Raw genomic sequence first — 121,896 nt, 5'->3', positions numbered from 1 at the left:
CAGAAAGTGGAATCTGCAACAACCTCAACAACCCAGGATAGGGAGCGCCTCTACAGGACATGAGGAGACTCATCAATGCAGCCTATGATGACTGTATGTGTCTGTAAAAATGGGTAAAGAAACATGAAAGTACATTATGCTTAAGTAAAATTAAATAAAATACTACTTGTATTACATATTTTCTTTTACAATTACCATTGAAAATATTTCAAATTTTGTCATTTACTTTAAACGTAAACTTGTTTTAAAACTTCAATATCGTTCATAAAGATGGTATTTTTATATATCTTTATATATGTATCCATGAAGGTCTCCACATAAAACTGAACGAGTTAATTTCACTAACAGCTACAGGGAAACCTCGGTTGAATGGTCTACCTAGTGCCAGGGCGGTTAGTGTTGGGTGTTTCTCCGCCGACAGTGAAAGTAGTCTGGAGCCTAAACTGAACGCGCTAGTCATGCAGTGGGGGCAGTTCATGGCTCATGATTATGCTGGCACACCAGAGACGGAAGGTCAGAAAAGTCCAAATGTTAATTAAATCATAACTCCATTGGTCTTTTACTGTCGTTGTCTTTCCCTCCTGAAAACAGTATTTTCTTAACATATACCTGCAACAACACTTCATAACATTTTCTTCCTGCAACAATTTTCGCTTTACCTCTTTCTATCTACAACAATGTTACCTTTACCTCTTTCTGCCTGCAACAATGTTCCCTTTACCCTCTTTCTATCTACAGCAATATATCCTTTATCTCTTTCTGCCTGCAACAATATCCCCTTTATTTATTTCTGCTTGCAGCAATGTTCCCTTTACCTCTTTCTACCTGCAACAATGTCCCTTTACCTCTTTCTATCTACAACAACGTCCCTTTACCTCTTTCTATCTACAACAATGTCCCCTTTACCTCTTTCTATCTACAACAATGTTCCCTTTATCTCTTTCTACCTACAACAATGTCCCCTTTACCTCTTTCTATCTACAACAATATCACCTGAACGACACAACCTGCCTGCGTCGGCGAGGTTTCTTTTTTCAAACCCTCTACTGAAGGGTTTGCCCTATGGTTGAAACAAGGGGCTATGTCGTTGGTTAAGTTGCGTATCCTGATTGTAGGTTGGAATCCAAGAATCGACTCGATTGTGATGCTTGCCCTTTCAGCGTCAAACAGGAGTTCGCGTAGTTTCATCCATCTTGGCGAGGCAAGGGAGTTAACTGACTATAAAAGTCCAGTTTCCACCCTTGCCGAACTAAGCCGGAATTCCGGAGTAATGAGTCTATGGTCTATGCATAGTCCAATCAAAATCGCGTGACGAACTAGATATCCGGTTCGCAAACAAGATGGATTTCGACGTGCAGGATTTGCAAAGGATGTGTACCGGCAACTTGGCGCCGACAGATATTTTGCAAATCCTATCATGTTTTTAATGAAGGTGCTCAAGTGACTTGATGCACTTTGCGAGGTAAGACCCGTTTTGTTACCATATAGATCTTGATTATCGATCAGATCGTCTTGACAGGGCGCGGTCATTTTTGTTCGAGGCAAATGCAAGTTGTACGAGGTGGGACCTCATTAGTCATTTGGCGGGACATAGTCAGCTTACGCCTTTACCTCGGGAAGATGGGTTTCACCAACGTGGTTCACAGTGGTTAATCTGTGTTATTGTGGACTATTCCGGCGCTGACATAGGATTTTATTCACGTCTCACTCTCGTTTCAGGGAAGGTGGGGTAGCCTGATGGGTGTAAGGGTACGCTCGTCACGTCGAAGGTCCTTGTTCGATTCCCTTCATGCTTATAATGTGTGAAGTCCATATTTGGTGTCACCTCCCGTGATATTGCTGGACTAATGTAAAAGGCGGCTTAGTACATACTCACCAACTATTCTCACTTTCAGGGACTCCAGCAAAATTGACCTTTACGCAGGTGCCATGCACGAGGCCCCTGTTTCTGGTGGTGTGGTTGGTCCAACGATTGCCTACATACTTGGACAGCAATATAGTGACATACGGTCTGGTGATCGATTCTGGCATGAGACGACCAATACAACTCTTGGCTTCACAACAAGTATGTTCATTGGGTTTCTATGACAAAAGCTGACATTGTTCAATACTAAACATTTGAGTTTTTTTATAATGAGTCACAATCGTCCTCATATATGCTTTGTGGCACATTAAGAATTACTTTTTACCGTAAAGTTTACAAAAAGTCATCTATGTTTTCTGTGAAGATTGCACAGGATTGTTTGCAACCTGTATTTACATATTGATTAACTTTCAAACACATCAATTCTTTGAATGGCATTTAGAGGTGATACACATAAGGAAGAGAATTTATGGATGGCAACTTCTTTATTATGAGGAACACAACGTTTCGGAGTATATGCTTACCCTTTCCTCAAGGGAATGGATGCATTCAGTGATAATTTAAGTCCTGGCTTCAAGTTGTACATAACTATTGGCGATAATTACTGTAAAGTGTTGGCTTCCATTGTCAATTGCTTGTCACCTCTCAGCGCCAAATATCTGTTGGATTCCCTTGTTAAGTTTCCACCTTTTGTTACCTTATTATTTTGATGTTCTTATAGGCACATATATATGCTCTCTACCTCATAGCATTAACCCACCCTTTGAAGGTGTAAGCATATACTCCGAAACGTTGTATTCCTCATAATAAAGATGTGACATCCATAAATTCTCTGCCTTTCAAATACATGATCTATACTTTGTGGTGTCCTTCCATGTTACCGTTGGGGAATGGTGTGCTCTTGTTACACTCTTCATGAATGACAGATTTGTAAAACGGATGGTCTGTTTTACCCGACTATTCGACACTCACACAGATCCATCGACAGATTTGTAAAACGGATGGTCTGTTTTACCCAACTATTCGACACTCACACAGATCCATCGACAGATTTGTAAAACGGATGGTCTGTTTTACCCGACTATTCGACACTCACACAGATCCATCGACAGATTTGTAAAACGGATGGTCTGTTTTACCCGACTATTCGACACTCACACAGATCCATCGACAGATTTGTAAAACGGATGGTCTGTTTTACCCAACTATTCGACACTCACACAGATCCATCGACAGATTTGTAAAACGGATGGTCTGTTTTACCCAACTATTCGACACTCACACAGATCCATCGACAGATTTGTAAAACGGATGGTCTGTTTTACCCAACTATTCGACACTCCCACAGATCCATCGACAGATTTGTAAAACGGATGGTCTGTTTTACCCGACTATTCGACACTCACACAGATCCATCGACAGATTTGTAAAACGGATGGTCTGTTTTACCCGACTATTCGACACTCACACAGATCCATCGACAGATTTGTAAAACGGATGGTCTGTTTTACCCAACTATTCGACACTCACACAGATCCATCGACAGATTTGTAAAACGGATGGTCTGTTTTACCCGACTATTCGACACTCACACAGATCCATCGACAGATTTGTAAAACGGATGGTCTGTTTTACCCGACTATTCGACACTCACACAGATCCATCGACAGATTTGTAAAACGGATGGTCTGTTTTACCCGACTATTCGACACTCACACAGATCCATCGACAGATTTGTAAAACGGATGGTCTGTTTTACCCAACTATTCGACACTCACACAGATCCATCGACAGATTTGTAAAACGGATGGTCTGTTTTACCCGACTATTCGACACTCACACAGATCCATCGACAGATTTGTAAAACGGATGGTCTGTTTTACCCAACTATTCGACACTCACACAGATCCATCGACAGATTTGTAAAACGGATGGTCTGTTTTACCCAACTATTCGACACTCACACAGATCCATCGACAGATTTGTAAAACGGATGGTCTGTTTTACCCGACTATTCGACACTCACACAGATCCATCGACAGATTTGTAAAACGGATGGTCTGTTTTACCCAACTATTCGACACTCACACAGATCCATCGACAGATTTGTAAAACGGATGGTCTGTTTTACCCAACTATTCGACACTCACACAGATCCATCGACAGATTTGTAAAACGGATGGTCTGTTTTACCCAACTATTCGACACTCACACAGATCCATCGACAGATTTGTAAAACGGATGGTCTGTTTTACCCAACTATTCGACATTCACACAGATCCATCGACAGATTTGTAAAACGGATGGTCTGTTTTACCCAACTATTCGACACTCACACAGATCCATCGACAGATTTGTAAAACGGATGGTCTGTTTTACCCAACTATTCGACACTCACACAGATCCATCGACAGATTTGTAAAACGGATGGTCTGTTTTACCCAACTATTCGACACTCACACAGATCCATCGACAGATTTGTAAAACGGATGGTCTGTTTTACCCAACTATTCGACACTCACACAGATCCATCGACAGATTTGTAAAACGGATGGTCTGTTTTACCCAACTATTCGACACTCACACAGATCCATCGACAGATTTGTAAAACGGATGGTCTGTTTTACCCGACTATTCGACACTCACACAGATCCATCGACAGATTTGTAAAACGGATGGTCTGTTTTACCCAACTATTCGACACTCACACAGATCCATCGACAGATTTGTAAAACGGATGGTCTGTTTTACCCAACTATTCGACACTCACACAGATCCATCGACAGATTTGTAAAACGGATGGTCTGTTTTACCCAACTATTCGACACTCACACAGATCCATCGACAGATTTGTAAAACGGATGGTCTGTTTTACCCAACTATTCGACACTCACACAGATCCATCGACAGATTTGTAAAACGGATGGTCTGTTTTACCCAACTATTCGACACTCACACAGATCCATCGACAGATTTGTAAAACGGATGGTCTGTTTTACCCAACTATTCGACACTCACACAGATCCATCGACAGATTTGTAAAACGGATGGTCTGTTTTACCCGACTATTCGACACTCACACAGAATCATCATATGTCGGAAACAATTGGTCTCGGTTATCTGTTTCTTGTTAGTTAACAGATGAAACTTCCTGGGTGTTGTCGAGTTGATCCAGTTCGAAACAATTCGTCGAAAATTAATTATCGAAAGTATTGAACTGTCGACCAAAATTAGATGTTAATACAAAATGGAACAGAAAAATAGGTACTGATTGTATCACGATCGCACGCCATTAGCCAAAGCATGAAGTCTGGCCTTTTGCAAAGTGCACAGTGGCCTCTTACCATCAACAGTGGGGAGCTTGGTGTGTTATCGAATCAGGGTTCATACGTTGTATTGTACCACTGTTGGGAGTATTTGCTTGTTTGTCAGAATTTAGGAAAGAACGGCCCCTCATTGCGACAAGCATTCAACATGTTATTTGACAGAACGATGCACATGTTCCCTATTTGTCCCGTTCGATGCACGTTCAATATTGTCATACTGTTTTACAGGTCAACTGTCCGAGATCAACCAAATAACTCTGGCTCGTGTGATCTGCACCAACACCGGCATAACATCCATCCAGCCCGACGCCTTCAGCATCCCAGACGCAACGTGAGAATATTTTACTCTTACAGCATACGTGGTTGGTGTTGGTGTTAAATTCACCGTTGCGTTGTGTTTCGTTCAAGACATACAAATAACATATCCAGCTAACTTAATTTTGTGAGGCAATTTCGTCAGCATTCCAGCATGTTACTGTCTTCCCGAGGCAATGAAGTTAACTGACTTTAAAAGTCCAGTTACCTCCCTAGCCGAACTAGGTTGGAATTCCTGGGCTCGATCGTAACGCCACCAGTGGGTATAACGAGTCATGTCTCTTCTATGTCTCTCCTATGGACCAATCAGATTCCACATCTCGTATCACTTGCATTTGCTTCGAACAAAATGGCGGCACCCAGTCAAGACGATCTGATCGATAATCAAGATCTATATTGTGATAAAATGGCTCTTACGTCGCGAAGTGCATCAAATCACGTGAGCACTTTGATTAAAAACATGAAAACATTTGGAAAATATCTGTTGACAACGTGTTGACCTGGCACATGCTTTGCAAATCCTGTAATCGACCGGAATCTGCACGACAGTTTACGAACCGGATTTCGATTACGTTACGTGATTGTGATTGGACTATGCACAGACTCGTTAGTCCAGCCAAAATGTAACTCCATAATACAAGCCTAGTTCGGCAAGGGTGGAAACTGCACTTTTATAGCCAGTTATGTCACTTGCCTCGGGGAGATGGCATTTTACAACAATCTAACTTCCCGAAAAACGATATTAGCATCAAGACTATTGAAGTATTTCCTTCCACAAAGTACTTCCTTACAAGTAATACACAAACTTGACAATTTTCTTCAGGACTTGCTTCATTATTGTAATATAGAAGCGAGAAAACATTCTGGATTACAAAATCTTTATATGCATTTGGAAGTAAGATATAATTACAAGAACTATTCTGGTAAACAACTTCTTTATTACCCAAAGTTTCAGGGCTTCTTCTCGCCCCTTCAAAGGTGAGGTGAGGTAGGGTTTAACGTCGCGTCCAAGATTATTACACTTATATAGCGACGTGCATGCACGTGTGTGTGTGGCTGCTTGTACTAGTCCGGACTGATGGCGATTTATAGTGCCGGCCCACTGAGATACCATGCCGCAGTTTAACATGAATACCCCACTCAGACACAGTATACTGACTCCGAGCCGACCAGTCCTTGTTTTAGCGCCAGACAGGGTAACAACAAATACCATCTTTTATAGTCTTTTGATTTGAACCCCGGATCTTCCGCTCTCCGGGCGGACGCTCTACCACTAGACCACGGAGGCGGTCTATACCGATTTGAAATTGATGGATGCATTTGGCTACTTTGTGCAGGACGTGGCGCCATCTTAAGATACACGAATATCAAGTTTCAGAGGATTTCACTGTCTACTACATCCTGGTTCTGATACACGCAACAGCTCCTTGAAGAATTAATAACATACCAGGACAGACCCACAAGTAATTAATCACAGACCACAACCTGTAAATGCACGAGAAGCCCTCTTCGCTGATTACATACCCTTTTCAATTTATATACACATTGTATTGAAGGAGAAGGGACACACAGGCTGTACAAAGTACTGTCATAGAAAATGATATAAAATCAAATCATCCAACTGTTAAGTGAATTTTAATATCAAATTTGATACTCATGACCGACCTTCAACAAATGAGCCCGTCACACTCGGCTGAAAGCTAAACAATGGGATACCGGGTACTTACATGTATGTATGAAGGGAAACACAGGCCTATTTAATCAGTCGCTTAAATATATGATTCTACGTAATTACTCCTCTCTTAAGAACAGAATGAAACCTTAAGTTTGTATAAAATGTTTTCAGAAAACTGTAGGTGTAGCGCACCGAGATACCGCGATCATATTTACAAACTATGCTGCTCAACACTCAAGTCTTTATAGGGAAGGCGCGGTAGGGTAGCCAAGTGGTTTAAGCGTTTGCACGTCACGCCGAACGACCCGGTTCGATTCCCCACTTGGGAACGATGTGTGAAGCCCTTTTCTGCCATGCCCCGTCGTGATGTTGCTGAAATATCGCCCCTTCATAACGTGAATGAAAGGGTCAGGGAACTTGACATATCAATACAACTGACTTTGCCTGAAAGTATCTGATTATAACTGGCGTCATTTGTATATGTATGTGTCATATTCTCAAACCCTGTTTTTCTCTCCTAAAGAAGTCGTTATCCATAATATTCCTCGTCATAATGTCTGGATTTCCTTTTGTAACAATATTCACTTAATCCGTAGAGTAAAGACGTGGCTTACACACACAAGTAGAAGGGTTTCTTACACGCCTGAGGGTGAGAAACCCATTTGAGATAACTTGTATGACCATATGTGTGAGATCGACTTCCAGGTCTGTGATTGGCTACTCCATAGTGATGACATACGATCAGATTATTAACGATTATATTCTTGGTTGTAATTAATCTAAACGTTTTCGTGCTTCAAGCGAATTCACCCAAGTCTGTCGAAACATTATGGTTTTAAAGCGTTTAATGAATGTTCTTTGACCACCTCCGCCTTCATAATCCACAGATATGCAGGGTGAGCAGTTAGGCGAATGACGTTAGTTACGAGCGTATGACTGTTTTGTTATGTATTAATGCCCACTGCGATAATGGGATAAACAAAATATGTGTCGATTGGAAGCCAACATAGTGTGATTATAGGGTGTGTAAAAGCAATACTGTAATCCTGCCTGTCAAACACCATTTATCTTACGACTCGTTGTTTCAAAACACATCTATACATTTTGATTTGTTTGTTTGTTTGTTGTTTAACGCCGGTCTCAGCCATATTCCAGCTATATGACGGTGGTTGGTAAATAATCGAGTTTGGGCCAGACAATCCTGTGATTATATCATGAGCATCGATCTACGCAATTGAGATACGATGACATGCATCAACCAAGTCAGCGAGCCTGGCCACCTGATCCCGTTAGTTGCCTCTTACGACAAGCATGGGTTGCTGAACACCATTTCTAACCCGGATCTTCACGGGTCCTATACGTTTTGAAAGAACTCGTTGTAGGATAAATGGTATTTGACGGACAGTAATCCCTAAATAAATGATGCCAATATTTTTTTTCATTTCAGGTCTAACGCTGAAGTCAGCTGCAGCAGCCTTGGTGACATTAACTTCTCCGAGTTTTAATTGTCCTAATAGATTCTCCAGTGATGATCACAATTCAGAATACGGACGAAATAAAAATATTTCAGCAGCAAATACTCGTCTTTGTGTTATAAGGGTTTTCACTTTGTGGTACACAGATTTGTGAAGTCATTTCTTTGTGTTCTCAATCGTGATATTGCTGGAGGTCAGGTAGGGAGAAATGGGTTTTTAACGGTGCTTTTATCAGGCGAACAATTGATTTGCCTTTGCATGTGTTTGTGACGGATGCCACCGGTGGGGCAGGATACGCTCACCTTTTCGCGAACACCTGGCATCATTACCATTTCATAGTGATTTATAAACACATTCTCATGATATAGTCGGAATCGTACAATCGACCCAGCTTTATGCAGAGATTTCTATTGGATATGGAAAGCCCACTGAGATACCATGCCAGGGTTTAACATGGATACTTAACTCAGACACAGTATACTGACTCCGGGCCGGCCGGTCCTTGTATTGTCTATTAATGCCGAGTGCCAGAGTAACAACAAGTATCATATTTTATCATATATGAATTAATTAAAATAATTGACATATTCTTTATTATTATCCCATTCTGACCTGACCATTTTACATGGTCACACATTGTTCAGAAACACTAGATTGAAATTATCCAAATATGTTTTCAAAATTATTAGATCCATTTATGATTAATTTCATTGTGTAATAAGAAAACAAATGTCCAATAAATGGCTTTTCATGTGAATAAAATCCAAAGGCCAAATGTCAGAACCAATGAAAGACCCTATCATTAAATATCATTATTACGGATCAAAAGTGTTGGGTTTTTTTCTAGTTATTATACTGGGCGTTCAATAACTCCGCTAAACCCGCCACTTTACAATGGGAGAAAACGGGGCATAATCGGCGACATTTGCGTCATCAGATTTGCTAAAATAAAGATGCTAACCGTATTTCATTGACATGGTCGTTTAATTCCATGTATTATGTGTACGATTTCGTGACAACAGTGAGCTGACTCTAAATATTAACGAAAATATCACTGTCGAAAATGGAGTGTGTGTCATTGTTTACATTTCACCGATGTGACGACCACGTTCGAGTCTCGAAACAGATTAAATAATGTTTTCCTTCACTAAAAGTAACAATGACGTATACATTGCAAGAGCATTCACGCAAATGCTAAGAAAAAATTATAACCACCCGCTCTAGCGTTTTTCTATAGTAAATACATGTCGTGTCCGCCATGTTTGATCGGCTAGTGGAGGCGGCCATTGTGCAGTCATTGCCTCGGCCTGTGTAGCGCCAGCGCAGCATACCCAGGGAACCAGGCTGAGGTCTAAACGACCTTTCGAGAACTTTGACCGACCAACAGGAAGTAGACATTAGCCAGTCAGACAGTAGCTTTCTCGACCTAAACAGCATTATTTTCAAATTCCAGTCCAGACTACGCTCTGAAATATATTTTGTCAAAATCTTCGATGAAAAGGAAATTTCAGAAATGTCTAACAGAAGGACAGCTCAAATGTTTATCTCACTGAAGCGAGAGACTTGTCGTTCGGAATGCTCCATATTCACCTTTTCGGGCTTTCACTTTCGCCATTTCGTAAGCGATGCTCTGATTGGTCGAATGAAAGGTTGATCTGTCGTGACGTGTAATGGGATGTCCTCAGATCTTTTTGTAGCAGTAGGGAGCACTTACGTTTCACATTAAATAATGACACCAGCTTGTCGGCCCGGTAGGACTACACATATCTGTTTTTAATCTCATACTCTCTGTTCATCAACATTTCATCATCCTTACTTGCAAAACCGCAAAGAATCCAAAACGCGGCAGCTGGGGTTGTCACTCGCCGCACAGACCACGTTTTCCTGTCCTTAAGCCGTCCAATTGAAAATTTTGCTTCTTGCTCCTAACTGTATCTCCGACGACCACCCCTTACCTTACTTCAGACACCAGGTCACTCAACATGCACCTAATCTGACACAGTCAGGCTTGTTGGGCTCATCATCAGCTCAGGGACCTTGCCCCCTCTACACGCATCCCAGACAGCGAATGGCACTTCTCTTAGGAAGCGCTGCCTAGTCAAACCTAGGAAGCGCTGCCTAGTGTGTGATTGGGTTTAACGTCGTGTCCACGATTACTCACTTATATAGCGACGTGCATGCACGTGTGTGTGTGGCTGCTTGTACTAGTTCGGACTAATGTCGATTTTATAGTGCTAGCACACTGAGATTCCATGCCGCAGTTTAACATGAATACCCAACTAAGACACAGTATACTTACTAGTGCATGGTGACTCTACTCTTCTTGTGAAAAATAACATCCATCTTTATAACATAGACTACCATCGAGGGAGACACGGACGAAGAATGAAATACATTTATTTAACAACAAATGAACTAACAAAATTAACTAAAACTGACAATATCACACTAAACATACCTGTCACATTACAATTTCTCTCAAAATGTACACCAAATTAACACCTAAAACAGTTTTTTGTCAAACAATGACTTATCCCAGATGTAGACTAAGAAATAATCGTTGGTGGTGAATCCAGAGGCGGGATTCGGGGGGTTTAACCACCCCCACCACCATCCTCCCCTCCTTTTGAAATCCACAACCAGTAACAACTTCCCTCCCCACCGAGAATAAAAACAGTTCGTTTGTGAAAAACTTGATCGATAACAAACACATATAAAAAAAAACTGACACACAAATACTTTCTTCATATTTACATTTATCGTAAAATCGTAAAGTATCGTAAAATACTTGATATTTCTTTAAATTTTGACAAATACATCTTCATTTATATCATCACTCCTGCTGTCATATAAAAAAAGGTGTATATGATTTAAATAATATTTATTTCCAAGAAAAAGGAATGGGATTGGTGAACAGGTTCAACCTACTTAAACACCTCTCCCTACAAAGGACATTTAACAATTAATGAGAGTAAACGGTACATAAAATAATACAATTAGATTAATTGTACCTACTGTTGCAAATATTATGATGATATACAAGTCACACACAAATACACACATACATATATCGGTACATAAACAAACAGCATACCAGCCTATCACACATACAAACAACTATTTGATCGATGTAATCGTAAAGAAGAAATATTTAGATTTTGCAAAGAACAAATTGACAGATTGTACAATAGCAAGGGTAGTATCAGTAGATGTTGTAACATTTCCATCTAATACTGAATCCAAGTCATATCCCTTTATATAGCGGTACATATTGTTCCGAAGACTGCAATAGTTGCGACATGAAAAGAGGTAATGTGTAGGATCCGCATAAGGATATCCACAGGAGCAGGTGGTAGAATCATGAATATGTCTATGATATTTGTGTGCATTTCAATCACTGCATCCTAATCTGAGGCGGCAATGGATAATTTGACAGCAACGGGTACTATACCCTAAGTTAAAGCGAAATATCTTTAGGATTTTCTGCTGTATAGTGTACGTGGTCGGGAGTATTAACGTATTTTTATATTTTTTTAAAATGAGGACTCATTTAAGTTCAAGGTTTACAGATAATGTGCATATCGAAGATTCTCAACTTTTTATCACACATCAAGGACCAACTAGAGATATACAAAGCTTTAGTTACTGACTTGTGCGAAGAAATATGACAAGTAAAAATGTTGAGTCGAACGTGGGTTGTTCCATTGTGACAAGGCGTAGGTGACGAAGGTTCTCACTTGTTTACATCATTGTGTAAATCCAAGTGACGTGTTGGGCGAATCTAAACACATCACTCTTTTCGCAGTGACCAAAGTGAGACATGTTTTCAGCTACCACTTTGTTCAATCATTATTTATGTCGAATATAAAACAATATTGTTCTCATAAAATAGTAGAGACAAAAAAAAACAATTTGAAGAACATAAATAAAATTCAAGTTATTCCCTTTGTTTAAAAAAAAAGAAATTCAAAAGGTTTTCAAATCGTTTATATTGTGATGCTTTCCCTTTGTCAGCCAGAATGCCTCCAACGTTGTGGGGGCGATCGGGTAGACTTGTGGTTAAAGCGTTCGCTCGTCACGCCGAAGACCCGGGTTCGAATCCCGACATGGGTACAATGTGTGAAGCCCATTTCTGATGTCCCCCGCCGTGATATTGCTGGAATATTGCTAAAAGCGGCGTAAAACCAAACTCACTCACTAACTCACTCACTCCAACGTTGCGTCAGAAACAAGAACAGGATTACTCAACACTAGTACTGGGCGATCTTTTAGGCTGCCGAACCAAAGTACACCAAAGGAGAAAGTATTAAGGCGTTTAGAGCTTTTTCATGTGAAGATTCTCGTGTTTTAAACAAATGCAGATGGACCGGATCCCGTAAAGTTCACTACATAGGGGTTTTCAGTACGTAAATTGAATTCCTTGATAAAACCAAAATATATTTATGTATGGTTGACTGCAGTATTGTTGCAAAAAATCTTAAACAATGGTTTCATACTTGAACATGCTTGTTACAAAAGCATGACACAACCAGAAGGGAGGAAAGCAGTTCAGCTCTGTGAGGTACATAAAAACATCAAAATCAAAATTGTTTAAAAGAGTGTCTTATCTTCACAAGTAAAAATCTTCTGTAAGGAAATCCTTACTTTTACAAAATATAAATCTCAGGAAAAAAGTTTAATTGCTATCCACAGAATTGTTAAATGTGCAACAAGGAAAACAAGCGTATAGTTGACAAAGTCATCTATATCCCCCGCCCATTTTAACACGTTATGGTCCCAAAACAGATAACAGACCCAACATTCTCTTAGCCCATGTCAAAATAGCTGCAATGGAAATTCTAAAATAAACATTTCTAAAACTTCTTAATATCAAATGGCACTAGTTCAGTATGCGCTTTATATATAGACATGCAATGTTTGGCAAGGAAATATTTAACAGTTTATTTGGTATACTACTAAAGTAAACCAATCATATATTAAAACTTAAATCCAACTTGTTGTCATGGAAACATGAACAATAAAAAATTCTAAAAGTGCTATATATCAACAGGCACCAGTTCAGTATTTTCCTGGTAGACATGCAAAGTTTTGTAAGGAAGTATTTAACGGTTTTTGAGTTACACTCTGGAAACGAACACCACCCCTGTAGGACCTTAGTCCAACTTATTTCCATGGAAACGTGAAACATTTCTAAAATTCCTAAATAGCAAGAGGCACCAGTCCAGTATGTGTCTGGTAAACATGCACAGTTTTTGTTGGAAAGTATTGAATGGGTTTTGAGTTATGCTCCGGAAACAAACTATACCCTATAGAACCTAAGTCCAACTTGTTGCAATGGAAACGTAAGAAATAAAAATTTATAAAATTCCCAAATAGCTAAAGGCACCAGTTCAGTATGTGCCTAGTAGACATGCAAAGTTTTGTAAGAAAGTATTTAATGGTTTATGAGATACGCTCCGGAAGCGAACAGCACCCTCATAGAACCTAAGTCCAACTTGTTGCCATGGAAACGTAAAAAATAAAAAATTATAAAATTCCTAAATAGCAAAAGGCACCAGTTCAGCATGAGTCTGACAGACATGCAAAGTTTCGTAGATAAATATTTAACGGTTTCTGAGTTATGTTCCGGAAACGATTTCGGGACGCACACACGCACACACACACACACACACACACACACACACACACACACACACACACACACACACACACACACGCACGCACGCACGCACGCACGCACGCCACACACACACACACACACACACACACACACGGACGGAACCCATTTCTATATCGCCCGCCAATTTCGTTGGGGCGGGGGATAATCAGTACAATAGATGCTCATTGAAATTGCTTTTTCCTTGTTGTGAGATGTCAAGGATTGTAACAGACTGTAAACAGTCTTTAGCATTTTTGGACAGATATAAGCTTGAACCTGTTTCAGTACAAGCTCTAGACAGTGAAGGCAGGCAAAGCCAGATATCTATGAAGGGGAACATGGTCAAAGAGGTCTTTCCTCCTGAGTTTAACAAAGTTGTTTATCTGAAAGATTCAGAAGGTATTTCGAACAAGGCTTACCATGAATTATCTATGATAGTACCTTCTCTTCCAAGATCACACAAGTTTCTTAAAACATCCAGGAATGCAACGAAATGTTTTAATTCATGTCACATCATATCCAAGCTTTGGGGTTCAGCAGTTTTGAAAGAAAGACTCATTAACTGTGTTTCACATATTCTAGAAATGAAACACGACAGCACCAACATTTTACAAACACAACAGGTGATGGCCAACAGTTTGGGAGTAGGGAGACTTTTCAGTTCGGGGTTCACAATATCAGATGCTATGTTGTGTACTTAAGTAAAGGATAACCATCTGTCAGTAGTATTATCTGCAAAGGAAACTTATGATTGTGTTTCAACTGCCCTTTCTCAAATTATCGAAGAAGCAAAGGGCTTGGAATATATTCATCTTGGCGACGTATGTTCTCAAATCAAGTTTTATCTGGGAGGCGATTTGAAATTTCTCAATATGGTCTCAGGATTTGCGTCCTGTTCGTGTAAACAAAGGTGTCTTTTGTGTAAATGATACTTCTTTGCAGTGGTCAGTGACTGACGTGAACCATGGGGACAGAACACTGAGTTGACCAGACAGAAATCACAAAATTTTAACCGTTTCCACACTCCCCTCTTTATACCTGGCGGGGAATACCTGGCATGTTATACATGTAAGTTCGTATTTCTGATCAATTGGTGAATCATTTGATATCAGAACTCCGGTTCAGGGACAACATTGCCAGATGCACCAGTATTTACATCAGAGGCAAGTGCGCAAATTTATCAAAATTTGAAAATTTTGTTGAAGGATTGGGAGGTTTTCAATTCAGAAATGATAGATGGGAGGTAGGTTTTAATTTAGAGATTTTACTGGTCCTGAGCACAGAAACATTGCAGATAACATATTCCTTGCTGATTTCATTCCCCACATATCTTTGTTGTGAAGCTTTAGCTCTTGGTGAGAGAGATATTAAAGGTGGGTGGCCACTTTTTGACTTGTTTACCAAAGGAATTTGTATATTTTGGCATATCACATCACAGATATGCTTAAATTACATGGTAATTTGGGGACATTCAGCCAACAAGGATTTGAAAAGTTAAATGACACTACAAGTAAGTGGTATTACTGTGCTACTTCTAATAAGGGCAGGTCCGCTCTTGTGTGCGGTCACAGTAAACGTTGATGTGACCTCAGCGTCTGAGACGTAATGTAGTAGGCAGTTTGTAGGAGTGATCATTATAACAGGATCTGTTTAATACAGTATGATAGTTTAGCACTAGTGCTTCCTTGAGTGTAAATGCATTTCCTCTTGTTTTAGGTAAGGATATGTTTTGATCAGAAAGAATTTTATATACATTTGTGATTCTTTGTCTAGAATATCTAGATTCAGAGAATTAGTCTCGAAGTATAATAGTATAGTGAGTTCCTGGTGTTGCTGTCAGTAATGCTCTTTCTTGAGTGAACTGGGTGAGTGAATGAGTTGGGTTTAACGCCGCTTGAACAGTATTCCAGTTATATCACATCGTGTCAGCTTGATGTGCGTGATAAGACCGTAGGGATTAAAGTCTCAGAACTTTACCACTTTTCCGAAACCCACGAGCACTGGAATGCTGCTGACAAACCCAGAAACATAACAGAAGTGATATAAACATCACATGAGAGCTGGTGAACTGGTATTCGAACCCACATTTAGATAGTGATTTCGCGTAGATCTTGGACAGTAACTTGAAACAATTTGGCAGCAAACGTTTTGGTCTAGTGAAAGAAGTGAATTTTGAAATGCCCTTGCATGTTTATTCGTGTTTCATTTTGTTGAACCTATCCATCGTGCACGTTCATTCAAACAATACCAATACCAAAGCGTCTCCCTTTTGACGACTAACATATTACCGCTGTGACACTCTCTATCCAACACCTGCGGTCATCGTGCTAATTGTTAGAATCCATGAAAGCAGCTTTTATACATTCATGGCTTTCATATCGCTCATGACTAAATACGTGTTTATTTATCTTACTGGTGTGTTAGCTCACTGTGATATGTATTTCTATGGTGAACATAACAACGCAGATAAGTATAAATACATGATCCAATTTTTTATTCATGAAAAATGTAGCTTTGTCATACGAGTTCCACATGGGAGCACACGGCTATTGACACTGTATCTTATTATTAGATATTCCATGGATCCTTTGATCTTGGTAAATTCGAGTGTTCATCATGTGATAGCCCCAGGTACATTATCCACGTGGGGCCATTGCGTGGAGCCCATCCATTGTGTCCCCGCTGTCATAGTACTAGAGTATTACTTAAAGAGGTTGGAAACTGACTCATCCACTATAGTAGGTCTGTCCATAATAAAAGTATTTGAGGACATCATATCACATATTGTTATCATACTGCTTGTTTCAGTCGGTCATTTCAGAGAGGAATGGCCAAAACACAAAGACATTGTTTGTCGTTAATTTGTTAACCTACCATCAATATTTCCACCAAATATGTGTGAAATTATTCCGCTGAAAATTAATCTGAAATTCTAATAAGGTTACATGTATTTGTGACGACAACTGGTGATCAATTGCTATGGAGTAATGCATCCATTGAAATGACCTCCAGTATCATATCCTTCAACATTTATAATTTTCTAAAGTGTTCTAATAAGGGGAACTCCCCATAGAGGGTTAGTTGTTTAACGCTGCACTCACCAATGCTCAAACTATATGGGGCGGTTAGGTAGCCTTGTGGTTAAAGTGTTCGCTCGTCACGCCGAAGACCCGGGTACAGTTCCCCACATGGGTACAAGGTGTGAAGCTTATTTCTGGTGTCCCCCGCCGTGATATTTCTTGAATATTGAAAAAAGCAGCGTAAAACAATACTCACTCACTCAAACTATATGAATCTGGGCCAGACAAACTAGTGGTTTTAGGTGAGGTGAAGTGAAATGGGGTTTAACTTCGCGTCCAAGATTATTGCACTTATATAACGACGTGCATGTACGTGTGTGTGTTTGTGTGGCTGCTTGTACTAGTCCGGAATGATTTACCGATTTATAGTGCTAGTTCACTGAGATGCCATGCCGCAGTTTAACATGAATACCCCACTCAGACACAGTATACTGACTCCGAGCCGACCAGTCCTTGTTTTAGCCCCTTAATGCCGAGCGCCAGACAGGGTAACAACAAGTACCATGTTTTAACGTCTTTTGGTATGACGCGGCCGGGGATCGAACCCCGGACCTTCCGCTCTACGGGTGGACGCTCTACCGCTAGACCACGGAGGCGGTCTAGTGGTTTTAGGAGCAATGCCCCATTCCATCGTACGTTGAAGACAAGCTATCAGCCAAGTCACCGAGCCTGCCCAACCGATCTGCTAGTCGCTTAATACGACCAGCATGCCTGCTGGGGACCAATTCTAATCCGGAAACAGAACTGGGCTGTCCCCAAGTACTCCTAATAAGAACCAACTGAGGATTGGTTGGTTACAATGTCACCTGGCTGCTTATGTGTCGCCGAGCAACGGAAGGGTGGATCGATGCTTCTGCAATTCAATTCTTTATTTGATGAGGTGTAGGCAAGGGCCAGTTATTTCATTTGGTATCACGTGTGACTTGCTATTACAGTAATGAGTTGGGTTTAAGGTCGCTTTGAACAGTGTTCCAGTTATTATCACAAGCGTGACAGCTAAATGTGGGAGGAAAGCTCGAAGCGACGCAGGTCTCAGGCGTTTACCATTTTGGTGACAGGTATGGTGCTGACAAACCTGGAAACATAATCTTGGCGGACCGGGATTCGAACCCACAAGAATAGGTGTCGTTAGCGTCCAAGGGACTCAACTCTGCATAGCGAAAATTTGGGCGCTTTAGACTACTAGGCCACCCGTTCCCTAATAGCTACAACAACAGAAAGTATCGATTTTTACACATTGACTGGACCCGTGAAGATTCCGGGGTAGAATAGGTCTTCAGCAACCCATACTTGCCGTACAAGGCGACTATGCTTGTCGTAAAAGGCGACTAACGGGATCGGGTGGTCAGGCTCGCTGACTTGGTTGATACATGTCATCGATCCCATTTGCCTGGATCGATGCTCATGCTGTCAATCACTGGATTTTCTGGTCCAGACTCGATTATTTTACAGACCGCCGTCATATAGCTGGAATATTGGTGAGTGCGGCGTTAAACAACAAACAAACAAACAAAACAAACAAACACATTCACTTAGAAGTACAGAGGCATTAGCATGATAGATTGCTACGTTTTGGACTGTGTTGAAGTCTCTGGTCGAGACCATTATATTAAAGTTGTGTTTGGACCTCCCTACCCTATCCCCAATCAAAGTTGAAGAGGAAAAGCTGTTGCATGATTTATAGTGATCACGTTCTGGTGCATTTGGCATGATGGATTCAAATGATTGCTTTGCTCCCATTGTTATTACTATAGACAAGAAGGTAATGTCACTTATGTTTAATATAAACGATATGATCTTATTGGTTTAACGTCAGTTTGTTAGCAAGATATGAAATTCATCATATACCCGCGTTATTAATTATGTTTTGATTCATTAGAAAGTTAACATTCACTGTATATCGTGATATGAATGTAACAGAGGTAATATGAATATAAACGAAGTGATATGAACACAACAGAGGAGATATGGTGTTTGTTTGTTTGTTGTTTTACACCGCACTCAGCAAAATTCCATCTTCAATACGGCGGTCTGTAAATATTAGAGACCTATTCTAACTCGGATCTTAATTTTGTATGGATGTCGGCAACACATATTTACGATTTTACTACTTGTGCGTTTCTTCTTTTGTTGAGTATATATCATCAATCGTACAAAGGGATAATCAGGACACCCACATCGCCTTGGAGATATCGTTGCTGCTCTTCTGAGGAGGCAGCGTATGATGAGAAAGGAACTACAGTAAACTACGTTTATTACGAACACGCTTATAACGAACTAACGGATATGACGAACTAACTTTTTAGTCCCGACTATATGCTGCAGTTAAGCTGTATATATGCTTATAACGAATTACGGTTATAACGAACTAAAATAAGTAGTCCCTTTGAGTTCGTTATAACCGTAGTTTATTGTATTATTCAAGATTGATACTTGTCCCAGACTGAGACTACCATCTTCCCGAGGCAGGTGAGTTAACTGACTATAAAAGTCTAGTTTCCACTTTTAAAGTCAGTTAACTCCCTTGCATCGGGAAGATGGAGACTACAGGAACAGCTATAATTTGATTTTTCTGTCCTGAAATGTTGGTTTGAAAACTGTTTCATTGATCATTTTACAAAGATTGTTGAAGGAACGTGTCAAAGTTGCCCTTAACAGCGAACTGTTTTGAAGGTTCCGCTTTTTTCTCTTTTCCAACATGTAAAGGTTTTCGAACGGTTTATCTGCTCACGTGGCGGACAATGTTCATATTGTATGTCAAAACATTTCACATTTCATGTATAAATATATATTCACCGTTAAACATATCAAGTGGAACGAGTGATATAATATCATATAGTTTGTCCTCTTTGATTTGTATTCTTCATTTTGAATTTACACTGCAAATAATGATAAGGTGAAATGATTAAAATATGAAATGCGTTTTCTTTATTATTCTAAAATCAAACGTATCCATTTTCAACATCAAATATGGAGGTTTACTGAAATAAATAAACTACAATAACACAATAGGGAGCATTATCTCTTTATTGCCACCTTGATCGTCTCTATAAATGACTATAAATACCAATACCCATGTGCCATTTTCAGTCGCTGAAGCCATCTTACAATATGTTGCCTTCAACGTTCATCTGTTTGTGCGTTGTCTCTGCCGCTGCTGGTGGTGGACGTAAGTACTTTTGTTTGTCTTTAAAAGTTAACAAATTGCAAGTGTGTATTGTAATGAACTAAAAGACTTCGCCTCCTTTATGTGTACATTAAACTACGGTTATAGCGAATACGCTTATAACGAACTGACGGATAAAACGAACTTACTTGTTTGGTGTAGTTGTGCAATATATATGCTTATAACGAACTACGGTTATAACGTACTAAAATTAGTAGTCTCCATGAGTTCGTTATAACCGTAGTTTACTGTACTTTAAGCCGGCCATGTATTAAATTGGTATACACGTACTCACTACTTCCGCGGTCTATCACATTTACGGAAAGTATCATTATCTATTGATTATTTGCAGCTATGATCTCAGAAATAATGTTCTAGCTATTACTCTAACCGGTTCGCCCACCCTTCTTTCACATCTCAGGACATTTCACAACCAATATTGGAAAACTGCACTTTTGACAAGTATTAAGATGTATCCTGATCTTTTCATGTCAGTTTCATAGTGCTAGCCGATGTCGCGTACCCGGCAGGGTAACAACAAATACCATATTTTACGCGAGACAAAACGCTGTAATTAGACTTTATGATCCCAATTTTAGCTCTATAAGACCATATCCGTGACAACCCAAACAACAGCATTCAGTGGGATAAAGTCAAAGCCCTCACCACCAACCTCAAAGACTTAAAACTCAGAAAACTACAAAGCCATCAACATCAAAAGACTCCAAACGTCGATCAACCATGACCAAGGCTATTACATATATCCGCGGCGTACCATCAACTCATCAAAGACCCAAATCAGTCATAATCCTGTTGTTTATATTACTGACTTCACTCTTTCGTTTATGTTACTGACTTCGCCGTTAATGTCTTGACTACCCTCTTGTGTACATAACAGACTTCGCCTATCAAGTATATCTACATCTGATATCTACTCTACTGTATAAACATTGCCTTCTACCTGTATATAAACTTGTCAACCATACTCTGTATATCACTCAGCCTCAGCACTACACAATAAGCAATCCAAAAAACACCAAAATATCCCCATCCTAACCTACTCCCTCAGTGGACTACAAGCCCTCAAAAATAAAAACACAAAAAACCGCCCCAAACTAATAAATCAAATACTCAAAAGCTCAAACAACTTAACTAAGTCAGGTAAACAAATAGAGTTCATTTGGATCCCCGCCCTCGTAGGAATCTTTGGAAATGAAAACGCAGATAAAGCAGCCCTTAAACTCCCAGAAAAAAGCTTAAACTTACCCAGCTCAAAATCAGAAATCAAAAGTGTCACTAAACAAAAAATCAACAAAAAATGGCAAAATATATACCAAAACTCAAATAGCCAAATCAGGAAAGTACTAAAATAAAACCTAACTAAACCAAAAATACTACACACATCCAAAAAAATCGACAGAATAATTACTAAACTACAAACAGGCCACACCAAACTAGATAATCACCGTAAAATATCTAATCTACACACAACAGGAAACTGCCCACATTGCAGACAACATGAAACACCAGAACACGTACTCATTCACTGCACACACTACCAAACACACCGAACAACACTACAGACCACCCTAAATCTTAAAACCGCACTTACACTAGAATCAATCCTAAATCCACAAAATAAATTAGAAAAATTCAAAGCCTTTGGCATATACCTAATTAAAACAGGACTAATTAGTCGCATTTAATCACTCCCCCCCCAAAAAAAATAATTTTTTTTTTTTTATTAAAATCAAAACTACCTTACCAACAACCCAACACACACAGCTCCCTTAGTTCGTCCTCCACCCACTCTTGGCATTCATTCAATTCCACGTTATTATATTGCATACATCATGTTATTAGGTGTAATATATCATACGTAATTATTCATTTGGACAAATCATTGCTTTGTGGTTTCGAATATTTTAATATTTTCGTAGATGATTCGACCCTTTCGGCTTTTTGTACTGATATCCAAATTTGGAAAGGAGTTTACAAATGGTCCATTTGAAAATATCTAAGTCATGCTCTGTAAGGAGAACTTGTTTTAGTTTTCGTGTTGAAATAAATTCATTTTTTCGTGTTAACCGCCGAATCACGTCCCTAACTTTAATTTCCTGTCCTGTTTTGAGATGCCCCCTAAGGGATGTGCCGGGGAGCATGTGTTTTTATGAGAGTTCAAAATCTTAACTACGGATGTTTTGGGAAGCTGTAACGCATGAATTGTTCTTTTCATGTACTTTGAAATGTCAAAGAAGGGCGAACGTCTTTAACTTTCAGCCTTAAAGTATTCAAATATTTTAATAACGAAACCTTTCGCATCAGCGGAAAGATGCTTGCGCTGAGACATCATGAAATCTAATACTAACACCGTATTCGTGCGTGCGTGATTCCCGTGCACGCTTTCGAGTTGACTGTGTCATATGGCCCTGTGACGCAGGGGTAGCATTATGCCGATGGCTGTTACAATGAATGCTCGTTCCACCCGTGACGAACAGGTTTGGTTGTTGATGAAATATAATGATAGCTAAATAGACAGATTTTTTATTCATGCACCGATTGTCTTTAAATGTAATATCCAGTTATGCATGACTGTTTAATAATCTCATACCAACTTCGACTGGAGTAGGTCCAATAGTTTTTCAGATATTGAAGTAAACGTCGGTACCTTAAATTAACTTCCAGACTTTTTTTTTATAGATGAGACACCTGCAATATATATACGTGTATTCGTGATATTATTCAATGTTTTGTCAATGAACTTTAAGTCCACTTCAGAATGAAGTCAAGAGGAATTAAAAATATTTGATTACTGGTGAATTAAACCAAATATATTCATTTTCTACTGCTTCAACGTATTTTCACGATCTCTTACAGCTTACAATCGTGTTTGGCACGTTGGATCCAAACGGAAAGACATCATAGCACGGGAGCGTGGGCTTCTGAGCTCCAGAGTCAGGTACATACCTTGTTTTTGTAGCAATGGTTTTAATGCAAAATATACAACTATATCATTAACTGCTATGTGGTGTTTAAAGGGAATATATTAATACTTTTGCAGAACTTTTCCATTTGGCTACAGTGATGTCGATTTTCTCTCATGACAATTATGCTCACTCGTTTCACAAACATGTCGTGTATTCACAGGAGATTCGTGAATGTAGGTCCTTAAAGCTCCCGCTTTTGGGGCCGTCACACCATGACGTTCTGCTCAGCGTTCTATGACGTTTGAGGAAACATTGGTAGTCGCCCATGGTCGCTGGGATAGCGCAAGAAGAGCGTTGTGTGAACGCTAGTGAACGTCGGTGATCGCCGGGAATCGGCGGAGAACGATGGTCCGGAAAAAAAGTTTTGAACATGCACAAAAGTTGTCACTGAGACCAGCGTTCTTCAACGTTTAATTTTAAACGCTGAAGAACGTTTAAGAACGTTCGTGGAACGTTTTACTAACGTTCGCCGAGCGTTGCACGCGTTCGGCTATCGCTAGTCAGTCGTTACTCTAGCGTTACTTGGTTGTTACTAATCGTTTGCTTTGCATTGAACGACTCACTGGCGACCTGTCAACGACCGCTGAACGGTCCCCTAGCGCACGCAGCGCACGCAGACGCTATTCTGTCGTTATTCACACGTTCGTCACACGCTCAACACGCTCGTCTAACGTTGACAAATCGTTCGTCGCGCGCCAGTGGCACGTTAGCACACGCTAATGGTTTTCAGGGGTATCTTACTTGGTCGCTGTTACACGCTTCTCGTGCGTTAGACACACGCTAGTCATGCGTTAGGCACACGTTAATCACACGCCAGATGTGTCATCCTCATTCTAGAACGCTCAAAAATTGAACGATTGAAATGTTCAGAGAACGTTGACCAGAACGTCATGGTGTGACGGCCCCTTTACATCATGTTTGCATTCTGTTCTTACATACACACAAATAGGAACAGTTCTGAGGCATCAGCTCTTTCATGTTTTCCTTTACACCTGTTGATAGGTCTGGTGGTTATTACATTTCTGAAATTATACCAGCGAATGATACAATTAATTACGATTCTAGCGCCTGCGTGGACGACTTCACCATCCGCCCATTGAGTGGAATCTGCAACAACCTGAACAACCCTGGATGGGGAGCGCCTCTACAGGACATGAGGAGACTCATCGCCCCAGACTATGATGACGGTATGCTCTTCACCGGGGAACCATACACTATGTACACGTGTATTTTCACGTACCGTTATTACATACACACACACATAGGCACAGATACACACACACAGGTATACACACACATGAACACACATATACACACACGCATAGGCACACATACATAGAGATACACACACAGGCACACACACTCACGCATAGGCACAGACACACATACATAGAGATACACACACAGGCACACACATATACAAACTCACGCTTAGGCACATTCACACATTCACAGATATACACAAACAGGCACATACACATACACACAAATAGGCAAAGACACACATACACAGATACACACACAGAAACACAGACATAAACACACATACATAGATACAGACACACCTGCACAGATACACACACACACACAGACATACACAGACACACACACACACACAGACATAGACACACACAAACATACATACGCAGACACACACACAGACATAGACACACACAGACACAGATACACACACACACAAAGAGACGGGCACACATACAAAGAGATACACACAGAGACACACACACAGACATAGATGCACACAGATACACACACAGAGACATAGACTCACACATACACAGAGATACACACACAGAGACATAGACACACACATACTGAGAGATACACACACACAGACATTGACACACACATACACACACAAAGAGACACGGACCTCATACAAAGAGATACACACACAGAGACACATACACACACAGACACACATACATACACACACAAACAGAGAGAAATACTTTCCTTTCATTCAAGAATCCCATTGCTGTAATTTTCAATACCATTTCTTGCACGGAAATGATCGTGTCCGGTGATCGTGTCCAATTTTCTTCATGTTTTTACCATATGTCCTATTTCATTATGTACATAAAATGCCATTTTTCTTATTCTATTCCTAGTTTAGTGTTAATCAACTGTGCATTAAGGATTTTCCTTAGGATAATAAAGTTTAATATTATCTTACACATGAGTGAGTGACTGGGCGCGAGCGTCCGTGCGTGGGAGTGAGTGAGTGAGTGAGTGGGTGGGTGGGTGACTGGGCGCGAGCGTCCGTGAGTGAGTGAGTGAGTGAGTGGGGACGGGACATTCCACCCCATGGATCACACAGAAACACGAAATCTGTCCCAAGAGAATCTTGTTTATGATTTCAGGTAAAGGTACCCCTCGTTTCGATGGCCTGCCAAGTCCTCGGGCGGTCAGTACGGGTTGTTTCTCCGTCGACAGTGACAGTACACTGGAGCCCAGCATCAACGCGCTGGTCATGCAGTGGGGACAGTTCATGGCTCACGACTACGTGGGGACGCCCAGGTTTAAAAGTAATAACTTACCTTTCTTCTTCATGTATTGGAGTGGTCTATTATGTCTCAAAGTGAGATTGACCAATCAGAAAGCAGAACTACTATAAGCCCATGTACCGTTTTAAATAAAAATCCAAGGTGGTTGTTACTGACCTTATATGAGACCGTCTGCCGTCAGTAACAGCCATCCTTGGACTTTTTTACTGACGATATATTATTAGTTATGGTGTCTTTAGTTGCCGTAGACGGTGTTATATTCTTCTGCTAAACTAATATGACACCGTATACGGCAACTAAAGACACCATAACGAATTTATCATACCGAAAAGTTTCCCCTTTGTGGTATCCATATCACACATTTTGCCTTTTATCAGAGATTTCCTCATCGGCGCTACTAACGAAGCGTTTGACAGCCATTACGGATGTCAAAGTGAGACCACTCTTCAAACCTTCGAGGCAAAACCTTGTTGAAAATTTTAACTATAATCTTTATGAATAAAGTAACTAATGTGATATAAAAACAGATTAATGTCTTTGCATATCACAATTAATGATAGTAAAACGCAAAACAGTGTCAAAAAACGAATTTCGGTACCAGCATTTCCATGTGAAATATGTGAGGCGGGTGTTGGAAAACCCAAGATGTCTGTTATTGACGGTATTCGGTCTCATATAAGGTCAGTGTCAGCCATCTTTGATTTTCACTGTGTACGGGCTCATGTGGGGTCAGTAGTTCTGCTCTCCGATTGGTCAATCTCACTTTGAGGCATAATAAGGGATCATAGTTGTTCTGCTTTCTGATTGGTCAATCTCACCCACCTCACATATTTCACATGAAAATCCTCACACTCCGTCGCAGTGGTGACTCAGCATAACACCACTGCCACAGGCTAATTTGCATATCACGTGACCGGACTTTTCTCTTGTTTGTAAACAAACGCGCTTTTTCAGAAATCAGTATAGAACAGACTAATGCAAGTATTTGGGGGCGCTTTACATATTGTTTTGCATAACTATATAGATATGCTACTACAACTGCGACAGTGAGTTGCATGACAATATGTATTTATGCATCAAAGTGATCGTGTCGCTAGCTCTCCGTTGGGCTTCGATGACAGCGCGTGGAGCCGTACAACCAATGTAAACATAAGATAACTACGCAAAAACAAGTAGATTTTTACGTATTTGCATACTTTCTCAATGAAAGTTAACCATTCTTTGACATTTGTTTATGAAAATGTGTAGACTTGTCAAACATGAAACGGATGAAAAGCATATGCAATATCTTGAATGGACTGTGAAAGATGTGACGAATCGTCACATGGCGCTGGCCTGTGGCAGAGGTACTATGCTAGCTGGCTGCCGACCGCATGGAACTCTGGGTAGGAGAGTGGAAAATCCTGGTACAGAAATTCGTCATTCGACACTGTTTTGTGTTTAAATATAATTACTTGTGATGTGCAAAGTCATTATTGTTTTAAAGAAACCGCGTTCGTGACTTTATTAATAAGAATTATGGAGAAAAAACTCACAGCGGAGGATACTGATTTACAAATAGCAACGTCATAGAACAATAATGGGGTGACGTCACAAACAGGAAACGTGACGTCAATGACGTCACATAGTAATAGAATGGATATTTAAACACAAAACAGTGTCGAATGACGAATTTCTGTACCAGGATTTTCCACTCTCCTACCCAGAGTTCCATGCGGTCGGCAGCCAGCCAGCATAGTACCTCTGCCACAGGCCAGCGCCATGTGACGATTCGTCACATCTTTCACAGTCCATTCAAGATATTGCATATGCTTTTCATCCGTTTCATGTTTGACAAGTCTACACATTTTCATAAACAATGTCAAAGAACGGTTACGGTTCATTGAGAAAGTATGCAAATACGTAAAAATGTACTTTGTTTACATTGGTTGTACGGCTCCACGTGCTGTCAACTAAGCCCAACGGAGAGCTAGCGATATGGTCACTTTGATGTATTAATATATATTGTCATGAAATTCACTGTCGCAGTTGTAGTATCATATCTATATAATTATGCAAAACAATATGTTAAGCGCCCCAAATACTTGCATTAGTCAGTTCTATACTGATTTCTGAAAAAGCGCGTTTGTTTACAAACAGGAGACAAGTCCGGGCACGTGATATACAAATTAGCCCGTGGCAGTAGCGTTATGCTGAGTCACCACTGCGCCGGAGTGAGAATAGATAGCTGTCCGTTGTTAGGGAAAATTGAGCTCCTATCAAGCTACAGAGGGCTGCAGATTTCTTATACCATGTGGACAATGTAATGATAAGTCTATCCATTTTAGCTGTATTACCTGTTTAGACGTTAAGTACACTTTTCCATTGTTAACGTCTGTGTTACATTTAAGCGTTGTATGGAAAACATATGTTGTGTACATGGTCCTGTCATTTGCACCGGCTGTAAGAGTCATGTTTTTATTTTGACATGACATGCGATAAAGATACCACATACAATGTAGTGTAAATTTTCGGCACATTAAATTCGTTACGGTGTCTTTAGTTGCCGTACCCGGAGTCATATTAAGTCAGCAGCAACGTAATGGGACCGGCTTCTGGTAACCTCATATGACACCGTATACGGCAACTAAAGACACCATAACTAATAGCATACCAACACAAAATATAGATGCTTAGCTACGCAGTGGCCAAAGTCACTACGTGGAGCCGTGTCCCTTGGCCGTACCAGGATCCGCTGACCAAAGCTTTGAATCCCAGATTCGTCCCCATTGCTAGAGATACGAGTATTTTCTGTACTCCTAATATTATAGCATCATAAAACAGCTTCCTTATATGAATATATGATTTAGTTAATAAGAATGAATTTCTTTTCTAAGGTTTCACATAAACCATACTATTGTCCATGTTTTCAGCAAAGAATTGCTGCTCCGGCATCGGTGCTGACGGTAAACACCCGGACATTGACACAGAGTGAGACAACTTTGGATAAATATAGAAATTATTGTGCCAGCACTATATGAGCACTATATATACATTACACAGGAGCCATCCTGTAATACTTAGCGTATTTTGTGAGAACAACTCACTGTTTAAAATGAAATCGTAATTTAAACGATAATCTATGTGACGCATTTTTTAAGGGAACATTATGCCACACATTACGTTATTCTAATTAACAACTCCTGCAAGGTTTTCTATGAATACAGTTCTCAAGGATGGGCAACGCCACGTTGTCAAGAATATTGATATCACACACAATATGTGTTTCAAATCAGATACTGAATCAACTAACACGCCTTTGTATTGGTCAGTGCGCTTTTAAAATTCCTCTCAAATATTTCATTTATAAATATTTATTTCTACTTTTAGTGGAACGTGCTTCCCAATCGCCATACCGTCCGGTGACCGCCACTTTAACGACTGCATACCATTCACCCGATCTGAACCCTCCACACTATGTAAATATAACCTGTTTATATATCGTTTGATCATACTGTTGCACAGAAGCACATGTCCATCTGCTGTGGTTATATTACCTTGTCAATGAGTCATAATGACTGCACCGTATGGCTGCCGAAACAGACCGCAATGAAACAGTCCTAAAAAAAAAAAAAAAAAAAAAAAAAAAGAAACAGTCCTATCCATATGCTACACCATATGTGAAAGTATGACATTTTGGTTTCCGTGATGTACCTGAATTATTGGCGTAAAATAACAGTAACTTACTCACTCATTCACTTTGCAGCCACGGACCACAGGGAGCAGATGAACATGCTCACGTCCTACATTGACGGCAATACCGTCTACGGGGGTTCAGTGGAGGAGAACGACCAACTGAGGACGAAATCAGGAGGTAAGTGACGTCTGTAATAATAACGGGGAATTTCTGCAACCACCTCTCTCTCTGGGCCTTACCCCTGCTCGCCCCTCCTCTTTCACTCTCCCTCTGTCTGTCTGTCTGTCTCTCTCTCTCTTTCTCTCAATCTATGTGCAGTTCGCCTAGTGTATACATATATAAGTATATGTATACCGCCACAGAATTTAGATGCTGAGGTACCCGATTGCCTGAGGCACTGCGGGGAGATGCTTGAAATCTGTGATATACCTCAATTACTGTTCAAAGCACACTTTCAAACGTCTCCGAAGAACACTCATTGCTGGAGTATTTTCTGTACAGTTAATATCATGGCATTACTGGAAAATAACTTTTGTCTAAATATTTTTCTTCGGTCCGGAATTTCAAAGATATGGACGAATACAGTATATTTTCCAAAGTTGTGACACTTTTCTGCCACTTTATTAATGGTACTCCCACATTGTGCAAAGCTTTGCCATTTTGTGGGTAGTAGGTAACATATGGTAATTAAAGTTCTACTCCATTACATAGACACGACAATTGACATCTTTGAATTAATATGTTACTGATGTCAATGGAGGAATCATTCTACACAGCACAATTCATAATTCATTCGTCAGTTTATATATTTGCATGTATATTTATATTTATATAAAGACATTGAAACCATCGTTATGTGTGATCAGGGTTGATGGCCACCGCCGCTGGGAGCGACAACCTACCCCCCTCTGACACCATGACCTGCGCCAAGAGACCCGGCTACAGCTGTCTGAATGCTGGTAAAAAACATGAAAACGTCCATAATGTATGATTAAAAAATTCTTAGGTATAAAAGGGTTAATTTTATAACATATCTGTTGGATAAGGATAGTTGTATCATGCTCAGTATACATTGGTAATATGTCTGAACACCCTATTAGCATGGGCTCAATAGGTTTCAATTACCTCCTACTTGACATCAATGGTGATCCTCGTGCCCGACGACGTGGTTCTTGCTCGTGCTATCAACCTCTGGTTCGCCTGGCAAAGGGGCGGTGGGGTAGCTTAGTGGTCAAAACGTCCGCTCGTTATGCCGAAGGCCCCGGTTAGATTCCCCACATGGGTACAAAGTTTAAAACGAGGCCACCGCTGTGATGTTGCTTGAATATTGCTAAAAGCGGCATAAAACCATACTCACTCACCTGGTGAAGATTCGCGTATAAACAGGCCCCCTAGATATAGCTGAATTATGGCTGAAGTCGGCGTAAAACAACAGTCACTCATCTACACCACAAGTTGTAGCATAAGTTGTTCGTTCATGTAGATCATGCATTGTTACACCCAGGCGTCTCTAGGTCTTCCAAATAAGCTGTCAGATGTGATACACGGGTCCAAGTCGGTTATTTTACCTTTATTCAGAACAATGGCCACGTTGTTGTATTGACGAAAGACGTTATTATCTCAATCACTCCCACACACATCTTTCAGGCGACTTTCGAGCCAACTCCTTCCCGGGTCTAGCTGCCATGCATACATTGTGGGTGCGGGAACACAACAGACTTGCAGTCGGTCTTGCAGCCGAGAACGCCAACTGGAACGACGAGAGGCTCTTCCAGGAAGCTCGCAAGATCGTCATCGCCTCCCTTCAGCGCATCACCTATAACGACTGGCTTGTGAAGGTGCTTGGGCAAACCTACTTCGACGCTTTCAACCTCGGAGCTACATATTCCTATGCTGATACAGTTAACCCAGGATTGATCAACAGCTTTGGCACTGCAGCTAACAGATTTGGCCACTCACAGATTCGCGCCAAGTATAGAATGACGGGCGATGATGTGGACACCAACGTCGAGGACATGATAATGGACCCTTCGTATGTCACTGATGGATTCAAGGAAGTCCTTGAGGGTCTACTTGACGCCCAGAACCAGAAAACTGACGACAAGTTCCCTCTGGGTAGGTGTGAAGAAACTCGTACTGTGTTATTGGTCCCTAATTATGTTTGGTACCTCCTTTCTAAGAAAACGAGTGTGTGTCTTGAAGCTGCGACTGACCCTCTGACTTACAGAAGCAATACCGGAAGTCGCGTATGAAAACACTGCTAGTGTTGGTAAATTGTCAAGGTCTCAATATTTTCAGTCCCACTATTTCGAATTTTATGTTTTTACAGAAATATTTACACATCAGAAGCCCCACTAAACGTTAGGCTCTAGTTTGATGGACAAGGATCTATATAGGGAGCTCATTTAAAGTAGTTCCTGCAATATGACCTCATTTGAATATCTATCAGTTCATGACACCAAGTCTGTCGGATCTGAGTTTTGAATTGATAACACTATCAAAGATAAGCGGTCCACATGTTCTTGTCGACCCGTGAAGATCTAGGGTAGAATAGGAGTTCAGCAACCCATGCTTGCCGTAAAAGGCGACTATGCTTGTAAGAGGCGACTAACGGGCTAGGCTAGACGTGGTCAGGCTCGCTGACTTGGTTGATACATATTATCGTATCGCAATTGCGTGGATCGATGCTCATGATGTCAATCACTGGACTGTCTGATCCAATAGTTACAGACCGCCGTCAAATGGCTGGAATATTGCTGAGTGTGGCGTTAAACAACAAACAACAATATTTAAAATAGTGGCTCCAGAAAGGCTGCTAGTAAGCGGGTTTTAGAAAGTGACTCGTCTGTAACCATCTACATGACAGTGTCGGTACTAGTCCCCGTGGAAGCATTGTTTGGTTATGCAAATCATTTAAACCCAAGCGTATCTAGCGAATACGAACCACTTTGAATGTAGCAGGAATTTTCAACCAAAAATGTCTCAACTTTTCCCCCATTATTTCAGTTTACATTGGATTGTTATGTGTGGCATATGGTAGTTTTCTCTTTCCCTTTGTGTTGAGCAATACTCCTGAAGTTCCAGGCCTTGTCTCCATTTCAAATTCCATTCCACTCGTCACCCACCTAAAAGTAAAGAGCTAAACATATATGATACCAGTGTATCAGTGACAAAAAATATCCACAAAACTGTACGACAAGAAGGATGACTTAAACTTTCCAGTAGCCAACTTACCCTTTATGTCGAGTCGTCCAACATGTCCAGCTTTTAGCACGCTCGTTATACGATTCTTGTTCTAAAGTTCTTTGACCAGGGTTAAGACATTCAAGGCTCTAGTGAGGATTTCAAAAGGTTTCTTGGCACGCATTTCTATATTTATCTTTGCATGTATTTGTGAATTGATTCCATCGGTGGGGCAGAATACGTTCGTTTTTTACGAACGCCTGGTGTCATCCCTATTTGATAGTGATTGAAAAAACACATGATCGTGATATAGTCGGAATTGCACAATAGACTCTGCTTTTAGCAACGATTGCTTATGAATAAGGAATTGGCTTGTCACTTTTATGAAAGTAAGGTGAGGTGAAATGGGGTTTAACACTATCATTGCACTTAATTAGCGACGTGCATGCACGTGTATGTGTGTGTGGCTGCTTGTATTAGTCTGGACTGATGTCGATTTATAGTGCTAGCCCACTGAGATACCATGCCGCAGTTTAACATGAATACCGACACAGTATACTGACTCCGTGCCGACCAGTCCTTGTTTTAGCCCATTAATGCCGAGCGCCAGACAGGGTAACAACAAGTACCATCTTTTTCGTATGACGCGACCGGGGATTGAACCCCGGACCTTCCGCTCTCCGGGTGGACGCTCTACCATTAGACCACGGAGTCCGTCTTTTTTTTAAAGTAAACTACCAACTCCTGTTTGCCAGGTTTGACGGATCATCTGCTGGAGAACGTCAAGAAACCAGGCGATGCACGAGACTTGATCTCATTTAACATACAGCGAGGTCGGGACCATGGCCTACCTCCTTATGCTGAGTTCCAGGCGAAGGCTGTACAATTTGCGATCGATAAAAACTTGCCTACTCCGACCGCAGCTGATCTTTCATGCGGCAATTCACTTTACACGTGAGTGTTCTGTTCAAGCGTTCAGAATGTATTACATTAAGGTTGTTGGGTCCATGTAATTAAAATGTTAAATACCAATTGACCTATAGGTATTTTATATCGTGGCGTCATCTCTGAAGAGAAAGATAATTAATGGCCTTCAAATAGCAAAGGTTCGTATGAATCAACGCAAATAGACCCAGATTTTACATTGTTTATCATTTAACGTAACAGCTGTAAGACCGCGGCCTGTCAATAATCGAGTTTGGTCCAGAAAACACAGTGGTTGATACTATGAGCAACGTTTCACGCCGTCGGGTCAGTGTACAACCGAAATGTCCAAGCCTGACCACCCGATCCATTTAGTCGGCTCTTACGACAAGTATAGGTTGCTGGGGATCTATTCTAGCCGGAAGCGCAACGGGTTTTTTTTTACGTTCAGGGGCTGAAACTGATGCTATGTTTTAGGAGCACCGATGACGCCGACCTCTATGTTGGGGCCATCAAGGAGGAGCACGTATCAGGGGGACTTGTCGGACCCACGTTTGCCTACATAATGGGTCAGCAGTACAGTGACATTCGGTTCGGGGATCGATTCTGGCACGAGACCACTAACACAACTATTGGCTTTACTACAGGTAAGGTGAGGTGAGGTGAGGTGAGGTGAGGTTTGATAAGGTGAGGTGCGGTGAGGTGAGGTGACGGGATTTAACATCGCCTTCAAGATTATTGCTCTTATATGCATGTATATGTGTGCGTGAGTGTGTGTGGCTCCTTGCACTAGTCAGGATTGATGAAGGTTTAATAGTGCCAGCCCACTGAGATACCATGCCGCAGTGTACTCACTCACACACAGTATACTGACTCCGAGCCGACCTTGTTTTGTCCTCTCATGCCGAGCAGGAAAACAACAAATACCATCTTTTAACATCCTTTGGAATGATGCTGCCGACATTCCGCTCTCTGGGGGACGCTCAATCCTCTATGCGACGGAGGTGGTCTTTAATACAATCATAAATGCGACAACATTTGTTGCCGAATTGTCAAACATTTAACGTAACTCATGTAAGGGTGTGTTGCCACCTTACAAATTCCTATATGCTTCATATTATTATCCTTTTAGGGCGATTGAATAGCCAAGTAGATCAAGTGTTAGATTGTCACGCCGAAGAACCGGGTTCGAGTTTTATCATTTGTACAATGTGCGAAAAACATTCATAGTGCGCCACACCACGATATCCGGATTGATAATTGCTAAGACACAATTCACAGAATCACCTTTTGATAGAGCTGCTGCGATTTGAAATGGTTGTGTGTTTTATACAACTCAAAGGTCTATTTAGGAGGCTATCATTGATCCAGTTAATTGATTTGTAGTTGAATTATCTCCCCTTCACTGTTCTACCATGTAACTGATACTTTCAGAGAAGTGATGTGTAGGTTATACATTTTCTTTTCACACGTAGCCCCAAGTTGCTGAGGAACGGAACTTCAAGTATTTGTATAAAACTTGCATAATTGTGCTGGATGAAATTGTCACTGTTCTACCATTTAATTGATACTTTAAGAGAAATGATGTGTCAGTTATACATTTTCTTTTCACACATAGCCCCAAGTTGCTGAGGAACAGGACTTCAAGTATTTGTATAAAGCTTGCATAATTGTGCTGAATGAAATTGTCACTGTTCTACCATGTAACTGATACATTTAGAGAAGTGATGTGTCAGTTATACATTTTCTTTTCACATGTAGCCCCAAGTTGCTGAGGAACAGAACTTCAAGTATTTGTACAAAGCTTGCATAATTGTGCTGGATGAAATTGTCTGATGAACATTGTTTCTTTGACAATGTCGTTTTCAGAACATGATAGTCCAATGCCAATATGTCTCTCTGGGATATAATGACTATTAAGTCGAACATTCATTCATAAGTTCTAGCTGATGATACTGGTGAATTTACAGCGAACCAGACATTACCTGTTATTTTAGAAGTCTAACCAATTCTCAAGTATCCATACTGTTCCTTCAACAACTGCATATTTATGCCTAATGTTTTTTTCAGAGCAACTGGCGGAGATCCGCAAGGTGAACTTTGCTCGGGTCATCTGTGTTAACGCGGGCATTGCCACTATCCAAAAGGACGCCTTCAAAATCCCGAGCTCGTAAGATTGGTTTATCGTTCTCACATAAGTATGTGCATCATTACTCCACTAGTCTACTTTAATCAACATATGAAAGACTTTAACTTAAATGTTACATACATATTAACATATTGCCAACACGATTACTGTGTAATCGTCTGTTACTCTAACGAACATGAAGGAATATAGGGCTAATCTGTATCTGAAATGACATAAGTCTGGGTTGTATGATCAGACCTAATTTGCGATCTGTAAAATATGTGTCTGCAATAGGCAATATGCAAATAAATGCGGCAAAACAAGTTCCATAATCATAAGAAATACGAGTCCATTGTATGATTCATGTGTTAATGATCAAATTCAAATAGTGAAGATACCAGGTGTTCAGGAAAAGGTGGGTGTATCCTGCCCTACTGGTGGCATCTGTCACAAACACATGCAAAGGCAAGTCAAATCTTCAACGGAACAAACATGGGAACATAGAACATAGAGTACAACACAAAATGGGTACTTGTAACTCAAACGCAACGTAAACGGTTTACCAAGTAAGTGTACTGTACAGTAAACTACGGTTATAACGAACACGCTTATAACGAACTGACGGATATAACGAACTTACTTTTTGGTCCCGACTACTTGCTGTAGTTATGCTGTATATGTGCTTATAACGAACTACGGTTATAACGAACTAAAGTTCGTAGTCACTTTGAGTTCGTTATAACCGTACTTTACTATATTGGTTATGCTTCACAGGGCATGCTGCACCCACGTATTTTTATTGAATACATCTATCTCAAAACAGCCTGTTACAAATGTAAGGCGCCCCAACACGTTCTTGAAATAGTTTATCGAAGAACAACGAGTGTTTTGTTGCAAGAAGATTGCTATCGGCTTGAATACATTGGCTTATAGTCTACCTCCAACAGGGATACCCACGCATGACGGGACATTGCTTTACCGCCTATCGACACCATCACCACACAACCCACCTGCTTTTAGCAGTGATTTCTTATGATTATTGAAGGGGTTTTGTCACTTTTATTATACCCATGCAATAGAGACCTTCGTTCCTGACTGGATACACATACTTTAACGTGCCCGGATATTATCTACTGATGATTTAAGCAATAAATATATCCAAGGTCTTGATAATCAGTGTGTTAAATCAGCATTTTCAGAGACCTTCAAAGATACACGGTGTGTGTGCATTTGTTTATTAGATTAGCTCTTTAAAAAATGTGGCACATCCGAACTAAATCGACATAAAAAAGAACAGGATATGACCTATAACATAACAGTTAAATCTTGTTATCACGAAGTCCATAAGTAAAGGTTGCGACCACCGTTCCAGAGTCCAACGGACTTGCGAAACCTAGGGAAATTGCGGAACATAAAGAATGTGACTTCGTGTCTCATACCAGAATTCAAAATGATAACGTTTACATTGCAGAGGATCTAACGACGAGGTCTCCTGCCACAGCCTTGATGATATTGATCTCTCCAAGTGGGTGGAGTAAGCCATGGAGATGTGTCTACCGTCAAGCATGTCGAACTCTCATGAAATAAAACAGTTCACTGCCCGAAATAAACTTTTCTTCACTATGCCTTAGAAAAACGGACCACGAGGCCAATATCAACCTATTTCGAACATCACCTCTTTACGAAACCCAAACTTTCTATTGTTGATTTCAGATGTATTACTTATAAAAAATGTAAGGATAAAACACGTCGTTCGCTTTAATAGGAATATATTGCTTATATTGTATCAAGTTGTGTTACAGCAATATGGTATTTTAGCAAACTAGAATTGACTACTCTCACTATTCCTATTCATGTGAGGTTTGCAAGTACCAACATCGAAGTTAAAGATTTTTGGATCCAGATTTTCCCGGGTTGCTGTCGCTTGTTTGTGGAATTCTCTCCCTCTCACACTGAAATCAAAACCAACTCTCCTGTCTTTCAAATCCGGATTTAAAATTTTTCTTTTCTAACGTTACTTCCAGTGACATTCATTCAGACTCTTGTATATATGATTACAGATTAAAATTTCAAAAAGCAACAAAGAGGGTTTGGGTGATCCTGGCAGAGGTCAGGACCCCCCTTGCCCCCTCTACACGCAGCCCAGACAGCGAATGGGACTTCTCCCAGGAAGCTATGCCAAGTCAAACCCACCCAGGACTTTTCGGAGAATGTGAAGACTCCCCAACACTGGAGCCTTCTGCATTACCCAGATTGTCAGAAGGGATGTATTCCGGGTACTCTCCCAATGTCTGTCAACATTGGGATTGGGAGGTACCAAACCTAAGGCTCCGAGAACAATGGAGAGTCGGACAACTTGGTACTTGGGATGCAAGCGTGATATTTCGAGAGCAAGGTTTGCATATTTGCAATGTTTCTCCTGAATCTCGTCAATCACATTATTGTCAAAAGGGACCGAAAATTCAATAATATAAATGATTTCATTGGATTTATCAAAAAGGACAAGATCAGGTTTGGTGGCCTGGATAGGTCTGAGGCTTTAAACGGGTCTCTTCCAAAGAATTTTTTATTTATCATTTGCCATGACGCCCTCTACATATTCGTACCATGGATGGACCTCTGTGTCAAAACCACATGGATGGCGAAGACGGTAATAAAATGATCGAGCCACTCAATCATGCCGCTTAAGATACTGTATTTTAACCAAAGCTGGACATCCACTGACAGTGTGTTGGACAGTCTCATTAAATTCATTACATAATCTACATTTCAAATTTACATTTTGAAGCAAAATCACACATTGACGGTTTCGAGTGGGAAGTGACTGATCCTGAGCAGGCCAGTCGACTTCATCCAAACGAATCACTCAGCATGGTTGCTGAACTTCTCGGCACACTGCACATAAACTCGATGCAGTGGTCCTTCAAATAGCCTCTCCTTGAGTCTGGGCCGACTTGATATGGCACTTCGCTTGGTTGTTACTCATTTCTGTACCGTCCAGCAATACAGAACCATCAACAAAATCAACACTGACATTGAGATTATGTCCCACATCCTTAGCGAAAACTGTGAAATGCCTTGTTTTCATCATGGGTCTTGACATGCTTCACAAGAGGATCATCAGACAAAAGTGCTCAAAACAATTTTATCATTAGGAGCCTCAACGTTAATTAAACCACGCTGTCCCATTATGATTGGTAAATATAAGCGATTGAGGGAAGAGCGAGAGTGGTGGGATCTATTGTCTGACATGATTCTTTGTGTGATGCATTCGTCACCACTCGTCCCTTTCCGTAACCTGCACGACGACTCGTCCCCCTATCGATGAATGTTATGTGCGAAAATACGACAAACCAATCAGAATGCGCGTATGATTTCGAGTTCTTTGTCAAATAATCCCTCAGAAATAATAAAAATATACCCAAGACAGTTAAATGTGTTCAACCATACTGTATAATTCCGCACGTCCCGATGTGCATTAAATTGAATCTGAAATATATACCCTCGTGTAACCTTGATTTAGGTAACGGTTCTGTATAATATTTTTTTAGGTATGCCCGTTTGCGCTAAGACGGAACCCAGTCGCAAAAATGGCCATGAGAGGGGCACGAGTCGCTATTCGGCTTGTCCCGGAATAACACGAGTTGGTCACGAATGTGTGTGATAGTGTCAATATGGTGTCCAATCAACAACACACAAAAATAGGAAAGGACGGGTACAGTCAATTCCTTTCCACTGATTTACCCGCCTGAACTAGATAATGCGCGCATTAATATCTATTACTTCACAGGGTAAGTGGTGTGTCAGTCGGACAGTGAAAGTAGCCAATATAGTTCCAACTGAAATCTGTTTCTTATACAGTGTCGAAGCATCATATACGCAAAAAACAATTAGGAGATTTCACGGATCCAAAGCCAAATAGTGACAGAACTTAGACATTTCTGGTCCAGAAATAGAAGGTCGTGTATAATTATCATAATTGTGCGTGTTCTGAAATGAATTTCATCAAGTTGGATAAGCTGTCACTTCAGTTGGGACATTGTTTTCGTGGACTTTCGAAAGGGAGTATTTTCTGATGCACTTTCAAATCCCCTCCTGCCAAATTCTAACGGTGGTGGTTGACGGAGATGGTAATGGATATGGATCAGAAAAAGGTTTGTAAACACCATGTTGTCATGAATAAAATGTCTTCAAACAAATTTTATTATGTTATATTTCACTTTCATTGTCGGTTGTTTCAATATGAAAATACCTGTTCGTGGGTTTCAGAAAAAGTTATCAAAAAAATGAACAATTATTATTTTCTCAACAAAATTTATTAGATATCACTCTTTCACTTATTTTGAATGTGTGAATCTTTGAATTATACCTCCCCACCCTGAAATGAGAACCGTCCTAACGTGTCCCGGTTGTCATGTATCTGCACTGCACTCTCACTTATGGCTGCCAAAGAAATTGTTAACAGTAACAGTGCTGTTAAAGAATTACAGGAAACCAGAAGACAACCCAGTACTGATGCACAGTGTGATGCTGTTCAACATTAACACGTTGACTGTCTGTCCCTGCTGATGTGATGTTGTTTTTTCAAACAATTTTTATAATGTTATAGGCCTATTTTACTTCATTGTCGGTTGTTTCAGCTTAAATTGTTCCGATTCTGGTCACCATAGAACATGTCTCTAACAGTTTCATAAACATTTCATTTGTATGCAAAAGATATGCCTTCGTTAAATCTTTTAATGTCATCATCGAAGCAGTCAGGGTTGCGGCCTAGAACAACATCCGATATCAAACTACCGTATTTCCTCTATTTGACACTATACGCCGTCTATTAATTTCGCGAGAGCCCTTGACTCGGCGTGTATTAGAGACCTGTCTGGTATTAGAGACCCAGCGTGTATTAGAGGAAATATAGATATGTTTTACAGTTCATATGGGGGTGATCGATCGGCAGCCATTTTCTGTGAATCGATATGTCGATATATAGACTTGCCTTTGCAGGTGTTTGTGACGGGTGTCACCCTTGGAATAGGAATCGTTCTGTGGACTTCATTTTAGAAGAGTTTTCTTGTGAAAAAAAAAAAGTACAGTCGCATATAGAAGTCAACATAAAACATTATTGTCGTCACGAGATGTTTCGCGATCATATGGTATCACCACTATTTGATAGTGTTTTATAAATATTCTCGTGATATATTTGTAATCGTTTTATGGGCGGCTCCGCTTTTAGCAGATTTCTTTTGATAAGTTAAAGGGGTTTTGTTGCTTTGATTTATGTCAGAGAAAGACCGAGAAAGGATGTATTCGTGAACTTATTGTTGTGCAAACCTTCTGTGTCGTGTTTTCAGCCTGACATACATGTGAGTTAACGCATAAATATTGATAATTCATGACAGAATAGGCAAAGCTACCGACAATACACACAACGCATTTACAGTAGTGTATCAACAAAACGCCTGGTATCATGTGTCTCAGTAGGAATCAGTAGGTATTACAAGAACCAAATACATGGACACTAATGTTAGTGTGTGTAGTAGAGTGAAAGTACAATACCTGGAAGACTTCATGATCAGCTGAAAACTGCGTTTTTGTGGAGAAAATCCCGGGTGACCAAATTGTTGTGTTGCGTACAGCTGTTGAGGATCGATTCGAGAACAACTGGAGAGAATATTTTACTTTTTCAATTGTATTTAGGTTTATACATGTTTATGACTAAAATGTACTTTCAAAGAGTTAACCTTAATGAAAATGTAAAAAAGTAAATAATTCAAAACAATATTAAAAGCACAGGATTTTAGGTAATGGTTATTATTACTTCATAAGTCGTCAAAATATTACTTAATGAGCCATCAAATTATTACTTCATACGTCACAAAATTATTACTTCATGTCATCAGTATATTGCTTCATGTTATCAAATTATTACTTCATAAGTTATAAAATCATTACTTCAAACGTCAATGAATTATGGCTTCATAAGTCATCCAAATATTTCTTCATAAGTCACAAATGATTACTTCATATGTCATCAAACTATTACCTCATAAGGCATCAACATATTACTTCACAAGTCATCGAATTATTACTTCACACGTTAATAATTTTTTACTTCATATTTTGTGTACTAGTTTAAGTGATAGGTATAATCCCATGAACGAATGAGAAAATTTATCTCCGTAGTTTTTTTCATTGCTTCAGAATGATCTGGAACAATTTTTATATTCTCAAAACTGCCTTAGTGTTTCTATTCAATCTAAGTCACGTAATGGTCTGTCAGATCCCTCCGTGGTTTTGTTCGCATTTAATCATCAAAATTTGCAAAATATGTTTGATATCTTTCCACTTTACAGTAAAAGTATGGAGGTTGACAATCAATACTTTTAAAACAAACATTTTAAGGTTTTGATGGTTCAAAAAGAGACAAGAGTAAACATATCTTATTAAATGGCTCACCAATCGAATGTGTTAACGATTATAAATATCTTGGAATCCACTCTACGAACAATAACTCTTTTAAAACCTTTATAAAAGCAAATTGTGAATCTGCCACAAAGGCAATATAATTTGTATTATGTAACAGTAGAACATGTAAGCTATCATTAAAATGCCAACTATATCTCTTCGGTGCTATGGTAAAACCAGTTCTGTTGTATGGTTCTGAAATTTGGGGTTTTGAAAACTGTAAAAGAATAGAATCTGATCATGTTCACCTTAATACATGTTGTATGGAGACCTTGGAAGAGTACCTTTAGTTAACGCTATTAAATGCCGAATGATATGTTTTGGGGCTAAGGTCTCATCTGGCAAAGAACAAAAGTTATCAAGAATCCTATATCAAATGTTATAACATTAATCCTTTACAAACAATAGCTGTCATAAATAGATAAAATGTTTGGAAAATATTTTTAATGAAACGGGTTATAGTTTTTTTGTTGGTTAAGCCAACAAGTTGTTCTTTCGAATGTCCTAAATCTATCATTTCTTTAAGATTATCTGATACAGCAACTCAAACATGGAATGCAGCCATTAGAAATTCTTCACATATCGCATATTTTAAAACAGAACCCGTTCTTGAAAAGTATTTATCATTTATCCCTTTCTCTTTGGCTGTTAAATTTCTCTTTTTCAGAACCTCATGCCATCATTTACCTATTGAATTATTTACATGTAGGTGGCACAAAGTCCTGTCAATGAGCGAACGTGTAAACTCTGCGACATGAGACATGTTGGTGTTGAATACGGTTACGTTTTTCTTTGTCCTATTTTAAAACCCCAACGGAAAATATTTGTTCCAAATTCATATGTTAAAAACGTGAACTTCGTTATACCATCTAACATTCTGGGTCAAACAGGTCTTAAATATGAGATAGTTAGTTATCTGTGCGCAGCTGGTACTCAGCCAACACCCAATGTAAATACTTTGGGTGTGGACAAGAGAGGCTTAGATTTGACAGAAAAGAAATATTACTATTTAGAAAGGAACATTTTATGGACCTAGAATCTGTCAAATAATAACAATAAAAATTAGTAAAAAAATATATTTACTTCAGAGAGGCCTATTTCAAATTTGAACAGTTGGTTGATGGTATTATATAGATAGAAGTATTTAATCAAGGCTTTTGATGTTGGATTATAGGGAATAATATCGTTGTACGCCTGAGAATATAGAATGAAGCTGTTATATTAAAACTGTTTTATGGATGATAATATAGAAGAACTTCCAATATAAATACATTCGACAAACAACATGTGTATGGAAGCGTATTAGTGCCAAAGTCTAAGTTTTTTAGACTGTGGCACAAACACGCTTCCATGCATGTGTGTGTCTTGACTTGTTACATAAAAAATGGTCCAAGGGTAGAGAGGGCATGGGCAACCAAGTCGTCCAAAATTCTGCATATCGCTATACAGAGACTGTTATGGTCGTGGGTTCGAATCCCTGATCTATCCTGATTATAATTGCTTGGTTGTAACTATACACATTACCTTCGATTTCAACAAAATAAAATTGTGAACCCTATGGTCTGTGTCATTCTGAGCTTCCATCCAACTGAATTACCATTTCCTAACGGCCTCAACAACATCCCTCAATCACTCGATCGTTATTTTAATGCAACCGTTATCCACATGCAGCATCCGCCAGTCAGATTATCAGTGCACATCATGTGTATTCGGCTGAGGATAGGCTCACCTTTTCGTGAACACCTGGTATCATCACTATTTGATAGTGATTCATAAACATATGCTAATTATACAAGCTATCACAAGCTATATATTGCTTATTGTCACTTACACCTGTATCAGTGCTATTAGATCATGTGACATACGTTACACTTGGGCCAGAACACGAACATAATTATGCTGTTTAGAAGTTACCTAAAACACGACAGAAGTATAAAAAAGTATACTAAATAGACTGGACCCATGAGAATAAGAATATATCGAACCTCCAAAACAAAATGTGAGTAAATACTCAAAGGCTGAAAACAGTATCTGGAGCCACGAAGAACAAAATAAACAAAATACAATCAAAACACTTACAGTAAACTACGGTTATTACAAACTCAAAGGGGCCATTAATTTCGTTATAACCGTAGTTCGTTATATACATATGTATAGCATATATACAGTTGTGGTCGGGACCAAAAAATTCGTCATACCCGTCAGTTCGTTATAAGCGTGTTCGTTATAAACGTAGTTTACTGTATTTGTTCTGCTGACTTAAAAAAATGCCGTCATTATGTTCGTCTTATCAAAGTTAAAAAGTGGGTGAGTTTTATAATTTATTTAATAAACTATTTTCACCGCTTTTACCAATGAGCCAAATGTTTAAATAACGCTAAAATAGTGTTTGATTTGATTGAATTGGTTACAATTCAAATTGGTTGAATTGTGTGTCACGAACTTGTGTATACAAAGTTTGTATTTTTGCAATGCAATTACATGAGTTTTGATCAAAGGAAAACGTGCTGGTCCTTGGGCCACATGATTAAAAATCATTTTTCGTTTTTTACTACTCAATACTCAAAATGAATTTCCTAGATTAAAATGGGACATGCTATTATGTGTACTGTTGAAAAAAGTTTTCTTTGTGATAAACGTTTTTGATAAGATATGAAATTATTTCTGAACTATTCATATTTATGTATTAATTACGGTGTACACCTGTACCATAAACATTTATGGTTTATCAATTATAAAATTATTTGTGAAATATTTATGTGTGAGTGCTATTTGCAGTGTATACCTGAACGATAACTATATAGTTTAGGTGCAGTATGTAAAATGACCTTGCAAAGTAGGCTGAGTACATATATCCACAGTACCTCGTACGTTCTAGACATGTATATCCCCCGTACTTCGAGCTATTCGCACGTTCCAGACAAGACCTATCTGTACTACCTCGTACAAGTCATACGTTCTAAACAAGACCCTAATAAATTTACCACCGACCCTGTCAACATTAACACTACCAACACTACCAGCGCTACCGACCCTGTCAACATTAACACTATCAACACTACCAGCGCTACCGACCCTGTCAACATTAACACTACCAATACTACCGAACCTGTCAACATTAACACTACCAGCACTACCGACCCTGTCAACATTAACACTACCAACACTACCAGCACTACCGACCCTGTCAACATTAACACTGCCAACACTACCAGCACTACCGACCCTGTCAACATTAACACTACCAGCACTACCGACTCTGTCAACATTAACACTACCAACACTACCGACCCTGTCAACAGTAACACTACCAGCACTACCGACCCTGTCAACAGTAACACTACCAGCACTACCAGCACTACCGACCCTGTCAACATTCACACTACCGACACTACCAGCACTACCGACCCTGTCAACATTAACACTACCAACACTACCAGCACTACCGACCCTGTCAACATTAACACTACCAGCACTACCGACCCTGTCAACAGTAACACTACCAGCACTACCAGCACTACCGACCCTGTCAACATTAACACTACCGACACTACCAGCACTACCGACCCGGTCAACATTAACACTACCAGCACTACCGACCCTGTCAACATTCACACTACCAACACTACCAGCACTACCGACCCGGTCAACATTAACACTACCAGCACTACCGACCCTGTCAACATTAACACTACCAACACTACCAACACTACCGACCCTGTCAACATTAACACTACCAGCACTACCGACACTGTCAACATTAACACTACCAGCACTACCGACCCTGTCAACATTAACACTACCAACACTACCAGCACTACCGACCCTGTCAACATTAACACCACCAGCACTACCGACCCTGTCAACATTAACACTACCAATACTACCAGCACTACCGACCCTGTCAACATTAACACTACCAGCACTACCGACCCGGTCAACATTAACACTACCAACACTACCGACCCTGTCAACATTAACACTACCAGCACTACCGACCCTGTCAACAGTAACACTACCAGCACTACCGACCCTGTCAACATTCACACTACCGACACTACCAGCACTACCGACCCTGTCAACATTAACACTACCAGCACTACCGACACTGTCAACATTAACACTACCGACACTACCAGCACTACCGACCCTGTCAACATTAACACTACCAGCACTACCGACCCGGTCAACATTCACACTACCAGCACTACCGACACTACCAGCACTACCGACCCTGTCAACATTAACACTACCAGCACTACCGACCCGGTCAACATTAACACTACCAACACTACCGACTCTGTCAACATTAACACTACCAGCACTACCGACCCTGTCAACATTAACACCACCAGCACTACCGACCCTGTCAACATTAACACTACCAACACTACCAATACTACCGGCACTACCAACCCCATCACCACCTATACTATCATCCTCGTGTCTGCTAAGAGACACTTGTAAAATGATCATGAGGTAGTGTCAAATGAAAATTGTTGGTTCAGGAGAGAGAGGCGCCATGTGTTATATTATATAGACATATATATTTTAATCGCAGTTCATACAAAGTTAGTTAATAGGTTGAAATGGGTACAGTACATTAACATCTTAATTAATGTTTACGTTCTTGGTGAACACCATTTATCTCAATTCAATCTGTCAAAAACAAGTTCCAACAATTCAACATGATACAAATATGTGTCGGTTAAATACATACGTAAGATGAGGACTATTAAATTAACAAAAGTATTAACAACACATATTTCGTGTAAATACGTATATTTACTTAACCTATTTCTTTGAGTATGTGTGCGTTTACGAGTTATAATGATAACTGGACGTTTGTAAGGCGCTAGAATCCAGTTGAAACAACTGCTCAAGGGCGCTTGTTGAGACACCATCCCACTAGATACATTGACAGTACATTGTGTCTACATGCAATGAAAAGCATGATCACAACAGTCTGCGGGAAAATGATTGCATTGATGTTTATTCTAAGCCTCATGAAAGAGGAAAATTTTAGTTTTGCTTTGAATGACAACGACTTCTTGGATACCCCTTGATAAACAGGTATTTTAATATGGGCGTAGATTCCACACACTATTGTGAGACGAAAGACGTTTTATGTTATTTATATATATATACAAATAAACAGATAGATAAACATAGATAATGTGCTATGAGGGCAACCAAACATTCGGTAAATTACTGCAATTACTGCTCTGTTTTATTCAGAGTGACCAGCTATTTCAGACTTTCAATCTATATTCTTCAATCTAGTCGAATGTAAAAGCCTTATACATATTGTGCAGTCCATTTGGTTTTTTTCTTTGGTTTACACTGCACCCAGCGTTACTCCAGCTATTTATACAGCGGCCTGTAAATAATCGAGTTTAGACCAAACAAACCACTGATTGATAGTGTAAGCAACTATCCCCGCCGTGAGGGTATGACGACACGCCATCGACCAAGTCCCCGAGCTGACCACCAATTCGGACAGCTCTAAGGACCAGCATAGTTTGCTGGGGACCTATTCTAACCCGGAATCCCTACTGGGGTCTATTGTAGTATCTACCTAAACAGGGACTAAGCATAGGCATGGGCAATAACGCTAGTAACACAACTCACGAACATCAGTGTAATCTTGTTTGATAGGCATTACTTAGAAGTTGACGGATGACAAAATAGAGACAGTTTTTATGGATAACAACTTCTTTAATACTGTAAAAAGCGACGTTTCGGTATAGATCCTTATACCGTTGTCAAGCAAGACTGAATGACGGACTTACTTACTTACTTACTTACTTTGGAGATTTAACGTGCGCTTTCCGACTGATGCGTATTTCGCACACGGGCCCTGCCAGGCCATTTAATGTGTTTCCGAAAGGGGCGAGGGTGGTCTGTGCAACCCAAGAGGGGGCTTTAGGGGTTGCTTATATAGAATTTGGGAATTTTTAGATTTGGAATAGATGGCGATGGGGTTGGGGAGGAGAACTAAGGGAGCTGGGTATGGTGGATGATTGTTTGTTTATGTGATTTTGATTTGGTAGGTTATTATGGTTTTAGATGCGTTTTATTAGTTCCGTTTTGATTAAGAATACGCCTAAGGCCTTGAAGTTTTCTAGTTTATTTTGTGGGTTTAGTATTGCTTCTAGAGTGAGAGCCTTGTTTAGATTGAGGGTGGTTTGTAATGCGGTTCGATGTGTTAGGTAGTGTGTGCAGTGGATGAGTGCGTGTTCTGGAGTTTCTGGTTGTTTGCAGTGTGGGCAGTTACCTGTAGTGTGTTTTTAAAAAAAATTTAGGTGGTTATTTAGGTTGGTGTGTCCTGTTTGGAGTTTAGTGATTACTCTGTCGATTTTTTTTGATGGATGGAGAATTTTTGGTTTGGTTAGTGGTTTGCTGAGCACTCTTTTGATTTGGCTATTTGAGTTTAGATATAGGTTATGCCATTTTTTTGTGATTTTTTGTTTGTTTACACTTTTAATTTCTGATTTTGAGATGGGTAAGTTTAAGCTTATTTCTGGGATTTTGAGGGATAGTTTAGCTGCTTTATCGGCGTTTTCATTACCGTATATTCCTACGTGGGCGGGTATCCTCAAGAAGGTTATTTGTTTGCCTGCCTTAGTTAGGTCGTTGGAGCTTTTAAGTATTTGATTTATCAATTTAGGTCGGTTTTTGGTATTTTTGTTTTGGAGGGCTTGTAGTCCACTTAGGGAGTCAGTAAGTATTAGGATTTTTTGGTGGTTTTTGGATTCTTGATTGTGGAGGGCTGAGGCCATGCCCATTAGTTCTGCCGTGAATATTGATTGGTTATTTGGGAGTCGGAAGGATTGTGTGGTTTTAGTTGGTTGTGTGGTATGGACTCCGAAACCCGTGTGTTTGGAGGTCGGATCTGAGGATCCGTCCGTGTAAATGTGACACCAATTTGGCCAATTTTTGTGTATGTATGCTAGTGTGGTAGTTTTAGCTATGTTTGGGTCGGTTTGTTTATTTATTTGGCTAGCTAGTGTTGTGTCTATTTTGGGTATTTTAAGTTTAGGGGTGAAGATATTTGATTGTTTGCAGTTTTGTTTAAGATTTTTAATTTGGTGTTCATTTAGGTAGTTTGTTATTCTTTGGGATATTGGGGTAAGTAAGGGGTGTTTACGAGCTAGAGCTTGGTTTTTAGGGCTGATGTTTTGGTTTATTAAGTTTGGGATGAGAGGGTTTGATTGGGACGTGGCCCAGAAATTTAAGCTTAGCTGTTCCCTGCGTAGACTTAGTGGCATTTCTCCTGTTAGGGCCTGAAGTGAGGTGTAGGAGGTGCCATGTTGGGTGCGTGTAATGAGTTTGAGAGCCTGATATTGTATTGAGTCAAGTTTTTTAGATAGAGAGTTGTTTAGGGTGTTGTATATGGCGCAGCCGTAGTCTAGTTTTGATCTAATTAGTGATATGTAGAGAGAGAGGAGAGTATCTTTGGAGGCTCCCCAGTTAGAGCCAGTTAGGCATCTTAGGGTGTTTAGGTCTTTACTGCATTTAGTTGTTAGGTTTTGGATGTGAGCATCCCAGGTGAGATGTTCATCGAAAATAAGTCCTAAGAATTTGGTTTGTTTTTGAAATTTGATTGTTTGATTGTTTAGCTGGAGGATTGGGGAGGCGGGTTTCATGTTTTTATGTTTGAATACTATTCCTGTTGTTTTTTCTGAGTTAAGGGAGAAGCCCCATTTGTCAGCCCATTGTTGTATTTTATTAAGAGATTTTTGGAGTAGATTTTTGGCCATTTTCATGCTTTTAGTGCGGATCCAGATGGCTCCATCATCCGCGAATTTTGATGTGTTTACTTTAGGGGATAGACCCTCGAATAGATCGTTTATCATTATATTGAAGAGGGTGGGGCTGAGGATACTGCCCTGTGGAGTGCCATTTTCTAGGGGACATTGGTCCGATAGAGTTTGGTCTATACCCACGGTTATTTTACGATTGTTTAGGAAGTCCTGGATGTAGTTTATTATCTGACCTTTGAGTCCTATCTTTTTAAGTTTTTGTATTAGCCCATCGTGCCATACCATGTCGAAAGCTTTAGAGAAGTCTAAGAAGATGCCTGTGGTATATTGTTTATTTAGTTGTCCTGTCTTAATATCTTGCTCTAGTCGGGCGAGGTTATCAAGGGTTGAGTGGCCAGGAGTGAAACCGCTTTGATCTGGGTTTATGATGTTATTTTGGGTTAAGTAATGTTGTAATCTATTTTTAGCCATTGATTCCATTACTTTACATAAGTTTGAAGTTAGGGATATTGGTCTATATGAGTTAGCTTGATTAGCTGGTTTATTAGGTTTAGGGATTGGTATGACTAGGGCCTGTTTCCAGGGAGTAGGAACCTGTCCGTTTAGGTAGATGAGATTGTATAGTTTGAGTAGTGCCTGGAGTAGTTTTAGGGGGAGTTTTTTAATTATTTGGTAAGAGGTTAGGTCTAATCCTGGGGCTGTGCCCTTTTTCCTGTTTTGGATTAATGTTAATGTTAATGTCCTGTTAATGTTTGGTTCTTTTGTGGGTTTGTTTTCTGTTTTAAGTTTATCTTGGAATTTTTGGCTGAAGTTGCATAGTACAGACGGACATAGTACAGAATATATATAGCAAGTGGAGGATTAACAGTAGAGGATTAACAGTAACAACAAGGGCATACATGAGTGGGATAACATAGGTAGGTGTGACAACAAAGGGATGATGCTATCACAACACGATGGACAGAAAACACATAGCTAGAAGCCAATGGGGGCATGAACCCAATAAACAGGTGATTATTGTTTGATGAGTTCATAGTAGGCGGATGGGATGAAATAGCCTTGATCTCTGTTGATTGATGGCTTGTGGCGGCGAATGTGGACTGCTTCTGTTAGTTTTCTTTTGGTGAGATCATGGAGGTTGTTGGCGAGGATTTGGACGTTGTCCCAGTTGATGATGTGATTGGGACAGTTGATGATATGGTCCGAGATGGCTGATTTGCTGTCGGATTTGATGGTGGAGGTTTTATGCTCTTTGATTCTGGTGTTGATTGGGCGGGATGTTTCACCTACGTAAGATTGCCCACAGTTGCAGTCAATTTTGTAGACTACACCTTTAGCCTCTTGGGGTTTAGGTGTGTTCCTGCCGTTGGCTCTTTGCATGGTGTTAAGGGAGTTGGAGCTGGTGAAGTGGGTGTCGATGTTGGCTTGCTGTTTGAGGAGGCGGCTGATGATGTAGGAGGCTTTTCCTATGAACGGGAGGGCGATGCGGAAGGGCGCTGATTCGGGTTTAAGGGTCGCAGGTCTGGGTGTGGGATAGAGTACAGAGGCGATGACTTTGTCGACTAGTTTGGCTGGATAATTGTTGAGGTGGGTGAAGACTTGGCGGAGGTGTGCGATCTCAGGTTTGGGGTCAGCAGAGGAAAGGTTGATGGCACGTTTGGTAAGGGTGGTAAGTCTTGGTTCTAAGAGGGTGGTTAGAGTTGAAGTGGATATACTGGTCGGTGTGGGTGGGCTTCCGGTAGACACTGGTTTGGATTCTGTTAGCTGAGTTTCTACAGACGAGGACATCTAGGAAGGGTAGTTGGTTGTCCTTTTCTGTTTCGATGGTGAACTGTACTCGGGGGTGTTGTTGGTTAAGATGTTGTAGTAGCAGGGTTGGGTCTTGGTCTTGTTTGAGGATGACAAAGGTGAAGTATGTGGTGGAGATACAGGCGGTGGTGAGGGCGATGATGGATTCGGTGGTTAGGCTGGTTTCAGGAGGGGTTTCAGTGATGCGACGGCGGAGAATTTGCAGAGTGTCATCTATGGGTACGTTGGTGAAGAGGTCTACTACATCGTAACTGATGATTTGATCTGGATTGGTGATGTACTTGAGTTTGGAGCAGAAGTCCGTGGCGTCAGAGATGAAGGAGTCGACTGTTTTTCCTAAGGGGGCAAGGATTCTGGTTAGGTGTTGGGCCGTTTTGTAGAAGACAGTATCTCGGGAGCACACAAGTAGACGGGCTTTAGGAGGGTTCTTGTGGATTTTGATGGTGGCTCTGGCATAGGGTGGCTGGGGGTGGTTGATGGAGAGTTGGTGGTGAAGAGCTTGGCTGATTTCAAAGTTGTCTTTAAGTTGTTTGAGGAGGGTTTTATGTTGGCGGAGGAGTTTGGCGGTTGGGTCCTTCTTGATCTTGGAGTAGGTGGTGGGGTCTTGGAGGATGTTGTTCACTAGCTCATGGAAGTGGACAGTGTCCATGATGACTGTGGCCTTGCCCTTGTCAGCAGGGGCAATCTTGATGGTGTTGTCATCCCGGGTTTTTTCAATGGCTTTTGTCTCAGCTCTGGTGAGGTTGGGGTTTTGTGATTTGGTTTTGCCAAGGATGTCACAGATCTGGTGACGTAGGTAGTCAACCTTACCTCCTGGTGCCAGTTGCTGAAGCCCTTTCTCGATGTTGGAGATGAAGTGATCGTGGTTCCGTAGTGGCCTGGTGGGGATGTACTTCAGGCCTTTGGACCGGACGTTGGTCTGATCTGTAGTAAGTTGCTTTTTGCTGAGGTTGATGACGGTCTTACAGTGGTGCTGTTTTATTTTAAGTTGACTAGGGGTGTTGGTTTGGGGCTCCTCGGTGAGGAGGTGATGAAACTTGTCGATGTGGTTGGCTTTGGTCTTTGATCAGTATAATCAAGAAGAGCCTGTCATTTACCTGACTCCAGCGTGCAACAGTATATTCAGACCATTACCCTATATGTTTGTCTTACAACAATTATGATCAATTATGATCAATTATGATCAATTATGATCAACCACAATTTGACGCCTTCAACAGCACACTTGAGCATTTGGAGAATATTCTCATTTGGAATCCAAATTTAAGGTTGAATCACTACGACAGCATTTCGTGTACCCCTCACCCATCCGCCATATATCTCATCTAATTTATTCATTTGTATATCAAACCAGCGTTCTGCTCTGGTTCTTACGTTCTTGGTGCAACAGTATTTTCATATAATATTATGAAAGTTGGAGTCCACGATTTCATTACGCATCATGTAACGACCAGTGATTGTTGGCGGCCAAATTTGCGCTTGCGCAGTGAGGGTGAGTTTGAAAGCTGAAAAAGGCCGCTTTGCATGACGGTATACGTGGCAGATGTTGCGCACAAACAACTGTATTGTAGTAAGTATTGTATACACGCACTACTCATCACCACGACCAGTCAAACAGCTGTCAATCAGGGCTAGGGATGTCAGTTGCGTCCAATAGGATGTGAGGTGCATGTGACCACGCCCAGCGTAATATCCCCACTAGTTCAGTAACACCCACGTGAATTAAATGCTCTTCCACCCCTCGGGATATGTATGGTTGATATAAATACAAAACCTGCCTGTTCTACAGGCCTATAGGACTCTCCACAATGCATGTTGCATTACTCTCAGACACAGTCTCATCTTGAGGCTTCTGTCGGCTACATATTGTATAGTTTTCCCTTCTTTATTTCCCTTCATTATTTCCATCCCTATAGTAATACAAAGCATTTGGTGTGAAGATTTCAAGATTATTTCACTTATATAACGTTTGTGTGTGTATATGTGTACTAGTCCGGACAATTTTAAAGTTCTTGCCAACTGTGATGTGGGTGAGGTGAAATTGGGTTTAACGTCGCGTTTAACGTGCATGCAGGTGTATGTGTGTGTGTGTCTGCTTGTACTAGTCCGGACTGATGCCGATTTATAGTGCTAGCCCACTGAGATACCATGCCGCAGTTTAACATGAATACCCCACTCAGACACAGTATACTGACTCCGAGCCGACCAGTCCTTGTTTCAGCTCCTTAATGCCGAGAGCCAGACAGGGTAACAACAAGTACCATCTTTTAACGTCTTTTGGTCGAACTCCGGACCTTCCGCTCTCCGGGCGGACGCTCTACCATTAGACCACGGAGGCGGTCTCTTGCCAACTGAGATACCATTGTCGTAGGTATACTGTCTCTGAGCCGACCAGTCCTTGTCTTATCCCCTTAAGGCCGAGTGCCAGGCAGAGTAACAATAAGTACCATCTTTTAATGTATGTTGGCCGTGGATGGGGCTTTCGACGTCTGGGCAGACGCTCTTCCACTCGAAAACAGAGGCGGTTTGCATCTTTTAATCCGTTTCAATTCACACAATTATATCAAAGACAGTAATTTGCGATAAACCCGCCGTCCTCGCGAATCACATTTAGAAACACTCAGTGAACGCAGTGTAATAAAAACAACAACAACAACCAAGCAGCAACTTCATGCTCACATTTCCAATGTATATATCTAAGTATATGTTGGTAAAAGCAAATAAATTCTAGTGCATCACGCTTATAACAACAACCAGTATTAAAGGTTTAAATGGATGAGAATAAGTATTGAATAGAAATGTATATCATAAGGTAATATATATTGAGCAATGTCTCTGCACCAGTAACATACTGGGGACGTGGTGCATTCAAGTATGACGTCATGCATTACCCCTATATAAGTACTGGCTACCTGCATCACCCACAATGCAGGCTGTTGACTTAACAGGGGAACCCTGGCTGTTATGATGATGATGTATCTGGTAGCACTGTTGTGCGCAGGCTTGCCACTCCTCGTCGCTGGGGGTAAATAATTTGCTTTCTTATTGACTCTTGTTAGATGCTGTTTTGGTAGGATATGAGACTACATTACATATTGTATCAGGGTATTATATTTTACTTGAATAATTCGGTTATACCAATTATTCTCAAATAATACCTTTTAGATATTATTGCGGTGCTAGTGGTGCCCGTTGGATTTGCAATGATTTCAATGATTTGCACGTTTTGATATACGTCTATAGATTACACGTTCCTTTCAAACTTGACCCGTGAAGATCGGGGTTAGAATAGGTCTTTACTATCCCATGCTTGTCGTAAGAAGCGACTAACGGGATCGGGTGGTCAGACTCGCTGACTTGGTTGATTCATGTCATCGTATCCAAATTGCGTAGATCGATGCTCATGATATCAATCACTGGATTGTCGGGTCCAGACTCGATTATTCACAGACCGCGTCATAGAGCTGGAATATTGCTGAGTGTGGCGTTAAACAACAAACAAACAACTAACCTTTCCGGTCTTGAATGTGTACGAAAGTTACATACTTACTCATACAGTCCAACGGCACATTCTTACAAGGCGCAGCGTCAGGCTACAAAATCGTACTTGTGTGATTTATTCATAATTATCATGGGCATTGTGTGATTAGCGGGTGCTACCGGTAGGGCAGCACATGTTTATCCTTTTCGCAAACACCTGGTGTAGTTACTTATTTTCAGTGATCCATTCACATACTTTCCACGGTTATTTGCCTTTACTCCGAATGGAATCTGTTTGGGCAGATAATCGAGGCTGGTATTCCGAAAGAACTGAGTCCTGTCTAGTGTTGTAGGATAATTTGAAGACTGTATATATTATAGAGTAAAAGCGACACAAATCTTTAATATACCTTTGTACGATTCCGACTATCAAAACGGCTATTGCCATGTTAAAGGGTCATTACATCTAAGCAGACTTTATGTATCACCTCCACGGGTCTAGACACTGTAATCAAAACCACGTGTGATTTTTCGACATTATCTCTGTGTATGAAGGGTAATCAACTACTAAATTGGTATACATGTACGTCATACGTTTTAAATGAGCAGATCCAAGGAACTGCCAATGGAGGTATGTAAAGCAAATTTGCAGAGACTGCCAATTAATTAAGTCTTGTCTTCATCCACTGTTACTTAAAAAAAATTATTTTTTTAAAATGACTCATCCGATTAAATTTTTACAGGGGTACTGAATGCTAATGCCTCAGCGGTAATCACTGTTTCCCTCACTATAAAGTGAGTGAGTTTAAGACACGCCGCTTATAGCAATATTTCAGCAATATCACGACGGGGCACGCCAGAAAAGGGCTCCACACATCGTACCCAAGTGCGGAATCGAACCTGGTCGTTCGGCGTGACGAGCAAACGCTTAAACCACTTGGCTACCCTACCGCGCCTTCCCTATAAAGACTTGAGTGTTGAGCAGTATAGTTTGTAAATATGATCACGGTATCTCGGTGCGCTACGCCTACAGTTTTCTGAAAGCATTTTATACAAAGGTTTCATTCTGTTCTTAAGAGAGGAGTTTTTACGTAGAATCATATATTCCAGCGACTGATAAAAAGGCCTGTGTATCCCTTCATACATAAGCACCCGGTATCCCATTGTTTAGCTTTCAGCCGAGTGTGACGAGCTCATTATAATTTGCTGAAGGTCGGTCATGAGTATCAAATTTGATATTAAAATTCACTTAACAGTTGGATGATTTTATCTTATATCATTTTCTATGACAGTACTTTGTACAGCCTGTGTGTCCCTTCTCCTTCAATACAATGTGTATATAAATTGAAAAGTGTTTATAATCAGTGAAGAGGGCTTCTCGTGTATTTACAGGTTGTGGTCTGTGATTAATTGCTGTGGGTTCGTCCTGGTATGTTATTAATTCTTCAAGGAGCTGTTGCGTGTATCAGAACCAGGATGTAGTAGACAGTGAAATCCTCTGAAACTTGATATTCGTGTATCTTAAGATGGCGCTATGTCCAGCACAAAGTAGCAAAATGCATCCATCAATTTCAAATCGGTATAGACCGCCTCCGTGGTCAAGTGATAGAGCGTCCGCCCGGAGAGCGGAAGGTCCGGGGTTCGATCCCCGGCCGCGTCATACCAAAATACGTTAAAAGATGGTACTTGTTGTTACCCTGTCTGGTGCTCGGCATTAAGGGGCTAAAAGAAGAACTGGTCGGCTCGGAGTCAGCTTACTGTGTCTGAGTAGGGTATTCATGTAAAACTGCGGCATGGTATCTCAGTGAGCTATATAAGTGCACAAATATTGGACGCGGCGTTAAACCCCTTACCTCACCTCAAATCGGTATGTGTTTTCTGGTTTGAAAAAAACAAACATCAAGATTTTCGTAGATGCAGTTATGATGTCTAGCCAGTGGGTGGCGGCTCTAGTGTTTAAAGTCACACTCAGGAATATTCAAACAATATGACGGCGGGCTGTCTGGACCAGTAAGTGAGTTGGGTTCAACGCCGCTTTTCTGTCTGGCCCAAACATACCATTGTGGCGTACGACGACACGGAACTAACCACATATAAAACCCAAACGCCAGAAAAAAAACAGTCTCGATTATCTGCCCAAAACAAATTCCATTGGGCGAAAAGGCCAAATAGTGATGAAAATTTTAGAAAATCACACAAAATCAGTGATGACACCAGGTGTTTTGAAAAGGGTAAGCATGACCTGCTCTACAGGCAGAACTCGCACCACTGACGCCGCACAGCAGTCCTCCTAGCGACGGCGGCCTGTAACCAACGTCGAATCTTGACGAAAACAACCAGGCAATTCAGTAAAACGATATCGTAGTTACTGATGTTGTTGAAACAAAAACAGTATGTTAATTTTGAATTAAAATGAGCAGCTATTCTGCTGCTTACAAGAAAGGAGAAGCCCTTAAGAAAAATGTTTTGCAACGAATTAGGGGAGGTGTGCTTAGGATGAAAGTCGGGGACCTTTGTCCACCAGCAGAAACACCGATCCAGTTTAAGTAAATATAAAATGTCAATGCCAGACCAAAACCAGTCTCGATTATCTGCCGAAGTCACATCAAGTCAGGTCAATAAGTATCTGCAGTAGTGAGTTGATAATTTACAGAGCGATTGAATGGCGCTTTGGGGATCATAGATACACCATGGCGCGCCAGATGGTGTTGGACGGAATCCCCATGAGGGTCATGGTGCACGTGGATCTCCAATATCCTTGGGGTCCACGGGTGGCCCAGTCGTCTAAGGCGCCGCGATTCGCTGTGCAGAGTTGCGTCCCTTGGGCACGTAAGAAACCTATAACTGATGGTTCGAATCCCGGTTCGCCCCGATTATGTTTCTAGATTTGTCAGCACCATACCCGTGCTCGTGGGTTTCACCAATGTGGTAAACGTCTGAGACCTTTCCTCCAAACATTAAGCTGACATTCTAACTGGAATACTGTTAAAAGCGGCGTTAAGCCCTACTCACTCACTCACTCACTCACTCACTCCAATATCCCTTTGGAGACAAAAACGAACACGGGCATACTTTTGTTTGTTTGTTGTTTAACGCCGCAATCAACAAAATTCCAGCTATATGACGGCGGTCTGTAAATAATCAAGTCTGGACCAGAGAAACCAGTGATTGACATCATGAGCATCGATCTACGTAATTAGGATACGATGACATGCATCAACCAAGTCCGCGAGCCTGTGACCACCCGATCCCGTTAGTCACACGGGCATACTGCTGACAGTGTTCATAGAGGGGACAGCTATGGGAAATGAACCAATGACCAAAGTCGTCCTCATCTTATCTATGTTTCGATGAACAAAGGGGCACCGGTGGCCCAGTCGTCTGAGGCGCCGCAATTCGCTGTGCAGAGTTGCGTCCCTTGGGCATGCCAGAAACCTATGATTGTGGGTTCGAATCCCGGTTCGCACCGATTATGTTTTAGGTTTGTCAGCACCATGCCCGTGCTCGCGGGTTTCACCGAAGTGGTATAACTGGAATACTGTTAAAAGCGGCGTAGAACCCAACTCACCCACTCGATGAACAATGGTGCGAAAATGGTTTAAACACGCACCCCTCCCTCCGGTGTTTTGTTAACTAGTTTGGAGCTATGTGACATTAAAATTTTTGTTTAATTTCTTCGTAACATCATTATTAGTGATAGTGTTGTGGTTAGGGTTAAGGTATTTCTCATAATGAGACCTGGGTTTGATTCTCTGTTTGGTCCAAATTTAAACACAATTCTTGTTGTCTTGCTGCACAACGTTAAAAATACATCTTTCGTTATGTGTCAAAGGTGATTCTTGTGATTATTGTTCTACGTCTTTAATCAATAGTCCAGCAATATCTCTGAGTCGGGCACTATATGGTCTTAACATATTTTATCCATTTGAATCGAGCCCAGGTCTTCCGTGGGAGTCTATATCCACCAGGCTACGCAACCGACCGTAGTTATCATTTTTATCACAAGGAATCGTATTTATTCTCTCCTTTTATTAATGTTTTGTCTTCAGGCAGACGCAACATCAACATGGCAGTGTCGGGATTGTCTGATGGCGTCAGAACCTTCAACAAAGGCACAAAGCTTGGACTGGTTATTGCACGAGAACGCGCACGGCTAAGCGAGAGAATAACAGAGTAGGTTGAAAACGCCAGTATACCAGTGAGACTGGCGCATACCTGTATAAAGGGCGGAGTGGGTAGCCGAGTGATTACAGCGTTTGCCTCTCGCGCCGAAGCCTGGAGTTCCAATCCCACATAAGTCCACTATATTAAGGCCTTTGTTTCCCCCACCAAGGCTCGAACAGTGGAGAGAAAAGAGATACTTAATGTATGAGACATTTTCATTTTTTCAAGAATTTACTAATCGTAAGCATCATCATTACTAATCCTGAAGTTTGAGTCAATTGGATATAATGTCGGAAGTTTTTTTTCTTGTGAGTCAGTCCCCACAAGGAATCCGAAACACTATACACAGGCCCTCGACAGCAGAGTCAGGGTGGTATCCAAGTAGAGGGGAGGTGAAATTGTGTTTAACATCCGTTCAAGATTTATGGTACTTCTATAGTGCATGCTCGTGTGTGTGGCTGCTTGCACGAGTCCGGACTAATGCCGATTTTATAGTGCTACTGAGATACCATGCTTCAGTTTAACATGAATACCCCACACAGTATACTGACTCTAGCCGACCAGTCCTTGTTAAGCCCCTTAATGTCGAGCGCCAGCAGGGTAACAATACACGTCTATTAACGTCGTTTGGCGGTGGGATGCGGCTTCCGGGTAGAAATACAAGTAGGTTCCGGTGTCGTAGCGACCGACTGAATGAGATCGGGTGGTCAGGATCATTGTGCAACATCGATTCCCGCCGGCTTGGATAGTTGTTCATGCTATCAATCACTGTTATGCCTGATCCAGATTCGCCTATTTATATGCCGTTGCGATATAGTTGTAATATAAATGAATATATTATAGTGTTAAACAAAATTCAATCAATATCTCACTTCATATATCGACTTTAATAAATTTTCCGGTAAGAATCCTCAATCTCTTCGGGGCTGTGGGGTAAACCTGTGGTTCAAGCGTTCGCTCGTCACTCCAAAGACCCGGGTTCGATTCCGCACATGTGTACAATGTGTGAAGCCCATTTCTGGTGTCCCCCGCCATGATGTTGCTGGAATATTGCTAAAAGCGGCGTAAAACCATACTCACTCACTCACTCCATCTGTTCACCTCTCCATCGCAGCAACCATATACAGAGCGCTCGACAGCTTTCGGTAACAACCGAATCAAACTCATAACGACAATATTTTACCAGAAATCCTTGTTATATATAGCTGTTATGTACTTTTCAGTGATTGTGCGGCCAAACTCGAGTATCGACCGATAGATGGCGTGTGCAACAACGTGGATAATCCTATTTGGGGTGCGCCTCTGCAAGCCATGCGTCGATTTCTTCCAGCCAAGTATGATGACAGTAAGTATCATAATAACTCTACCCCGACTTCGCGTTTATGGGTCATGTGTATGAATCTTAATCCTGATTTGTTGAACCACACGATTACAGAACAGCATCCAGATTATTAACTTACAAGCCAACTTCTTCTATAACGAAATCGGATATAACGAATAGTCGACTATACTAATCGACTACTTTGATAATCCCCGACATGTGATAATCAACGGTATCAACGAACCATCCACTATAATAATCCCCTACGTGTGATAATCAACGCTATTTATCCTTTATGAAATGCATAATCTGCTTTCGAAATAGGAAAAGGGCTTCCTACAAAGATGAAAAGGCAGTAAAGCCAAACTATTTAATTATATAAAACGTAAGAGATGTAAAATCGTAGGTAAAGCAACTTCCAAATGTATAGTGATTCTTTACGAAAAAGATGCTATATTACAACGCCTCATCATTGTAGGGACCGCCTCCGTGGTCTAGTGGTTGAGCGTCCGCCCGGAGAGTGGAAAGTCAGGGGTTCGATCCCAGGCCGCGTCATACAGAAATACGTTAAAAGATGGTACTTGTTGTTACCCTGTCTGGCGCTAAGGACTGGTCGGCTCGAAGTCAGTATACTGTGTCTGAGTGGGGTATTCATGTTAAACTGGGGCATGGTATCACAGTGGGATAGCACTATAAATCGGCATCAGTCCGGACCAGTACAAGCAGCCACACACACACACACACACACACACGTGCATGCACGTCGCTATATAAGTGCAATTATCTTGGACGTGACGTTAAACCCCATTTCACCTCACCTCATCACTGTAGATCACGGCAGTCCTCGCTTGTACGGCGGAGGCAAGAACCCTCTGCCCAGTGCCAGGAAGGTCAGCACGGAGTGCTTCCCCTTTGATAGCAAGGATACTGAGGACAGGCCCTTCTCCCAGATGGTGATGCAGTGGGGGCAGTTCCTGGACCACGACATCTCGGGCACGCCTGTAACTGGGGGTGAGTACTCTATTGGTTCGGTGAGCATAGGACTCCGCAGAGCATTGCTTCCCAAGGCGACTAAGTTGGGTCGGCGGCCAAGGTTGGTGACTTGGTAATCGTGCCCTGACTATGGAATCCTAGAAGGGACATTGTCGCCCTTTGGTAAAATAATAATGATTATTCAAAGCGCGACAATACGACACACTGTTGCGTTGTCGATTTGTCGCTCTTTGATTAATTTTGACACTTTGTGCTTGTTTTTGTAAGGATGACAACGTGACAGTTTCCATACCTAACAGCGGCACATATCGACCACATGTTTGTCAGACTCTAATTGTCACATACCGCCGTGATATCGGTGGAATATTCCTTACTGAGATGTAACACAACAAACAAATAAACGGTCAAACAGTATAGATGGTTGTTTTAACTTCTACAGCGAATTGGCATTAAACATTCAGAAATATGTAACATGTACCGTATTTCCTCTATTTTACACCGGACCTGCACTATACGCTGGTGCTTGGTCATACTTTGTGTCCAAAGCCTCTATAAGACGCCGTGTCTCTAATGAAGGCCTGGTCAATCATTTGATGAAATTAATTAATGTCGAAAATGACAGTTCCCTATTTTATACTGTGATGTGTTGGTGATTAACAATGTCCGTTTCCTGCAAATGTACCCTTGGTATGGCTGTAGAATGTGGGAATCGGCAAGGCAGTGAGCTGCCACTGTGCTAGTATTAAACAGAATTGACGCCGGGTCAACGACGAAATTTCGACTCCCGAGCAGTTTAATAGAGGAAATGCCGTAATTCGTTATGATTCATTCCTCCACCCACACAGCTCTTTGTTACCTACGTGCTTTGCCAGCGAGGTGGTATCGGAACCATGGTGTCAGTGCTCGGCGATACGCAATCAGTCCAGTCACTGTGCCTGACCACCCGAACATCTTCAGCTGGCGTTGAGCACAAACGTGAGTGACTGTGAAGCGCAATACCCACGGATCTGTCTCTCCAGCATCCTCACTTAATTAATTTTCCCATGAATGGGGGGGGGGGGGGGGGGGGGGGGTAGAATTGGTCTTCAGCAACATACACTGTATGCTTGTCGTAAGAGGCGATTTGGTCAGGCTTGCTGACTTTGTTTAATGCATATCATCCCTATCCCAATTGCGATGCCCATGATGTCAATCACTGGATTGTCTGGTCCAGACTCGATTATTTACAGACCGCCATCATAGAGTTGGAATATTGCTGAATGCGGCGTTAAACAACAAACAAAGTACGTATTTGAAAACCAGATAATTAACCTGTCTCATGCTGTTTTTTATGTCTCCTGACAGAGACAGGCTGTTGTCCCGGATTGGCTGCGAATGGTGTCCATCCACACTCCAGTTCCGAGTGAGTACCTACAGTTGTGTCCCCATCCTCCTCGATGATCCAGTCCCGTGAAGACCCGGGTTAGAATTGGTCTTCAGCAACCCATGCTTGTCGTAAGAAGCGACTAACGGGATTGGGTGGTCAGACTCGCTGACTTGGTTGATGCATTTCATCGTTCCCAATTACGTCATGATGTCAATGACTGGATTGTCTGGTCCACACTTGATTATTTACTGACCGCCGTCATATAGCCGGAATATTGTTGAGTGCGGCGTACAAACAAAAGAAACAAATCTATTATCCAGCTTGTCGAGCTGTTGAGTGAGAGAAAGGTACTGAAAGTGGCAAGTAGTAACAATTCCGAAGGGAACAGAATGGAGATATTATACACTGGATAATCGAGGATATATCCTTATCAGTCTCAGCGACAAGCAATCGACATCGAGGACATGGGTATTTAGGTGAGTTGTGTTTAACAACGCTTTTAACAGTATCTCAGTTATATCACGGCGTGTCAGCATAACGTGGGAGGAAAGCCCGAAGTGATGCAGGTCTCAGACGTTTACCACTTCAGTGAAACCCACGAGCACGGATATGGTGCTGACAAACCTTGAAACATAATCGGGGCGAACCGGGATTAGAACCCACAATCATAGATTTCTGGCGTGCCCAAGTGACGCAACTCTGCACAGCGAATTTCGGCGCCTTAGGCGACTTGGCCTACCGTTCCCCCTACTTAGGAAGGGAACCATTTATAGTATTGTCTATTTCTTAGTACAGTATTGTCTTAGCTCCAATGGGTGTGTTCAAAAAGAAAGCGACGTAAACAACCTGCTCACTCACTCACTCACTCACTCACTCACTCACTCACTCACTCACTCACTTACTTACTCTTGATTACAGAGGACCATGTTTCCCTATCCCGATTCCGCCCGGAGACAGACAGTTCAGGAACTGCATGGAGTTTAGTCGGTCCATACCTGTCGATGAGTCATCTGGTAAATATAAGCCACAGAACTCTTTCCATGATCATCAAGAGGCCATTGTATGAAAACAACTATATCACGAGCTCTGTCACTATCACTATAAATCACTATCAAATAGTGATGACACCAGGTGTTCGCGAATAGGTGAGCTTATCCCATCCCACCGGTATTATCCGTCACACACACATGCAAAGGCAAGGCAATAGTTTATGTGGACAAACACAAAATATGGAATTACATATGACATCATCAAATTTTTAAATGTCTTTCACATGTGTACAAGGAAAAGTGTCTGAACCATCATAAATAAAACTGATGCTGAGTACCGCGCTCGTAAATGCGCGAATGCGTCATTTCTATTGCGTGAATTTTGTTTGTTTAAAGCCGCACTCAGGAAAATTCCAGCTATATCTCAAAGGCCTCTAAATAACAAAAGTTGGTATGGAACTTGAAGACTTGTAGACTAACACATTGTCCCCGAAAAAAAAATATATACTGTAAATACAAATAATCGTACAAAGGAACCCTCAAATTTGTAAATTTCCTTGAACGGAGATGGAGGTGAGAATGGATTGGGAATGATAACTAAGATAAATTTATAGATTCTTACCAAGTCTCATTCATATCAGCACAAGTCACCTTTGATAATCGGGCATATATGTCAAAAGTGATAAGGTCAATTTTACACAATAGTGACTACATTAAATTTGGCTCTTGTTCCAAGAGAGTACTAATTCAATAGTCAGGTAAAATGAAGAGAATTTAGGTGACAATGAATGTCATACATACCAACAGTTAAGCACAAAAACTGAAAGGGTTTCTAGTGGAACGTGTTCAAAACGATTAAATGTGTGATGTTCACAGAGGGTTGTCACCGGGAACAGATGAACTCCCTCACCGCCTACATAGACTCCAGCCACGTGTATGGAGGCTCGGATGAAGAGACGGCCATGCTGAGAGCTCACACCGGGGGTACGTATTGAAATATAGAACTATATACGCCTTGAAAAGATTAAGCGCCCCTTAGCTCTTTTAGCCATGTTTGTTGTTTAACACCGCACTCAGCAATATTTCAGCTATATGACGGCGGTCTGTAAATAATCGAGTCTGGACCAGACAATCCAGTATTAATACCATGAGCATCGATCAACGCAATTGCGATCGATGACATGCATCAACCAAGTCAGCGAGACTGACCACCCGATCCCATTAGTCGCCTTTTACGACAAGCATAGTCGCCTTCTACGGCAAGCATGGGTAGCTGAAAACCTATTCTACCCAGGAATATTCACGGGTCTCTTTTGGCCATGAAGACTTCTCCCCAGGAGCTGACGCCTGTGCCTGTCACACAACAGATTCCCCTGCACAGTAGCCATGTTGTAGTCATGGAACCAGCAACCCTACATCATGACTGATCCATCACGAAGGAGTACTGGGAGACGAATGTTCCTGGGCATCTGTGCCATGTTTCCTTGCCTCCAGCCAAGATTTTGCCCGTCCGTGGCGCTACAAGAATCTGCGCTCATTGGATCACACAATAGGGCACATGACCAACCTTCTTGACCTCAAACCTGATAATTTGAGTCAAACTATCAATGTCCGCCATGACAATTGTTTGTCGGACATCTAGTCCTCCTTCAGAAAGGTGCATGTGGGAAGGCGTTGTCGCCTAACCAAGCAGAGCAGGGCCCCGTTCCACAAAGCGATCTTAGCGCTACGATTGTAGTAAGTCAGTGTTAAAGAATGGGAGTTACGATCGACTTAGCGCTAAGATCACTTTGTGGAACGGGGCCCAGGTCACGATCTTCGCATGCTGGCGTCACATGAAACGGTCCCGACCTTGAACGGTTCTCAATGTCATGACGTTTCCGTGCCCGTTTTCTTGTAACCGAATGGTGGCAACCGACCTGACGACCAACAGCTCACTCCTTCATTAATCATGTCTATTATTCGCAAAATTTTGGGCATCAGATACTCTCCCACGAGCCCTGTTGAACAAGAATTAACACTACAGTTCGGAATAATTTCAAACTATGCTTGGATTTAGCAGTCGCGAGTGGCTTACGCACCAGAGCCGCTAGCAATCACTCACATCTTAGCTGTCCATACCAGTTCGGGTAATTACCATGCTGATATTACAAATTACATTCGAGGTCGAGCGACAGTGATTAACTTTTTCAGGCGGCGGTTACAGTTTTTTCATATACACATAGTTGGTGAGTGTTTGTTGCATTCTTCACCATAGTCAAGACTATTACGGCCTCAAGCAATGCTTTATCAACGTCAATTCTGTGGTCATGTTACCAGCCTCTGAATGAAAAAAATATTTATCTTGTTAACATAAAACGTTTCTGTGATATATTAACAGGGCTGATGGAGACGACAGGAAACGGCGACTTCCTTCCGCATACCAACCAGACCACCTGTGTGAAACGCAACGGACATTCCTGCTACGATGCTGGTAAATGCATTCAATTGTACGATTCCGACTCGATCAGAATCATGTGTTGATTGAATCACTACCAAATAGTGATGATACCAGGTGTTTGCTAAAGGGTGAAGTTAAGGGAGAAAATGTTATTTTCGTAATCTCCTCATTCATTTCTTAAAATTTGATATCATATTTAGGTACTTAATCTACCTTGCAATGCTATGGCTAGCGAAGGATACATAAAATACGATAAAATAATCACTCCAAAGCAGGGAAACCCTGTATCTACATGTAATTATACAATCGTTTGCAGGGAAACCTTGTATCTACATGTATTTATACAATCGTGTGTAGTTACTGAGATGTACAGGTTTGTGAAAAGGAAAGTTATTTGAAAGGAGTTAATTTTGTCAACGGTCTAAAATAAATGTTGTCGACATATGCATACACCCAGAGGGGATCAGATTCAAAGAAAGTGTAATATGACCTTTGCGTGTACTTGGAACATAAGTTTGCGTTCAAGCGGGTACCAAGTTATGCACTAATACAAGTCGTTTTTTGTTGTTGCAAGATTCTGTTACACAATAAAAGAGCACCTGCAAATAGACTATACTCCAACGTAGAAGGGTCCGACTAGTGACATTCAGGTGTTTGGGGGATTTGTTTTGAAGAAGATAATTTGTTTTAAAAAATAATAATTCGTTGGATATACTTGATGCTCTCATGTTTAATTCTTGTCTTTCAAACATCATTTCGTATGTTTGTATACTAGTGATAGATGTGGACGTATAATATTCCATACAACAGTAACTTACCCCTATATCGTAGAGACGGTGCCTTCACGCATGCCACCAGCCACATCATATACACTTACAGGGCGCTTAAACGTCCTAAGATTCAAATCACTCTGCAGATGCTACTACTACTACTACTACTACTACTACTACTACTACTACTACTACCACTACTACTACTACTAAACATCATAATAATAATAATAATATTAATAATAATAATAATAATTATGAGCAACTTGTTACCTTTAGTTATGCCAGAATCCGATGATCATGGGTTCGAATCCCTGATTGGCTCTGATCATGATTATTGGATAGTCAGCACCATACCCGCATGGACCCGTTAAACTGACATGCGTGATATAACTGAAATATTGTTCCAACGTTAAACCCAACTATTCCCTCTTTCGTCCATGTATTTTTCAGGTGACGTCCGGGTAAACGTGTTCCCAGGTCTGACTGCCATGCACACCCTGTGGGTGAAGGAGCACAACAGAATTGCCACCAAGCTAGCCAAATTTAACAGTTGGGACGACGAGAAACTGTTTCAGGTAGCCCGTAAGATTGTCATTGGAAGTATGCAGCACATAACCTACAACAACTGGCTGAAGAAAGTCCTCGGTGATAATGTCTACCAACTCTTCGACCTGGCCAAGACATATCAATACAACGCATCTTTAAACCCCGGCGTCTTCAACAGCTTTGCTACGGCTGCGTTCAGGTTTGGTCACTCTCAGATCGCTGGACACTACAGGGTAAAGAAAAACCCTAAGCTGGATATAGCGAAGATGTACATGGACACCTCATATGTCACAGAGAGCTTTGAAAATGTCATGTATGGAATCATTGATGGTGTCAGCCAAAAGGTTGATGAATCATTTTCTACAGGTAGGGACACAGAAGGAACAATTAGCTGTCTGAAGTAACGAGTAATTGAGTTGGCTTAAAAGCCACTTTTAGTTGTTAAATTCATGTAACAAAGCGTGGAGGCAGTAGATGATTGCAGTTTGCCAAACACGAGCAAGGGTGTGGTTCTGGGACGGTTTGGTAATCGAAGGATCAGAAACGCAGCTTCTCCGTTTAATGCGAATATTTAACCGTCAGTGTGCGATGACATGGCTCACGTCATCCGAGCCTATCAAAAGTTCTTTATATTCAGAAGTAGAATGACAGGCATGAGGTACGTAGAGGTGAGGTGAAATGGGGCTTAACATCGCGTTCAAGATTATTGCACTTACATGTATATAGCGACGTGCATGCATGTATTTAGCGAGCCTTGGCGAGTTTAATACATCGTGTATATTCGTTAATAATACAGGATATTTACCTCCCCAAAACACACAAGTCTGATAACCTATTTATCATATAATGTCATTCTTTAATTCTGTCTTCGAAAATCTGTTCTCATCGCTCATCGCAAGTTTTCCTGGATTGTGCGTATTAATATGAATTGTAAGATCAGTGATTTGTCAGTCGGACAGTGCCAACAGTCAATATAGTTCTAACTGAAACCTGTTTCTTGGACAGTGGCGTGACTACATATAGGCAAAATAATAAATGTCTACACATATTGTTTCTAATTCCCTTTCGCGGCAACCCATCGTTCCGCCCCCTAGAGTAAATGCCCTTTATGAAATGTCTTAGAGTCTGCCTGTCCTTTCATAACGTTACGAAGTGCAGAGTCCGATGTACACATAGCGATAAATGAAACACTAACATTTCGGATGTATTTCGGCCAACTGAAACTGTTTTTAATTGGGGAAAAGCCCCAAGTCACAGAGGTCTACAAATACAGATCGATATGGACACTGATCACGCCAGGCGAGGCTTAGTGTCCTCGCTAAACTGTTGATAAATTATATGTCCAAAATTACCAAAACTTGACAAAATCTCTCTGCTACATCCCAATTAGACTTATGAATTCGGTATCTTTGACTATTGTTTTGTATATTACAACGATTATCCCAATAGTTCTCCAGATTCCCAATAGTAAATTCTGACTCGATCACCGATTGACAAGGGCGACGCCATGTTTGTAAACACTAAACGTAGTAACCGAGAAACCTACCCATTATATGATACAGTTGTATATTTACCCCACTGTTTACAGGTGTGACTGACCACCTGTTTGAGAACACGTCTAACCCAGGGGTGAGCCTTGATCTAGTAGCGCTGAACATTCAACGAGGTAGAGATCATGGACTGCCTCCTTATATGGACTTCGTCTACCAGTGGTCCAAAGTACCTGGTATGAAGAATCTCCTTGCTGATGATGTGAATGTACCCAAATGTGCCGTTGGACTGTATGAGTAAGTACGTAACTTTCGTACAAATTCAAGACCGGATAGGTTGGTTGTTTGTTTGTTGTTTAACACCGCACTCGGGCATATTCCAGCTATATGACATCGGTCTGTAAATAATCGAGTCTGGACCAGTCAATCCTGTGATTCACATCATGAGCATCGATCCACGCCATTGGGACAAGATGACATGAACCAACCAAGTCAGCGAGTCTGACCATCCGACCCCGTTAGTCGCCTCTTACGACAAGCATAGTCGCCTTTTACGCCAAGCATGTGTTACTGAAAACCTATTCTACCCCGGATCTTCACGGGTCACCGGATAGGACAAGTACCCGATGAAAGGCGTGGGATTGATAAAAAAAAAAATGACATATTTCTGTTAATTAAAATAAGGTTCTTTATTTGAACATTATTTAGGGACTGCTCATTTTAGGGGAGGGGGGGGGGGGGGGGGGGGGGTAAGAAAAGTTATATGCATGATGTTATATTGTGTGTGTGCGCATGTCAAGTTGTTGGGGAATCAGCCAAATATGATCAGTCTTAACACCCGTCTCACTGCCGGACGCCCCACATTGTAACGAGTGAGTGAGTATGGTTTTACGCCGCTTTTAGCAATATTCCAGCAATATCACGGCGGGGGACACCAGAAATGGGCTTCACACATTGTACCCATGTCGGGAATCGAACCCGGGTCTTCGGCGTGACGAGCGCACGCTTTAACCACAAGGCTACCTGACCGCCCGTAACGAAGTATTTATTGAAAAATCTTCAGAGTACTGACCCCTTACTTTACCTACCAGAAAATACAATACTTCAAACTAAATAAATATCACCTCTCTTGGTACAACAGATAGGAAAAACATATTTAAAGATGGTGATTTTGCCTATTGATGTTGCATGTCAGGAGTCTGAGCCAAGTTGACTTATTCCTGGGCGGCATGAATGAGAAGCATTTGACGGGAGCTATGGTGGGACCTACGTTTGCTTATATCATCGCCACACAGTTCCATAACCTACGGTACGGGGATCGATTCTGGTACGAAGGACTGGATCCAGATCACGGGTTTACTAAAGGTAGGGCGTTTACTTTGACTTCCATAGCGGAATCAATATAGCCCATAAGGCGTTCGAAACAACAATTCAAGTTGAAATATGTCATGGTCTGTGCTTATTATTTATATAGGAACAAGTATATGAATGCAATTTTATAATTTCAAAATGCCTGTTTATAACACCAAAATGTTCTACAGACAGGACGTCAAAGCATTGACACCAAAGTATGCTTCAAATATTTATTGAATTTCTTAATGCGCTCACTTAGTTGTTGTCCGTGTCTTCTGTATCAAATGTACTACCACACCTGCTCATAATATTCCAGGCAACATATCAACACGCGTTTATTAAAGAAAATGAGTATTTGAAAATGCCTAAATGGGGTTGGCGGTGGGGGTGGGGGTGGGGGTAGAAGAAGTGCTTCTCAATTTATCTTTCTTTCGCGATAATGCGGTCATCAACAAAATGATGATCTAGCATAGATTCAATACGGCTGGCAGGCCAATCAGAAATTAGAACCATGCATCTCGAAAGCAATAATTCCACTTCTTTTCGAAACATTAATTTCTTTTCGAAACAGGACATAAATCAACTTTAAGGGGTATAGAATTACGTTCTGAACTTTGAAAAGACAGGAATTTTATCTCCTAAATGTCGTGATAGAATCAGAATGTTCAAAATGGAAGATGATTTCCGAACACATACGTTGTTTTTCATTTCAGCACAGCTAGATGAAATATGTAAGGTGACCTTGGCTAAAGTGATCTGTGACAACAGCAAAATCAACAATATCCAGCCTGATGTCTTTAAACTTCCAGGAGCTGGGTGAGTTTGTAATGGAGTTCGGGTTTCCACACTTAGGAGTGAGTGAGTGAGTGAGTTGGGTTTAACGCCGCGTTTAACAGTATTCCAGTTATATCACTGCGTGTCAGCTTAATGTGGGAGGAAAGCCCGAAGTGATGCAGGTCTCAGACGTTTACCACTTCGGTGAAACCCACGAGCACGGGTATGGTGCTGACAAACCTAGAAACATAATTGGGGCGAACCGGGATTCGAACCCACAATCATAGGTTTCTGGCGTGCCTAAGGGACGCAACTCTGCACATCGAATCGCGGCGCCTCAGACGACTGGGCCACCCGTGCCCCCTCCAGACTTAGGAATTCAAAATAAGCCTCAAATACTTCACCACTACCAACATCCTTGACCTCTCTATGGTTCTTTAGATACCTAATGAACATATCCATAGTGAGTGAGTATGGTTTTGCGCCGCTTTTAGCAATATTCCAGCAATATCACGGCGGGGGACAACTGAAATGGGCTTCACACAATGTACCCATGTCGAGAATCGAACCCGGGTCTTCTGCGTGACGAGAGAACGCTTTAACCACTAGGCTACCCGACCTCCCCTCATATGAGAATGAAGCCTAACAATGAAACATGTGGATGAAGATGAGTTTAAATATATGAAACATTTTTTTATTACAGGAACATGAACGTGAAGTGCAGAACTCTTCCATCAATCAACCTCCGGAAATGGACAGACTAAAACCTGTTTGAAATCAGGTCTTCCTTCTGATGCACACTAACCCACTCCCAGATCTCTGCTATATCTTCTTGCAGATGAACGTACTCACCCATTCCCAGATCTCCGCTAGGTCTTCCTTCATATACACTTGCTAACCCATCATTCCGCCGTCAGTCTTTTATGGGCTGTTCTGGCCGATCTCCGAAGTCCAGGGTCTTTCTTCCCATGTTCGTATGTTTTACTTCAAGTCGACATTTCTGTGTGACGTGAAAATTGAATCCTCTCTTTAAAACTTTAACTGACTTGAAAACGCATTCGTATGTCTTTGTGTTTTCCTGGTACATGACCTGTCTTTCCGGCTGATCTAGTGCTTTACGACTAATCCCTTTACTTTCACAAAGATACGAATAAAAGTACCCCTATCCGTTAGTCGCCTCTTACGGCAAGCATGGGTTGCTAAAGACCTATTGTAACCCATCTTCCCGAGGCAAGGAGGTTAACTGACTATAAAAGTCCAGTTTCCACCCTTGCCGAACTACACTGGAAATCCTAGGCTCGATCGTATCGCCACCTGTGGCTATTACGAGTTGTGTCCCTTCTATGCCTCTCCTATGAAATTAAAACATATATCTTTGGATTCAGTTTTGAGGGTTATTTGTCAAGTTTGTTTTGACAAACTTTGTGTTTTGAACCCTTTTTTGAACTGGTCAAGACTATGTGTATTTTAATGTTGAACTTTAGTGATATGTGATACATTTATAACCAACCTGTACCCGTTTTTCAAAGCGTTTTCAAAGCGATCTTGCTGCAATGTTAGAGAGGGACACACCTACTGTGTTTTGAAAATTTGATGTAGCCCCACAGTAGAGCATCTACCGCTTATTTATACATTTGAAACCTCTCCCTAAAGCGCTCGGTTTCAAATTAGGTTTATATCCCAGGCATTGAACCCGAACTGGGCACGCAAAATATCCCTGTCAATAGATGAGTATAAAATACTCTGTGTACCATACATCTTCTCTTACGATCGTCGTTTGAAGCAAGAAGGTGGATCCTGGCGATGGTGGCGGTTGTTGTTATGGTTATAGCACGGCCTTCCCAGCTGTTGCACCATTGCTTAATATGTAAACCAGCATGCCGGCATATGACGTCATATAATCGTGGAGCCTGGAAGATGGGGCAAAAACGGTCGCCCTGCTTCATAGCTGATACCAACATCTTCTCCACGTTTAAGTTAATTTTACCAATTATTGACGTGGTTCTAGGGTTATACTTTGTGTAATCAATTTTCTTGTTAAACTCGCTACATTAAGCTTGCTTTTTGTGTTTCATATGTGAGTAAGTGAGTGTGTTTGGTTAATGGTGCTTTGAAGAGTATTTCAGTTACATTACGGGGTCTCAGCTTAATGTGGGTGTAGAACCTGTAGGGCTAATATGGGATTCGAACACACAATCAAACGTTTCTGGTACACCTAAGGGTTTCAACTCTGCCATTGCGGCGCCTTAAACGAGTGGGCCGTCAATGGCATTGTACTTACTCTGAGGTCAAATGTCAAACCGTAAACAGATGGCACCGTATATGTCCTCAAATATACGTCAAGATGCAACAAAAAGTAAGATGAGTGAGGTTTGATGCAGATTAACACCGCTTTTGCCGAAACATCAAAGACAGCTAGCAGTTCACGTGGAAATCAACCATAGATATTCGGGGAGACGAGCGAACGTTGTAACGACAAGTTACCCCACAGATGCAATCACACAGAGCACAAGGATATGTTCATATTGAACCATGACATTATAAGTTGTCAACGATCTCGAGGGTATATGGCGCGGTGTTCCCTGTATGTGGTCCTGTGTACCCAATGCCTTCGGAGTTCACATACAGGGGACATCCAACATATGCCCCGTGGGATCTGTTGACAAAATTCGGTATCTCAACGACATTCATTCATGCAGACCGGAATATATGGCCGAAGTTTCACTGAGTAAACCGTTTTGATTCAGCTATTTTGTAAGCGACGTAACTGGCATATGGTCGAGGAAAGCTGGTTTGAGCATGTCTATTCAGAGCTGATGGAAGACAGCGTGTTTACCACCGAAGGGGAGAACGAACGGCGGCATGTTACGTTCAGGAGGTCGTGTCGTATAGTGGAGGGGGTGTTAAGGTGGGGGGAGGAGTTTGTGTGCAGGAGGCAAACGCCACGTCGTTACAGCTCAACGTTACATGGATGACATTCGTCTTGATCGTCCGATTGTCCTACCACTTCTACAACAGCTGCCACGTGGTGTCCTTTATCAGTATGACAACGCCACACCCATACAGCCCGAATCGTGCAGAACGTCCATGCAGCCCACAACGTCAAGGTTCTGCCGTGGCCTGCACGATCCCCAGACATGTCCCCCATAGCTTTCGCTCGTCAGATACCACAACTGTTCACGAGTTTCATAAAACGGGAGCGAGTATAGTATTTTATTTATTACTGGCCATTTATAACGTTTTTAGAATTATACTGTTGAGTGTGAATAGGCTGACACCTACACGACATAATCCAACTGAGTTTAACACAGTAATACTTCAAATACGTCAAAAGTTGAAACGTATGAATTTAATACTATCCAACGGTCCACCTTTAGAATTCAGGCGTCCGTTCCACAAAATTATAGTAGCGTTAAGGTTGTCGCAACTCATATACTTTAACTTAGACCAACGACTGTCGTTGCGCTACCGTGCGATCGCCTTGTGGAACGTGGCCTTGCACCTCAAAGTTGACAATCACGTCACAATACCCGATGACGTCATTTGTGGAATTTTGTTGCAAGATCCTACGGCGAAACAATGCCATGTGACCTCAACCTAGCAACAAGGTTGCTGGGGTCATCGAGTGTGCATAAGCTCCTCTCAGTGATCTATCATCTCCACACGCAATGTCGTTGAATAAGCCAAGGGATGCTGAGAGCTTTCAATATTTGTTCGTGAAACGTGTTCCGAGAGTACATAAGCACGCGTTTTGGTATTACACAATGTGTATTACAGCAGCTGTATGTTTATTAAACGGGTGATCTCTTCACGGGCAAGTAATAAATACATTGTATCCTATGGTGAATGGAGGGCATACATGTCTTTATAACTTGCCCGTGAAGAGATCACCGGTTTAATAAACATACAGCTGTATAACACATTGTTTAATACCAAAGCGCGTGCCTATTTTCACGAACCAAACATGGCATTGTTTCGCCGGCGTCTCCTACGTCATAGGGCATTGTGATGTGACTGTAAACTTTGTGGTAATGGGCCCCGTCCCACAAGGCGATCTTACTGTACCGCAACGACAGTTAAAGTATGTGTGTCACGATAACCTTAGCGCTACGATAACTTTGTGGAATGGACACCTGAATTCTAAAGGTGGGGTGAGGTGAGCTGAAATGGGGTTTAAGTTCGCGTCTAAGATTATTGCACTTATATAGCGACGTGCATGTACGTGTGTGTGTGTGGCCGCTTGTACTAGTCCGGACTGATGCCGATTTATAGTGCTAGCCCACTGAGATACCATGTCGCAGTTTAACATGAATACCCCACTCAGACACAGTATACTGACTCCGAGCCGACCAGTCCTTGTTTAAGCATCTTAATGCCGAGCGCCAGACAGGGTAACAACAAGTACCATCTTCTAACGTCTTTTGGTATGACGCGGCCGGGGATCGAATCCCTGACCTTCGGCACTCCGGGCGGACGCTCTACCACTAGACCACGGAGGCGGTCTCTAAAGGTGGGCCGTTGTATAATGTCAAATTAATACTTGTCAACTTTTGATGTGTTTGAAGTATGTTTCTGTTAAACTCACAAGGATTATGCTGTGGATCGTGTAGATGTCTGCCTATTCACACACGACAGTGAAATTCTAAAAAAAGTTATAAATGGCAACTCGCTCCCGTCTAATACCAATTTTATGAAACTCGTTCGTCAGACATCAGATAAACTATTCACTCGTTTCGTAAGATCTGTTTTACACAGGAGCGAGTTTTTTTTATATATGATACACAGTTCTGATTATGTTACCGGAAATATCATATGTCACGAAGTTTAATCAAATATACCATACTGTTATCTGAACATTATGTCATTAACGAACGGATGGCGGGGGCTTCCCAACCTAATTTGTTTCAATGTCTACAACGGTCACATGAGCTTGTAAGCTCTGCCGTAACTTTAGGTCAAGACTCGATAGTTTACAGGCAGCCATGTTATGACATGTACACTGCATTGCGGTGTCATCGTCATCGTCATCGTCATCGTCATCACAACACATTATTATACTAATTGTGTGAGAAGCTGGCGGTACATTTTGTTTGTTTGTTTGTTTGTTTGTTTGTTGAACGCCGCAATATTCCAGCTATATGACGGCGGTCTGAAGATAATCGAGGCTGGACCAGATAATCCTGTGATTGTTATCATGAGCATCGATCCAATGACATGCATCAACCAAGTCAGCGAGCCTGACCACCCGATGCCGTTAGTTGCCTTTTACGACAAGCATAATCGCCTTTTACAGCAATGGGTTGCCGAAGACCTGTACTACCCCGGATCTTCACGGGTTAGCTGGTGCTACCAATACGACAGGACATGCTTACCCTTTTCGCGAACACCTTCTGTCATCACTGATTTTCAGTGATCTAGTCATATAATGTTAACCGCTATTTTGCCTTTTACACCCAATGGAATCTTTTCCCGCAGATAATCGAGACTGGTTATTATCTGGCATTGACGTTTTATGTTTAGATTCAAGCATAGTAATAACAAATATATACTGAACCAAATTAAAAACTTCACAATCCTAAAATTTTAACATTTTGACCAGTTATCATTGTTGGCCCTTATTGTGTATTTAAACAGTAATGGCCACGTGTTGTCTTCAGACAACACCCGTTTTTGTGCAGGTGAATCGATAAAAATCATGTGCACAGCACTATAGTGCCAAAAGTGGTTTTTCACGTGCAACTGGTCACGTGGCCATAATACCGCACGTGTTTTCAGCCATACTTGTTGGCAGTCATTAACACACAAAAAGAAAAACACAAGAAAACAAAAGTCTTTACGGCCATTTGTCATGCCATGCATTTCAAATGTGCAACGTGAACGTGCCATCGACATGTTGCAGACGGGAACGTCCGTAGCTAAAGTCGCAAGGACGATGGGTTGTAGTCGACGGACTGTTTATGATTTACAGACGCGTCTACAGCAAACGGGTACCACCGCTGATCGCCCTCGGCCAGGTCGACCACGTGTGACGTCACATGCTGAGGATCGTCAGATTGTCTTACGTCACCTCCGTAACCGATTTTTGACGGCTACATCAACCAGAAATGAACTGTGTAGGGGTAGACTGAGTGCGCAAACTGTTCGAAACCGCCTGAGAACTGCTCACCTTTAAGCACGACGGCCATACTGCGGGCCGATTCTGACTCAATTACACAGACGTCAACGTCAATTGTGTGCACAGCGACACTTACGATGGATTCAGAGGAATTGGAATCAAGTCGTCTTCAGTGATGAATCCCGATTTAATCTTCGATTTGCTGATGGTAGGGCGAGGGTGTGGAGGCGCCGTCATGAACGTTACGCCTAGTGTTGTGTACAGAAAGTTGACAGATTTCGGTGTGTCATGGTGTAGGGTGCTTTCTGTGGCAATGCACGTTCCAGGCTTCTTGACATCCGTGGCAACCTCAACGCTGCTGCTTACCGCGACCAGGTACTGGCACCAGAACTTCTGCCTTTTATGGCAGCACATGGACCCGGTTTGATCTTCCAGCACGACAATGCCAGACCCCACACAGCAATTTTGACAAGGAATTTCCTTCAGAATGCTGGAGTCAACGGCAACGTCATCAAACACGTCTGGGATGCTCTTTGCAGAAGTCTGCGCACTCTCCAGAACCAACTACAGAATTTGCAAGATCTTGGCACCATTTTGCAGCAACAATGGCGTCGTCTTCCCAATCATGTGTTCACAAGCATCACAAGGTCCATGCTGAGGCGTTGTGTGGCAGTTGTCAACGCACATGGTGGCCATACACGCTACTGAACTTGTGTGCCATCAGATTCTCGTGCTCGGGACTTATGATTTAAACTGTTGATGATATTACCGAATACCGTAGGTTCTTGGAACAAATTATGGTTACCACCGTTAATTAAAATCCTTCTTTGGACATTAATGATCAAAATTTACCTTCTCTGATACATTTGTCCGTTGTATACCATATATGGGATTACTTTTAAAAATGTGAAGTTTTTAATTTGACTCAACATATCAACATTCAGTATATATCAACATTCAGAGACGGTTCTGGTACGTTTGGTTACTAGGTTGGCTGTGACTAGCTTATGGTCCAAACAGAAGCAGTCCCTGTTTAGGTTCACGGAACAATTCAACCCGGATCTTCTCAATGATTCAACAGCTTGCATCGCAGGATAACAACTTGTATCAAAATTGGTTATTCGAACCACACTTCTGAAAGGTAAATCGTTAAAAGAACTGATGGTAAACCGAGACGTTACTATATGACAAAATCGTTTATTGACACTATATTCATTAAAGACGAGGGGTTTTAGAATTGATTGTAAATCGAGACGGTAGTATACTATGACAAAATGAATTATGATGCTTGTGCAGTTTTTCATTTGCAACACCTTGTAGTAACAGCATAATGTCATATTTACCCTCAATGTGTCATTGAGACAATGTTTATGAAGAGTACCTGTTGGGTGTCGACTACATGTAATTGTGGTGGTATTACAAGATGTTACACCTGCCATATTATGTTGCCAAAGAATCATTGCAACCTTATTGGTGAAACAGTTACCCGTAAATGTGACCAGGAAGTAAATGACCAACTATCAAAATGAGTTGTGTTTAACGCCGCTTTTAACAGTATCTCAGTTATATCACGGCGTGTCAGCATAACGTGGGAGGAAAGCCCGAAGTGATGCAGGTCTCAGATGTTTACCACTTCGGTGAGATCCACGAGCACGGGTATGGTGCTGACAAACCTAGAAACATAATCGGTGCGAACCGGGATTCGAACCCATCAATCATAGGTTTCTGTCGTGCCCATTGCGGCGCCTTAGACGACTGGGCCACCCGTTTGCAGAGTTTGGGACCTTTTGTTTGCAGTGTTTGGGACCTTTGGTTTGCAGTGTTTGGGATCTTTGGTTTGCAGTGTTTGGGACCTTTTGTTTGCAGTGATTAGGACCTTTTGTTTGCAGTGTTTGGGACCTTTTGTTTGTAGTGTTTGGGACCTTTTGTTTGCAGTGTTTGGGACCTTTTGTTTGCAGTGTCTGGGACCTTTTGTTTGTAGTGTTTGGGACCTTTTGTTTGCAGTGTTCGGGACCTTTTGTTTGTAGTGTTTGGGACCTTTTGTTTGCAGTGTTTGGGACCTTTTGTTTGCAGTGTTTGGGACCTTTTGTTTGTAGTGTTTGGGACCTTTTGTTTGCAGTGTTTGGGACCTTTTGTTTGTAGTGTTTGGGACCTTTTGTTTGCAGTGATTAGGACCTTTTGTTTGCAGTGTTTGGGACCTTTTGTTTGTAGTGTTTGGGACCTTTTGTTTGCAGTGTTTGGGACCTTTTGTTTGCAGTGTTTGGGACCTTTGGTTTGCAGTGTTTGGCCACTGCTTTAAGTCAAGCAACGTTTTGATAACGTCTGTAACAGTTTGTTCAAATCCAATTTTTAAGAGTATACTTCCTTTTGCTCGGCATTGTATATATCAATCCTTGTCTAGTTCATAGAAGAAGTGTAATTTCTTGAGACAGGCTGAATATCAATATGGAATAAAATACGTCCAGCTGATGCCAGTCATAAAAAAGTATGTTGACAAAAAAACCATTCTTCACAATTACCACCCGTGAAGATCAACGGGTAGAATAATTCTTCAGCAACAAAAGGCGACTGTGCTTGTCGTAAGAGGCGACTAACGGGGTCGGATGGTCAGACTCGCTGACTTGGTTGATACATGTCATCGTATCCCCATTGCGTGGATCGATGCTCATGATGTCAATCACTGGATTGTCTCGGCCAGACTTGATTATTTTCAGACCGCCGTCATATAGCTGGAATATTACTGAGTGCTGCGTTAAACAACAAACAAAGAAACAAAAAATAATTACGAAAACCCTCCGTCAATTAATCTAATTTTGACCTTTAAGCTCTATCAAAACAGATTCAGCAAGGATTCGAGACTGATGTTGACGTTGACGTTGACGTTGACGTTGACGTTTTGAATTTAACTGGTAAGTATGTTTCAAAACCACCATGGTACTTTCTGGTCTATGACTGCAATATCAGTGACTGGAAAGTTGACTGGAAAGTCTAGTTTAGGAGACAAACATTATAAAAGATTAAAGGCTTGGTATCTGGAAATTACATTTACCGAGGTACAGCGCAAAACTAAATAGACATTAATCAAAACGCATTTGATTGTTTGCATTCACATTTGTACTGGTAACATCAGTACAAAAGTTAAAGGTATATTTCGTTTGCACACGTAAATAATAACACACGATCTCCGAGGAATTACGAGTAATTTCTCCAGAGTGAATATATTTTGGCTTCCAACATTTATTCAAGGGGTTCGATAGTCATATTTCCATGTAGCTCGTACATCGTTCTGTATATTACCCTTTGCCTTTCTAAAGAAAATATGGACAAACCTTGGTTTCCAGATCACAAGTAGAGATACCAGCTTAAATGATGGAACGACGTCACATCAAATCGTCTATGACGTCATAAACAATGAATGACAATGGTTTGTTTTGAAGACTTAAACCGACATCTATAGCATTGAATTTACTCGTTGTGGATTGATTTATGTTGGCGAGACACAGCAGAAATTATCAACACAGTTTAGTCATAGCTCGGCCACCATCAGAAATGGTTCTAATTGTGTCTACCAACATTTCATTTCTGAAAACACCTCATCCAGTCCATAAACGTTAGGATATTAGTGAAAATATAATATCTACCTAATAGCCTTTAAATGAAGTCGATCTTATAGGATGTCCAGAGAAAGCATTGGATTCGACCATCGTGTACAGGATTGTCATATGTACATATGTACGGACAAAAGAGAATACCTTGGCATTCTGCCATCGTCAATGTATTGAGCTTCCGGCATCCCAAAGACGACTCAGACAGTCACAAGAAAGGACCAAGGCCACATGATGCCATTCGTTTGAAATATAAGTTGCCTCTCCTTGTAGGAACCATTGGAACTGCACAAAGTCGTCGTTGTGTGTTGTTGTTGTTGTTGGTTTGTTGTTTAACGCCACACTCAGTAATATTCCAGCTACCTGACGGCGGTCTGTAAATAATCGAGTCTGGACCAGGCAATCCAGTGATTATGAGCATGAACATCGATCCACACAATAGGGATCGATGCCATGCATCAACCAAGTCAGCGAGTCTGACCATCCGATCCCGTTAGTCGCCTCTTGCGACGAGCATAGTCGCTTTTTACGGCTTTTAAGCAAGCATTGGTTGCTGAAGATCTTTTCTACCCCGGATCTTAACAAAGTCAGATCAAGACTATACCCTGTGTCCTTGAAAGAAATGAAATGACTCTAGCCACGTTTGGTGATGGATGAGTCTACAAGCATTAAGAGCTCACAGTTTCGAAGAGAAATATTGCTTTGAAACGTTTGGTCAAGTCAGAAACAGAGACCAACCCTATGAATTTGAAAATTTTCATACAAGGGAATTAATGCTTTAAGCTTAAGTAACATTCTCAGCCAAAAATCAGTTTCCTTAAATGTCCTACAATATTTCAAATTTCAGGAACCACCAACAGGAAAAACGACAATTTACTGTTCAGTTAAAGGAAAGCGTTGAAGAACGTTACAGAACAGCTCATGATGTAAATACCTCAAATTGTGGAAAGGGCAAAAAGCGGTAAGAAATATGTAAATGGACCACTGAAAATCAGTGTCGACACCCGGTGTTCGCGAAAAGCGAAAGCCTACTTATCCTACCGTCAGCACCTACTTTGTCAAATATGGACCATGTTATCGTCCCTCGCAACCTGCTAACAAATGGGATAAATGATAGGAATTAATTGTGGAGCATTTGCCAAAAAATAATAAAATAGAGAAGTGCGTGATGTTGTCATTGGTAGAATGTACAAACTGAAAAAGAAACAGAATTAGAATAGCGTGAAGAACCGGGTTAGAATAGATATTCAGCAACCCATGCCTGAGGTAAGAGTCGACTATGATTGTCGTGTGGTCAGACTCGCTGAATTCATGCATGTAATCGATCCCAATTGCGTGGATTGATGTTCATGATATTAATCACTGGATTGTCTGGTCCAGACTCGATTATTTACAGACCGCCGTCATATAGCTGGAATATTGCTGAGTGCGGCGTAAAACAACAAACCAAAAACAAATACAAGTTAATGGTATTTCAACTTGAGTTTGGTGATTTAATGGTCTTATAAACTGATTTTAATGGTCTTGTTTCAGGGTATTTTGCCTTTAAAATTGCTTCAATTTAAGTAGATTTTAAGGGTCTTTTACTGATAACTCAAAGAGGCATTTCAGTGGTGTTTTAATGATTTTAGAAGCAGTAGTGTGTGCAGCGATCAGCATGATCAGTTCATACATTGTATGTTTGATTGTTCACATCAAAATTTCCTTGCAGGAGAGGGGGAGGATGACCTATGACGATCTGAAGAAGAGCATGAACTGGTCTTCCAAGAAAAAGTAAGATTTACTCTGACATACATCATATTACATCACACCTGCTTCAAACCAACTGTCCTAGCCAAAGCCAGACTGGTGCCACCGGTGGAGCAGAATGATAGTGATTCATCAACATATGCAGCTTGTTCACTACAGCTTTGGCTGAGATCTACCCTTCCACCCCCTGCCACCAACTCCACCCCCAACCCCACCTTAACCTCCAGCCCTACTGTGTTGCAAAACGAACATAATAATTTGAAGCTTTTCTTTACACATATGCAGCAGAATCTTTGCAGTTTCCATTATCGACAGAAACAGATTCCATAGGCCGTAATAAAGGCAAAAGAGCGGTGAAAATTATATGATTGGAACACTGAAAACCAGGGATGACACCAGGTGTTCGGGAAAGGGGTATCATGTTCTGCTTTACTGCTACTCACACAATTTGCATAAAAATGTTTGTTCTTTATTTCACAACGACGTTCCGATAATTAATTATCACTGAAACTTATTAATCAGGGCAATCAGAGAAGGGCACCGTCCGGAATAACGGGGTGTCTTGTCGAATGGCACGTATCATATCTCATTTTACGACGTATACAAAACAATGTTGCATTTTAATAGAGCAATGAAAAGAAACCATCGATTTCTGTGTTAATTGAAAATTAACGTTTTTTCAACCAATGAGATTACGGCACACACACATCCGTTTCACGGTCCTCTATGACGCAGTCCCCCAAACGCTATATATACGTTACTATTGCCAACGCAGGACGTCAGTGCGGAGAGTGGTTCCTGGGGAAGGGAGACAATACTCAAGATGTTCCTGGTGACGCTGTTTGTTGCAGGCATCGCTGGTGCTGCCGGTAAATGATGTTCTTACTTCGTATTAATAACTTTTTCATGTCTTTATTTTTATTCCTAAAAGGGTACCATTCACACAACTGTATTGATGAAATAGTATTTGAAATGTTTAATATAATTACATGTCACATTTTTTTCTAAACATAATATGAGAATCACAACTGTTATAAATTCTCGCTGTTTCGATTTATTCAGTTGATCATGCTAAGTTAATCTAATTCACGAGATAGGTATTAATCCAGGTGTCCCCACAAAACCCAAGTTATTTTAGAATTACCGTATTCGACGTAATAAGCACCCAGGGTGCTCTCAAAATTAGAAATAAGGGGCTCTTATTATAATATAATTTTGGTGAAAGAGTTGAAAGATCGTGAATTTCGTGGTTGATACTGACAGCCTCAAATGATACAAAAGAAACGCCTGTGCGTATGATACACAACAGATATATTTTTCCAGAATTCAATTGCCCGTAATTAAGGGTGCATATAACACACGAGTGCGTATTTTACACGAATAAATAAGTCTTGTGTACATTGATCAATCGGAAGGGTGCTAATTGGTATTGTTCACTAGCCAATATATAAGCAAATATCGCCGTGGGCGTTTATTAGATCTGGGCGGTTATTACGTCGAATACGGTATGACATTTCTAAATGTTTTAAATGTCAAAGTTAGTTTGTAGTGGGGCCTTGGACCTAGGCCCATGATGCCATTGATTCCTTGCAATTACATGATGACAGTTTTGTCTTCTTTATTCTTTCAATGCGACGTTTTGATACATATTATAGTACTTATCGATTAATAATTACTGGCATGCGAACTGGAACCTCGCATTTAAAAATAAGGGGAGGTGAAATGGGGTTTAACGTCGCGTTCATGGTTATTGCACTTATATAGCGACATGCATGCACGTCTGCGTGTCTGGCTGCTTGCATTAGTCCGGACTAGTGCCGATTTTATAGTGCTAGCCCACTAAGATTCCCTGTCACAGTTTAACATGAAAACCCCACTCTTAACGTCTTTTGGTATAACGTGGCCTGGGATTGAAACCCCGACCTTCCGCTCTCCGGACGAACGCTTTCCTCATTGAAAGTTTAAGTAATAAGATAACTTTATTTTCATTAACTTCACAACTTCTAAAATGCCACTTAAATAAATTAGTTATGACATATAGAGAGCGATGCAGTGGGAATACGCATGAACGGAGACAGCTCTGTGTTCCCATTCTGCCAAAAACGTTCATGAAATAACGCGTTTAGCTTTGCAGGCTTTCTTCTCAATGGATCGCAGGATCTTATTATCATGGTTTCGAAATCACAAGGGGGCACGAGTGGCCCAGTCGTCTAAGGCGCCGCAATTCAGAGTTGCGTCCCTTGGGCACGCCAGAAACCTATGATTGTGGGTTCGAATCCCGGTTCGCCCCGATTATGTTTCTAGGTTTGTCAGCTCCATACCCGTGCTCGTGGGTTTCATCGAAGTGGTAAACGTCTGAGACCTGCATCACTTCGGGCTTTCCTCGCACATTAAGTTGACACGCCGTGATATGACTGGAATACTGTCAAAAGCGGCGTTAAACCCAACTCACTCACTCACTCACTCGAAATCCCAGATTCGCCCTGATTTTTCACACCATGCCTGTGCTGCTAGGTTAAATCAGCAAAAGTCGTCACGCCGTGGTATGACTGAAATACCTGACCAACTGACTCATGGTCACGTCTCGGGGAACAGAGGCCCAGTGGTCTAAGGCGCTGCAATTCGCTTAATCCAGATATATGATTCATAGGTTATATTTATTAGTAGCTTCCTTGGGCACGTCAGAAACCTATGATTGTGGGTTCGAATCTCGGTCTTCCTGATTATGTTTCTAGGTTTGTCAGCACCATACCCGTGATCGAGGGTTTCACCAAAGTGGTAAACGTCTTAGACCTGCATCACTTTGTGCCTACCTCCCACATTAGGCTGGGAGACCGTGGTATAATGGAATACTGTTAAAATCAGCATTAAACCTAACTCACTCTCTCAAATATGATCACTTTTATATTTACAGGAAGCCAATGGACTATCGACAAGAATATACCGGAAGTATCTGATGGCATAAAGATCTTTAACGAGGGCAGTAAATTTGACCTCATCCTGGCGCAACAACGGGCTAATTTGAGCGAGAGAATAGCAAAGTAGGCTTGGGCAGATGTACCCCCATCTGTATTTTAATCTATATACTTTAGATACAACAAAAATGCCTTTTTTTGATTCCCCACATCACCCATGAAGGTCTTAAGCGTTGTGGCGCGTAATCGCCATCATAACCGTCAAGGGGAAATAACAGTAATCATACGTGTCCGGGAGACACGGGGTTCATTTTGATTTAATAGTTTCCTGGTATTCGATAGACAAATGTAGTAAGAGTATTTTTGTATCTGAACATATTGTGTATTTTCTTGGCCTAACATTGTTTAAAGGTTTGACGGATGAAACGGTGCTTTAAAACTCAATTTATATTTTATATTTGATGCCAAACGGTCAATTAATTAAGGCAATCTTCAATCCGTTGATCGTCTTGAATAAAGTAACTTTTAACTAGTGGTAATTAGTAAACATGTTTGCTTCCTGTCATGATCGCCATCTGAATGTATGTTCAGTGAACAACGCGTAAACGCTTCACCATTGCATGCTTTTTATTCAGAAAATGTGTGAACAACCTCAAATACCGGCCGCTAGATGGCGTGTGTAACAATATTAAGAATCCGAACTGGGGAGCACCATTACAAGGAATGAGGAGACTCCTTGACGCCAAATATGATGATGGTGAGTACTTATACACTACATTAACCAATATACTGTATTTTCTTAATCCCGTTTGTCGAAATTCCACAATACAAATTTGAGATGTACATTCGACAAAACGGATGGTACTAACTAAGGACTCCGCGGCATAAGCTGAAACTTCGACCTTACCTTTGTTCATTATACGACTCTGTGTGTATAATAAAAGCGACAAAAACATTTCCATAATCATACGAGATCTCTGCCCAATGCAGAGTCCGACTATACCTTAACCAATGTTTATCAATCAGTATGGACCCGTGAAGATCCGGGTTAGAAGAGGTCTTCAGCAACTTATGCTTGCCGTAAAAGGCGACTATGCTTGTCGTAAGAGGCGACTAACGGGATCAGGTGGTCAGGATCGCTGACTTGGTTGTTGCATTTCATGTTGTTCCAATTGCGTGGATCAATGCGCATGATGTCAGTCACTGGATTGTCTGGTCCAGACTCGAATATTTACAGACCGCTGTCATATAACTGGAAGTTTGCTGAGAGTGGTGTAAACAACAATCAATCAATCAATCAGTCAGTATCAATTGGTGATGATATCAGGTGTTCGCGAAAATCACTTATTAATAAAAGTAAAAAGGTGTCAGATATTCTTTTTAATGCAGAATACTTACCGGGCGTGAATGCACCGAATTACACCAATGACTACATCAGGATATTGGACCGCCTCCGTGGTCTAATGGTAGAGCGTCCGCCCAGAGAGCGGAAGGTCCGGGGTTCGAACCCTGGCCGCGTCATACCAAAAGACGTTAAAAGATGGTACTCGTTGTTACCCTGTCTGGCGTTTGGCATTAAGGGGCTTTAACAAGGACCGGTCGGCTCGGAGTCAGTATACTGTGTCTGAGTGGGATATTCATGTTAAACTGCGGCATGGTATCTCAGTGAGCTAGCAGTATAAATCGGCATCAGTCCGGACTAGTACAAGCAGCCACACAAACACACACACGTACATGCACGTCACTATATAAGTGCACTAATCTTGGACGCGACGTTAAACCCCATTTCACCTCACCTCACATCAGGATATTGAATTTTTTTTGTAGCAGTTTGGCTTCTGTTTAGATAAAGGTAGCCCTCGCTTGTTCGGGGGTAACAAAGAGCCCCTCCCCAGCGCCAGGGAGGTCAGTGTGGAGTGTTTCACCCCCGACAGTAGGGCGACAGAGGATAAGAAATTCACCAGAATGATGATGCAGTGGGGTCAGTTCCTTGACCACGACATCACGGGGACGCCAAAAACTGACGGTGAGAACATTTATGTCGTGAGTTTGATTCTGAACGAGTCTGGCGGAGCACGGATGGTCCGGTCGTCTTAGGGAACGCCGAGCAGAGTTGCATCCCTTAAGCAATCCAGGATCAGAGGATCGTGGCATCGAATTCTTGATTCGTGTGGTCAGCACTGAAAGTCGTGAACGTAACCTGTTTCGCTTCTGTCTTTCCTCCCACATCAAGCTGATGCGCCTTGATTTAACTGGAATATAGTTCAAAGAGGGGTAAAACTAAACTCGCTCACTTCTGATAGGTTTGAACTTACAGAGAGGTCTAGAATGTTTTTCTTTGCAATATTTACGACTTAGTTAAATAAAAATTGTAGGTGTAACCTGATCATTCAGTGCCACACGACTTTGTTTACTGATTTGGTCAAATCGACGAAATGATGCTCATATATCTGTCAGTGTAATAGACTTGGATTTCACCATCCAGGTCTTGGAGCTGTGATCTGCAAAGCCGTGATTTGTACTGAACGCTATCCCGACGATTTGGGAAATCCCCTATTTATGATGTCATTACTATTGGTGAAAAGAATAGGCATTTTTAAAGAAAGAAATATACCAAAATCACAAATAAATGGAACAACCGCGTCAGTATGCAATTAAATCAAAGCATTACAAAGACGTTCTTTAGCCAGGAATCAACTCTATCAATTTAATTAATTGAAATCAAATCCTATGGCACATTTAAGATCTGCCCGATTACGTCTATTTAAACGATGTCTTACTTACTATATTTCTTTAACAAGTTTCTTATTTGATAATCGACAATGTTACTGCATTGATAGTGGCAGCGCAATATTCGCCTCTGAAACTCTACTTCCAGCGAAATCCTGTTGCCCCGGAATGGCTACGAATGGTGTCCACAATGACTACCAGTCTGAGTAAGTAGTCACGGGTACCTCTGTGAGACCAGCAACGTCTTGAACACAAGCATGGCGGCAACTTCATTTCACAGCTTAGGCTACGACTTGTAACGACGGTACTATAGGCATAGAATTACGACGGTCGAGCGTTACGGTCGGTTTGTGATAAGGCCCCAGTTCACTAAAATGGTGATAAAAATAATTTGCTGATCACACATTTTATACATTTAAATAATTGTGTTTAATATGAGCACGTTGTCTTTATATTGGACAAAATGTTCTGGTACAACAGTGCTATCCTTTTAATACTTTTAAGACACAATATAATGGACCCAATGTCAGTTGGTTGATCTCGAACTCCAGGATTTCTAGGAGATTGTATTTTTTCGGATTGTAGGTCACATTAATTTAATACGACTTAAAGTAGGATTTTGAAGCTGTCCAAGTTGCGCCTCTTGGTCAGGTCAGGATCTGCTGATCGTTATTCAATGTCACCTTACTGTATCGGGGGACATCGGTGCTCGTTGGCTTAAACCAAAGTCTCGGAAAATCACTGTTTGTTGGAACATGGAACCTCTTAATTACAGTGGCCCCTGCTTCCCTATACCGATTCCGACCGGAGACAGACAGTTCATGAACTGTATGGAGTTTAGTCGGTCCCAGCCTGTAAGAACTACATCAGGTAGGACAACACTGTAACTTTAAGATATATGATTTATAGGTTATATGTATTAGTAGGTCCCTTGGGCACGCCAGAAACCTATGATTGTGGGTTCGAATCCGGGTTCGCCCCGATTATGTTTCTAGGTTTGTCAGCACCATACCCGTGCTCGTGGGTTTCCCCGAAGTGGTAAACGTCTGAGACCTGCATCACTTCGGGCTTTCCTCCCACATTAAGCTGACACGCCGTGATATAACTGGAATACTGTTAAAAGCGGCGTTAAACCCAACTCATACACTCACTCTCTCACTCATTCACTCACTTACTCACTCCTGCACAATGTTGGAATATATTTATATTCGATGAGTTCATTTCAAGTCTTAAGATATCGCCTGTACCATATACACAATGTACATATACGGTTGGCTCCTGTGTGGCAATTTGGTGTGCAGAGTTGTTTCCCTTAGGCCCGACAGACACTTATGAGTGAGTGAGTGAGTATGGTTTTACGCCGCTTTTAGCAATATTCCAGCAATATCACGACGGGGGACACCAGAAATGGGCTTCACACATTGTACCCATGTCCGGAATCGAACCCGGATCTTCGTCGTGACGAGCGAACGCTTTAACCACCAGGCTACCCGACCGCCCCCACAGACACTTATGATCATCGCTTCGATCAACAGTATTTACACAACTAAAAATGCTGGATTAAAGAAAGCATACACTTGAACCTTGGATGTGACAGAACAAAATGTTACCAAAACGTTCCTAGGCTGAAAACAGTCGCCGAAACACTACAAACGTGAGGTGCAAAACACTTCTACACATACATCACGATCGAATAACCATTTGTTGTTTGTTACAATTTTTAGCCTCCATCAAACATGGATGTATACTTTCTTTTGCCCGGCAGTTTATATACAAACCCGTGCAAAAACCTTACAGATCTGTCAACATCATTACTATTATTCCAAAGATCGATGCCGTGTCGATTTGATGAAATATTTGTACAATAACAATACTTTACCAATATTGCTGTGAGTCTTTAATCAAACTAAATGACCAAATGACAAAAGTGTGTAATCGAACAGAGAGGTGTCGCCGAGAGCAGCTGAACGCCCTCACCGCCTACATCGACGGCAGCAACGTCTACGGAGGTTCCGAGAAAGAGGCGGCCGAACTCCGAACATCATCTGGAGGTACGTTATTACATGTTTACATATTTCACAAGTATAATATCTAACTAAGTACTGGCAATTACGGGGGATTGGGTTGTCTGGGGGAGAGAGGGGCAGGCATGGGATTTTATCGGAATTATCCCAGAGTATTCTTGAAAAAAAGGAGAAATTGTCCTGCCACAAAAAAGCATCGTTGCTAGGTATTTATCCGTAAAATATATTTAGGCTCTGAGGTTTAATTAAAAACATAAAAAAAACATTTGCGGCTGTAGCTGAAAAAATGTCTAGTCTCCCTCCAAAGTCCAAGACCCCCAGAGTATCAAATAGTCCATCGCTAACACTAATTCTCGTGTAATTTACAAACATAAAGGTTTGGGTAGATATAGTTGTACACGGTATTAGTGTGCTGAATTATACATTGTCAGTAAGGACGCTGGGTGGTAATTGTAGTGCTGATGATAGAAGCCACGGTATACAAAAAACAACCAACATACCCATGTGGTTCGTATCATTTCGCTCATTAAGAGTTCAACGTTAACATTTTCATTATCATGCTTCCACAGGACGATTGGCGTCGACGAAGGGCGGCACACGTCTTCCACACACCAACCAGACCACGTGTCTGAAGCGTACCGGACATTCCTGCTTCAATGCTGGTAAAGTGTTGCCATTAAAGTTTGTATTCCATTCCAATGTGTGCATTTCCCCGCCAGGATCAAGATAGGAATGTACATCATGTTAACCTAGGGGAGTCGTCAAGGTTAACATGTGTCCGGACTAGCGAGACCGTTTTAGGAGCTGTCAATTTTCTTTAGTTATTCACCTTGATACAGACCCGTGAAGATCCGGGGTAGTGTAGGTCATCAGCAACCCATGCTTGTCGCAGGAGGCGACTAACGGGATCGGGCGGTCAGGCTCGCTGACTTGGTTGATGCATGTCATCGTATCCAAATTGCGTCGATCATGATGTCAATCACTGGATTGTCGGGTCCAGACTCGATTATTTACAGACCGCCGTCATATAGCTGGAATATTACTGAGTGCGGCGTTAAACCACAAACAAACAAACAAAACATTCTGCTTATTGAGGAAACATTTAAAGATGTTGTTTTTAGCTGCAGTTAGTAATTGTGCACCTAAACTGGCGGCCAAAACATGTTTGACAAAACATTTACAAACGTTATTAAAATGTACTAGGCTAAAAATAGTCGTAAAAATACTGCAAACCTAAGGCCCAATACATCAACATTGAATGACTAGTTTATCTTTGTTTCATTTGTAGCCACTGTCAAACATTGGTGTATATTTCTTTTGCCGGCAGTTTATATCACGGTGTGCATATGACCGAGTCTGGGTCAGATAATCCAGACACATTTTCAGTAACCACTAGATCCACATTTCAGTCCGTTCTTACGACAAAAGCATATGGACTTGGATGCCTATTCTGACCTATATTCGCAAAGGGATTCGGGGGAACAATGCAACCATGTACATATGCATATTTCTGCGAAAGAGTGAGTGAGTATGGTTTTACGCCGCTTTTAGAAATATTCCAGCAATATCACGGCGGGGGACACCAGAAATGGGCTTCACACATTGTACCCATGTCGGGATTCGAACCCGGGTCTTCGGCGTGACGAGCGAACGCTTTAACCACTAGGCTACCCGACCGCCCCTTTCCTTTACCTATCATTCTTGAAATCCACGATTCAGGTGATGTCCGCGTGAACGAGTTCCCAGGCCTGACTTCCATGCACACCATGTGGATGCGGGAGCACAACAGACTGGCGGCCGGGCTAGCCAGAAGAAACCGTAAATGGAACGACGAGACATTGTTTCAGGAAGCCCGTAAGATCGTCATTGCAAGTATGCAGCACATCACGTACCATACCTGGCTCCGCAATGTCCTCGGTGACAAGGTGTACCGACTGTTTGACCTGTCCGGGACCTATCGATACAATGCTTCTGTAAACCCCGGCATCTTCAACAGCTTTGCGGCGGCAGCGTTCAGGTTTGGTCACTCTCAGATCGCTGGACACTACAGGGTCAAGGGCAACGCAAACTTGGAGATATCAGAGATGTTCTTTGACACCTCGTTCGTCACCAATGGTTACGATGAAATTCTAAGTGGACTGACAGTTGACAACGCCCAGGGTACCGACAAAGCGTTTACAAACGGTGAGTGGTGACTTGGGTGTAGTGCAGCTTGTAACAGTTAAATTTCAGTTATAGTTGGTTGTTGTTGGTCGTTTGTTGTTTAACGCCGCAATCAGCAATAGTACAGCTACATGACGGCTGTCTATAAATGATGGAGCCTGTGCCAGATAATCCAGTGATTGACATCACGAGCATCGATCCACGCAATTGGATTACGATGTCATGCATCTTAAAGGCGTTGTCTTGAATGAACTGTACCTGTTTCCGGTGTTTAACTGTCTACCTTGGGAATGGATTAGTAGTGAGTGAGTTGGGTTTAACGCCGCTTAACAGTATTCCAGTTATATTGCGGCGTGTCAGCTTAATGTGGGAGGAAAGCCCGAAGTGATGCAGGTTTGAGATTTGAGGCAGTCTCCGGCATGCCGTCATGTAGTTACCACTGGAAGGAGAAGACTCGATCATTTTTATTGTGTTCCACGTGTTTATTGCGACCAGAACAACCCATACTTTTCCCATACTTTCATGTCTCATCATATAGTGAGTGAGTGAGTTGGGTTTAACGCCGCTTTGAACAGTATTCCAGTTATATCATGGCGTGTCAGCTCAATGTGGGAGGAAAGCCCGAAGACGTTTACCACTTCGGTGTAACTCACGAGCACGGGTATGGTGCTGACAAACCTAGAAACATAATCGGGGCGAACCGGGATTCGAACCCACAATCATAGGTTTCTGGCGTGCCCAAGGGGCGCAATTCTGCACAGCGAACCCCGTCGCCTTAGACAACTAGGCCAACCGTGGCCCCCGAATGGATTAGTAAGTTGTAGAATTCTATTCACAGGAATCATTGATCACCTGTTTGAAAACACATTTGGCCCCGGTGCAAGTTTGGACCTGGTTGCGCTCAACATTCAAAGAGGGCGGGATCACGGACTACCTCCTTATATGGACTTCATCAACCACATCTCAAAGATCCCGGGAGTGAGGAGCCTTCTTAGGGATGACCTTACGGTACCAAAGTGCGCCGTTGGACTGTACAAGTAAGTACATGTACTTTGTTAGTGAGCGAGTTGAGCGCAAGGTCACGTTGACCTGTAGTATGCCGATTATTCCACAGTGTTTATAAGATACATAGTTTCATAAATAAAGTAAAAACGTTGCTAAAACGTATATACTGTATGATGATTTTAATCTATTTGCTTCCAAAAAAGGAGACAGAATTTATGGATAACAACTTCTTTAATTACTGAGTCTTGCTTGAGAACGGTATAAGGATTTATGGCGAAACGTCACCTTTAATTAAAGAAGTTGTTATCCATAAATTGTGTCTACCTTGTCTTTCGTCAACTTCTAAGTAATGCCTATCCAACAATGTATTTGCTTCCACGTTCTGATAGAGTGAGTGAGTAAGTTGGGTTAATCGCTGTTTTGATCAGTAAATCTGTTATTCCACGACGAGTTTGCTTAAAAGGGAGCTATGCGGGTATTCACAAACACAGATATTGCTTATTTTAGGTTATACCTGGGTTTCGTACAGTGGATTGACAGTCTACAATAGGTCGTAGTTCATGGTCTTTAATTCTCAGTTACCTTTGTTGCTCCTTAAGAAGTGAGTGAGTTGGGTTTAAAGCCGCTTTAAAAAGAATTTCAGTAATATCAGTGTTGGAGGAAAGCTCGAAGTTATGCAGGTCTCAGACGTTTACCACTTTGGTGACATCCTCGGTGACAACCTAGAATCATAATCGGGCAACCGGGATTCGAACCCAAGGGACGCAACTCTGCACAGCGAATTACAGCGCCTTAGACGACTGGGCCACCCGTGCCCCTGCACCTTAAAAAACTATCCTGAGTAAGGTCACATAATGGCTAGAGTCATTAAAATGTGTATAACAACTGTTTCGGCAACCTGTGCTACAGTATTTGAACGTTGTTTGTATTACTCATGAGTATTGTATAGGGAACACAAAACCGGATGTGACATACTACCAGACCGGAAGTGCAAATCATATTTATGATAAGCAAACTGAGGCCATCTTACTTTCTTCTTTAAAGACCTAATAGACGAGAATAGATTTTTTAAAATTAGTGAGAGACATGGGACAGTTTCGGCTTTCTGAAAATAACAGAAAATGACATAAAAACGCAGAAATAAGATTAACTGGTTTAATTCGGCTGGAGCATTGCCGTATGGTACTGGTTTTTAGGCATTCAGGAGAAGACAGTGGTAGACTACTTCCCGTTTCGATTGTAATGAAAAGACGCTTCTTATTCAAACGGTATCCTTAAGTAACTGTTTACGTGTGATCCTACTTGTTTTACCTGTAAGAGTTTCATCACTTTAGGTTACCCACCCGCGCTGAGCTGTCACGCGATATCAAGTATCCATTTTACGTTTAAATTGTAGATGTCTGAACGATGTGGACCTGTTCGTGGGCGGTATGAGGGAGCAACCCCTTGGAGATGCTCTGTTGGGACCAACATTTGCCTATATACTGGCAACACAGTTTCAAAACCTACGCTTGGGAGATCGATTCTGGTATGAGGGAGCCGATACCTTCACTGCAGGTAGGAGTTTTGCTTTGAGTGAGTGAGTGAGTGAATTGGGTTCAACGCCGTTTTTAACAGTATTCCAGTTATATCACGGCGTGAGTTTTGCTTTGAAAGCCATATACATGATTTCAATTGTGTCGATAAATACAATGTACAATTAATTTATTTATTCATCCATTCATTCATTCATTCATTCATTCATTCATTCATTCATTCATCCAATTATCATTTTAGTTATTTATTTTGTATATCTATTTGTCAATTTATTTTTCTATTTCTATATCTTTTGTATATTAACTTATTTATTTACTCATTTGCAGAGAGACATACATATTTTTGTAGTTAAGGCAGCATGGCCAGTTGTACAGTTGACATTTCAGTTTCATTTGTTTAGTCACGTGATATATATGATGTACAAAATCTGACAGAGAATATATGTTTCAACAATATGACTAGTGAACGTAAAACATCAGTGTTGTGGGATTTAAATATGTATTGATCTATTTATTTAGATATCTATTTCATTCTTTGCTATTTACGAACACCCACCGCCTCCGTGGTCTAGAGGTAGAGCGTCCGCCCGGAGAGCGGAATGTCCGGGGTTCGATCCCCGGCCGCGCCATACCAAAAGACGTTAAAAGATGGTACTTGTTGTTACCCTGCCTGGCACTCGGCATTAAGGGGCTAAAACAAGGACTGGTCGGCTCGGAGTCAGTATTCTGTGTCTGAGTGGGGTAGTCAGGTTAAACTGCGGCATGGTATCTCAGTGAGCTAGCACTATAAACCGACATCAGTCTGGACTAGTACAAGCAGCCACACAAACACACACACGTACATGCACGTCGCTATATAAGTGCACTAATCTTGGACGCGACGTTAAACCCAATTCACCTCACCTCACCTCACCTCACCTCACCTCACCTCACGTACACGAACAGTTTCAGTGTCCCCATTACCATCCAAATGCATTGAAATGTAAATCATCCATAGAAATGTGAATACAAACGTTTCTTGAAAAAATAACTACACTAAAATATGTGTTACACAAACGTAAACATGTTCCTCGGCGAATAAGTTTGACGCGTTTAGGTCTAAACATGTCTGACGCTAAACGTGTTTGGGAAAGACCCGTTTCCCCCTTGAAATTCATTGTAGGTCATTTAAAAAAAGGGCGCTTTCTATAAGTTTTTAGCATTTAATGTGGATAAATAGAAATCTGAAGTTCTGGTGTTATTCCTAAGGTAATCTGTCCTCAAACAGGAGTTTTGGAATTTTGAAAGTAAAGATTCCTTGTACTCTAGATGTGTATAATGGTTCCTGTCGTCACTCCTAACATTCGCGTTCGAGTCCCCACACGATCACAATGCGTGACGCCCACACTCCGAATCCCCTTCCGGGACACTGCTGAAATATTGTTAAAGCGGCGAAAAGCCAGGCTCTTTTAAATGTATAATACTGATCAACCTAGTTTTACCTCTGTTTTTAATGGGCACGGATGACCGCGTCGTCTAAGGCGCCGCAATTCGCTGAATGCGTCCCATGGGCACTCCAGAAATATATGAACGTGGGTACGAATCCCACTGAAGCTGATAAGAATTATAAAACTCAGTCTGGAATACTGTTTAAAAGCCTAAATGTTATTGGTGTTCAACCCGGCAGTCAAGTGCTAACCCGGATTCTTCTCATAACATTATAAACAGTTTATAGGAATGACGACTCATTTGTTAGTCGTTACCTAAGAGCGATAGTGGCCTGTCTTAAAAAAAACGCGGACTGTTTTGAAATTTGCGCGGATTTGTTCTTGTTCAATCTGTTGCAATTTTACCTTGGACAGTCAGTCCGAGGTCTTGAGTTTTCACAAATGAAAATGTTAAGTGGTGTTAAACCCAACTAACTCACTCACTCTTGTGTTTTAGCACAGTTAGCTGAGATACGAAAGGTGACGTTGTCTCGCGTCATCTGTGACAACAGCAAGATCAGTAGAATCCAAAGAGATGCATTCAAACTGATAACCCGCAGGTAAGAGAAGGATAGCCACAGGTAGAGGTAGAGCGTAACAATTACGGAATTCAAATACCATGGTGTTTTTATAACAGTAAATAATGCATAATTATGTTAGCGACGACGTCAATCCTTTCTTTAGTAATAACAATCATATTTAAGACATGTGAATGTTTCCGTGACGCTTCTGTCAGATGCATAGATGAGGATGAACAGTATAATGGTTTTTTTAAATTTATTTCAGGAATCGGAAGATACGCTGTCGTCATCTGTCAAGTCTTAACCTTGGAAAATGGAAAGCTTAGTCCTGCGAAAATGAACTGTCCTTACATCACATGTTCTTTGTAAAACCTTCCGCCTTCTCTTTCCTGCAACGCTATTAAATGTGCAGTTCTTGCATTTCCTGTATACATGACACTTGCTGATTAAAACAATTCATTGCATTTTGACTTGCAGAATTTCAGCCGCATACATGTTATACGAAATTAAATATTCGACCAGTTTATGCGTCAACAGTGGTTGAAAGTTATATTATATAATTCTAAAGATGGATTTATAAAATGTTGATACAGCAATGGTATAGCTGGAGTATTGGACACCGATGTTAAACAACATTCAATTATTTTAATAGCAGCGCAACGTTTCTCACGATAATTATATTTAAGAGAGTGACTATGACTTTACGCCGCTTTTGGCAATATTCCAGCAATATTACGTGTAAAACGTGTAAAACTACATAAACGCAAAAAAACACGTTGACGTACAAGAGTTTAACGCTTCTTTGTACATATATTCAGTTATTTCACAGTATGTCACCGAAATGTGGGAGGCACGTCGAAAGCGACATCGGCTTTTTATCACAATGGTGAACCGACGTGATGAAGCTGAAATGATGTGCGCCATTATGTAACATTCACTCAGCCACTTCATTGCGAACCAGCGATTCTTTTTTCTGGCAGTAACGATGTGACCGTCATGAAAGCGGGGCCGCCATTAAAAGCGCGGACACAAACTCTTGTCTGACGTCATTTGATCACTGGGAGAATGTATAGGATAAATATATACTACTAAAAGTCTTACATCTTACTATAGTTAATATGTCATGGCATGAATAGGGTTTCTTTAACTTGTTTTGAGTGGTATATTTCAGACAGAACATTCAAGTGAATGGACGCTGCATGTTTGTTTCATTGTTTATTGTTGAACGCCGCTATCAGCAATATTCTAGTTATATGACGGCGGTTTGTAAATAATCGATTCTGGACCAGACAATCCAGTGATTGATATCATGAGCATCGATCCACGCAATTGGGATACGATGACATATATCAGCCAAGTCAGCGAGTCTGACCACCCGATCCCGTTAGTCGCCTCTTACGACAAGCATAGTTGAGGTTCACGCCAAGCATGGGTTGCAGAAGACCCATTCTACCCCGGATCTTCGAGGGTCGAAAGCTGCATGTGTATATACATTGCAGTTGGTGAAAGGTAAGGTACGGCTCTTACAATGCCGATACCGATGTCGAAGCCTACACAAGGTTAAAATAAACACAAACAATATTTATTCGCACATTTTAATAAGTATTTGACGAATACAAGTAGTATTTCATATATGTGGAGGTCACTCCTTCCATTTCGAGAGATCGATTTGAGGCAGTCTCCGGCATGCCGTCATGTAGTTACCACTGGAAGGAGAAGACATGATCGTTGTTATTGTGTTCCACGTGTTTATTACTCCCAGAACAACCCATACTTTTTCCATACTTTGATGTCTCATCATAAAGTTAGCGTGTGAGTGAGTGTTAAACGCCGCTTTGAACAGTATTGTATCACGGCGTGTCAGTTTAATGTGAGAGGAAAGCCTGAAGTGAAGCAGGTCTCAGACCTTTACCACTTTTGTTGAAACCCACGATCACGGGTATGGTGCTGACAAACCTAGAAACATAATCGGGGCGAACAGAGATTCGAACCCTCACGCATAGGTTTCTGGCGTGGCCAAGGGACGTAACTCTGCTCAGCAACTTACGACGCCTTAGACGACTGGGCCACCAGCGCACCCTGCCAGCATATAGGTCATCAGCCACATGTAAATATTCCAGCTGTTACAGACGGTTTGGATGTTGTTTTATGCCGCATTCAGCAATATTCAGCTATATCACGGGGGCATGAAAATAATCAAGTCTGGATCAGGCACACTAGTGGTTGACAGCATGAGCACCGCCCCACGTCATCATTCCACGATATCACACCGCCGGCAAAGTCAAAGAGTAAGCTCCATTTCAATCCTCTCGGACGGCAAGCATAATATTCTAGGAAGCCACAGAGGACAGAAAGCTGGTGGTAGTACGAGATGAAGTGAAATTGGGTTTAACGTCTCGTCCAAGATTATTGCACTTATATAGCGACGTGCATGTATGTGTGTGTGTGTTTGTTGGGCTGCTTGTACTAGTCCGGACTGATGCCGATTTATAGTGCTAGCTCACTGAGATACCATGCCGCAGTTTAACATGAATATCCCACTCTGTATACTGACTCCGAGATGACCAGTCCTTGTTTTAGCCCCTTAATGCCGAGCGCCAGACAGAGTAACAACAAGTACCATCCTTTAACGCCTTTTGTATGACGCAGTCGGGGATCGAACCCCGGACCTAGCGGTCTCCGGGCGGACGCTCTACCACTAGACCACGGAGACGGTCGGTGGTAGTACGAACAAGTGAGTGAGTGAGTATGGTTTTACGCCGCTTTTAGCAATATTCCAGCAATATCACGGCGGGGGACACCAGAAATGGGCTTCACACATTGTACCCATGTCGGGAATCGAACCCGAGTCTTCGGCGTGACGAGCGAACGCTTTAACCACTAGGCTACCCGAACGCCCCTAGTACGAACAAGCATTACTTACTCTTTCCTTGGAAGTTTAAAGACGTCTGCTTGAATTCTTCTGAGTCCACTGTTTTCACACATCACTCGGGCTAAGCTCACTTTACGAATCTCAGCTAACTGATCTAAAATGGAGAGTGAAGAGTGAGGGAGTGAGTAAGTATGATTTTACGCCGCTTTTAGAAATCCACGCAATTGCTAAAAGCTAAAAGCGGTGTAAAATAATACTTACTCAGCTATATGGCGGCAGTCTGTAAATAATCGAGTCTGGACCAGATAATCCAGTGATCGACATCATGAATATCGATCCACGCAATTGGGATACGATGACATGCATCAACCAAGTCAGCGAGTCTGACCACCCGATCCCGTTAGTCGCCTCTAACGACAAGCATAGTGGATTTTTACGGCAAGCATGGGTTGCTGAAGACCTATTCTAGCCCCGGATCTTCACGGGTCATAGTTGGCAGTAGAAAATACATATCAACGCTGTTCAAACACTTTATGTAGTAGTCACTATGCATTAGGGATCATATACATCAAGATACTTTTGTCTGATCCTTCTTGTCCGTCTGTTATTATTAACGCCGTTTTTAGCAATATTCCACTTTTATATCTCGCAGAAGGGATGCAAGCATGTACCCCACACATTATGGGGAATCGAACCTGGTGCTCATTTAACATAACAAAAGCTTCAACTACTCACCTACCCATCCTCTCCGTAGAATAGTCACGAAAATCAATTTCAAAATGTTGTAATGTGTTGCTTGTGATTACTTTCTATTTACGACAAGGCACTATGTACAGGAGATCTGACCTGACCCTTTTCAACATCCGCTGCGAACACCTGGTGTCTGTATTTGATAGTGATCATAAACGCATGCTCATGATATACTCGGAATGGTGGAATGGTACAATGGACTGTGATTTTAGGAGAGATTTCGCATCATTATACATGTATATGGAAAGGTTTTTGTGGGAACACATTGTATAGGTCGGATATTTAGAAACTCTCGGCTTCTTACCATCACTAAATCCAAGGGTTCGGTTTTGTGTCTCGTACCAGAATCGATCTCCGACCCGCAAGTTGTAGAACTGTTTAGCTAATATGTAACCAAATGTTGGTCCAACCATAGCGTCTTTCAGATGGGGCTCATCCATACCGCCCAGAAATAAGTCTACGTCGTTGAAGCTACTGCAATCAAAAATATATGGCCAGTATAGTCACGGATAAATACTAGTACTGTGAGAGCTATTTCCACCGTTCCACCAACGTCGATAGTATATCCAAACCAGACGCTTTTCACCACCGAATCATAAATCTTAGAGAGAGAGAGAGAGAGAGAGAGAGAGAGAGAGAGAGAGAGAGAGAGAGAGAGAGAGAGACTTACTCGTAGAGGCCAAGAGAACAGAGAGGGGCCCCAGGCCTCTCGATGATGGAGTCGTGTTTGTTAATGTCCTCTGTCCACTTCACGAGAAAGTCAATGTACGGCGGAAGACCGTGGTCTCGCCCTCTCTGGATGTTCAGCGCTACAAGGTCAAGGCTCTTCCCCGGAGTGGCAGTGTTTTCAAACAGGTGATCAGTTACACCTGCAGTAAGTATTAGACAATACAAGGTTGAGTTACACCTGCGGTAAGTAGTAGACAATACAAGGTTGAGTTAAACCTGCGGTAAGTAGTAGACAATACAAGGTTGAGTTACGCCTGTGGTAAGTATTAGACAATACAAGGTTGAGTTACGCCTGTGGTAAGTATTAGACAATACAAGGTTGAGTTACGCATGTGGTAAGTATTAGACAATACAAGGTTGAGTTACGCCTGTGGTAAGTATAAGACAATACAAGGTTGAGTTACGCATGTGGTAAGTATTAGACAATACAAGGTTGAGTTATGCCTGTGGTAAGTATTAGACAATACAAGGTTGAGTTAAACCTGCGGTAAGAATTAGACAATACTAGGTTGAGTTACGCTTGTGGTAAGTATAAGACAATACAAGGTTGAGTTACGCATGTGGTAAGTATTAGACAATACAAGGTTGAGTTATGCCTGTGGTAAGTATTAGACAATACAAGGTTGAGTTAAACCTGCGGTAAGAATTAGACAATACTAGGTTGAGTTACGCTTGTGGTCAGCATTAGACAATACAAACTTGAATAAGTGAGCGAAGTATGTTTATATTCGCACATGTAATGCTTATGCTAATACTGACTGAGTATATGACTTTTATCACGGTCGTTCTGATAGAGCATGCTGACAATATCTGCCACTTTACCTTCAGAGAAGTGTGTATCGGCCTTTTGGCTCCGACCTCGGAGCACACCAAGAATGACGTCATCGAGTCCGTCGGCAACGTACGACGTGTCCATGTACAGGTGGCGTATGTCCATATGACTATTGTGCTTCACGCCGTAGTGTCCAGCAATCTGGGAGTGACCAAATCTAAAGGCTGCAGTGGCGAAGCTGTTGAATATCCCGGGGTTGACGCTTGCGTTGTACTTATAGGTACCAAAGACGTCAAAGTATTCGTATATCAATGGCCCGAGGACTTTCCGCAGCCAGTTATCGTATGTAATGTGCTGCATGGAGGCTATGACGATCTTCCTGGCTTCCTGGAACAATTTGTCATCCGACCAGTGACGGTTGACGCGGGCCAGGCCGGCGGCCAGACGGTTGTGTTCGCGCACCCACAGGGTGTGCATGGCTGTTAGGCCTGGGAACACATTCACCCGGAAATCACCTGAAATGTGCAACGAACATGGTTTTAATGCTTTGTCCTTAACAGAAAAGGACTACATTACACATTTGATTCACGCAAATAATATAATTCTGTAATAGCACTAATTCCACCCAATGCATATTTATAATGATTAGGGGGCGGTGGGTTGCCTAGTGGTTAAAGCGTTAGCTCATCACGCCGAAGACCCGGGTTCGATTTCCGACATCGGTACAATGTGTGAAGCCCATTTCTGGGGTCCCCGCCGTGATATTGCTGGAATATTGCTATAAGCGGCGTAAAAGTATACTCACTTACTCACTCACTCATAATGATTATAAATGTAGTTATTACAGGGTTAACCCCAGGTTAGTATACTTCGAGCACAGGAACGGGATGCTAGCCTATACAGCATAATATATTCGCATAGAAAAAAATGACGACTGTGATTTATATCACAAATGATTATTTTTTCTATACGAATATATTGTGCTATACACGCTATCATCGAGTTCCTTTGACTTCGAGCACACGTAGCGCCGTGAGAAATCGGGGCTCGGGGAGATTCTGGAATTCGAACCTGCACCCGATCACCAAAGGGACGCAACTCTGCATTGTGGGTGATTGTGTCTTCCACCACGTGCACTGGGTTACCGTTGTTTATTTCTTTTTCAGGCCTTGTGTGAGATATACTAATTGTTGAATGGAACAGACAATCGGTTCCACTACGATCATTATTATTATAGGAATGCTTTTCCAATAAGATTAAATCAATTTCAGTCTTTGACAAATGTAATACCCCCCTGCAATGAACGGTAACCCCTCTTACCTGCATTGTAGCAAGAATGGCCGCCCCTCTTGACGCAAAAGGTTTTGTCGGATATAGGTAGCATATTGTCTTCAGAGGTAACCAGTAAACCTGATACAGAGATATGCATTGATAATAATAATAATAATAATAATAATAATAATAATAATAATAATAATAATAATAATAATAATAATAATAATAAAAATCAAGGCTAGGTAGACATGTGGAGAACATTTCAACATTTGACTCATTAGTGATGTCCGATGCAATTCCCTATGTTGACATGTCCCATATATTCCCATGTTCTTTTTCAGGTTAACAATTGACTTGCCTTTGCATGTGTTTGTGACGGGTGCCACCGGTGGGGCAGGGTACGCTCTACTTTTCGCGAACACCTGGTATCATTACTTTTTGACAATGATTTATTAACACATTCTTATGATATAGTCGTAATTGACTATTTATTGAAACAGATATGCACACCATTAATAAATAGCTTCGCTTCAATTCGTCAGAAGGCCAAATGGAACAGAAGAAGGGAACAGCATTTTGTGTTAAATAGAAATTCAACGTTATAACGAGGCATAATTGTTTCTAAATTAACGTCGTTACGTGCCTCCGGCACCGGTCCGCAGATGGGAACTTTCTTCTACGGAGCTACCGTAGACGTTGCTGGCGTCGATGTAGGAGGTGAGAACGTTCAGTTGTTCACGTCGGCAGTCCTCTGGAAAAACAACTTAAAGGTGTAACATTCCCCATTTGCCACGGCAATGTCAGTCTGCCTAAAGACCCGTAAAAGCGGCTATTTCTGCTTGTTTGGTATCTTCGTTCAATGTAATTATGTAGCGCTTTGAGCGCGCTTTAGGGCATGGATTTGGCGCATTATTAATATGCCCATTGCTGTTATCAATACATGCTGGACAACAAACAAATAAGGAATGAAAAGTTTAAACAGGTGAATTTTGACACCTGTAGAAATAATCGAAAAACTATTTTTGTATAGATTTTGTATTGATATCTTATCGTGTCTTGGACAATACAGAAACGTATCAGAGCCGACCTATTTTAAAGCAATGCATTGTGGCCATAAAACTTCATTATGTTTAGAGGGAACGGGTGGCCCAGTCTTGCAATGCGCCGCAATTCGCTGTGGAAGAAGCATATCGGGGGTTCAAAACCATCCCCTTGCTCGCGGGTTCACCAAAGCTCATACGTAACTGAAATATTGTTCAAAGCGGTGTTAAACCGATCTCCCTCATTCCCCCACTCGTTAAGCTTTATGTTCAGTGTGTTGTTTAACGCCGCACTCAGCAATATTCCAGCTATGTGACGGCGGACTGTAAATAATCGAGCCTGGACCAGACAATCCAGTTATTGACATCATGAGCATCGATCTACGCAGTTAGGATAGAATGACATGCATCAACCAAGTCAGCGAGTCTGACCACCCTGTCCCGTTAGCCGCCTCTTACGACAAGCATGAATTGCCGACCTATTCTAACCAAGGGGCCATCATGGTTAATGGTTTATCCGTGTTTCATTACAAGCGTCGGACGAATGATTACATATAGTATTGATTTCACGTCACACGTGGCATGTTGTGACATTTGACATAATTGATTCAAATAGCGGTAAACAAATTGTAGCTTGCTGCACTGACCTAAATACTATTACACAGCAATATTGAATATTCAAAACAGAAAGCCCTTGTTAATCAAAACCACTACGACCTCTCTGAAAACTGAATACATTTTTTTATGAAAGTAATTATGTATAATGTAACGAAATATTTGAACTAAGAATGTGCTTATTCACGTGAGAGGTGGGTGGGTGGCGATATTTGCTCGTCTAAATGAAGAACATGATGCGCATTGTGTCAAGCTAATTTTTGGTTTCTCTCGCCATGCGATAGCGAATGTATAAGCGACAAAAACTATCCTCACTGGTTTTGCATATTTTTATTAGAAAAAAATCATCTACACACTCGCGATGTTTTACTACATAAAAGTATAGTTCAACGTGAGACATCCATCCTCATTCAGTGCCACGCGCTACTAATCTGTGCGTCAAAAATGCGCACACACTGAATTCCCTAGGTCTCATACGACGATATAGCGTTCTATACCGAGAGCTGAATGAACGAATCAGTTCTCAAATAGACCCAATCGTGTCTTTAGTACATTGTATTTTATTTGAGTTTTATCTGAAGATGTGTTATGCAAGGTACATATTTCTCAACGTTTTATCTTACTTATAAGCAGATAAATATCCACACTTGTACACAGGTTAATTCAAAATTTACATATCGCTTTTAGTTTTTAAAAAATCAGTCAATGCCATATGGTGTCACTGGATTGTCTGGTTTCTGTACATGTGGCTGTCACGTGGCAGGAGTAGTGCTGTGCGGCGTCAGGGGACAAGCACATACCTTTTATACACATTGTATGAATGGCGGGTGCGACCGGTAGGCCAGGGAATGCTTACCCTTTTCGCGAACACCTGGTGTCATTCCGGATTTTCAGTGATCCATTTTTATACTATTCATAGTTATTTTGCCCTTAACGCCCAATCGCCTCCGTGGTCTAGTGGTAGAGCGTCCGCCCGGAGAGCGGAAGGTCCGGGGTTCGATCCCCGACCGCGACCGACCAAAACACGTTTAAAGATGGTACTTGTTGTTACCCTGTCTGGTGCTCGGCATTAAGGGGCTAACACAAGGACTGGTCGGCTCGGAGTCAGTATACTGTGTCTGAGTGGGATATTCATGTTAAACTGCGGCATGGTATCTCAGTGGGCTAGCACTATAAATCGGCATCTGTCCGGACTAGTACAAGCAGACACACACACACACACACACACACATACATGCATGCACGTCGCTATATAAATGCTATAATCTTGGACGCGACGTTAAACCCCATTTCACCTCAGCTCACCTCACCTCACCTCACCTCACCTCACCTTTAACGCCCAATGGAATCTGTGTCATCCGATAATAGAGACTGGCTATTCTCTGTCGTTGATGTTTATATCTAATCAATAATTGTTCTTACCTGCATTAGGACGAGCCGGCAGGGATCGAATGAAACCCATGCAGTTTACAAACTTGCGATCACCTGGTGGTATTTGAATTGGGAAACAGGGACCGCTGAAAACAAGAGTGAAGTATTTAAAACGAAATCAAATTACACTCTTTCCGTGCTTCCGTGGCGCAAAGAACCCGTGTAGAGGAAAGACGATGGGATAACAAAAATATTTATACAATGGCTCCTGAATGTATATTATATTCAGAAGAGCAATCAATACAACCTGGAAATAAAACTGTGACAAGGCTGTCTGAGTTTCACACCGACGCGAATAGGCTACCTCAACGGCCAAAGGAAAACTACCCCGGACAACTGACCCCTTGAAACTGACACTAACTTTATTACCTCTTGGAAAACTGCCACCAACTTATTTACCCCTTGAAACATCCACCTACATAATGACACCTTGAAACTGCCACCAGCTGAAATATCCTTTGAAACTGCCACCTACTCGAAACTTGGGGCGGTAGGGTAGCCTAGTGGTTAAAGCGTTCGCTCGTCACGCCGAAGACCTGAGTTCAATTCACCACATGGGTACAATGTGTTAAGCTCTCTGGTGTCCCCTGCCGTGATATTGCCGGAATATTGCTAAACGCGGCGTAAAACCATACTCACTCACTTACCTCTTGAAACTTCTTCATTAATACTTAATACTTAATTACCCCAAAAATCCGCCATCTACTTAATTACCACCTGCTTAATTACCCCTTGAAACTCACACCCAATAATTTACTCCCTGGAAAACTGACATCTACTTAATTTCCTATGGAAAACACGCGACTCTCGATAAATAACACACATGTGTAAATAAAATGTAAATAAAATTCAAAACAGTGACATCTGACACTGTGTAATAACATTGTCAGATAACCAGTAAGATAACTGAAATAGAATCACTAAATATAGCGATGATTGATGAACATGTGCTAATACTAACAAAGTGCAAACAAGGCATTCCGCCGTTGAGGAATATTATTTACAGTAATATCAAAAGGTGCAAAGTGCGCTTTTCAAGAAATATCCAGTTTACTCGCGATAAAAAACCCATCATTTTTTTTAGTTTTGATCACGTGGTTGCAATCCGGGTAGGAATCGCCAGTCAGGTGACTGTGAGCGGGTATATTTTGCAGTGACCTTGGTAAGTAACCCTACATCAGTGCATGCTGGGAATGTACATACGCTGCTAAATATAACCTCAATATAGTCACCTGACTCCCGGAAATTACCCGGATTGTAATCACGTGATCAAAACTCGGCGCTGACAACTATCGCTAGCAAAATGGATATTTCTTGAAAATCGCACTTTGCATATTTTGTCATTAGTGTAAGTAATATTCCTAAACGGCTGAATGGCTTGTTTTCACGTATAAGTATTGGCACACATGAAGATATCTTCGTTAAAAAATAATCGTGGCGAGGACTGTTTAAATACAGATGATGTGTATGGTATCTGATTCTGCAAATGCATAAGACGCACGTCTCTTCGGGGTGTCCTTCCATATTGATACTAGTAAACAAGGCTATCTCACACCCAGTTCACCGCACAACTTGTGGTAACGTGTGGCCCAGTCGTCTAAGGTGCCGCAATTCGCTGGGCTGAGTTGCGTCCCTTGTGCACGCCAGAAACCTTTGATCGTTGGGTGGAATCCCGGTTCGCCCCGATTATGTGTCTAGGTTTATCAGCACCATACTCTTCCTCGTAGGTTTCACCGAAGTCGTAAACGTCCTGAGTGATGAGACCTGCATCACTTCGGACTTTCCTCTCTCATTAAACTGACACGCCGTGATACAACTGGAATGTTGTTCAAACCGGCGTTAAACCCACCTCACTTACTCACTCACTACCAGCGGTATCACCTCACTTACTTCGTCTCGTAGTCCGGGTGTAGTCCGTCCCCATCCATGTCCGCACAGCAGTCAGAACCTGGAAGTATACGCACGCTTGTTACATCAGGACTTCGACTACGACGACTACTACTACTACGACGACGACGACGACTACCACTACAGTAACTACCACTCTTACTTCAAAGACAACAATTTCTACTACTACTGCTACTACTACTACTGCTACTACTACTACTACTACTACTACTACTACTACTACTACTGCTACTACTACTACTACTACTACTTCTACTAATACTAATACTACCACCACCACCACCACATTCACTACCACTGTTACTTAAACGACAACAACAACAGAAGATTTGTTGTTTTCTTGTATCAAACCTCTGGAGGACAGGCGATAAATTGGAATAGATAAATATTGTATGACTGTGTTCCGTGTATAATCTACGTCAACCTCTCCTCTTTCTACTACGATAAGCTACGGCTGCACAGACAACTTCTTCTTCCTTCAACCACTACAGCATCTAGAAACATGAAACTGGGAGGGGTGAGGACAGAAATGTAGGAAGTTTCACCTCCAGACCCAGGCGTGCCCGTGATGTCGTGGTCCAGGAACTGCCCCCACTGCATCACCATCTGGGAGAAGGGCTTGTCCTCTGTATCCTTGCTATCAAAGGGGAAGCACTCCGTGCTGACCTTCCTGGCGCTGGGTAGGAGATTTTCATCCTCTCCATACGCGCGAGGTTTAGCATGATCTGAAAGAGTGAGTGAGTATGTTTTTACGCCGCTTTTAACAAAAGTCCAGCAATATCACGGTGAATAAGTAAGTGGGTGAATGTTGTTATGCGCCGCGGTAAGTATAGAATCGAGACTTGACAAAGAAAGCGGTGACCTAATGCATGAGAAACGGCCCACAGCATCGGAGCACAATGACATGCAGCCTGACCAACCGATTCAAATTAGTGGCAGCATACGGCAAGCATGGGTTACTGGGGATCAATTGTACCGCCGAGTGCTAACGTTACGCTATGAAAGAAACAGTTTTAAGCAGTATGTGCCTAAATACCTAAACGTGTTTCTCAACCAAGTGCGAACGCCGTGAAGATCCGGGTTAGAATTGGTCTTCAGCAACCCATTCGTGTCGTAACAGGCGACTACCGGGATCCATGACTTGGTTGACGCATGGCATCGTATCCCAAATGCGTATATTGATGCTCGTGATGCCAATGACCAGAATGTCTGGTCCAGAGTCGCAACATTACTAAACTATTTTAATTTTTTATATTTCACTAAAGAGACGTACCATCATCATATTCTGGATCGAGGATCCTCCTCATCTCTTGTAGGGGCGCTCCCCAGCCTTGATTCTTCAGGTTGTTACAGACGCCATCTAGCGGTCGGTAGGTGAACGTGTCCTTACACTCTCTGAAAGTGGTTTATAGCAAATGTCAGCTAGTGCGTGAGCGAGTTGGATTTAACGCATCTTCCCGAGGCAGGAGCATCCCTTAACCTTTTTTTTTTATCAAAGTCTTGTTTCCACAATTGCCACATCAAGCCCACTTTCCTATGCTTAATGTGATTGGACTATCGAACATATCGATAGCCCAATCAGAGAACGTTTCACAAAATCAACATCCACGACGGGTACACCTTCGTATGTAAGTGATTTAATGCTGGAATATGTCTTTTTCTTCTTTAAAACCCTAAACGATTGCCTATGCTTTTTGTGTCAGGGGTGAAAGCGCTTGTTTTCGTAGTCTGATCGACTTGGTCGTCGCCTATAGTAGTTATACGAGATAAAAACAGCGATCTGATTGGATATCCCGTTTTCATTACAAGGGGCGCATCTCGTGATCTACGAGAGGCGGCACCAGAGTCGAGCCAAGAAAAGTGGCCTTGGTGTGGCAAGGGTAGAAACTAGGCTTTGATATAGGCTAGTGGACACGTTTGTCTCGGGAAGGTGTGTTTAACGCCGCTTAGAACAATATTTTGAGCAATATCACGGCGTGTCAGTTTCTAGTGGGGAGAAAGCCCGAAATGTTACAGGTCTTAGACGTTTATCATTTTGGTGGAACCCACGAGCACGGTTGGTTTGGTTTGTTGTTTAACGCCGCACTCAGCAATATTCAAGCTATATGACGGCGGTCTGTAAATAATCGAGTCTGGACCAGACAATCCAGTGATTGACATCATGAACATCGATCCACGCAATTGGGACCAACCGACCCCGTTAGTCGCCTTTTACGACAAGCAGAGTCGCCTTTTACGGCAAGCATGGGTTGCTGAAGACCTATTCTACCCCGGATCTTCACGAGCACGATATGGTGTTGCCAAACATAATCATGCAAACCGGTATTCGAGCCAACAATCAAATGTTTCTGGCCTGCGTAAGAAATGCAACACTCCACAGCAAATTGCCGCGATTTTGACCACTGGGCCACCACCATACCCGTGTCCACCAATGGCCGTGATATTTGTCTTAGTACATGTCGTATTGGTAATGACGTCACCTGGTTTGTAGGAACTAAAATTGACCAGGTATTGTCGTGGTATTACGATGCCAGATTCTACGCATTCAGATAGAACATATTCAAATCACTATAGCTAAATGGATATCGATATCTTCTATCGACTACGATATACTAACTCGTACCCTGTGAGGAGTGACTGAGTGAGTGAGTTTTAGTTTTACGCCGCTTTTAGCAATATTCCAGCAATATCACGGCGGGGGGACACCATAAATGGGCTACACACATTGTACCCATGTTGGGAATCGAACCCGGGTCTTCGGCGTGACGAGCGAACGCTTTAACCACTAGGCTACCCTGTGAGGAAGGAGATGTTGTACACGTACTTACGTGGTGAGTCTCATGCTCAAGCGGGCTTGCTCCCGGGCCAGAATGTCCGCTAACTTGCTTCCCTTTTGAAAGTGACGTTCACCATCCGCCACCGTCTCCAGCTCACGCTGAAGATCATCTCTGTCTGTCAAAAGAAACATAGCTGTAACACTGACTGATCCATGCAACAGCTGTAACACTGACTGATCCATGACACTATATAGTTACAGCTGTAACACTGACTGATCCATGATATTATATAGTTACAGCTGTAACACTGACTGATCCATGACATTATATAGTTACGGCTGTAACACTGACTGATCCATGATATTATATAGTTACTGCTGTAACACTGACTGATCCATGACACTATATAGTTACAGCTGTAACACTGACTGATCCATGTACACTATGTAGTTACAGCTGTAACACTGACTGATCCATGATATTATATAGTTACGGCTGTAACACTGACTGATCCATGATATTATATAGTTACGGCTGTAACACTGACTGATCCATGATATTATATAGTTACGGCTGTAACACTGACTGATCCATGATATTATATAGTTACGGCTATAACACTGACTGATCCATGTACACTATGTAGTTACAGCTGTAACACTGACTGATCCATGATATTATATAGTTACAGCTGTAACACTGACTGATCCATGATATTATATAGTTACAGCTGTAACACTGACTGTTCCATGCAACAGCTGTAACACTGACTGATCCATGACACTATATAGTTACAGTTGTAATACTGATTGGTCTACGCACACATTGTATCTGCAGCTGTAACACTGACTCATCCGTGACACTAAATAGTTACAGCTGTAACACTGGCTCATTCATGACACTATATGTTTAAGCTGTACCACTGACTCATCCGTGACACTATATAGTTACAACTGTAACACTGACTGATCTACACACACTATATAGTTACAGCTGTAAAACTGACTGATCCATACACAATAAGTAGTAACAGGTGTAACACTGACTGATCAATGGTACTACAGGGTTACAGCTGTAACACTGACTGACCCATGCACACAGCTGAAACATTGACTGATCAATGCAGACTGATCAAGGCACACTTTGCAGTTACAGACGTAACACTGACTGGTCCATGGACACTATGTTGTTACAGCTGTAACACTGACTGATCCATGCACACCGTTGTTACAGACGTAACACTGACTGATCAACGCAAACTTTGTAGTTATAACTGTAACACTGACTGATCCATGCACACTATATAGTTACAGATGTTACACTGACTGATCCATCCATATTGTTCTTACAGATGTAACACTAACTGATCCATGCACACTGTATAGTTACAAATGTAACACTGACTGATCCATGTATGCTATGTAGTTACAGATGTAACACTGACTGATCCATGTACACTATATAGTTACAGATGTAACACTGACTGATCCATGTTCACTATGTAGTTACAGATGTAACAATGACTGATCCATGTACACTATGTAGTTACAGATGTAACACTGGCTGATCCATGTACACTATGTAGTTACAGATGTAACACTGACTGATCCATGTACACTATGTTGTTACAGATGTAACACTCGCTGATCCATGTACACTATATAGTTACAGCTGTAACACTGGCTGATGCATGCACACTATGTAGTTACAGATGTAACACTGGCTGATCCATGTACACTATGTAGTTACAGATGTAACACTGACTTATTCATGACACTATATCTACAGCTGTAACACTGACTGATCCATGTACACTATGTAGTTACAGATGTAACACTGACTGATCCATGTACACTATGTAGTTACAGATGTAACACTGACTTATTCATGACACTATATCTACAGCTGTAACACTGACTGATCCATGTACACTATGTAGTTACAGATGTAACACTGACTGATCCATGCACACTTTTTAGTTACAGATGGATCTACTGACTGATCCATGTACACTATGTAGTTACAGATGTAACACTGACTGATCCATGTACACTATGTTGTTACAGATGTAACACTGACTCATCCATGTACACTATGTAGTTACAGATGTAACACTGACTGATCCATGTACACTATGTAGTTACAGATGTAACACTGACTGATCCATGTACACTATGTTGTTACAGATGTAACACTGACTCATCCATGTACACTATGTAGTTACAGATGTAACACTGACTGATCCATGTACACTATGTTGTTACAGATGTAACACTGACTGATCCATGTACACTATGTAGTTACAGATGTAACACTGACTGATCCATGTATGCTATGCAGTTACAGATGTAACACTGACTGATCCATGTACACTATGTAGTTACAGATGTAACACTGACTGATCCATGTACACTATGTTGTTACAGGTGTAACACTGACTTATTCATGACACTATATCTACAGCTGTAACACTGACTGATCCATGTACACTATGTAGTTACAGATGTAACACTGACTGATCCATGCACACTTTTTAGTTACAGATGGATCTACTGACTGATCCATGTACACTATGTAGTTACAGATGTAACACTGACTGATCAACGCACACTATGTAGTTACAGATGTAACACTGACTTATTCATGACACTATATCTACAGCTGTAACACTGACTGGTCCATGCACAGTATGTAGTTACAGGTGTAACGCTGACTGATCCATGACACTATATATCTACAGCTGTACTCAGAACGTGTCTGTCAACCATGTTACAACTGTTACAATCCTTACACGTTTGAACATGTCTACCATTCCAACTGTAAGCTGAAAAAATAGCATTCACTGGAAATACTGACTGTTCTTACATCTACCATTACAACACTTACAATGACTGAACGCGTCTATCATTACAGGGTGTCAATGGCGGCTCCGTTCTCTCGTTGCAATGACTTGCGTTTCTATTTGACGTTAGCTGATACAGTTTGATAAATTTTGCTGCAAGATATTTCGCCAGTTTGATCACACTGGGGTTGCAGAAATGTCCGGGACACAATTATCTTAAAATGAGCAGGAGTTTGATCCAAGTTCATTCTTTAGCTGTACTGACAACACGATGAAAGTTGTTTGTTCACACATTTATCTAGAGCTTTGTCTTTGATGATGAAGTCCAAAGCTAAACATTCAAGTTATTGGGAACAAATAAAATTATTCAATCGGGTGTATTTTCGCTTGCATGTTATTTGGACCCTGTTGGATGGCATGTGACCAGAGAGTGTGACATGGTTACCGTATCTCCCCCATTAAGCGCCCTGTCCTATATTTCTTTCAGGCACTCTTTACCTAACCCCGGCGTTTACTCGCAAAGATACGAAATAATAGTGAGACTTCCGTGCATTAAAACCACCAGGCGTTTAATCGATGCCTGGTGTTGAATCGACACCCGACGTTTATTCGTGTCCCAATGGAGAAAATACGGTAGCTTCTTCGGGACCTCTGTACACTAAATGCATGAGAATGAAAGGAGTCAGCTACTTAAACTCAACGGAGCAGCTAACGAGGATGTCGTCATTTATTGCCACACATTAACCACCTTACGCTTTGTCACACAAAACAGGCCCGCGCGAGTTTAACAGCAGATTGTCTGCGTTTTCTTTCATAACCGTTCACAGCTCTTCGGAAGGGCAGCGAAGCACGTAACTGGTGTATTATTGTCACGTGATGCCAGCCATGGCGGTACCTCTGGGACGACTGATGTTTCGAAGTAGTAAGTTCGAAGTTTAGGGACATATTGATTTATACTGACGTAATTTCCAGTTCCTACAAAAAAATATCATGACTCAGGGAGAGCTTTTGATTTGATTCTAAATTTAACACAAACCGATTCCCTTGTATTACAACGTTACTACATCATACGCGGGCACAGAAGGCGAGGGGGGGAGGGGGGGGGGGGGGGGGCATGCCAATTAACATTTCTACATTCGGCAAGTGTAGAGTGGACCAGCTATACAAAATGTAAAAGTATAACTCTATGACCAACTTGGTGATCTGTTTGCAACAAAATCAAACGATTACTTAACGTGAATTGCGAATCACAGCATACGCTCCTGCTTTTAAAAAAACCCAAGCAACTGTTTTCCTGCTGAGGTGATTGAAAAACTGCCATGATAATACCAATAACACATTTCAATAAACCACTATTTTCTGGTTGACTCTGTCATCGTAGCGTGTAATAGCTTTGTCAAATGGCACTTGTCCTTTTTATTAAAGGGTTGATTTAGTGGTATTTGTAGCCAAGTCTCTGTTCATTAGCGAGTGTTTGGATTAGCGAGTGTGACAATTAAGTTTGCTACCTCATTCAAGAAATGGGAAATTCGGAAGCTCAACGTCGCACGTTTTTCATGATATAATGACATGACTTTATTTGCTTTTCTTGCCACAGATCGTGGCATATGAAGACCCAGCATTAATACCTCCCATATGCAACCAACCCTGTCGGATATTTAAGTTTAATGTTTATAATATCTAACAATTTACAATACCCAGGACAAAATTTATATCATTTGTTTAACACATATTTTGTACTATTAAACAAACTGGAATTTCAGCACATTTGGCTTATTGTGAATGATGAAGTGCACCAAAGCTGAAACTCGCTATCACAAATCAGCATTCCAACGCCGACATTGGAAGATGAAATGCCCGAAACCTCACTATATGCTCCGACTTTCCCTCTTATGTCGTGATTTTGAAATTTAACTATAACAAGAACCATTTTTCAGGCCGGTACCGCACATTTTTGTCACACCTCGTTACTTCCTGGTTACAATATCAGGGGATTCTAAATGTTGGTAATATGTCTTTGATTCAGCATGCCGAAATGGACGAATTTGTAATCATTTTGTTAACCTGGGAAATTACTGTGTCATCCATAATTACTTCTTTAGTTACGCTGCACAATGCAAATTGAACCGCGCAAAATAATCAACCTGGATAAAGTAGTGGTTTGAAATCTTAACATTAATGAAGCAGAATACAAAGAGCCGCGACAGTATTATGTTTATCACGTTATATATATCTAAAAGGTATGTTTTTTTCACATTATATATACTCACGAGGTATGTTTTTTACATTATATAACTTATAAGGTATTTGTTTTTACATTATATATACTTATGAGGTATGTTTTTCACTTTATATATACCTATGAGGTATGTTTTTTCACGTAATATATCATAAGGTATGTTTTTCACATTATATATACTTACAAGGGATGTTTTTAATTATCATAGAATGGACGCACAATTTAGCAGAATATTTCTTTTGATTATGAAAGGGTTTTGTAGCTTTTATTAATGTCATCCTTGTTTTAACTTAATGAGTGAATCTCGGGTTTTTTCCTAGGTTAATAAATTCTTGCTGCAGTCTTTTAAGGTTTAAATATTCTGAAATTAATTAAGCTAATTACAAGTGTCTAGTTGTGTTTTGTTCTTTCAAGCTTTAATGAAAAATAGAGAGAAGAACTGTTTAAACGCTGTGAGACAGTGTAGATACATGGAATATGACGTAACATTGTTTTAGTTAGCGCAACAAGAATTGATTAACGATACCATAGTCGTCATCAGTTGTATTAATGATGACAACAACATCAATGTAATAGATAAAGGAGGAAGCATGTCAAAGTTGCGTAAATTGTACGGTTTTAAATAGATTTATTCAAGATGCATGCTTAATACGCATCTACATTTTATGGATATCACCCCACAAGTTCTATTAACAATTCCATGATTGAATAATTCAGATATCCAAGGCCCCGTTCCAGAGAGCCATACTATCGCTAAGGCTGTCGTAACTCCCATACTTAACACAGGCTTACGACAGTCGTAGAGCTACGATCGCTTTGTGGAACGGGGGCCAGAATATGTATGTGTTCAAATGTAGGATTAGCTCTTTTGCTATGATTAAATGAATGTAAAAAGCTTTCATATGGCAAAATGTACGATAATCTCATTTCTTATAAAAAATATGTCGAACTAAATAAAGGCACACTATGATCGGATTTACAGAATAAATGCTAGTTCAAATTAAACCATGAATTGTCTAAGTAGTCGCTAAATGATAACACAAATGATTAAATTTCAAATATTTTCGTTTATACGTAAAGAAATTATCGTCAAACAATGTTTCAGGTTTTAACACATTAACATTAAATACTAACAGTAATAAGAACTGACATTAAGAAAAAGACAAATGAATATAACGCTAATGTTTGTTTGTTGTTTAACGCCGCACTCAGCAATATACCAGCTTTATGACGACGGCCTGTAAATAATCGAGTCTGGACCAGACAATCCACGCAATAGGGATACGATGACATGCATCAACCAAGTCAGCGAGCCTGATCACCCGATCCCGTTAGTCGCCTCTTACGACAAGCATAGTCGCTTTTTACGGCAAGAATGGGTTGCTGAAAACGCTGATGATATAATGCTAATCAGCCTGTGTGTTACATACAGCTCATTCATTGTGCTCCCCATACACTGCATTATGCAGTTAGTAACTTCTAAGAAAAATCTGAACAACTTACCTGAGGCCTCCCCGAGCCAAAGCCCAGCGCACATTAACAGAACCAGAAACATTTTAATTCTCAACGGTCTGTGTTCGTGTCACGTCCGGACCTGCAGTGATGACTGGAGTAAGTATTACCGCTTATATAGAGCTAGGTGATGCTGGCTCGAGTCACAGATGGGGCTGGGATAAAGATGTTTCGATTTCATTCCCCTTCATCAACGCAACTGATTGTAGGGCTTATACATGCTTATATAAGTATTGCATAGTATTATTCGTTTTATACAGATGAAGTAACATTTCTGGGTATTTAATTTTTTTTTACGAGCAAGGCTGTTGAGATTGTATTTCATCGTAGAGGTCATATATTAAAATGAAATAGGAGTACAATAAACTACGTTTATAACAAACACTCTTATAACGAACTGACCGATATAACGAACTTATTTTTTAGTAGAGGCAACTTGTTGTATATATGCTGTATATATGCTTATAAGGAACTACGGTTATTACGAACTAAAATTATTGGCCCGTTTTAGTTCGTTATAACCGTAGTTTACTGTATTGTAATAGTGTATACAGTAAACTACGGTTATAACGAACTCAAAGGGACCGCTAATTATAGTTCGTTATAACCGTAGTTCGTTATATGCATATATACAACAAATATACAGCAAATGGCCGGGACCAAAAAATAAGTTCGTTTTATCTGTCAGTTCGTTATAAGCGTGTTCGTTATAAACGTATTTTACTGTACATGTTTGTAACTGTTTGTAATTTTCAGCCACGGTGATGATGATGGTAACTTTAAAATTGTTGACAGTGATTTGGGTAGTAACTGTCACGGTGAAAGTTACTGTGACAGTAACTGCATGTCATGGTGATAGTGTCGGTTTGTTGGTTTTTATTTCTTTTTGTTTAACACCGCACTGGGCAATATTCCAGTTATATGATCTGTAAATAATCAGACAATCCAGTGATTGACATCATGAGCATTGATCCACGCAATTGGGATACGATGGCATGCGAGCCTGACCACCCGATCCGTTAGTCGTCTCTTACGACAAGCATAGTCGCTTTTTACGGCAAGCATGGGTTGCTGAAGACCTATTCTACCCCGGATCTTCAGGATACACGGTGACAATGAACGTAACTTAAAACTCATCACTGAAACAGCTTCTCTTTACTCTAGATGCAGTGATCATGCGTGTCAGCTCTTCTGATACCTAAACACTGGACGTTTATCCAAATATTTTCCAACTGAGTTTACAGCCACTATTGATGTGTTTGTTCATATGATATTGTAGGCGTATAACTGCTGATCTGTATTCAATGGACATCTGGTGGTCTCTCGACACAAACTTTCAACGTGTTCAATGTGATCGATATCACGCACAGGTAATCAAATTCGCACCTTACGCATTTACTCCATAATAAAGGTGAGGTATATAGTGTACTGCACAACAGGCAGTGCTCAACGATCAGATGCCCATTGGCGAGACTAGGTCGAGAGTGTGTCTATAGAATAATGACTGATCGACAATAAAATAGTTAAGCAACGTTATGTTCACTTCACAAACTAGTTGTGACTACAAATAGAGTCCGAGCGTAATCATTACACGCTGCGTGTGTGCATATAATATTTTTGTCTGACAATTAGGTAACAGGTGGGTGGTGCAGCCTTCCTCTGGACGTGGGTTCGAACCCAGATACGGAGCCTGTCCCACAGGGCTCCCATAATCGTTGAAACGCCGATACATGACATACTGTTCAAAGCGGCTTCTAACCCAACTCACTCACTCACGTTGTCACCCTCCACATGAGGAGTTCATTACTGTCTTTACACAGAAATACAGATCAACACATTCAGGTGCCAAAGTTGCCATTTCTCAGTTCTGATTAATGAATACTGCCATTGCCAGTGCTACTTCCACTACTACTATTAATAACAATAATACAATTCCTTGGAATAGGCCCATTTACAGCATCAGTCGTATCCAGGCCAACAAACCTGATCTTGTCCTTTTTGATAAATCCAATGAAATCATTTATATCATTGAATTTTCTGTCCCCTTTTACACTAATGAGATTGAAAATGTTGAGGAAAAACATGGCATATATGCGGACCTCGGTTTCGAAACGTCACGCTTGCATCCCAAGTACCAAGCTGTCCGACATCCCATTGTTCAGGGTGCCTTAGGTTTGGTACCTCCCAATCTGTTGACTGACATTGGGAGAGTACACGGGTTTGCTACCAGGAATACAGCCCTTCTGACAATCTGGGTAATGCAGAAGGCTGCAAGGTTGGGGAGTTTTCACATTCTCCGAAAAGTTCTGGGTGGGTTTGCCTAGGCAGCGCTTCCTGGGAGAACATCCTCATCATCATGTCTGCAAAGGGTTTTGTAGCGTTTACATTATGAATAGGCAGTGATGGTTCTGTATCTGATTTATTCAATGACATTTACTTGCTTTACTCAGAAATTGATGAGTGCACTTTGATTGAATTCTAAATATTCTCAAGGCATTCCAACAGCATTCGAAACATTCTGAATGCATTCGAAGGAGAATCGAAACGCCAAGCCACTTCAAACCCTGCCAAAATGTCCCGAACGCGCCTTGAATGAGCCGGAATGCACCTCGAATGCATCTCGATTGCTGCCGGAATCTATTTCGATATTAAAAGAATTCAGCTGGAATGCATTTCGGCGTCATTCTTGATACACTCGGGGCATTTGTGTTACATTCGAAATACATTCGAAGTATTTGAACTGCATTCTGTTTGAATTCTTGGATGTTCGAACCATATTCGGCGGCCATTCCGGGAGCGTTCTGACTGCATTTGAGGGAAATTCGTACAGCATTCGAGGCATCTTCCAACTTCTGGCGGTATTCGAAAAATCGAACCGCACTCGTATGGCATTCGAAGTGCATTCTATATATTCTGACTGCATTCTAACAGCATTCTAAATATTCCTACTGTGTTCCACCTACATTCGAGCTGCATTAGAGAGCTAATACACCTGAAATGTGCAAGAATCATTCGAGGCGGGTTCGAAGCGCATTCTAAGTATTCGAACAGCATTCTTACAAAGCTTGGTCAATTTAAAATTCCCTCCCGAGTGTGGCACGAATTTTGAAAATACTTCATTCCGGCTGGTTCTGCTTGATTCCTGTTGATTCCTAGTAAGTGTGACGGGGGCATAGGGGGGAACGTTTCAGTAAAGATCCTTATACCGTTGTCAAGCAGGTAGGTGAATATACTTATTATTGACCTATTGCCTTAACATGTACTTTATTTAAAGTCTTTGAAAAATGTGCTCGTAAATATGTATTTAACTTGTTCAAAGATAACAATGACATCAGTAAAATGCAAACAGGTTTAACCCCACGGAGATTCGACAGGGAACGAGCTGGTGAATTTTTATTATTATATTTCAAGCGCGTTTGATACGGTCAGAGAAGCTGAGTAGTGTTCTGTGACAAAAACATGGATTTGATAAAGTATGGTATAAAGGACGTTTGAATAAGTAGCATGGAATTAGTGGTAATTTACTGAACAGGTTTGATAGCCATCATCATAATACAGTTTTAAAAAAGTAGTTGTGAGCGGATATAATTCGGAATT

The 121,896-nt window shown here is 41.4% G+C and overlaps 7 protein-coding genes and 1 pseudogene across 7 annotated transcripts; 6 read left to right on the top strand and 2 right to left on the bottom strand.

Annotated features, from left to right (window-relative positions):
• Positions 1 to 1,929: 1,929 nt before the first annotated feature.
• LOC139478380 (peroxidase-like protein 3) lies at positions 1,930 to 8,685 on the top strand. The gene is made up of 3 exons (XM_071260817.1): positions 1,930 to 2,065; positions 5,419 to 5,521; positions 8,628 to 8,685. The coding sequence occupies exons 1-3, from the start codon at positions 1,930 to 1,932 to the stop codon at positions 8,683 to 8,685; spliced, it is 297 nt and encodes a 98-aa protein (XP_071116918.1).
• Positions 8,686 to 20,498: 11,813 nt separating this feature from the next.
• Positions 20,499 to 37,577, top strand: LOC139479775 (salivary peroxidase/catechol oxidase-like). Its single transcript, XM_071262647.1, has 13 exons — positions 20,499 to 20,563; positions 23,438 to 23,519; positions 24,613 to 24,734; positions 25,929 to 26,093; positions 28,985 to 29,042; positions 29,442 to 29,530; positions 29,818 to 29,925; positions 30,615 to 30,707; positions 31,396 to 31,863; positions 33,687 to 33,885; positions 34,333 to 34,502; positions 35,926 to 36,025; positions 37,455 to 37,577. Exons 1-13 carry the CDS (start codon positions 20,506 to 20,508, stop codon positions 37,519 to 37,521), a joined length of 1,779 nt encoding a protein of 592 aa, XP_071118748.1. The 5' UTR covers positions 20,499 to 20,505; the 3' UTR covers positions 37,522 to 37,577.
• A 4,969-nt stretch (positions 37,578 to 42,546) lies between these two features.
• LOC139479342 (uncharacterized) lies at positions 42,547 to 43,481 on the top strand (annotated as a pseudogene).
• Positions 43,482 to 45,325: 1,844 nt separating this feature from the next.
• LOC139479341 (mucin-2-like) lies at positions 45,326 to 46,912 on the top strand. Its single transcript, XM_071262200.1, has one exon. It carries the CDS (start codon positions 45,326 to 45,328, stop codon positions 46,910 to 46,912), a length of 1,587 nt encoding a protein of 528 aa, XP_071118301.1.
• Positions 46,913 to 47,089: 177 nt separating this feature from the next.
• Positions 47,090 to 53,928, bottom strand: LOC139479340 (uncharacterized). Its single transcript, XM_071262198.1, has 4 exons — positions 53,845 to 53,928; positions 51,988 to 53,080; positions 51,502 to 51,782; positions 47,090 to 47,104 (listed from the first exon to the last, which is right to left on the bottom strand). Exons 1-4 carry the CDS (start codon positions 53,926 to 53,928, stop codon positions 47,090 to 47,092), a joined length of 1,473 nt encoding a protein of 490 aa, XP_071118299.1.
• Positions 53,929 to 54,961: 1,033 nt separating this feature from the next.
• Positions 54,962 to 73,750, top strand: LOC139478604 (peroxidasin-like). The gene is made up of 13 exons (XM_071261157.1): positions 54,962 to 55,045; positions 59,550 to 59,673; positions 60,888 to 61,009; positions 61,817 to 61,996; positions 63,323 to 63,380; positions 64,263 to 64,357; positions 65,210 to 65,317; positions 66,714 to 66,806; positions 67,997 to 68,458; positions 69,681 to 69,879; positions 70,778 to 70,947; positions 71,649 to 71,751; positions 72,413 to 73,750. The coding sequence occupies exons 1-13, from the start codon at positions 54,985 to 54,987 to the stop codon at positions 72,471 to 72,473; spliced, it is 1,836 nt and encodes a 611-aa protein (XP_071117258.1). The 5' UTR covers positions 54,962 to 54,984; the 3' UTR covers positions 72,474 to 73,750.
• A 9,400-nt stretch (positions 73,751 to 83,150) lies between these two features.
• On the top strand, positions 83,151 to 97,890 carry LOC139480013 (peroxidasin-like). The gene is made up of 14 exons (XM_071262986.1): positions 83,151 to 83,202; positions 83,954 to 84,047; positions 86,093 to 86,219; positions 86,729 to 86,850; positions 87,940 to 88,119; positions 88,972 to 89,029; positions 89,599 to 89,693; positions 90,767 to 90,874; positions 91,417 to 91,509; positions 92,567 to 93,031; positions 93,849 to 94,047; positions 95,412 to 95,572; positions 97,474 to 97,576; positions 97,803 to 97,890. Exons 2-14 carry the CDS (start codon positions 84,002 to 84,004, stop codon positions 97,861 to 97,863), a joined length of 1,818 nt encoding a protein of 605 aa, XP_071119087.1. The 5' UTR covers positions 83,151 to 83,202; positions 83,954 to 84,001; the 3' UTR covers positions 97,864 to 97,890.
• Positions 97,891 to 99,129: 1,239 nt separating this feature from the next.
• On the bottom strand, positions 99,130 to 118,466 carry LOC139480157 (peroxidasin homolog). The gene is made up of 13 exons (XM_071263191.1): positions 118,291 to 118,466; positions 111,758 to 111,881; positions 110,203 to 110,324; positions 109,475 to 109,654; positions 108,912 to 108,969; positions 107,013 to 107,107; positions 104,579 to 104,686; positions 103,981 to 104,070; positions 102,711 to 103,175; positions 101,830 to 102,028; positions 101,464 to 101,633; positions 100,461 to 100,563; positions 99,130 to 99,243 (listed from the first exon to the last, which is right to left on the bottom strand). Exons 1-13 carry the CDS (start codon positions 118,340 to 118,342, stop codon positions 99,180 to 99,182), a joined length of 1,830 nt encoding a protein of 609 aa, XP_071119292.1. The 5' UTR covers positions 118,343 to 118,466; the 3' UTR covers positions 99,130 to 99,179.
• Positions 118,467 to 121,896: the final 3,430 nt, after the last annotated feature.

Source organism: Haliotis cracherodii, unplaced genomic scaffold (genome assembly GCF_022045235.1).
Source record: "Haliotis cracherodii isolate W230 unplaced genomic scaffold, xgHalCrac1.p SCAF_4, whole genome shotgun sequence".
Classification (NCBI taxonomy): Eukaryota; Metazoa; Mollusca; class Gastropoda; order Lepetellida; family Haliotidae; genus Haliotis; species Haliotis cracherodii.
The sequence above is the reverse complement of the archived record's forward strand: the minus strand, read 5'-3'. Positions and strand labels throughout refer to the sequence as shown.

Coding starts and splice junctions, on each gene's coding strand:
- LOC139480013 (XM_071262986.1), top strand. CDS start 84,002: ATGTTCCTGGTGACGCTGTTTGTTGCAGGCATCGCTGGTGCTGCCG. Junction 86,220..86,728: donor TTGAGCGAGAGAATAGCAAA/GTAGGCTTGGGC, acceptor CTTTTTATTCAG/AAAATGTGTGAACAACCTCA. Junction 88,120..88,971: donor GGGGACGCCAAAAACTGACG/GTGAGAACATTT, acceptor CTCTACTTCCAG/CGAAATCCTGTTGCCCCGGA.
- LOC139479775 (XM_071262647.1), top strand. CDS start 20,506: ATGTTGCCTTCAACGTTCATCTGTTTGTGCGTTGTCTCTGCCGCTGCT. Junction 20,564..23,437: donor TGCCGCTGCTGGTGGTGGAC/GTAAGTACTTTT, acceptor GATCTCTTACAG/CTTACAATCGTGTTTGGCAC. Junction 36,026..37,454: donor GCCTTCAAAATCCCGAGCTC/GTAAGATTGGTT, acceptor TTTACATTGCAG/AGGATCTAACGACGAGGTCT.
- LOC139479340 (XM_071262198.1), bottom strand. CDS start 53,928: ATGGAAATAATGAAGGGAAATAAAGAAGGGAAAACTATACAATATGTA. Junction 53,081..53,844: donor AGATGAGACTGTGTCTGAGA/GTAATGCAACAT, acceptor TACTGATCAAAG/ACCAAAGCCAACCACATCGA. Junction 51,783..51,987: donor CTTCCTAGATGTCCTCGTCT/GTAGAAACTCAG, acceptor ACAATTATCCAG/CCAAACTAGTCGACAAAGTC.
- LOC139480157 (XM_071263191.1), bottom strand. CDS start 118,342: ATGTTTCTGGTTCTGTTAATGTGCGCTGGGCTTTGGCTCGGGGAGGCC. Junction 109,655..110,202: donor CGATCCAGAATATGATGATG/GTACGTCTCTTT, acceptor TCACTCTTTCAG/ATCATGCTAAACCTCGCGCG. Junction 100,564..101,463: donor AACCCTTGGATTTAGTGATG/GTAAGAAGCCGA, acceptor TCTCCATTTTAG/ATCAGTTAGCTGAGATTCGT.
- LOC139478380 (XM_071260817.1), top strand. CDS start 1,930: ATGCACGAGGCCCCTGTTTCTGGTGGTGTGGTTGGTCCAACGATTGCC. Junction 2,066..5,418: donor AACTCTTGGCTTCACAACAA/GTATGTTCATTG, acceptor ACTGTTTTACAG/GTCAACTGTCCGAGATCAAC. Junction 5,522..8,627: donor TTCAGCATCCCAGACGCAAC/GTGAGAATATTT, acceptor TTTTCATTTCAG/GTCTAACGCTGAAGTCAGCT.
- LOC139479341 (XM_071262200.1), top strand. CDS start 45,326: ATGTATATCCCCCGTACTTCGAGCTATTCGCACGTTCCAGACAAGACC.
- LOC139478604 (XM_071261157.1), top strand. CDS start 54,985: ATGATGATGATGTATCTGGTAGCACTGTTGTGCGCAGGCTTGCCACTC. Junction 63,381..64,262: donor CATCCACACTCCAGTTCCGA/GTGAGTACCTAC, acceptor TCTTGATTACAG/AGGACCATGTTTCCCTATCC. Junction 71,752..72,412: donor TTTAAACTTCCAGGAGCTGG/GTGAGTTTGTAA, acceptor TTTTTATTACAG/GAACATGAACGTGAAGTGCA.